The 133,744-nt window shown below is 55.9% G+C and overlaps 39 protein-coding genes across 39 annotated transcripts; 21 read left to right on the plus strand and 18 right to left on the minus strand.

Annotated features, from left to right (window-relative positions):
* Nucleotides 1–10,345: 10,345 nt before the first annotated feature.
* PLICBS_005694 (uncharacterized protein) lies at nt 10,346–11,578 on the minus strand (the record flags this gene model as incomplete). Its single annotated transcript, XM_065600783.1, has 4 exons — nt 10,346–11,123; nt 11,189–11,335; nt 11,397–11,505; nt 11,560–11,578. The coding sequence occupies 4 exons, from the start codon at nt 11,576–11,578 to the stop codon at nt 10,346–10,348; spliced, it is 1,053 nt and encodes a 350-aa protein (XP_065456855.1).
* A 3,648-nt stretch (nt 11,579–15,226) lies between these two features.
* Nucleotides 15,227–15,715, plus strand: PLICBS_005695 (uncharacterized protein; the record flags this gene model as incomplete). Its single annotated transcript, XM_018319393.1, has 1 exon — nt 15,227–15,715. One exon carries the CDS (start codon nt 15,227–15,229, stop codon nt 15,713–15,715), a length of 489 nt encoding a protein of 162 aa, XP_018181867.1.
* A 529-nt stretch (nt 15,716–16,244) lies between these two features.
* On the plus strand, nt 16,245–16,833 carry PLICBS_005696 (uncharacterized protein; the record flags this gene model as incomplete). Its single annotated transcript, XM_018319394.2, has 3 exons — nt 16,245–16,404; nt 16,477–16,583; nt 16,657–16,833. The coding sequence occupies 3 exons, from the start codon at nt 16,245–16,247 to the stop codon at nt 16,831–16,833; spliced, it is 444 nt and encodes a 147-aa protein (XP_018181868.2).
* A 1,520-nt stretch (nt 16,834–18,353) lies between these two features.
* On the minus strand, nt 18,354–19,078 carry PLICBS_005697 (ubiquitin-specific protease otu1; the record flags this gene model as incomplete). The annotated part of the gene is made up of 2 exons (XM_018319395.2): nt 18,354–18,833; nt 18,905–19,078. 2 exons carry the CDS (start codon nt 19,076–19,078, stop codon nt 18,354–18,356), a joined length of 654 nt encoding a protein of 217 aa, XP_018181869.2.
* Nucleotides 19,079–20,943: 1,865 nt separating this feature from the next.
* On the plus strand, nt 20,944–24,010 carry PLICBS_005698 (uncharacterized protein; the record flags this gene model as incomplete). Its single annotated transcript, XM_018319396.2, has 5 exons — nt 20,944–21,251; nt 21,313–21,415; nt 21,480–22,350; nt 22,414–22,973; nt 23,039–24,010. 5 exons carry the CDS (start codon nt 20,944–20,946, stop codon nt 24,008–24,010), a joined length of 2,814 nt encoding a protein of 937 aa, XP_018181870.2.
* Nucleotides 24,011–25,434: 1,424 nt separating this feature from the next.
* PLICBS_005699 (uncharacterized protein) lies at nt 25,435–26,367 on the minus strand (the record flags this gene model as incomplete). The annotated part of the gene is made up of 1 exon (XM_018319397.1): nt 25,435–26,367. One exon carries the CDS (start codon nt 26,365–26,367, stop codon nt 25,435–25,437), a length of 933 nt encoding a protein of 310 aa, XP_018181871.1.
* Nucleotides 26,368–27,210: 843 nt separating this feature from the next.
* PLICBS_005700 (uncharacterized protein) lies at nt 27,211–28,047 on the plus strand (the record flags this gene model as incomplete). The annotated part of the gene is made up of 1 exon (XM_018319398.1): nt 27,211–28,047. The coding sequence occupies one exon, from the start codon at nt 27,211–27,213 to the stop codon at nt 28,045–28,047; it is 837 nt and encodes a 278-aa protein (XP_018181872.1).
* A 4,118-nt stretch (nt 28,048–32,165) lies between these two features.
* Nucleotides 32,166–34,248, plus strand: PLICBS_005701 (uncharacterized protein; the record flags this gene model as incomplete). Its single annotated transcript, XM_018319399.2, has 5 exons — nt 32,166–32,454; nt 32,539–33,161; nt 33,227–33,541; nt 33,607–33,990; nt 34,075–34,248. 5 exons carry the CDS (start codon nt 32,166–32,168, stop codon nt 34,246–34,248), a joined length of 1,785 nt encoding a protein of 594 aa, XP_018181873.2.
* A 562-nt stretch (nt 34,249–34,810) lies between these two features.
* On the minus strand, nt 34,811–35,062 carry PLICBS_005702 (uncharacterized protein; the record flags this gene model as incomplete). The annotated part of the gene is made up of 1 exon (XM_065600784.1): nt 34,811–35,062. The coding sequence occupies one exon, from the start codon at nt 35,060–35,062 to the stop codon at nt 34,811–34,813; it is 252 nt and encodes an 83-aa protein (XP_065456856.1).
* A 969-nt stretch (nt 35,063–36,031) lies between these two features.
* On the minus strand, nt 36,032–36,307 carry PLICBS_005703 (uncharacterized protein; the record flags this gene model as incomplete). The annotated part of the gene is made up of 1 exon (XM_065600785.1): nt 36,032–36,307. One exon carries the CDS (start codon nt 36,305–36,307, stop codon nt 36,032–36,034), a length of 276 nt encoding a protein of 91 aa, XP_065456857.1.
* Nucleotides 36,308–36,902: 595 nt separating this feature from the next.
* Nucleotides 36,903–39,390, minus strand: PLICBS_005704 (DNA-dependent ATPase protein rad54; the record flags this gene model as incomplete). The annotated part of the gene is made up of 2 exons (XM_065600786.1): nt 36,903–39,168; nt 39,380–39,390. The coding sequence occupies 2 exons, from the start codon at nt 39,388–39,390 to the stop codon at nt 36,903–36,905; spliced, it is 2,277 nt and encodes a 758-aa protein (XP_065456858.1).
* A 1,123-nt stretch (nt 39,391–40,513) lies between these two features.
* On the plus strand, nt 40,514–42,396 carry PLICBS_005705 (uncharacterized protein; the record flags this gene model as incomplete). The annotated part of the gene is made up of 6 exons (XM_018319401.1): nt 40,514–40,598; nt 40,664–40,900; nt 40,961–41,071; nt 41,125–41,903; nt 41,966–42,199; nt 42,295–42,396. The coding sequence occupies 6 exons, from the start codon at nt 40,514–40,516 to the stop codon at nt 42,394–42,396; spliced, it is 1,548 nt and encodes a 515-aa protein (XP_018181875.1).
* Nucleotides 42,397–43,140: 744 nt separating this feature from the next.
* On the minus strand, nt 43,141–43,929 carry PLICBS_005706 (uncharacterized protein; the record flags this gene model as incomplete). Its single annotated transcript, XM_065600787.1, has 4 exons — nt 43,141–43,338; nt 43,418–43,534; nt 43,678–43,834; nt 43,904–43,929. 4 exons carry the CDS (start codon nt 43,927–43,929, stop codon nt 43,141–43,143), a joined length of 498 nt encoding a protein of 165 aa, XP_065456859.1.
* A 614-nt stretch (nt 43,930–44,543) lies between these two features.
* PLICBS_005707 (NADH-ubiquinone oxidoreductase 40 kDa subunit) lies at nt 44,544–46,134 on the minus strand (the record flags this gene model as incomplete). The annotated part of the gene is made up of 9 exons (XM_018319402.2): nt 44,544–44,642; nt 44,698–45,033; nt 45,098–45,256; nt 45,320–45,461; nt 45,516–45,607; nt 45,661–45,755; nt 45,815–45,877; nt 45,938–45,951; nt 46,007–46,134. 9 exons carry the CDS (start codon nt 46,132–46,134, stop codon nt 44,544–44,546), a joined length of 1,128 nt encoding a protein of 375 aa, XP_018181876.2.
* Nucleotides 46,135–46,685: 551 nt separating this feature from the next.
* PLICBS_005708 (26S proteasome regulatory subunit) lies at nt 46,686–47,984 on the plus strand (the record flags this gene model as incomplete). Its single annotated transcript, XM_018319403.1, has 3 exons — nt 46,686–46,953; nt 47,015–47,250; nt 47,340–47,984. 3 exons carry the CDS (start codon nt 46,686–46,688, stop codon nt 47,982–47,984), a joined length of 1,149 nt encoding a protein of 382 aa, XP_018181877.1.
* Nucleotides 47,985–48,770: 786 nt separating this feature from the next.
* On the minus strand, nt 48,771–50,335 carry PLICBS_005709 (glycosyl phosphatidyl inositol protein transamidase complex subunit; the record flags this gene model as incomplete). The annotated part of the gene is made up of 4 exons (XM_018319404.2): nt 48,771–49,636; nt 49,665–49,945; nt 49,999–50,248; nt 50,320–50,335. 4 exons carry the CDS (start codon nt 50,333–50,335, stop codon nt 48,771–48,773), a joined length of 1,413 nt encoding a protein of 470 aa, XP_018181878.2.
* A 2,262-nt stretch (nt 50,336–52,597) lies between these two features.
* Nucleotides 52,598–53,196, plus strand: PLICBS_005710 (uncharacterized protein; the record flags this gene model as incomplete). Its single annotated transcript, XM_065600788.1, has 3 exons — nt 52,598–52,656; nt 52,739–53,114; nt 53,152–53,196. 3 exons carry the CDS (start codon nt 52,598–52,600, stop codon nt 53,194–53,196), a joined length of 480 nt encoding a protein of 159 aa, XP_065456860.1.
* Nucleotides 53,197–53,681: 485 nt separating this feature from the next.
* PLICBS_005711 (aconitate hydratase mitochondrial) lies at nt 53,682–57,204 on the minus strand (the record flags this gene model as incomplete). Its single annotated transcript, XM_018319406.2, has 5 exons — nt 53,682–53,852; nt 53,924–55,232; nt 56,073–56,196; nt 56,285–56,927; nt 57,091–57,204. 5 exons carry the CDS (start codon nt 57,202–57,204, stop codon nt 53,682–53,684), a joined length of 2,361 nt encoding a protein of 786 aa, XP_018181880.1.
* A 1,856-nt stretch (nt 57,205–59,060) lies between these two features.
* On the plus strand, nt 59,061–59,500 carry PLICBS_005712 (Bud site selection protein 20; the record flags this gene model as incomplete). Its single annotated transcript, XM_065600789.1, has 3 exons — nt 59,061–59,110; nt 59,163–59,342; nt 59,437–59,500. 3 exons carry the CDS (start codon nt 59,061–59,063, stop codon nt 59,498–59,500), a joined length of 294 nt encoding a protein of 97 aa, XP_065456861.1.
* A 453-nt stretch (nt 59,501–59,953) lies between these two features.
* On the minus strand, nt 59,954–60,494 carry PLICBS_005713 (DASH complex subunit dam1; the record flags this gene model as incomplete). Its single annotated transcript, XM_018319408.1, has 2 exons — nt 59,954–60,055; nt 60,183–60,494. 2 exons carry the CDS (start codon nt 60,492–60,494, stop codon nt 59,954–59,956), a joined length of 414 nt encoding a protein of 137 aa, XP_018181882.1.
* A 1,800-nt stretch (nt 60,495–62,294) lies between these two features.
* On the plus strand, nt 62,295–63,808 carry PLICBS_005714 (uncharacterized protein; the record flags this gene model as incomplete). The annotated part of the gene is made up of 3 exons (XM_018319409.2): nt 62,295–63,053; nt 63,118–63,259; nt 63,324–63,808. 3 exons carry the CDS (start codon nt 62,295–62,297, stop codon nt 63,806–63,808), a joined length of 1,386 nt encoding a protein of 461 aa, XP_018181883.2.
* A 281-nt stretch (nt 63,809–64,089) lies between these two features.
* PLICBS_005715 (adenosine 5'-monophosphoramidase) lies at nt 64,090–64,915 on the minus strand (the record flags this gene model as incomplete). The annotated part of the gene is made up of 6 exons (XM_018319410.2): nt 64,090–64,197; nt 64,275–64,289; nt 64,385–64,477; nt 64,544–64,612; nt 64,684–64,766; nt 64,882–64,915. The coding sequence occupies 6 exons, from the start codon at nt 64,913–64,915 to the stop codon at nt 64,090–64,092; spliced, it is 402 nt and encodes a 133-aa protein (XP_018181884.1).
* A 1,024-nt stretch (nt 64,916–65,939) lies between these two features.
* On the plus strand, nt 65,940–66,702 carry PLICBS_005716 (multicopy suppressor of ts gsp1; the record flags this gene model as incomplete). Its single annotated transcript, XM_018319411.1, has 3 exons — nt 65,940–66,016; nt 66,084–66,299; nt 66,402–66,702. The coding sequence occupies 3 exons, from the start codon at nt 65,940–65,942 to the stop codon at nt 66,700–66,702; spliced, it is 594 nt and encodes a 197-aa protein (XP_018181885.1).
* Nucleotides 66,703–67,158: 456 nt separating this feature from the next.
* Nucleotides 67,159–69,312, minus strand: PLICBS_005717 (uncharacterized protein; the record flags this gene model as incomplete). Its single annotated transcript, XM_018319412.2, has 1 exon — nt 67,159–69,312. The coding sequence occupies one exon, from the start codon at nt 69,310–69,312 to the stop codon at nt 67,159–67,161; it is 2,154 nt and encodes a 717-aa protein (XP_018181886.2).
* Nucleotides 69,313–73,968: 4,656 nt separating this feature from the next.
* On the plus strand, nt 73,969–79,946 carry PLICBS_005718 (1,3-beta-D-glucan synthase; the record flags this gene model as incomplete). The annotated part of the gene is made up of 3 exons (XM_018319413.2): nt 73,969–74,147; nt 74,225–79,519; nt 79,580–79,946. The coding sequence occupies 3 exons, from the start codon at nt 73,969–73,971 to the stop codon at nt 79,944–79,946; spliced, it is 5,841 nt and encodes a 1,946-aa protein (XP_018181887.1).
* Nucleotides 79,947–81,139: 1,193 nt separating this feature from the next.
* PLICBS_005719 (serine palmitoyltransferase component) lies at nt 81,140–82,908 on the plus strand (the record flags this gene model as incomplete). The annotated part of the gene is made up of 4 exons (XM_018319414.2): nt 81,140–81,370; nt 81,430–81,530; nt 81,611–82,616; nt 82,696–82,908. The coding sequence occupies 4 exons, from the start codon at nt 81,140–81,142 to the stop codon at nt 82,906–82,908; spliced, it is 1,551 nt and encodes a 516-aa protein (XP_018181888.1).
* A 1,419-nt stretch (nt 82,909–84,327) lies between these two features.
* Nucleotides 84,328–85,778, plus strand: PLICBS_005720 (uncharacterized protein; the record flags this gene model as incomplete). The annotated part of the gene is made up of 2 exons (XM_018319415.2): nt 84,328–84,394; nt 84,463–85,778. The coding sequence occupies 2 exons, from the start codon at nt 84,328–84,330 to the stop codon at nt 85,776–85,778; spliced, it is 1,383 nt and encodes a 460-aa protein (XP_018181889.2).
* Nucleotides 85,779–86,071: 293 nt separating this feature from the next.
* PLICBS_005721 (uncharacterized protein) lies at nt 86,072–87,526 on the minus strand (the record flags this gene model as incomplete). Its single annotated transcript, XM_065600790.1, has 1 exon — nt 86,072–87,526. One exon carries the CDS (start codon nt 87,524–87,526, stop codon nt 86,072–86,074), a length of 1,455 nt encoding a protein of 484 aa, XP_065456862.1.
* A 980-nt stretch (nt 87,527–88,506) lies between these two features.
* On the minus strand, nt 88,507–90,161 carry PLICBS_005722 (cell separation during budding; the record flags this gene model as incomplete). The annotated part of the gene is made up of 3 exons (XM_065600791.1): nt 88,507–89,143; nt 89,202–89,665; nt 89,766–90,161. The coding sequence occupies 3 exons, from the start codon at nt 90,159–90,161 to the stop codon at nt 88,507–88,509; spliced, it is 1,497 nt and encodes a 498-aa protein (XP_065456863.1).
* A 1,670-nt stretch (nt 90,162–91,831) lies between these two features.
* Nucleotides 91,832–95,510, plus strand: PLICBS_005723 (uncharacterized protein; the record flags this gene model as incomplete). The annotated part of the gene is made up of 6 exons (XM_018319416.2): nt 91,832–92,014; nt 92,130–92,349; nt 92,420–92,595; nt 92,670–93,101; nt 93,159–95,230; nt 95,303–95,510. The coding sequence occupies 6 exons, from the start codon at nt 91,832–91,834 to the stop codon at nt 95,508–95,510; spliced, it is 3,291 nt and encodes a 1,096-aa protein (XP_018181890.1).
* A 4,053-nt stretch (nt 95,511–99,563) lies between these two features.
* Nucleotides 99,564–102,434, plus strand: PLICBS_005724 (blue light receptor; the record flags this gene model as incomplete). Its single annotated transcript, XM_018319418.2, has 1 exon — nt 99,564–102,434. One exon carries the CDS (start codon nt 99,564–99,566, stop codon nt 102,432–102,434), a length of 2,871 nt encoding a protein of 956 aa, XP_018181892.2.
* Nucleotides 102,435–103,723: 1,289 nt separating this feature from the next.
* PLICBS_005725 (uncharacterized protein) lies at nt 103,724–108,261 on the minus strand (the record flags this gene model as incomplete). The annotated part of the gene is made up of 3 exons (XM_018319419.2): nt 103,724–106,849; nt 106,899–108,066; nt 108,131–108,261. The coding sequence occupies 3 exons, from the start codon at nt 108,259–108,261 to the stop codon at nt 103,724–103,726; spliced, it is 4,425 nt and encodes a 1,474-aa protein (XP_018181893.2).
* Nucleotides 108,262–109,209: 948 nt separating this feature from the next.
* Nucleotides 109,210–112,911, plus strand: PLICBS_005726 (uncharacterized protein; the record flags this gene model as incomplete). Its single annotated transcript, XM_018319420.2, has 4 exons — nt 109,210–109,474; nt 109,533–111,431; nt 111,482–112,605; nt 112,669–112,911. 4 exons carry the CDS (start codon nt 109,210–109,212, stop codon nt 112,909–112,911), a joined length of 3,531 nt encoding a protein of 1,176 aa, XP_018181894.2.
* A 726-nt stretch (nt 112,912–113,637) lies between these two features.
* Nucleotides 113,638–114,520, minus strand: PLICBS_005727 (regulatory particle non-ATPase; the record flags this gene model as incomplete). The annotated part of the gene is made up of 2 exons (XM_018319421.1): nt 113,638–113,916; nt 113,975–114,520. The coding sequence occupies 2 exons, from the start codon at nt 114,518–114,520 to the stop codon at nt 113,638–113,640; spliced, it is 825 nt and encodes a 274-aa protein (XP_018181895.1).
* A 4,731-nt stretch (nt 114,521–119,251) lies between these two features.
* Nucleotides 119,252–122,169, plus strand: PLICBS_005728 (uncharacterized protein; the record flags this gene model as incomplete). The annotated part of the gene is made up of 3 exons (XM_018319422.2): nt 119,252–119,334; nt 119,495–122,078; nt 122,158–122,169. The coding sequence occupies 3 exons, from the start codon at nt 119,252–119,254 to the stop codon at nt 122,167–122,169; spliced, it is 2,679 nt and encodes an 892-aa protein (XP_018181896.2).
* Nucleotides 122,170–123,451: 1,282 nt separating this feature from the next.
* PLICBS_005729 (uncharacterized protein) lies at nt 123,452–125,216 on the plus strand (the record flags this gene model as incomplete). The annotated part of the gene is made up of 4 exons (XM_065600792.1): nt 123,452–123,845; nt 123,898–123,931; nt 123,995–124,577; nt 124,662–125,216. The coding sequence occupies 4 exons, from the start codon at nt 123,452–123,454 to the stop codon at nt 125,214–125,216; spliced, it is 1,566 nt and encodes a 521-aa protein (XP_065456864.1).
* Nucleotides 125,217–125,907: 691 nt separating this feature from the next.
* On the plus strand, nt 125,908–127,653 carry PLICBS_005730 (uncharacterized protein; the record flags this gene model as incomplete). Its single annotated transcript, XM_018319424.2, has 4 exons — nt 125,908–126,063; nt 126,188–126,689; nt 126,755–127,397; nt 127,458–127,653. 4 exons carry the CDS (start codon nt 125,908–125,910, stop codon nt 127,651–127,653), a joined length of 1,497 nt encoding a protein of 498 aa, XP_018181898.2.
* Nucleotides 127,654–128,478: 825 nt separating this feature from the next.
* On the plus strand, nt 128,479–130,293 carry PLICBS_005731 (uncharacterized protein; the record flags this gene model as incomplete). The annotated part of the gene is made up of 2 exons (XM_018319425.2): nt 128,479–128,481; nt 128,581–130,293. 2 exons carry the CDS (start codon nt 128,479–128,481, stop codon nt 130,291–130,293), a joined length of 1,716 nt encoding a protein of 571 aa, XP_018181899.1.
* A 474-nt stretch (nt 130,294–130,767) lies between these two features.
* Nucleotides 130,768–132,690, minus strand: PLICBS_005732 (uncharacterized protein; the record flags this gene model as incomplete). The annotated part of the gene is made up of 1 exon (XM_018319426.2): nt 130,768–132,690. One exon carries the CDS (start codon nt 132,688–132,690, stop codon nt 130,768–130,770), a length of 1,923 nt encoding a protein of 640 aa, XP_018181900.2.
* Between the last annotated feature and the right edge of the window lie 1,054 nt (nt 132,691–133,744).

Below are 133,744 nucleotides of genomic sequence, written 5' to 3' on the forward strand. Positions count from 1 at the left end.
AATAGCTTAATTATATATTTCTATAAAGGTTATAATAATTATAGTAAAATATAAATATATATAGAGGTTTTATTAAAAATATAATTATTTATTCTTTTAGCTCCTTTTTTTAATATAAAAAGAGGCTACTTTTAAAAAAATACTTATTTTATTATCTCTTTATCTTTATCTTTTTTTTTCTTTTTTTCCTTTACTTTATAAAAAGTAATAACTTCTTTTATTATTATAAAGTAAGTAATAAAGTTTTAAACTTTAATAAGAATATTAATAATTATAATAAAAAAAAATAAAAGTAATAAAAAAAGTAAAAAAGGTATTATTAAAGGTAATTATAATAATATTCTTATTTTAAGGTTAATACTTATATATATAGTAATATAAAGAGTTAAGGTTACTTATTTAAGTATAAAGCCTATTCTTTTTAAGGTTAAGAGATATTATTTTATAATATAAATAATATTTAATACTTTCTTTACTTTTTTCTTTACTTTATCGATAGTAATAACCTCTTTCTTATTAATAATAATAAAGAAGGTAATAATAATAATAATAATAATAATAACCTTTTAAGTATATTATATAATATTTATAGCTTAAATTATTATTTAATATATATAATTAGTAATATAATAATTATAGTAATTATTAATTACTTACTTTATATAGCTTATATAAATAAGCCTTATATATATATATAATATATATATAGCTAAGAGTAATACTATTTATATAAATAGAAAAGTCTAGCTATATAGATATTTTATATTTTTCTAAGCTATACCTTACCCCTATCTTATATTAGCTATTTTTAATATATAAATATAAGATAGTAATAATACGCTATAATATATATTAATATCTTAATAATATTATTAAATTATATTATAAAAGTATAATTAATTAAATTATATAATTATAATATAGCTAATTAATATATAAATATAGTATAGTTATATTTCTATTATTATATAATAATATTATAGTATTAAATTTATATTATTTTACTTTAATCTTATCTTTCTAAGCGCTATATATACCTTCGTACTTATACTTTTACTTATACCTTTACTTATACCTTTATTTATACCTTTACTTATGCCTTTATTTATACCTTTATTTACGCTATAGCTTATATTATTACTTATATTACTATTTATAATATTATTTATAATATTATTTACTAGCCTTTATATTAGCTATAATATATTAAAATTAAGGTAATTAAAGTAATTAAGGTATTAATTTATTATATTATTATAACTCTTAGGCTTTAATCTAGAGTATTTATAATTACTCTTATAGCGACTTATACTTATAAGCTAGGTAGTATAGGATTAACTAGAAAATATTAGTTATAGGGCTATCTATATAACTAGACTTTTCTATTTATATAAATAGCATTACTTATAGCTAAAAGTAGAGCTCTTTTATAAAATTATATTTTTTAAGCTACTTTTATATATTATATTAATAAGGCTTATATATATAAAAGAGGTATTACCTAAAAGGAAGGGACTTATAAATAGAGTAGTCTTATTTTACACACGCATTTCTCTATTTTTATATAACTCCGCTACTAAGGCCCGTATAGTTACTAAGAGCCCCTATCGCGACCGCTAAAAATAGGCCTGCCGGGGTGCTATAATGCCATTCTAGCGGCCTGTATATATAGCCCGCTGCAATAACTAACGGCATCGCGGGCTATACGGGCTGCAGTAAGTAATTAAAGGCATCGCGGGCTGCCCGGGCTATAGCGCAATTAAAGCCATCGTAGGCTACTAGGCTACGCGGGCTATAGCAGGCAATTGAAGCCATCGCGGGCTGCTAGGCTGCGCGGGCTATAGCAGGCAATTAAGGCTATCGCGGGCTGCTAGGCTGCGGGCTATAGGCTCGAGACAGTATAGCACTATAGCCCGGTCTTAGCGGTACGACGTATATAAAAATAGAGAAATGCGTATATGAAAATAAGGATACTTTATAAATAAAGTCGATAATAATAATAATAAATAAAAATAGTACTTACTTTAAAGGGCTATATTAATAAAAGTAATAATAAAGAAAGGGCAATAATAATAAAGGGTAATAGCTAAAGGGGTAAATAAAAAGGATTTAAGTATAAGTAAGTATAAGCTTAGTAAAGGAGAGAGAGAGGTAGTAAAAGTAAGTAAGCATAAAGGTATATATATATAAAGGCATAAAGGAGCTAAAAGAAGTATAAAAGGGCGTAAAGGAGCCTAAAAGTAAATAAGAGCTTAAGGGGGTAAAAGAGCTAATAAAGTATAATAATAATAATATAAATAATATAAAAAGTATTTAAGTATTAAGTTAATAGCTATTATTATAGCCCTATAATATAAAGTAAGGTAAAAATAAAGGATATACTTTATTATTATTATTATTATTAAAGTAATATTATTTATATAAATAGAAAAGTCTATATAAGAAGGAGGGATAAAGGCAGTAAAAGATAGAGAGAAGAGGGAAATAGGGATATAAGAGATAAGAAGGGTAATAGTAAAATAAGATAGAAGAGATAATAGAGGTATTAAATTGCTTAATCTTCTATCCTCTCTAGACTAAGAGGGAAAGGTCCTATATATAATTAAGAAGACCTAGCCTTCGGTCTAATAGTCTCTCCGTCGGTTTAATACTAGCTTCTATAGCTAAAAAGAGCTAAATTTAGCTCTATTTAGCGTAGCTATAGCTAAATATAGCTAAATATAGCTCTATATAGCGTGGCTAACCTTATACTAGACTAAAGACCCTAAGTCTAGCCGAAAATAGCTAAAATCGGTCTAATAGACTATCCGGCGGTATAATAGACTGCCCGCCGGTCTAATAGACAATCCGCTATAATAAAGTTTCTAGATAAATATTTACTTAATATATATAAAAGTTAGTATATACTAAATAAATATTTATCTATATAGACTTTATAGTAATATATTTTTTATCTATTTTTATATAGCCTATATAGTTATATATTTAAGGCTCTTATAGACCTTCTTATTATCCTTAAAAGTAATGTTTTCTAAATAAATAGCTATATAATATATATATATATAGTTATATAATATATTATATAATATATTTATATATATTATATAGGAATATATTTTTATATCCTTCTATATAGTCTATATAGCTATATATTAATTATTTTATATAAACTAAGAGTCTAGCTATATAGATATTCTATATTTTTTTAGGGCTATACCTTATCTTTATTTTATATTAGCTTTTTTTAATATATAAATATAAGATAATAATAATATATTATAATATATATTAATATCTTAATAATATTATTAAATTATATTATAAAAGTATAATTAATTAAATTATATTATTATAATATAATTAATTAATATATAAATAAATTAAAGTTATATTTCTATTATTATATAATAATATTATAGTATTAAATTTATATTATTTTACTTTAATCTTATTTTTTTAAGTATTATATATACCTTCTTATTTATACTTTTATTTATACCTCTATTTATACCTTTATTTATATTATAGCTTATATTATTATTTATATTATTATTTATAATACTATCTATAATATTATTTATTAGCTTTTACGTTAATTATAATATATTAAAAATTAAGGTAATTAAAGTAATTAAGGTATTAATTTATTATATTATTATAACTTTTAAGCTTTAATCTAGAGTATTTATAGTTACTCTTATAGTAATTTATACTTATAGTTTAAGTAATATAAATTAGCTAGAAAAATATTAGTTATAGGGCTATTTATATAGCTAGACTTTTTTATTTATATAAATAATATTACTCTTAATTATTTAAATAAGCTTTTATTAAATAAGTTTATTTATTAATTAAATAATAAAAAAAATATACTTAAAGAAGTTTTAAAAAAAGCTTATTCTTTTTCTTTAATAATAATATTATTTATTAAAATAATTAATATTAAAAGGATTAAATATAATATAATTACTTTTTACTTTAATTTATTTATTTATAAAAATTAATATTTTAGCTATTTAATTTAAAATAATAGCTTAAATAAAACCCCTTTAAGAAATAATACCTTTTTATACTTTAAATATAATTATAATACTTTAATTACCTTACTTTTAATAAAATATACTTTAAATACATACTTAAGAAAAAGTAATTTAATTTAATATATTTATTTAATTTAATAATATTACTTTTTATTAATTAATAAATAAATAAAGGCTTTTTTATAAGATTAAAAGAGAAACCTTTATAGAAAAAGGAGCTAAATTAAATTGCTTCTTTATTATATTAAAAATAGATATTATAGCTAAATTTATTATAGATCTTTATAAATAATAATTACTTTTTTACTTTAAAAAAGAATAATTTAATATAAATATTTAAGCTTAATATTATTATTAAATATTATTTTTTATTATCTTTAAATAATTTAAGATTATCTTTATTATATTTCATATTATATATAATAAAGGAATAAGCTAGAAAGACTATATTATTAAAACTTATTCTTTAATAATAAATATTATAGATAAAGATTAAGTTAATAATTTTTAATTCTTTAAGGCTCTTTATATTATTATTTAAGAGATTAATTACTTTATAATATATTAAAAGATAGATAAGAATATAATTATTATAAAAGAAAGGTATATATAAAAGATACTTAACTTTAATAAATTAACCTAACTTTATTATTTATATCCTTAAGGTATATCTTTTATTAAAGTATTATATAAAAATAGCTTTAATTAAATATATTAGCTATAATACTATAAGAGATTTTTCGCTAAATTTATTAACTTTATTAAAGAAAAAAAATAAAGTTATAAAAAGGCTTTAATAAATTAGCTATATTTAAGACTAAAAATATAAATAATTAATAGTTTTTAATATATTTAAGTTTAAAAGAAATAATTATATTTATATAATAATTAACTTTTAGTATTAATACTTTATTAAAATTAGCTATTTATATAACTTTAGCTTTTTAATATTATTTACTATAGCTTAAAAGTAAAGATTTAAATATAAATATATAATATTACTTTATTTCTTATTAAACCTTAAAGAATTAATTAAATATATATTAAATAAATATAAAAGCCTATTAATAATATTAACCTTCATTAATAAAGTACCTTTAGGATTATCTTTATATATACTTTTTTATTTTAATTATATATACTTTTAAGACTAAGCTATTATATTATAATTAAATAATATTTATAAAATAGTCTTAAATAATTCCTTTTTTATATTATTAATAATATATATTAATAAAGTTAGCCTTTAATACTTAAAATACTTTATATAAATTATAATAAAAAGTTAATAGCTTTAATAAGACTTTATAGATTATACCTTTTAATAATATATATTTAAATTAAATATATTTAAGACTTAAAGTAAAACCTTTATAACTTTTAAAGGGATTATACCTTTTTTTAAAGTTAAGCTTAAAAATAAATATATTAATTAATTTTAATATAAAGATAAATAAATTCTTTTATTTAAATATTTATATTAATTAAAAAGAATATTAATTAAAGATAATTTTTATATATTATTATAAGTTACTTTAGAAATATAATAAAGGTATATTTAATAAACCTTTATCTTTAAAATATAAATTATTTATAAAATAAGAAATAAATTAAAGTAATAAATTTTAATAATAATAAATATAATTAAGATAAATATTTTATAAATCTAAAGTATAGCTTAAATAATTCTATAATTAATACTTAAATTTATAAAGATAATATAATATATTATTACTTTAAAGGTATAAAATTAAATATTATAAATAATATTTATAAAAAAAAAGTATAATATAATATAGACTTAAAGCTTAAATTAACCTTTATAAATATAGCTATTTTATATTAAAGTTAATAACTTATTTAATAAAATTCTTTACCCTTTATTTTATTAATAATAGCTTTAAAAGTATTTAAGCCTTAATAATATAAAATTATATAAAATAATATAATAATAAAAGTAATTAATACTTTAAAGTTAATAATAAAGCCTTTTATATAATTATTATTATAATAAAATAACTTATTTATAAAAACTATTATAACTTAATTAAATATATTTATTATATACTAAAAGAAAATATACCTTAAATAAAAATAATAAGCTTTAAAAATAATTAAATTTAAAATATAATAATAATATTATTTATAAAAATAATATTATTATATTTATAAACTTAATTATAGCTTAAAAGTAAGTTAAAATAAGAATAGAATTTATAGCTATTTCTTTCTTAATTTAATTTCTATATATAATTAATAAATTTATTATATTTTAAATACTTTAATAAATAATATAATTATTTTACTATTTTTATTAAATATAATAAGTATTAAGTTTTAAAGTAAAGTAAAGTAATTAATTATATTTATTCTTTATTTATATTAATTATTTACTATAATAAATTAAGTAAAAAGCTATATTTTAAGTCTTTAAGAAATATTAATATAATAATTTTTATATTTAAAGAGAATTTTATAAATATAATATTTAAATAATAAACTTTATTAAAGAATAATATTATTTATAAAGGATAAAAACCTTTATTATATAAATACTATAATAAAGCTAGCTTTAATAAATAAGAGCTAGTTAGCTTATTAATATTAAATATACTATAAGGAGGTAAAATAGGGTTATATAAGCTAGCTACCTTTATGCCTATAATACCCCTTTTCCTAACGTAACGCCCCTTTCTACTTTATAGCGCTACGTAACTTAATAGGTAGCTTAAGCCGCGCTTAGGCTTAGACCTTAAGGATTAACCTTTAATATTACCCCTTTCCTCCCTTTTATATATAGCTATAAGGGGCCTTACCCTTAAGGGTATATAGCCTTTATAGAATAATATAGATTTAAGTAAAACTATAAATAAGGCGCCTTTAATACTTAAAATAAAGCGTAATTATTATTATTTATATTAATTAAGTTATATATAGCTAATAGTAATTACTTAATTAAGAGCTAATTTATAAATCGCTACTTTTTATTAAATAGGAAAGCTATATAATAGCTATTTAATTAATATATTTATAATCTATATAATTAATAGCTAATTTAAGGCGCTTATATAAAGGAGGCTTTCTTTTATATTAAAAAGAGGTCTCTTTCTTCCTTTAATATTATTACTTTTATATTATTATTATTATTATTATAGCCTTATTACTATAATAATAATAATAATAATAATAATAATAATAATAATAATAATAATAATAATAATAATAATAATAATAATAATAATAATAATAATAATAATAATAATAATAATAATAATAATAATAATAATAATAATAATAATAATAATAATAATAATAATAATAATAATAATAATAATAATAATAATAATAATAATAATAAAGTATATCTCTTATATAAATAGAAAATTCTAATTATATAAATATTCTATATTTTTCTAAGGCTATACCTTACTCTTATTTTATATTAATTATTTTTAATATATAAATATAAGATAGTAATAATATATTATAATATATATTAATATCTTAATAATATTATTAAATTATATTATAAAAATATAATTAACTAAATTATATTATTATAATATAATTAATTAATATATAAATAAGCTAAAGTTATATTTATATTATTATATAGCGATATTATAATATTAAATTTATATTATTTTACTTTAATCTTATCTTTTTAAGCGCTGTATATACTTTCTTACCTATACTTTTATTTATACCTTTATTTATACCTTTATTTATATTATAGCTTATATTATTATTTATATTACTATTTATAATATTATCTATAATATTATTTACTAGCCTCTATATTAACTATAATATATTAAAAATTAAGGTAATTAAGGTAATTAAGGTATTAATTTATTATATTATTATAACTCTTAAGCTTTAATTTAAAGTATTTATAGTTACTTTTATAGTAATTTATATTTATAGGCTAGGTAATATAAAATTAGCTAGAAAAATATTAATTATAGAGCTATCTATATAGCTAGACTTTTTTATTTATATAAATAATATTACTTTTAATAAATAAAAGCTAATTAATTAATTTATATTAATTATATTATAAGTTAATAAAGTAAAGGTATATATCTTTAATACTTTTATAATTATAATACTTTTATCCTTTTATAATATTTTTTCTATTTTATAATATATAATTAATAAATAGCTTAAATTAAGCTTAAGCTTTAATTTAAAAAAGTAACCTTTAATATCTCTTAAATTAAATTAATTCTTTTTTTATACTTAAATATAATAATATTAATAATATTAATATTAATAATATTAAAACTTAATTAAAATAACCCTTTTATTATAATTATAATATTAACTTTAATAAAGATTTAATTTAATACTTATATATTAAATTTAATTAAATATTTAATAAGTCTTTAAAGTATCTTTAAATTATAATAAACTATTTTATAAATTTTATTATATTATTATTTATTAAAGTAATATAAAGCTAAATTATAAGTATTTAATTTAATTATAATAAAAGCTAAACTTATAACCTTTTATTATAAATAATTAAGCTTATATTTTATATATAAAAATATTAAAATATACTCTTTTATTTATTATTAAAATTTAATTAATAGACTAACTTTAATATATAAATATTTTATATCTCTTAACTTTAATATAAAGACTAAAGCTTAATAAGTTTAATTAATAATATATTAATAAGTCGTTAGTAACTATCCTTACGCGCTTAGCGTTATATAACCCCTCTAGCTAGCCCCGGCATGCGTGCCTAACTAGTATAGTCTCCTCCTTAAGGTAACCCGGTTTCTATCGGGCGTTGCCCCTGATACCACCACTGATCCTCAAAACCATTATCTACTGTTATTAGAGCTGCCGCCAGAGACTGCATCTCGAGAGCACGACCCCGGGCACGATCGTCAAAGTAAGCCCCGTGCTGTCCTTCATTAATAGTGCAGTCCGGTGATACGGGAAACGGAGAAGAAGCCACCGTCCAAGGCATTTCGTCCTCTCCTAAGCGGCGTTGCGAGGGGATGGCGGGCAAAGCCTTGTAAAGCCGTGGAGGTGACCTTCGGCGTGGAAGTGCCGTTGCGGTCATTGGCTCCGGGTCCGCATCCCAGGGGCTGTCGTTGAACGGCGGCGGAGCAGAGTTGCCTCTGTATATCCCTGCGGTGCTGCTTCTAGTGGACCTCGAGCGAGATCTTGACCGTGACTGCTCTTGCCCAGGGCGTAGTGCTTGAGGAACGGCAAGGCGAGTCATGGGGGGTTCCTGCTCTTGCATCGTGACACTTGCGGCGGGTATCGCTCGGGCATGGTGGTAGTAGTGGTAGTACTGCCGGTGGTTGTGGCAGGAGCAAGCGCAACGGTCGTGAGAATCACACGAGTGGTCGTCGGCCAAGAAGTTGGTGTTGGGTGGGACGCGGCGACGAGGGCGGAGGCCCTTGGACATGTACGTGAGATGGCGTGTCTTCGACGTACGCCATGTCAACCCGAGCTCGACGTGGACGTAGAGGCCAGGCCGGCCTTCCAGATTGGGCTGATGTCTGTCAAGCGCCATCGTCGGAGTCTTTGTGTCGGGCGCCTGGAGGTCCAGACAACGTCGTGCCGTCGGGTCGACGATGAAGTGACGACGTCGCGATGAGACTACTTTCTCCGTCGGAGCGGTCGAGATCGGAGAACGAACAAGACCGTGGAGAAGACGACGCTCTTCGTCAGTCGCTGTTTGGGGGTGTAGCAGGTCAATGTGGTGTGGAAACCAGGATACGTTTTCTCGTGGCGAAACGGACCGTGAGCGGGACAGGGTCATGCGTATCTAAAGAAAGCTGGCTGATCCAGCACAGCCGCCAAAAGATCCCAGGCGTAATGGCGTCAGCCCAGCATTTAGTAGGATCGATCCCCGCCAGACCATAATAAGCACACACATTGGTGGTTTCATCCAACAGCAGCCTGCGGTGGGCACATGGCGCGCGGGGTTGGACCATCACTGCGCCGGCGATGCGCGTACCCGAAGAGAAGACGTGGACGATGGTGCGGTTCCGACTGTATTGTGCCCAGGGCGCAATATCCTGAGCGATATCCTAGGCCAAAAAACCCGACCATCGCAACGCCAGCGTCTCGTACACACACCCCCTTGTCCACGCGGTCGTCTAGAAGGACGTGAAAAGATTAAAGTGCTCTACTACTTGTACGGCCAAACGCTCGCCCGCGCCACCCATGGCGCACATGCATGTAGCTCAACGATGGGTATGAGGCATCAGAAGTAGAAGACAAGGGAGGAGAGCGCACGGCTGCCTTGTAAGTATTCCAACCGTTCGATCCCGCTCTCATTTTCCGTGGCCCGTGTCTGCGCCGACAGCAGAGTCGGTACCTTTCGTGCTCGACCTCGCCTGGCCGTCACCATCCTCCCAGAACTTGGCAGCCTGGCTGCTTTGCCCCTTGGCAAGGCCCCGAAGATCAAACGGATCCACCAGTGTTTGCCAAAACGGTCGGGGGTCTTTAAATCCGGGTCCCTCAACCTCGGTGACCCCATCCTGGGCCAAGTATATCATGTTGTTGCGAGGTAAATAGCGCCTAGGATGGCGAGCGTTGAAGAGGGCGCAGTTGCAAGCCATGACAGCAGCCTCGAAGACGTAGAAGAACCACTCATAGCGAATAATCGGTGACATGGACATGGGGTCGAATCCGGCCTCCCTGAACTTGAGCTTGGCAACGCTGAAATACTCGACGATGCGGTAGATGGTCCGCACCAGGATGAGGCCGGTGCTCACATAGAGCGTTATCAGGGGCCCACGCAAACGGGGGCTTCTTATCCCCCGCACACTGCACCGGCGGTGAAATAGGGCTGCGAGCAGAATGAAGCTACCCACCACGAAGATCTGAATCAGGAGCGACGCCTTGATCAACGCATGGCCGGCTGCCATTTCGCTGTCGCTCAGCGACTGGTTGGCCGAGTACGACGCACCCCAGCCGTTGAGAGCTTCGACAATGGCGGAGACAAAGCCGAAAGTTGTGAGGACGCGTCCGGGGTGGAGGGGCGACAGGTAGGGCACGTAGTAGAGAATTCGGCCAAGTACATGGTAATTTTGCAGCTCCAGTAATGGCCTATAGACAGGTACCAGTCAGCGACACGTTGTCCCATAGATGGAGGGCGCGGGGCGGCATCTCACGGAGCGGCATAAGTGATGCAGATGCTTGCGATGTACACGTTGAGGTTGTCATAGTGAAAGGCTCCGTACTCGCGCAGGACGAATCCAACGACGAAGAGCAAACAGCAAAATGGGAAAAGAGGCGTCAACTTCCAGCACTTATAATGGCTGTTGGCTGCGTAAGCTCATGTGTTTTTCTTTCCTGCATCCACGGGCGGATCGAACATACCACGCCTGCCAGGTGTGCCATACCCCCGAAGCCAGGAACGCTATCGCGAAAAAGATTGCGGCCCCCTTGTTCGGGGCGTAGAAGAAGTAGCTCCCGTCGACTACCAACCCTGGATCAGTCTCGAGTCAAATGGAATGAATGGGGGTGGGTTTCGTCGGCTCACCGTACTTCCCGTCGGACATGATGACTGTCTGCGTGGCGAGCTGGTTCTACTCGGCTTCGCCATCATCCCATCGATGCCGCCTCTCTCGACTTTATATCTGTCCATGGTCGCGTTCATGTCTCACACCATTCGACATACGCCCGGCAGGCGAGAGCGAGGGCCATCATGCTGCCTGCCGGCCGTATTGGTCGTATCGGCCAGATGCGAGATGCGAGAGCCGCCCGCCCCACACATCCCGCCCCCTGGTCGTGCGACTCGTGCCGTGGGTGCAGCGCCCCCGTCGTGTTGCCCGTGTCGTGACCACCAGCTACCCACAACCCAGCTCGTGATGAGCGCCATGACAGACAGACTGACAAGCTTGGCACCGCATACCTCCATGCCTCGCTCCATGTGTCTGGTGTCGAATTGTTCGGTTAAAGCTCCACAGGCTGCAGCGGCTACCCCTGGTGAGATGTTCCGGCGGAGTCAAATTACCGGGGGCGCCACGTCCACGGCTGAGCTCGCGCCATGCGCCCTGAAAAGCTGTCACCATCGACTTGCCAAGCACAGTTGTGCAATGCCGATGCGGACAGGTCCTTGCTGCCGGACGCGACAGCTCATGGCTATATTCCGCAAGGCCAACGGCGGTCGGGGGAGGCACTCGCAACAGAGGAGATCTAGAGAGTCGAGTTACAAATCAGGCGCGGATGGCCGTTGACGGGTACGACGCTGTCGCACCGTGCCGGGTGCGGCTGTGCCTTCCAGCATTACCGCTCCTTCGTGGCTCCACCTGAGCCAGGCCGGAGGTGTGTGAAGACTTTGAAAGTGAGTGCTTGGCTGGAGCCTGGTTCAGGCGCTCATCGGCATCTGTGAATGCGGCGGCTGCTCAAAGACGCCATGGCTGCCCCAACGGCTACCCGCAACGTTCCTCGTTGCAGGGAGTCCAAGGCTATACCGTCTTCATCACTCATCGTCAGTCCAGTCACTCAGCTCGCCATTGGAGTAGTCCCATTGCACGGGGATGTGCTCGCCCGCTTCTCCGTAGCCGTCCACCCGACCCCGCCACTCTCCAGCGCATATTTTCGCTGCGACTCTGAGCATCAGAGTTAACAGATGCGTTGGAGGCCCGAGTAACAGTTCGTATGTCTTGGAAATGAGCGAAAGAGGCAATCTCTTCGCCAGGCCCCCTGCGTCCGGTCTGCCATTGGAACAAGGCTGGCCGTCGGGCTCTTCGTCCTTGGCTGCTGAAGTCGGCTCGGACCGATCCTTGGCATTTCGACGCCTAGCACTTGGGCGTGATACAGCGAACCCCGAGGAGCCGCCCTCATCCTCATGCAGCGAGTCCACGTCGAAGAATTCGTCGCACGCAATGAATTCTGCGTTCGGGCTGCTGAAACGTGCGTAATCCTCAGATGCACGACGGTCGCTTCTGATGGTATGGTCGCCGTCACCGCTACACGACAGCACACCAGGCAACTGGGTGTATGGTCCCGCCGGATAAGAAGACCCCGAGGTGCTCAGTGACATTGACGATTCTATGCTGTAGAATGTGTCATATGAGCCCGCCTGCGACGCAGCCGGAGATGATTCTGGGATATCTTCAGGTCCGTCGGCGTCTGTGGGCTCAAGTGGCAATTGGAAGCGATCCAGCACGTCTGCTGGGACAGTGAGCCGCCGCCCCTTGCAAACTCGCGAAATATCTTTCGCCTCAAGGGCCTGATTCGAGCTTCGCCAGTCAGCTACATCTTGAGCAGTGCGGCAAGGCACACTTTGTGCGAAACTGCCCTGCTCCGACGGTGAAAGGGGGTTCGGTGCAACAGATTGCCGCCTAGAGGCACTGCCTGCGGGCCAGCAAGGCGCCGGCAAAGATTTGGATGGCCCGAAAACTTGACTGGCTTTGCGTTCCTCGGACATCGGCGGCGGCGTGCCGTGACGCGCATGAGCCGACATGAAATGCCCTGGGGTGCGCGGATGGCTCAATGTAATTGAGACGCCCTGCAAGCCTCTTGAACCAGACCAGGTGCTGGCGCCTGCAGAGGGTGCTAGAATCCGTCGCGATGATTGCGCAGTCTCGACCGGGTTCAGGGGCAGTCTGCCTACCCACGGTCGTTTCCTGACGGGCTCATCCGGTGCCTCTGGAAGGGCGACGGTGAAAGACCGCCGGAAGGGGCATTGGGTCTTCTCAAACTGGAGGACGCTGCTCAGGATGTCCCGAAAGCTGCGAGCCATCACTTGCTCCTCGTACGTGGCGACTGGAAGCTCGATCCTCCAAAAATGGGGCCGCCGAATCTGCAGTACAAATCTGCTGTTATCCTCATCCACGCACCAGCACTGGCTTTTAGGCAATATAGGCTGCAAAGCCGATCCGCCGCTTAGGAAAGCAACCGAGCCGGGAGCGCGGTATACACGAAATGTCCCTGTAGCACCCGTCAGCCCCGCGACCCCGGAAACGACGGCATTTCGAGTCAATATTTACCGACGGCAATGATACGTTCAAGCGGAGATTTCCACGGCAGGGAGCCGGCATCGATATCGGGGTTCGTCTTCGTGGCGGGTGTGGCATCGAGTACACGACTGGCCCGTGCTTCGAAGGATATGATCTTGACATCCGGATGGCTGAAGAGGGTCTCAACGCCGGCTTTCGAATCAATGCCCGTGCCAGCCAGCGGCGTGGCCATAGGCGCCGTCGAAGCTCGCCGGGGGGCCGGGGGAGACGACGGAGTATCCATGTGGCGGGAAGAATGAGGAGTTATCGCGCAGGAGCACGGGCGGTAGCGAATGAGTGTCGAACCGCAGACATGGCGACTAACGCGACTGGGACGGCTTGTAGGTTCCCAACCATGCCTTCTCGCGGGGCCGATGGCGAGTCCCAAAGATGCAGCGGCTCTACGCGACGGGACCGGTGGCCGTTCGACTGTCTGGTACAGTCGGAATATGTGGCGACGGGAGGATGTTTCGGCTCGAGGATGTGCTGGACGTTGGCGGCTGAAGGTTGCATGCTCCGACTGAGGGGCAGATTGGCAGAGTGTGCTCAGGGAGTCCACCCACTGGCACATTGAAAGCCCGCTGAGGTGCCGTACTACCGTAGTACTAAGTACGACATATATTAATACTTAGCTAAGCTATCGTTATGCTGTTAAGGTACCTATTTAGAGCACCGGTATATACTTCAGGACTTATAGCTACTATTATTAACTAAATACCTTTAGAAATACTTAATATACTTATTATAAGTAGCTTAAAAATAATAATTTAATATATATATAATTTATAAGTTAATCTATATTTATAATATTTTTACTATATTATTATAGCTAAGTAATTTTACCATAAAATATTAATTAAGAAGATAGTTATTAATATTATAAAGTATTGTTTCTAGGCGTATTTAAGTAATTAGGAATTTAATAATAGCCGAACCTTATAACCCAGGCAATTCCAGACTCGGATCGATCTGCGTGCACATTTAGCCCTGATGAGCCCACTTGCGATATCAGGAGCAGAAACGTGGGAGCCTGGCCTGACTACCCACTAGACGGCGTGTCGAGGCGAAGGCATTCTCCCAAGGCGCTGCATCACAGCCACCACAAGATTCGCCGCGTTGTGTATTATCGAGGGGAGCGCAACTAGAGGCCCGCATCACAAGCCGACGGAGCTTCGTCGGCCTATACCACGACCGACCGACGCCATGGACGTCTTCATTCGAGAGGAGCAGCCGGGCGACGAAGCAAACATACGAGAGGTAATAGACGCCGCCTTCAAGGATGCCCCATACGGCAGCGGCACGGAAGGGGCCATCGTCGAGAAGCTTCGCGGCGCCGGGGCGCTCGACGTCTCCCTCGTGGCGACGTTGGACGGCGTCGTGCACGGGCATGTTGCCTTCTCGCGCATCACGGTGGACGGCCGCTGCGTAGGTTGGTCCGGCCTCGGGCCCGTCTCGGTGCGGCCCGGGTTGCAGGGCCAGGGTATCGGCCAGTCGCTCGTGGAAGAGGGTCTGCGGCGGTTCCGAGCCACGGGAGCGAGCGGCTGCGTTGTTTTGGGCAACCCGGCCTACTACAAACGCTTCGGCTTCCACAACGACGAGCACCTGCGCCTCGAGGGAGTGCCCGCCAGCCACTTCATGGTCCGGCCGCTTCGAGACACGCATGCGCCGCCGCGGCAACGTCGCATACCATGAAGCGTTTTCGACGGATTGAGTGGCGACGGCAAGGCATCAATTGGTGATGCGTGACATGCGGGGGCGCAGGGAGCGACCAGCGCCTCGCCAACGAGAGCGGCACTGCGTGTTGGTTTACGAAGTCGAGCCGAAGGAAACGCGACCGGGACCTGTTGCTAATAGTACTCACAATTCCACCACGCCTCCGGGAAGCCCCGCTATTCTAGGTTGACGGCCGGGCAGCCTGGGCTGTGTGTGCTCCATACCTACTCGAAGGTAGGCAAGCGACGTCATAGCACTGTAGCAGACAGTACCCCACGCCTTCCAATTACGACTCGAAAAACGTGTGGTGTATCACCTACCCTGCCTGCACACTCTCCCGAGTCCCTCGTGCGTGCGAGAGCTTCACCCATCCAGCCTTGGAGCTACCCCTACCAGACCAGGCTGCATCCCACCTCCCAGCCATTATTTGCCCACTTTGCCCATCCGCTCTTCATTCCTCTCGGAGCTGCTGCTCGTGGGCGACCCAGGCGTGCCCTTCACTGCCCAAATGCCCGACGCTCCAGAGCCCGAGCGCCGCAAGACCGCCGATGGCCTTAAACAAGTCCTTGATCATGGCGTCGACGCTGAGCGGCTCAGAGCCAAGTTCGACGTCTCCCACTTTGACCTCAACGCCATGATCCGCGGCGCCCAACTCACCCTGGTCGGAGGTTAGCAGCGAAACGGATTTATCAATTCACCCCAAGCCCGTGGCGCTGAGTACCGGCTGACTCCGAGTCAAGCTCACCGAGCTTTGCAGAACCCTGCGCTCTTCACCAGCGACCACTACCGCCAGGCTGCTCTTGCAGTCATGGCAGGTATCGCCATCAGGCTCGTCGTGGCCATTCCTGTAGGTCCCCCCGGAACACCACTCGCACGCCCGGTGACCGAGCCAGGCTGATCCAAGGCCACGCAAATCGCAGATCTGGGGTGTCAGGGTGTTGCTCTGGCTCATGGCACTGGTTTACCCCATGGACCAGGTATCCTGGGACGACTCGCTTGTTGACGGACTTAATTTCGTCGGCGAATATGTCCTCCAGCTTCCCTTCTTTCTCATGGCCCTTATGCGGTACCTTGTACCGACTCTGGATAATCTGTGAGAAGAGCCTTAGCAGCAAGCCAGGCCCACCGTGCACTTGCTCATGATGATTCAGGTTCATGCAGTCCCTTCAGTGGGTCGACGTTACATATGTCCAAAAGCACAAGAGCGAACACCCCGACCAACTTCGGGACATGTACTACCCGAACCTGCGACAGTACCGCGTTGTGGACGGGAGCACACACTCGGAAAGCACAGCCCAGGCCCTCTCCATGTTCCTATACAGGTTTGCCCGGAGAGGCTGTATATCAGTCGCCATATTCGCACTTTCTTACCTACCGCTGGTCGGAAAGTTCGTGCTGCCCGCAGCCAGTTTCTACACCTTCAACAGGGCCGTCGGTCTAGGTCCTGCGAGTGCCGTCTTCGGTTTGGGAGTGGTGCTGCCCAAGCGGTATCTCATCATCTTCCTTCAGTCATACTTTGCATCCCGAAGCCTCATGCGGGAACTCCTTGAGCCTTATTTCGCTCGCATTCGCTTCTCCCACGCCGAAAAACGCAATTGGTTTAGAAGTCGTGAGGGTGTCCTGTTCGGGTTCGGACTAGGCTTCTACATTCTTATTAGGGTCCCCCTTGTTGGAGTTTTCATATACGGCATCGCGGAGGCTTCCACGGCATATCTCATTACTAAGATCACTGACCCCCCTCCTCCTCCGGCAAAAATGAAGGAATTTGTGTCTGGCCAGCAGGAATGGAGGAATAAGCACGAGTTTCTAAGCCTCTCACTCGCAAATTTGGATACCCTTGACCCCAGTCCTTGGCCACTGGAGAGCAGACCGCCAAGTTAGCTTGGCACCACCACACTCACGGCCTGTGCTGGCGCTGCAGAGTTACAGACACAACACGCAGTCTTCGCATGCGTTTGATGCATGCCTACATAGCTCAGCTCTCATCGAGCCAGCCGATTGTTAGACTCGGCGGAATGCGGAACACGAGAGACGGATGAGCCATAGTACCGAGTCACAGCCCGTTACTACTCCGCCCCATATCGATAAAGCACGGCAATCCTTGGAGAGGCTATACGGACCAAACAAGATGAAGTTGGTCAACACTTCCCCGGTCAAATTCGGCGGCGAATAGCCCGAGTATGATGCGCCACGGTTGTCCACATCATGGGGCTCCCGTCCCTCTCGCCTAGCAACTGGGTAGACTATCTGCCTGTCCTGCCGGCCAGGGAAAGCTACCGGGTGCAGTGGCGATGCTAGTAAGCCTACACCTAACGCCAGCGTCATTGCCAGCCTGGTGCTATAGCAACGGCGTCAGCAACTGCGAGTCTCAAAGACTGGGCGAGCGGCGAGACATTGTGCGAGGGCAGGAATGCAATGTGTCGCATGGAAGCCATGCACCAACAGGGCCGATCGGGGACGATATTTGTTAGGCTGCAGTATATTTGACTTTGGTGTAATGCCAGCTGCCTACCATGCCTAATTCTGATTGCAGTGCAGGAAAAATCTGGGATAGTGAATGAGAAAAAAAAGGGGGGGGGGGGGGGGGGGGGGGGGCAGAACTGAACGAGAATCCCGGTCAGACGTCTGGGATGACAGAGAATTGTGTATGCCCAGTATCGTCGAGGTGTCGTTTCACTGCACCGTCGCCTTGCCCGATGAAGTCGCAGCTTTGAGCATTGCACTTGCGGAGCACAGCGTCTCCCTCTGTGTCGGCAATCTCGGTCAGTTGAACGTGCCCAGTCAGCTCGGCATGCTTTCTCCCTTCGTGTTGGCCCGATCCAATCCAGCCGCAACCTGGAACGTCACATTTGAGAATGAGGCCTTCGGTGTCGGTATAGTAGTGGGCGGAGTTGAGCCTTTGCACAAGTTGCTGCGTCCTCTGCAGAACTTCATCGTCCTCGACGGGCCAAAGTGTTCGGTCCACTTCCGGCGGCAACAAGGCGGCAAGATGGGGGGCGTCGGAGTAGGAAAAGGCCACACGATCATAGTGTATGCCCGAGTAAACGAGGATGCATCGTTGCAGCTTGTCCTCGCCAAACTTCATCAGATTTTGCGTCTTGCAAGGTTGGAAGTTGTCAGCCGCTGGCTACTGTCGTGCGTGGCATGTACTAGCACTCTTTGCCTCACCTGTACGTCGTACGTGCATATCTGGATGTCAAAGATTGATGACAGGATACTGAGCTCGATGCCACCACCCCAGCGATCTGGATCCTGGATGCTCCGACAATACTCGGCTGGGTCGCAACCCAAGACGGCTTCCGAGTAAACGTCCAGATGCTCGTTGATATAGTCTGCCATCATGCGCCGTAAATGGTGAGCGGGAAGCTGTTGCGGAAGCGCTCCACCGAACGCAGTGAAGAGGCAGCTGTTGTCGCTGGGCATGATTCGAAGCACTGGTGCTGGTTAGCAACGGCCGGCGCAAGCGATGTCGGTTGGTGTAACTTGCACAGAGTCCCCTCTCTCTCTGGCCACGGCACAACCATGTCATCGGCGGAGTCGTTCTGCGCGGAAGGCCGATTCCCAACCTTGTCCCTCGGCAAGTCGCGGGCTCCGGTAGTGCTCTCCGGAGGCGTGTCATTCGACTCGTCCGGTACAACTGTCAGAGTCTCTCCATGAAGCCCGAAGGATCTCGCAGCCTCATGAGCGTAGCTGGGGCCAAGCGTTTTCATCGCCATCGGAGGACCATACTTGACAATGAAGCGGCGGATCCCTGTCCTGGCCTTGATCTCATCTAACAGGGCTTCAACGGTGGCATCGTCGTCGAGTTCCAGTATTCCCGTGCCTGACGGACTCTTGAAGCGGGTTCTCATGGCCTTTACCCTGGGGCTTGTTGTACAAACTTCGCTGGGATGATCCGCCACGACAGAGGCCCAGCGCACTCTCTATGCGGGCCCTCTCACTGCGCTCGATGCAGCGTATGTTGTTGACTGTCGTCACAGTCCGGTATTGTACCCGAAGTGGAACTCGACCAGGAGCTGATATATTGGCGTCGCTGTGGTAACTGGTAAGTCACGACAGAGCCAGCGGAGTGTACGCGGATAATTATTGTTCACCGGAGCCGATAGGAGCAGAATGGGGATGCGTGATGCTGCTGAAGAACCGAGAGTGGTGTGGGAGCGTCGAGCGATGAGCACTTCAATGGTCGTAAGAGGCGTGCCTGGGGATGATAGTGCCTGGAAGACACGATGAACTGTAAGCACACGTACAAGGTACTTTAAGAGTATGAAGTGCCTGCCTGGTGAACTTGAAAACGGTGGTGCCCCTTGCACCTTGAATCGCTCCTGACTCGGCAACGAAGGGACGTACTCGTATCTACCTGTACCTACAGAGTAGATACCTGCCCACGACTGTCGTCAGGCACCAGCGAAGTAACGAATGGTCTGCCGCCTGGACTTTCCCGAGGTGCCGGTACCTAAGGTACCTACCTAGTAACCAGGTACCTGGTAGGTACTGGGGCGAGTGGGGACGTACCCCGGGTGCCTCGTTCGGCGAAGACGTCCATGAGTACAGTACCTGCCCAGGACCCAGAGTACCTCATTCAGATGTCCTGCCAAAAGTGGCTTAAATCGCATAGTGCGCCCACACTGGGTACTTAGTGGTGCTCACTCACAACTCACAATGCCTACCTTACCTGAGGTTCCACCTAAGAAGGTACTCCTTACAGGGCGCTCTGTCGCTAGAAAACTGACGGCGCCATTTTGCCAGCCATGATACGGAAGATGCCCGGAACGGATGGCATATACAAATTCATATTTAATTACTTCTATCCTTGTATAATGACTTGCCAACCATAATAATGTACCCTATAGACGACGTGTGGGAAAGAGGCGGCCCGCGTTGTGCCAGGATCTCAGTCTGTGGGCCGGAGAATCCCAGGCTCAAATTCGCACCGTGTGGCTTGACAGGCTCGGAAGGGTCGCAAGTCGTTGCAAGTTGATGGATGCGCATCTGCCCAGGTCCACCGCGTCCGCATCCACGCGCTCCCTCCTCCCACCTCTACACTCGAGGTCCGGACACGCGACGACAGCGATATCTGTCCTCACGAGCGAGCGTACAAACCGCACCGCAGTCTACGCTGCCAATCGGCGGCGTTGCACCTTTGCGATCACACGCCCGACACTGCCAACCGCTCTTGCGTCTGCGCAGTCAGCCGCGCACCCGCCGCCATGTCCGGGCGACGGGTTAGACCAGCGGACGCCGTCGAGGCCGACCGAGATGTCGAGATGAAAGACCGCGACGACAACGACGTCGCAGATGAAGTCGACGATGATGCTGGCGGTGGAATGAGCCGGGAAGACGATGCCGAAGACGACGCCGAAGACGACGCCGAAGACGACGCCGAAGACGACGCTGAAGACGACGCTCAAGACGACGCCCAAGACGACGCCAGCGACGACAATGGAGGCGCGCAAGACCACGACATGTTCCAAACCATCCAGCGGCTCTCCACCTATCTATGCACCGTCGAAGAGGAGTGAGCTCGCGCCATAGCATTCATATCTGGACCCACCCGAAGTTGGCTAACAGTTACACAGCGGTGAAGAATTAGCAGCAGGTTTCCAACGCATTCCCAATCGGCGCGTATTGCCTGACTACTTCGAAGTCATATCCGAGCCTATCGCCTTCAGCACCATCCGTGTGAGTGGCAGCGGCTATAGAACCGCTGGAGTCTGGTGGCCAGCGCTAATCGACAGAACTATAGGGGAAAACACAAAAGAAGCTATACACGACGTTTGCCGAATTTGTCAAAGATGTGGCCCAAATTTGTCACAATGCGCAAGTTTATAATCGACCTTCTGCGCCCATATTCGGAGCTGCCGTGCGCCTTCGCGAGATCTTCCATGAGGAACTGGGAAAGCTGGTAGACAAAGGCCAGATTACTGTCGATGATGCCGAACTCCCCGACCTGGGTGAGCTTCCGCCAGCGGAAGAGTCCCCCTCACGGGACTCAGAGGAGGAGGATGCTGGGGAGGCAGAAGATGACGAAGAGGAGGATGAAGAGGAGGATGAGGATGATGACTCGTCTGATGATGACTCCGGAGGACGTCGCCGACGGCGGAGGCCCGGCTGGAGACGACCATCCTCGGCTAGCCGGAAGGATCGCGATGGCGACAAGGAGGACGATGCCCACAAGAAGAGAGGCCGCCCGCCAAGCGTACTCACGCCTATGGAGGCCCGCATCTCCTCCATACTCAAGGGCCTAAGGAAGTTCAAGGATGCAGACGGAAGCATGCTAATACTGCCTTTCGAGAAGCTGCCAGACAAGGCTGTGGTTCCCGATTACTACCAGGCAATCACCAACCCCATCGCCCTCGACAACATCAAGAAGAAGGCCAAAAGAAAGAAGTATCTCGACGTGGACCAAGTCCTTGCCGACCTGAATACTATGTTCGAGAATGCCAAGAAATACAACGAAGACGACAGCGAGGTGTACCAGGCCGCAGTTGAGCTCCAAAGCCAGGCCCGCACGCTGGCCGAACAAGAAAAGGCCAGGCCGGACGACGATTTCCGGGATGAAGATGGCAAACTCCCTCTGGCTGAGATAATCTACAATGGGCAGACATGGAGAGTTGGTACGTGCATCGCTTGGCAGCCCGGGGACTGACGATAGGGAGGCTGACAGACTCGCGGTGCAGGCGACTGGGTGCATATCCGGAACCCCAATGACTTGGCAAAACCAATCGTAGCCCAAATTTTCCGAACGTGGCAAGATCGCGGGGGCCAAAAATGGATCAATGCTTGCTGGTACTACCGGCCCGAGCAGACGGTTCATCGTTACGAGAAACACTTTTTCGAGCACGAGGTGGTCAAGACGGGCCAGTATCGCGACCATCAGATCAGCGACGTGCTCGATCGCTGTTTCGTCATGTTCGTGACACGGTTCAACAAAGGGCGCCCACGGGGGTTCCCGCCTGACAAGGAGGTCTATATTTGCGAATCGCGGTACAACGAGGAAAAGTTCCGGTTCAACAAGATCAAGACATGGGCGAGCTGTGTGCCAGACGAGGTGCGAGAGAGAGACTACGAGATGGACCTGTTCAACGCGCCGCGGCGCATGAAGAAAGTTCCCAGCCCGATCAAGCACCTGTTGCGCGAGGATGCCAAAGAAACGGACGACCTCCCGCGCCCTACCTGGGGGAGCCCCAATGCGCCGCCCATCGTGGGTGCTGTGCATCGACGGCCGCCAGAGCCCAATGTGAGTTGCCGCTTCCTGTTATCCGAGGTCCCCTTTCCTTCGCTGACCATCCACTCTGCTGTCAGGAATCGCCTCCGCCCGAGCCAACTCCGCCACCGCAAACCGCCTCGATGGCGGACATGCAAGCCAACACGTTGCGGCGCTCCTCGATGATGTCCATGGCCAGGGACGCACAGGCAGACGTTTCAGCCAGGGCCGCCCAGATTTCGTTTCATCCGCCTGGGCCCTCACCATCGCCCAACTCGTTCAACGCGCAGATGACGCCTCACTTCCAGCCGGTGACCCCGGCGCCGGGCGGCCAAGCGATGCACCAGACCCCAGTGCCGATCCCCCACCCGCCACATCACGCCGCCTCCGGACACCAGATGGGTGGTATGCGGCCTGTACACTACCAGCACCAGCCCCAGCCCCAGCCTGGCTTTGTCCCCAACTATCCACTTGCATACCCGCAGTCTCCAGCAGCGGCACCACATCACCAGCCAATGGCCAACCCGCTCACCGGAGGCTACTCCCAAGGGCACTTAGCTCCAGGAGCTCGTGTGCCTTTCACGCCGGGCGGCAACACGGCCGCGCCACACGCCAATATCTACAACCCGCCGAGGCCGCCAGAAGTCTACACTCTGCCGGAGAACGTCAATGAGTCGATCCCACGTGAGATGCGTGAGGGGTTTCAGCACGATAGCGCAGGACGGATCCTATTCTTCACGGCGCCGCCACTCGATCGAAGCCACGGCGGGCTCGCATCGAGTAGTGCAGCTCTGGGACACAGCGTGAGATATCTTGCCGGACGGGAAGCCTGGCTGTCTGAGCGAACCAGGAAGCGAAAGGAGCGGGACGAGGCGGAGACTGCTGGTGCTGGCGAGAAGCGCAAGAACCCACAGGACCCTTGTCTATTGGCCGAGGACTCTGTGGCGGCGCAAGCTGCCCGAGCTCTGAACCAGTGGTTCCAGCATCTAGGGCAGGGGACGCTTGAGTGGCGAGCAGACGCTGGACTAGACGGGTGGCGCAAAGCGGCTGATGCGAGCGGAATGGCATGATGGATGGAGGTAATGAGAATTCGGACAATGGCCGCGGGATCGAAGATCCGCCGTAGCTCAGAGGGGTGCCTGTTATATGATGGAGAGAGTAAGTGAGACAATGGAGCCATTGGTGTCAAGCTTCCGACTATAATCGTGCCTACCTATGGCCATCGGCAGCAAAACAGTATTGGCCCAGTTTGCCATCCGGACATGCTAGGGACTTGCGAGCAAAATACAGCGACGAACGCATGCTGGATCGTGCTCGGCAGAATGCAAATTTCCAGCGGAGGGTGCGGAGGAGAGGAACGGCCGGTGTGAAGGCACGTCTCACGCATGCGTATTCGTGGTACTACAGTCGCATTGATTGACAAGTGACGGTTGCGTTCTCTACTATGGCCGTGGCGAGTATTGTCGAACTCGAAGTTCTCGAGTGCCTGAGTCTTTTTGTTGAACTAGAATGTAGCCAGCCCAAATCAGGGGAAAACAAGTAGGCTGTTATCAATCTGCGAACCTCTAACGTCCAGATCCCATAATTCGAGCCCCCATCTGTCGAATATGCGATAGTCATTGCTGCTACGAGGCAGATGACGGACAAGATGGCCTTGTTATAGAATGCGCGTCCCATGTGCGCCGAAATCATGCAGCGGCCTCCCGTTGCCACCCCGTCCCTCTCCGCCTAGCCGCTTCGATGACCTTGGCAGAACGTTGTGTAAGCCCTGCCGGACAGCCATACCTATTATGACGCCTCCGGTATTGGTGAGAATGCACGGTGTTGTCCGATTTGGATGCCGAATGGTGATTTATCACAGGGACATCACTGCCCAGGAAAACCCGTACGATTCTGCTTGTAATGCCTGAAAATGTTGACCGGTTGTCTCGAAAAGTCTGGCAATGGATGTTCACCCCGTCGCTGGCCTTGACAAGTCAAGGCGGTTTTCCGCGGCACAGGAAGACATGACCGACACAGGTTGGTGACTGCGAGAGTTTCCAAGATGGATAGAGCTTGGCGGTAAAAGGGTAGCAGGGACTGTTCCAATGAGCCGAGCAGCACTATCGAACAGCCGTAAGACAGGCGACGTCGCGCCTCGTCTGCGGGTGGGAACAGCTGACGCGAGTTGCGGGTTCGTTGAGAGAGTTGAAAGCGCATGCAAATGGATCCGAGACCACAGCAGAGAATATGGAAGACCGTGTACCGAGATGGAGCACAGGGGCCTGAAGATGCATATTTCAACACCTGCAGGGCCATTGACAAGCTTTGGACGGCCAAGGGAAAGCCAGAAACCAAGGTTTCGCGAGCTCAGAGGGCCAAGTATGCGCTTTGCGGACCCCTTGTCGCGGCCAGCATATGTGCTGCTTGTTCGCAAAGCGGAGCAAGAGACGGGCGCCGATCCATTGATACCCGGCTGCCAGGAGCACGAACAGAATTGCACAGGAGAGCGGGCTTACTCCAGCACAACAGCCGTGGGATTGATCAGCGGCTCGCGTCCACCGCCCATCTCCCTCATCGCCCACTCGTAGACAGCCCACTGGACTGCGTTGACGACGAAGGCTCTGATACTGCAGACGGCGATGCCGCGGAAGAAGATGGGCAGGCCGCCCTGCCTGAACGCATCCCGAGCGACAGCCAAAGCGCCCAGCCGTTTCGCACGACGCAGGGGAGGGCCTTCAGGACCCCAGGACTGGGTCTGGAGACGTGTCTTGATGACATCGAGTGGGAAGATGCTGGCCCAGGTGACAATGCCGGCCAAGCCGCCGCAAAGAAGGACCCGAGAGGGGCTGTGGGAGGTGTCGGGCGATGATGGCCAGCAGCGGGTGGCCAGCTCGTAGGACCAGAAGTAAAAGCCGTAGCCAATGCTGTCGCGCAGGGCTGTGACCAAGCCGCCGAAGTAGAAGCCGCGTATGCCACCAGCATTCCAGATGTGACGGGCAACAGCCCAGCTGGAGGCTTCCGGCGTAGAGACCTGAGCGCGGCATTTGACGAGCTCGGTCGGTGTGCTGACGACCCAAGTGGACAGCCCTCCCACGGCGCCGGCAAGCCAGGTTGCCCACAGACTGTCTCGTGTCGACATGAGGCGGTTGATGGCAGCCTCGGAGCGGTTGTATGAGACGAAGAGCAGGGCGTTGAGGGCCCCGTAACCAAGTATGGGTGCGGCGGTGCCCGTGGAGAGGGCGGCGGCGGGGCGCAGTCGCGAGAAGAGACTGGGAGAAGCGGTCGGAAGCAGGGGCGACGACGGCGACGCGCGCAATGGCGCAGGCACAGGCGCAGGCGCCCTGCCCGCCGCGGCCTGCAGGCGGACCTTGACGATGTCGAGGGGATTGCCAATGATGATGCCTATGGCGCCGCTAAGGTAGCCGGCCCAGAAGTCGGCCGACATGGCGGCGGAGACGGTGCAGGCGTAAGGCGAGAGGGCCGAGGGGCAGCGTCAGTCTTCAGACATGCATTCGGCGAAGCGCTGGCGCAGTGGACGCCGACGGACGCGCTTGTGCCGAGGTTGGGGTCGCGACGTGTCGTCGGGCTGGCTCACCATTCGCCAATGGACAAGTCACAAGAGCTCGCTAAAATGTATGACGGAGTGGCGGATGAGGAGGCCAGTATTTGAGGCATCTGGCGAGGATTATTTGTGTAGTGTGTAGTAGCAGTTGCAAGGTGGTTGCAGCTCGCTGCTCCCTCCGGCGCCTGCCGTTTGCGCGCTGCGCTCCGCTCCTCCGCGCCAGGGAAAAAAAAGGGCAGGCGCCCCTCCCCCGCCGCCGCTCCGAATCCCGTGCGCCGACGCCGACGCCGACGTCGCCGCCGCCGCCAGCACTTGCTGCCTGCGCCTGGGCCCTCTCCGGAGACTCGGCCCGAGGCACATGTCACGGGGCAGCGCAGCAAGCCCACTTCTCTCCGCTGCCCCTCTTTCCACCCCGCGTCGGGCTTTACACATTATAAGTTCGCCCAGTTTCACAACCGGCTGGCCATCCGTCGGCAGCGTCACGCAAACAAATCCATCGGCAGCCAACCCGCTCGCACAGCTCAAACCCTGAGAAAACGCAAGAAAACGCGCGCAAGGCAGACAGAGCACACGGCTGTCGCCAAACAGAGAGGGATGCTGCGCGCTCCTTTTAGAAACCCCACAGCAGCAGCAGCAGCAGCAGCAAAGGCGGCCACTTCCAGCACCCAATCGAGCGTGACGAGCATCTGACTATCTTGCCGCTGTGGGTCGCGGCGCGCCATCACTATGGCAGGCCAGCAACGCGCGCCCTTGCCGCCTGTCGAGCGCCTTAGCCCAGCGTGCATCCGCATCCTGGGAGGTAACCCGGGCAAGTTCACGCTGCAAGGTACAAACACCTATCTGCTCGGCACGGGAAGGCAGCGAATCCTCATCGATACGGGGGAGGGCCGCCAGGCCTGGTTGGACTCGCTCAAGGCCACTCTCGAGTCCGAGGCGGCCACCGTTCAAACCGCCCTCATCTCCCATTGGCATCAGGATCACACGGGCGGCATCGCCCAGCTGCAGAGCCTTGCCCCGGGCGCCACCATATTCAAAATGGACCCGGCCCCTGGCCAGTCGCCTATTGAGGACGGCCAGGTCTTTCGTGTTGATGGAGTGACCCTCACAGCGGTGCACACGCCAGGCCACACCGTGGACCATGTCGTCTTCGTCTTAGAGGAGGAGGACGCCATGTTTACCGCCGACAATGTACTCGGCCACGGCACCGCCGTCTTCGAGGACCTGGCAGCCTATCTCGCTAGCCTTTCCAAGATGCGGACCCTCTTCTCCGGCCGCGCGTATCCTGGCCACGGCCCCGTCGTTGAGAACGGGCCGGCGCGCATCGCCGAGTACGTTGCCCACCGGAGGCAGCGCGAACAGCAGGTTCTAGAGGTCATGTCCTCCAAGGCCTCGGCTTGGAGCGCCATGGATATTGTCAAGGTGGTGTATCGGGACGTCCCCGACAGCCTCCACGCTGCGGCTTGCGGGGGTGTCGTGCAGATATTGGACAAACTGCAGCGCGAAGGTCGAGTTGCCGGCGTTGGCGACGAATGGGGTCTTGTTGGCGACAAGCCCGTGCTTTGAGTCTATCATGGTCCATAGCTTGTCCATCAGTCAGCGTGCGTCTACTACTTGTCTGTGTACTACGAACGCGGCCCGTCGTGTCCTTTGGCGCGGGAGCGCAGCGCCGCACATATTGGGGGCTCGCACGAGCGCCCCATACCATCCAAAGTCGCACGTGCATCCGCCGCCGCCGCCGTTTGTTGACGACCGGTCCGCGGCCCACACCTCAGCCGCCTCGCCCGACGTCGGCACGGGGCCTTGTCGTCAGCCCGGCTCCGCCATCGCGATACCGATAGCCCACAGCCGGCGGATCTCCCGCCAGGCGGGGCCCGGCGCCTGAGGATAGCAAGATTCACGTTGAGCGGGTGCAAGATCCTGCCAGGCGAGACCGGACCATGTTGAGCGTGTGACCCGAGCAGCACCAGACGAGTTATTGTACACTCTGGCGTGAAATCCACAGAGCCAGGGAACCCAGGGTGAGAATGCCACCTGGAGGTGCCCTCCTCTAGCCTGCTTCGTTCGTGTGGAGTCGGACGAACACAGCCATGGTAGGCACGTGGGCGAGCAGGAGGTCCCGGCATGTGAGTTTGTGTAAATGTGAGTCTGTCACCCACTCCTGTGTGAGGCTTCGCGCACGGTTGGCGCAGCGCAGGATCGGGGCAATCGAGGCGAGGTTGCTGGGGCGCAACGGGCGTCATGTGCTCACAAGCCCTTGGCCGTGTTTCCCCCGTCCGGAATCACCGGAAGGCGCATCTGCAGTCCATGTTGGGGGTCCCGGTAGCGATTGGGCTCCTGGGGGACCATCGGAGGCTGTGGGGTCACTGGGCTGTCTGCGGTTCGGACAAGGATCCCCGAGTCTTGGCTGGAAAACATTGCATCTGTCAGACGAGATGGATGAAAGCACCAGAGCAGCACCCGATGGCGCTGCACGTTTGTCGAGATGCAAGCTCGCGCCTGGTCGGCGAAAACGCCTTGCCAAGGTCAGTCCAAGGGCGTCCTGGCTCAGGCGAGGCCGGGCACAGGGCGATGATGCGGCGAGGCACTGGAGTCCTGGACTGTGCGCTGCAGCTGCCAGAAGACGGAGCACACGGGTTGTCCCCTCCGGCCAGACCGAGATGGGCCGGCCCATCATGACGTTGACCGTTGGGCGGGGCGCACATGGGCGAAAGACAAGAGACGGCGGCGGAAGCCATCTCTTCTTGTGTCACCGGGGGGGCGAGGGATCGTTGGCGACAAGCTGGCTGGGCAAGCTGGGTTCTGTAAGTCTGGCGGGCCCCCACCACCCCTTGCTCACCATGCCGGGACCCCGGGCGGGTGATGGGTGAGTCGGGCATCGGGGTCCGCTGTCTGACGGGCCCCGCTTCTGTCCGGGAACGGCCATATGACGAAGCTGCCGGCGAACTGAAGGTGGGTGGAGAAGCTGCAAGCACTGTTGAGCGTGACCATGGCTGAGGTTGAGGCTGCTCCGCCGGTCGTCCCCTGGTCCGATGTTTCGATGTGGCTGGCAGGGGGGCGCCGCGCAGTACTGGGCGAGGGGGAAACTAAAAATGAAAGAAAAAAACGAAAGGCAGTCATCAGCACAGGGCCAAGGTACGACGCGGCATCCACAAGTCGATGACAAACGTAGCCGGCCTCCGCACGTCAGCAGCGCCTTGAACCTCTGGGCAACGCGTCCCCGGCGAGTCGACGACTTTGCCCGGGTATCCAGGGATGTCTCATTTCTCGCGTCAGTTGTCGCCATCATTTTCTGCCATAGGAAGCTACATACATACCTTCTAGAGGTGGGAGCCAAGGAACGTGGAGACACATACACGCGGGGCGCGCATCTCGGCGGAGGATCAATGCAACACAATTTCTCGAGAGAAGGAGACGTTGAGCATGAAGCGTGCGGAGTTGAGGAGAGCCACTGCCGGTCTGCGGCAGGGCAACCCAAAGTTGGCGTTGACGTAAACGTCGGTCGACTGACATTCGATGGCAGCGGGCAGAAGCGGATGCCACGCCGTGCTCGCTGGCACAAGCCACGGAGCACCGCGGGCTGTCACTGCCGGCCCGCGGACTTAGTTGGCCTATCACCGCCTTTTCGCTGACATCCATCCTCCACTGGAAGCGACCAGCATCCGGCCACTGGCCCTTCCCGTGGCCGCTGGCCCGGCGGCTGCCCGGGTGGGCTGCCAACCTATGGCTGCCCGAGCTGTGGCTTGGTTTCGGTTGTCAGGAAAGACAGGGTCCCGTCGCCCTTTAGCGCCCCTCGGCAGCCGTCGATATCCTGCGCCACCTGTGATCGCCGTGCAGCAACGTGCAGCGGCGGCGCCTGCGGCTTTTGCTGTCCGGACTGTGATTGTGCGCGGCAGGGTTCTCGTTGCGTCGCGTCGCGGCGCGTTGCGTCTGCATTCTGACGCCTGCCTCTAGTAGTTGTAGCGCTGACCTTGGGCGCTGTAAATGCCCGGATATAAGTACCTACCTACCTTGCCTAAGTATCCAAGGTAGGTAGGTACCTTGGTAGTACCCCATGGCCGCGACAAGTACGTTGAGTAACAGCCTAGCACCACCTTCAAGTACTGCCCGCGGTATCTAGGTCGAGACGGGACGTGTAACCAGGTATTGACGTACTACTGGGTAAGTTAGGTGTGCCCTGATGCGTCGATGTCCAGCGTTAGGACCTGTGCGCGGTAAAGGACCCAGCACTACGGAGTACTAGACCTGCTAATGCCGACGAACCATTGTTGTAGTGCAGTACAGTACGGGACGGGACAGTGCAGTACCTCGCCCCCGTTCTTGCCGCGCTCGCAGACACCTGTTACTAGAGGTTCCGTGCAGTCCGAATGTGCCAAGCACCACTACGCAGAGTTATTGTTGCCTACAAGGCAAGTCATCTTTGTCGGCGAAGTGGTTCGCGCCTGACTCACCCGCGCGCGTCCCGCCCAGACGTCGTCGACCGGCAACCTAGAATGACGCCTGGCCGCGCCTGCCGACGGGGGACCCTCCCACACGACGTACCTCTGGACGCTGGCACAGTTTTCCATTACCTACAGCAGCACCGCCCTGCACCGCAGCCTGCAGTTGCCAGGTGCCTGCCTGGCGGTGTGTCCGTGCTCCGGAAGCCTCGGGAGTCCCTCGATCGCCCTTTTCCTCGCTTGGGCAAGCCGCCCGGGACCCGTGGGAGGGCTGGTTGCTCAGCGTGACAGTCCCCGCCCACCGGCCAGCTCCAGCTGCCGCCTCCAGCCTCCCGCCTGCCACCCTCCCACTCCCAGCTCCAGCTCCAGTCCCAGCTCCGACCCTCCGCCACTACCAGAAAGTCGAGGTACGCGCCGGCCACCCGGCAGCCCACCCCCGGCGCCGGTCAATAACCGCAGCCTGCGCCGAGGAGCGCCAGCCGTCCATGTACTGTACATGGCCGCCAGCCAGCTCTCGATGCCCTCATCCTGTGGTCGTGCTTGTCACTTGTCCCCATGCCTGGCCCGGCCCCGTCCACCTCACCTCAGTCAGTGGCTCCACGTCTGCGGCAGGCTCGGCCCTCCGTGACCCCAGCTGCCCCAGCGCCGGCGGCGAAATAATAAGAGACCGGAGCCATGTCCGTGACCAGACCTGGAATCTTGAATCTTGACGCCCTCCTTTCCTCGCCGTATCTCAACAGCCCTTGCCGTGCCTTGCCTTGCCTTGTTGCCCGCTTGACGACTTATCCGCCCGTTGAGCTCCAGCCTGCTGCCGGCTGGCGCACGCGCGCTTCCCGGTCTCAGTCTGCATTGACCATCTACCTCGCCTAGTAATTGCCCGTCCACGGTCGACACGTCGCCGTCTTGTGCCCGTACATTCAGCATTCGGCAAGCCGGGAAGGACAGACGCCGTCACGAATCACGGCAGCTGTAAGCCCGCAAGCTCTCGTCGATACCGGTCGCGCATATCCAACGCTGCTACCTGGTGCCCGTTGCGACGTCCGCCTGTCGGGGTTGGCGGCGAGGGCGTGGAGTCGTGGACACTGCGGTGATATCGGCTTCTCCCCCACCACCTCTTGAGTATCTCCAGTCCGAACGCTTTGCCTGCTGCTTCGCCGGGGCAGCTACTTCAGAAGGAACGTCGCCGCCGCCGAATCCCAATCCCCGCTCGGCCATCCAAGTTGTCGCGCCCTGCCTCGCTTTGCCATGAACGTTGCTGCGCCGCTGCGGGTGAGCGCCAGCGCTCTGTTGCTCACCGCGGTGTTGGCCAGCAGGGCGCACGCTCATGGCGACGCCGCGGCTACAGGCATGGGCATGGGCATGGGCATGGACATGGACGGGGATGGGGACATGGACACGGGCATGGGCGAGGCCGGCCACGAGCAATCCGCCTCTCAGTATCCGCCGACGTACTTTGCTCACCCAGGCCACGTCGGGGTCATTTACGCTCACATCGCTCTCATGGTTCTTGCGTGGGTCTTTGTGCTTCCCATCGGTATGTACAGCCCAGCGTAGCGCTGCGTCGCGCGCAGGCGGCCGCCTTGTTCGGCTTCGTGTAACTGACGCTCGCGCCAAAAAGCCGTCATGCTCTCTCTCGCCAAGTCGCGGTATACCGTCGCCTCTCAGCTCTTGTTCTCCATCACCAACGCAGTCGGCATTGGCTTTTCAATCATTTACAACGCCAACACGCCAGACCTGTATCCCAACAATGCCCACCACAAAATTGGATGGATCGTCACGTCCGTCGTCTCGGCGCAAGTCTTTGTCGGTCTGGTGGGCCGCCTTGCCGATGCGGTGACAAGCCGCCGCGCCTGGAAGTCGCCCGAGTCTTTGGCCTTCATGCGCCTTTCGGCCGATTTGCCTGATGATGAGTATCGCATGTCCAACGACAGCGGGCAGGGCACCGAGCCCAACACCGAGTCGCTGCGCTCCAATTCCCTCTCCACTCTCGACGGTGTCGGGGACGACGAGCATGACCTTCCTCTGCACGCTCGGCGCAAGGAATATCAGCACGACGACGAGCTGGCCGACAGCTCTCCGTCTCCTGGCGCCACCAGCTGGGCAGCCACCGGGGCCACACGGGTCATCTCGTCCAGTGCGTGGCGCTACTTCGACCTTGCTTATCGGATAGTCGACCGCATCATTCTGCCATTTGGCTTCATTGCGTTGACCACTGGCATCATTACTTTGGGCCGCTTCTTTGTGAGTCGTGTGTGATAAAATCATCGTGACGGCATCGCTAACCGTTGCACCTCAATCAACGACAGGAAGGAGCCGGCGTTTTCAGCGGATTGGCTCACTGGATCAAGGGAGGCGTCTTCTTCTGGCTTGGGCTCTTCACTCTGGGCCGCTGGTCCGGCAGCTTCGGCGAGCTCGGCTGGGCCTGGAATGTGCGACCTCGCGCGCGGCACCACCAGAGGAGCAAGTGGCGCCCGTCTGCTGAGTTCGTCGAGAGCGCTCTAATCCTGTTCTACGGCTCCACAAACATCTTTCTCGAGCACCTCGGTGGCTGGGGCGGCGAGTGGTCGGCGCAGGACTTGGAGCACATGGCCATCACTGTCCTCTTCATCGGTGGCGGATTGGTAAGTCTTGCGGCCGTTCGCATCCGTAAACGCGGCCTATTGTGCTAACATTGCGTGTCGTCTAGTGCGGGATTCTCGTTGAATCGACGCGCATCCGCGATCTTTTGAACACAACCGTGAGCGACGCTACGCCGGCAGACACGTTTCCCGACGAGGAGCGCGAGCTGCGAAGCCCCCCGACCACGTACGAGTTCTCCCTGAACCCGATCCCTGCACTTGTCATCTTGCTTCTGGGCATCATGATGAGCTCCCACCACCAGTCCACCATGATTTCCACCATGGTCCACAAGCAATGGGGCAATCTTCTCCTTGGCTCTTCCTTTGCCCGTGCACTGACCTATGTTCTCGTCTATCTCCGCCCGCCCAAGTCGGTGTTGCCGTCCCGGCCTCCCACCGAGCTCTTGGCGTCCTTCGGGCTCATTGCAGGCGGTATCATCTTCATGGCGAGTGTAAGTCGGCTGCACATACCATCCTTGCTCCCCCCCCCCGGGCCCCCGGGCGGGATAAAAAGTGGCGTCTAACGGTGACGGCAGAGTTCTGACACGGTCGACGGCATGATTCACTATGACCTAGACGCAATGTTCATGTACACGGTGACGATGGGACTCGTGGGCATGCTGATGGCGTGGGAAGTAGTGGTACTCGCCATCAAAGGCTGGGCTACCCGTAAGGAGAGGCAAACTGCCCCTCGCTTTGCCTATGCTTAAGGAGGCACATTGGCCCGCTTTCAACCCCGGGACACCTTTCCCGCCACCATGTTCATTCTCCAAGCGCGGAATGTTTCGAGGTTACTGGAGGTTCTGAGGCAAGTTTGCTTCAGCTTGGCTGCGATGTTTCTTTTCCTATTCTTTTCGGTTCTCATCCTTCACTGTTCTTCCTTTGAGATACCCTTGACGATTGAATGAGAAGGACGCGATAACGGGCCCCTCTTGGCTTTTCTAGGGCACATGGAGGCGACCCGGGAGGTCAAAGCAGTGGCGGCGGTAGAGCGAGATTTTGAATAATGATAGTTTGGCGTCCGCAAGGCCGCATCGGCTTTCTGTAATAGAGTCGGAGACCCCATCGGAGCGACAATTGGTCCTTGAACTTGCGTGAACACCCAGCGCGGCATTCTGCGCGCGCCAAAGCTGGCCGGCCGCCATAGCTAGGGCCGACAGCGGCGCTTGGCTCGCGTATGCCGATGCCCGGCGAGTGGGTGTGCTGCTTGTGGTGATGCGACGGACTCGGTGCCGATGTGCGAAGGGCTGGATGCGCACCCATCACGGGCCCTCATGAGGCGTCGCCTGGGCCTGCAGCTGACTTTGACGCATCGGATACGGTCCTCTGTTGACCGTGGACGGAAAACTGCGCCGCGCCCTGCCGAAGTGCGTGGACGAGGAAGGCGACCGAGTCGGCCTTGAAGTCGTCTGCGTTTCTGACCCTGTCGAGGTCCTCGGCCAGCTCCTGCGTGGTCCGTTCCAGGTAAAACTGCGCAAACTGCGCCTTGACGGCCGCTTCGTTGACTCCGGGCTGTAGAGACATGGCGATTCGCGGGTGGGAGACGGTCGTCGTTTGCGGTGCCAGATGCACAAGCTGTCGTCGAGCGTGGTCTGCAGGACGGATGAAAGAGGGCCTGCACGGGGGTAGAGAGAAATTTCAGTTAACACATCCTCTCAGTGGCTCACCCACGCGGACCTGGGTCTCCAGGGACAGCAGGCGTGTGGGTGCTGGGTTCCACCCGACGGAACCTTCCATGCCACAGTAGGGTATAAAGTACCCAGGTAGGTAGGTACCTAAGGTACTGTAGTACTGTAGGCAATAGGGAGGGTTTAAGTACCTAAGTACCTAAGGTACTAATGGGGTGCTGGGGGCGAGGTGGGCAGCAGCCCAACAGCCCGTACCTAGCAGGTAAGTTACCACCTACCTTATGTACTGGAGGCAAGCCGGGTGCTGTCGCAGGGCTATCTGGGCGGGCCTCCCTTTCAAGTGTGAACATCCATGGATACATGTCGGCGCACGCCACAACTTGCTCTCGAAGCACTTTGCACTCGAGCCTCGGCCAGGGGCAGGAGCCGGCTTATCCAGCAACGTCGGTCTAGTCTTTACGACACACCCGCGTACTTTCCTGCCCGTGAAGACTGCATCGACCACACTGACACCGTCTCTCCCTACCACGGCATTATGAAGCCCTCGCCCCTCCTTCGCGTCAGACCCGCTGGCCGTCGAACCCGTACTGGCCCCAGCAACAAGTGCAGACTACCCCAAGCTTGAGAAAAATGGTCAGAGGCGCCGCTCAAATCCAACCCGATCCCCATGTCTGGGTTGGAAACATTATGCGGTTAGCAAGTCGTAACTAGCGGGAGCCGTTGGGTTCGTCCGTACGTACTACTCTCTTGTCTGGCCACAGAGGCCGAGGGCGGGACACTCCTGGCCTTGCTATACCCCAAGTTGAATCCCGCTGCTTGAGCGACCGCCGTGGGTATCTGAGGCAGCCATGGCGCCCTCCTCGGGCTACGCGGACCAGTCGTCGCGAGGCTCTGTCCACGTGTCCCTCACCTCGATCGTGGGGACCGGCGGTAGCGGGAGGCAGGAAGCGTAGTTGGGCCAGTTCAGGTCCAACTCCATGAACTCCCACAAGGGGGGCATCGACGGCTCACCCCGGGGGCACTTGTGGTCCTTGTGGCAGTCGCATATCTCGGTCGGCGTGTTCATGAAATAGTCCCAAAAGTTTGACCTCACGTAGTCACAGTCGCGATGAGGCGTCGGAACCGACATCGGCACGCCCATGGCGAGACAAATGGACAAAGACACGACTTGGTGATCTGTGAGTAACTTAGTTTTGCGGCAAGGGGGAGATATGAGAGTTGCAAGCTGAGCGATGACAGGGTCGCAGATATGGAAGCGAGGTCGCCTTTTATACAAGGTCTACCCAGCATGCGACACGTCTACCCTTGTGACATGTGCGCAGCACAAAGGGTAATGCGCCCGCCCGCGCAGAACTTTTAGACCGTCGCTGAAGCCACACGGCAAAGGCCTATGTTCGCGGATGGCGCCGCATGCTAAGCTTGCTTTGACGCGCTCAACCTGCTGATACAAGGTTTTCTCTGTCGCTCTAGTGCCTCCCTCTCTTCCTATCTCCAGTCAACTAGCTTTCCGCCAGCCAGCCAGCGTTACGGTCGAAGACAGTGGCTATCGACATGCCAACTAGAAGTAGTCGATTGTGAGGCACGCCCTGAACATACTTTGACAGCAGGTCACCCGGCCAAAAAGGCTATCCCTCTGCCGCACCTGCGAGTGCCTTGGGTCCATGAATCTGCAGGATTTCGAGCCGAACGGTACGCACCCCTCTCCCTGACATAGCAGGCCGCCGTGGTCTCGTGTCTCAGTGCGATATGTACTGGAAGACGGCGGAGACCTCCGGCTGGGCATGCTCTTGTCGCAGCAAAAGATCCTGGATCGGCTGGAGGCCGTCGTTGACAAAATGATTCCACGTACTCGTGTCCCCGTAAAGCATCGCAGGTGCCTTGATATACTGCTTGCCGTCCGGCTTGCATCGCTTGCACTTGAACGTGTCGTGCGTGTCGCTATTCGTATCCGGTCGATATTGAAACAGCTCACGAAGGCTGTCGAGGGAGAAATGTCTCTCTACGTCTTCGGCAGAGTCGACGACACACGATGAGAGGCTCTGCTTGTGCGACTGACGCTGGAAGATTTTCTCCTCAATGGTCCCAGTGGCGATGAAGCGATACACGAAGCAATCTTTCTTCTGGCCGTCACGCCAGACTCGAGCGAGAGCCTGCTGGTCCGCTGCTGGGTTCCAGTCCGGGTCGAAGAGGACGAGACGATTTGCCCCAATTAGGTTGATGCCGCAGCCACCGGCCTTGCTGCTCAGCAAAAAAACAAACTCCTCGCCTTCTGGATCATTGAACCGATCGACCAGCTTCTGGCGCTTGTTCACGTTCATGGTACCGTCAAGCCGAAGGCAGCCGTACTTGTTGGACCGGCACATGCGTTCGAAAAGGTCCAGTGTCGACGTATAGTTGCTGATGAGGACTATCTTGTCATTGGTATCTTGTCGGATGCGCTCGAGCATCCGGGCAAGCACTTGCATCTTGCCAGATAGCTCGGGTCTGAGTTCGCGGTCACGGCCACGCGATTCCTTGGGCACGTATCCCGACGGGAAACAGCCCTCCGAACCAGGCAAATCATCCGACAAGTTCAGCAGGTCGGGGTGGTTGCATAGCTTTTTGAGGATGTTGATGGCTTTGAGTGGCTGGCTACCCTTGCCTCGAAGCAAGGCCTGGATATCCGGGCTCGTGATGAAGTAATTGTACAGATCAAGCTGGAAGGGGGCGAGGTTGCAAAATACGACGTGCTCATACTTGACCGGCAAGTACTTGGACAATATGTCGTTGGTGCGTCGAATGAGAAACTTGTTGACGATGCCAAGTAGCTCCGTCGTGCATTCATCGCCTCGTTTGCGGTCCGCCTCGGACGCGTCGGCATCGCGGCCCCGCAAGATGGGTATCTCGAACCGCTTGCGGAACTCGAGCCGGGAACCCAGCAGGTTGGGATTTGCAAAGCTTGTAAGTGAGAAATACTCTGTCAAGTCGTTCTGTATGGGCGTTCCCGTAAGTATGACTCGACGTGACACGTTGAGGCTGTTGAGGGCGTTGAATGTGTTGCTATCGCCGTTCTTGAGGCGGTGACCCTCATCACAAAATAACAAGCCGATCTTTGTGTGTTTGAGCTCCTCAACGTTCAGTCGCAACGTTTCGTAAGAGACAATGATGACGGGCCGCGTGACAGATCTGCCAGACGCGATGGCCCATTGGCGAAGCTGACGAGTCAGCTCTTCTTTGCTGGCCTTGCCATCAATTGCAAAAGGCGTGATGGCGTTAGCACCCAGCCATTTTGTGAGCTCGTTGGCCCAATTCTTGACCAAACTGGCCGGGCAGACAACGATGGCCTTTTGTATCGTGGACTTGCCCGCGTCTGGCGCTTGCTTGAGCAAAGTCCACATGAGGGTAATGCACTGAAGTGTCTTGCCCAACCCCATCTCGTCCGCCATGATGCATCCATTGGCCTGCTCTTCGATCATGCCCGTCACGCATCTATACATGAACTTGACGCCCTCCACTTGATGGGGACGTAGTATCTTGGCAAGTTTGGGGTCGAGAACAACGGGGACACGCGGATGATCCTTGTCCATCTTCTTCCTGATACCGAGAATCTCCGCCAGGCTTTTGTGCACAACGGGTGCGTCCAGGGTCTGGCTGGGCGCGGCATCTGCAGCGACTTTATCCTCGCTGCCATTGTCCACCGGCTTGGACTTGTCATCGATGGTAGGGTCGTAGAGAACAATGGCAAATTCGCCACTTGGGTCATGAAGTGGCTTCGGCGCAAAGACGGCTCCCTGGCGAAGCCCAAGTGTCGGGGGAGGGCGGCTTGGGTTCCAGGCACCTTGGTTCTTGTCCTTGAAAGGGACCGAGAAGGTCTTGCGGAAAACGAATCCCTTCTCCTTGGGCTGGAAGACAGGAAACCTGTTGGCATCACGCGTTGCAAGTGCCAACCGGTCGTCGTTGGTGTATGGTTTGTCGTCGTCGACCTCGCCGTCGGCGCCCTTATAGTCGACCCGTTTCCGCTTTCTTGAGGGGCGAGTTGTGTCAGCGCTTCGGGCCGCCGATCCGGGACACTTGAATGGTTGATGGAGCCGGTTTATTGACTCGGGCGTCTGCACACGTCTCCCGAGGTGAACGCCCTTGGCGGCGGTGCTGGGGGTCGATGCGGATAACCCTGGTCTGTGGGAGAAGCGGTGAGTAACGTGTTTGCGAGATGCCGAAGGATGGAATCTCTTACTGATGCGCCATTTTAACACACAAAGCACAGTTCGCCGCCGGTGTTATAATGCTGCGAGCGCTGGCCACAAGGGAGGCTAACGACGGTGACAGCGCCAAGCTGTTGACTTTGGCACGCTCGACGCGTCGTGCAACGCGCGACGGTCGCGAGGTCACGTGCAGGGATCAAGATTTGGGAGCGCCCCTCGGGCTGGGGATGGTGCCGCGCGCAAGTAAGTACCAGTACGAGCTCCCTTTCCTCGAACGGCCAGCAGGCAGGGGGAATTGTGTGCCAAGCACCAGATGAAGGGTCTACCTAGGAAGGAACTGAGAGTCGCCTTGTTTGATGCCGAGCCTGAGGTTAATAGCAGGATCGTTACCGGAGTTGCCCTACCTCTCCAGAGGTAGACGGATACAAAGTACAGCGCTACGTAACTTGGCGCCTAGCAATATAGTGTCAGGTACTGTTAGCTGGGAGGTACTGCAGCGCCTAGGTAGGTATGCGCTCGGCTGGAGCGCCTCACCCAAACGCACTACAGAGGTACGCAGGCAGGGCAGGGTACCCGCCCGTACACCCAATGTCCCCTGGATCGGCCCCGGCTCTGCTAAAGTGGTCGGCCGGCTTATCGAGGCTTATCGCGCACTGCGAGCATCCGTGGATGAACGACTTCCCCAGCCAACGCCAACCTACCCGCGTCCGCCACCCGTCGCTAACGCAGCAGCACAGACGGCACACTGTTCACAAACCAGGCCCTCCTTTGAGGCTTGGATGCGCCGGAACGGCAAGCAAAGGTAAGCCGGCTCCCTTGATCCCCCTCGCCTTCAATCCCCTCCTGCCCGAGTCAAGACTTGCCTACCAGAGCAAGTACAGACGCTCCTCCGCGCGCCGACACCTCCTGTCATTTCTGCACGGATAGCTAATGACACCGCGGCTATCCCGGAAAGATAGACTTCAGATTCACCGCGGCCTCCGACAAGCAAGTCGCGCTATTGTTAGCGACCGGCTCAAGCAGCCACATCTTCAATTGCTGCTGCGTGGCGACGGCCGTCTCCGACGAAACACCCTATATCGCCCTTCGGCCTGCCCTTTGTGGCCCGTCGCACAGCGCCTGCCACCAGAACAAGTTGTCCAAGCCTCAACACCTCCTCTCGCATCATGTCCACACGTCCTGCGACACCGGCATCCCCCAAGAATGCGAGAGTCAAGTCCCCGGCCGTGGGGACGCCCATGTTCGGCTGTGGTATGTTCGGTTCTCCCGGCGCCTCGCCAAGTAATCCACTGGCTGACAAGCGGCCCGCGATGCAGAGCATGTGCAGCTGCTGTTGTCCCAAGGGCAGGAGGTCATGAACAGCTCGATCGCCCACTACAAGATGATTCTACGAGGCATCTTCGATGCGACCCCCATCGTGCCCCAGACCTCGACCAACCACGAGGGACGCCCTGTCACCTCCCTCACCTCCAACTTTCTCTGTTTGCAATGCCCCACGACCGTGACTGAGGAGGATCGCTTGAAGCATGGCACCAAGAAACAGCATCGCTTCTGTACGTCGCAGAAAAGTCGCCCTTGTCTGAGCGAGGTCTCCAGCTAACACATTCCGCAAGATGTCGACTCTCGCAGCGGCTCTCTCTATTGTCAGATATGCGATGACCTGGTATGGGATCCTACCCTCGAGGAACTCCGCGTTCGCAAGATAGGGACAGGTTCCTTTTCAGGTACGTTGGCCAACTCTATCTCCAAGCTCTTCGACTGCTAAGTAGCACTGCAGGTCGGAAGAGAAAACACGACGAGCTCTTCACAGACTCCATCAAGGATGACCCGAGGTTGATTGCATCAAACACAACGACGGCTTCGTGTCGGGCAAACGGACTGCGCGGCATTTACAACGCCGGAGCGACGTGTTATCAAAATGTGGTGCTCCAGAGCTTCCTTCATAATCCATTGTTGCGCAATTTCTACTTGAGCGACGGACATCAGAGCAACGATTGCAATGTACCACACTGTCTGAGCTGTGCCATGGACGACATGTTCCAGGACTTCTACGCGCTGGAGAATACGAATGGCTACACTGCCGCCAATATCCTGTCCGGATTTTGGATCTCAGAGAAGAAGGCCTTTGAGAACCTTGTCACCACCAAGGAGCAGGATGCACACGAGTTCTTCCAGTTCTTGGCCGAAGAGTTACATGAACGCAACGGCGACGGGAAACGCCCCGAGATTGGCAGCGAACATAGCTGCAATTGCATCGTCCATCAGACTTTCTACGGCAAGATGCAAACAACAACCACATGCCAGAACTGCAAGGGCAGTACGCATGCTGTGCAGTCGTTCCTGGACCTTAGCCTTGGGTTAGACAGCCTGACTCAGAGGCGTATTAAGAAGACCGGGCAGAAAGCACCGGTCTTGACACTGACGGATTGCCTTGACGAAGAGTACGTCAAGTTCGACAAGTGCGAATATCGCTGCCACAGCTGCGCCTCTTCGCAGCAAGCTAGGAGGTATACGAGCATCAAGCGCTTGCCGAATGTGCTGTCGATACAACTCAAGGTAAGCAGGCCTGATTTCTCGCCCCGTGTTGCCGTCGCCCGCTCACAAATACGTATCTCTAGCGTTTCGAGTACAAACAGGGCAGACACGACCGCGCCGCGTCCAAGATAGACAATGTTGTCCAGTTCCCTCTTCAGCTCAACATGCTTCCGTACACGGCCCGGGTTCGGAGTCGCGATAGCCGCGAAAATATGGAGCTGGAGCGCTCTTGCACATACGACTTGCTGAGCGTGGTTGTGCACGTTGGCGAGATCGAAACGGGACATTACGTCTCATACTGCCGCGTTGGCGACCAGGTAAGCTATTTGAGCAGCATGATGGCCACTCCTTCTCTGTGCTCGGGTCGTTGCCACCGTTTCTGGACTGCCTCTTGCTGACCTAGCTGCCGCAGTGGTTCAAGTTCAACGACCACAAGGTCGAGCTCGCCAGCATATCCGACGTTCTCGGCGCCCAGGCGTACCTCCTGTTTTACATCATTCGGTCACTTGCATGAATACCCACGGCGGCGCTGAGACTTGAAGAACATGTTTCAATCAAGCCGGAGATTGCATATCACAGCGCAAGGAACGCTCTTTAGCCACTAGTTCTAATAGTGATACCATCTTCAGTATATACAAATATACATGCATGCCCAAGTATGTATGTATGTATGTCTTTGCTCGAATCACGACATCCGCCGTTCTCCAAGAATGAACTGACCGCTGTCGTCAATGCGCCCATGCATCTGAATCTGGAACCTGCCAGAGCGGATTTCGTTCCTGCAAGGCTCTGGTTAGGAAAATAAGTCACTCCGTGCTTCGTAAGGTGATGCGGGACTCACGCATCCTTTTCGCCCGGTGAAATAGCAGACTACTCCGCGCGCTGACGCCATGTCCACAGCGGGCATTCGAAATTTGCCCAGCAATAGAATTCGTTGCTGAGTCCGGTGGGGTGTTCGGGCACGAAGGTAGTGGTGCGTACGCCCAGTGAGTGGTAGAGCTTGGTCACCAGGCCATCCATCCTCTCACCGGTACAAATGACGACGCGAGGAGGCGATGGACTGCCAACTTTGAGCAGCCAGCGGACTGTGAGGGCAACTGCGGACATGGAAACAAGCGTGTTAGACTGGGATGCGCGAGTGCGTGTCAAGGAGGATGGCATCTTACTCTTCGTCTGGCAGTCATCGCTAAGAAAAGGGGGGTCGCAAATGACACGATCAAGGGAGCCCTTCAGCGCGGCTGCAATAGCCGAAGATCCGTCAGCAGCCGTTCAGTGCGCTCGAAGTCCGCAGGTGAGGGCGGCGATAGTTCCGGCGTGACTCGTTCAAGGGAGAAGACGTGCCTGGCAAATCAAGCGGCCTGTGAAAGTCGTACGGGACAAACTCTGGAAACACGCGGAATCGCTCGTCGTACTCGAGGAGCACCAGCCGAGGCCGTTCCGCCTTTGGCGTAGTCCGCTGCTCGAAAGGGACGCAAGTGTCGAGTATCAGCATGAGTGCTGCAATTCACGTGCAAAAGGACGAGGTCCTCGCCTACCAATGCATTGCGCAGAGCCACAAAGGCACTTGGGGTCGATATGACACCAATAGTGGTCTCGCTGGTGGCGTCCTGAAGCAGCTGCCCGGCGAGCTTGCCCGCCGTTTCATCCGAGTACTGTTCGTATCATTGAAGCCGTCAGTCAGTGGCGAGCCAAATCCCCATCACCGCCCCTCCTAGGACACTGGGGGTTGAGCCGAGGAGAAAAGGGGGTGCCGGAAAAGGAGAGCTGTCGCCAGAGCGACTTTATCCTGACGTACCCAGAATTGGGATGCGTTCCAGTCCTCGGTGAACGCTTCCATGGACAAAGGCTCGTCGCCCTCAGCCTCGGCGCGGAGCTTGTCGAACTTGGCCCTGAAATCTTGCTTCTCGGCTTGAAACTCCGCCAGCGCCGCCAGCGCATGGGCGGAGAGCGTTCTGGGTCCCCGGGGAGCAGGCAGTTAGCTCACAAGCTTGTCGCAGATCGCCCAGGCAGTTGCGCCTTACACGGGCTCATCCTCACGGTCTGCCATGGCGCAGTCTGTGGATGCGCTTTTCTGTGCAGGGCTCGTCGGCGACGAAGTCGAGGCTGGAAAGCAAGGAGGCAAGGCTATCTGCCTTTGGGGGGTGGGTGTTACGATGTGTCTAGAAAGACTGAATGCGTTTGGTTCCCGCTGGCGGATGGGGAAAAATTGGGTTTGCTTCCGTTAGATTTCTGACCGCCCCCGGCAAAGCGTACGAGTTGCACCCCAAAAGGGGCATCCGGCCAGCGCATCTGCGGTTTATCGAATTATCCAAACAAAGTACGTGCACCATGTTGACCTTTGGCAAGCAAATGCGCAGACAAAATCAGTGTTCTCGGCCGAGGTCATCCACGCAGCGCCAGAACCCCTCTACCACATACACATCCTGGCGCCCTGGCTTCAAGTTCTGAGAGCCAGGCAACGCCTACCTCCTATGCTCATCGCAGCACAAACGAAACCGGTGCAGATTGCTGTCGCAAATCTAAATCTAAGGCTTGTAGCCATATAATACGTACACTGCCTCTTCCTCTCCTCATTCGACACTCACTGCGGCCATCTTGTCAATAGCCTTGAGCGTCGGCGGCTGTCGCTAACATGTCCTTGCCCTGCCATCCCTTCCCGACTCACAACTCGTCCAGCACGTGGATGTATTTCTTGTCTTCCCTCTTCTCCTTCTCCGTGGCCGGGGGCAGGTCGTAGTAGTGTGAGCTGCGGAATCCTTGCTGTAAATGCGGTCAGTAAAGCTGCAGTGTTTCTGCTCTTGCTGGAGGGGCGCACCAGGTAGTGGTAGGTGAAGTTCGCAATGTCGCCCGGCTCGATGCCCAAGTCCCGGAAGGTCTTGGCATCGGGGTCAATGACTTGGTCCATGAACTCGCGCTCAACCTCGTCGGCCGAGAGAGTGTGCCACCACAGTGCACGGTTAAGAAGGCCGGCCACGGGCTTCAAGATAGCCTTGGGTACGTTGATATGGCGTCGCTGCTTGAAAATCTCCTTATCCACAAGGGCGGCGATCTGGGCCAACGTATACTCCTTGGGACCGTACAGCTCGTACGTTTGGCCAACCGTCGACTCGTCGTACAGCATCTTTTCCAGGGCTGCTCCCACATCGATGGACTAGGTAACCGATACGGCGTCATTAGCACGGCAGGCTTGCTAGCATAGCTCGAGGAACACATACGTGAACGGGTCGGAACTTCTCCTGCATGTTGTTGGCCGTGAAAAGATTGAGGACAGACGCCAGTTTGAGAAGCAGGTTATCCTCGAACCCGAATATGGGCGCCGGCCTGACGAGGGTCGCTTCGGGGAAAATGCTTCGCGCAACTTGCTCTCCTCGGCCCTGTATCAAAACGACTCAGTCAGCGACAATCTTGGCGAGAGAGGCTCCGCTACGCTAGCTGACCTTGGTTGCGTAAAACTCGGAAGTAGACTCCGGGTTGGCGCTGTGAGACGAGACGTGAATATATCGGTCAACGTCATACTTGGCAGCGGCTTCGACGATACGCTCCGTTCCCTCGATGTGAACATCGGCGAGGGAGAAATTTCTGTCGTCCCCTGTCAGATCACAAATTATCGTGGCAAGGACACGCCATTCTTACTTGGTAGGGTAGTCCCTGCCAACCAGGTTGTACACAACATCGGAGTGTCGAACGCTCGCCTCGATCGAGGATGTGTTGCGGAGGTCGTACTCCTATCTCGTTGTTACCCCATGATCACGCCTAATATGCTTCAAGGAGTGCCTACCACGAAGACAACGCGGCCCAAGTCACCCGTGACCTTCAGGTGCCGCTTGGTCATCTCTTCGCGAAACGGAACCACAACGGTACAGCCCTGGCGCGCTGACGAATACGTGTAAGTTCCTCTGGGGACATCTCTCGAGCTGCATACCGTCGCTTACCTAGGCGATTGACAATGTATCGGCCCAATTGGCCGGTTGCGCCAAATACCGTAGCCGTGTGGCCTATGGGGTACAGTTAGCGACTCTGCCGGCAGTCATCGTTCGCCGCTACTCGATGCGCACCTCCGAGGGACGATCTAGGAATAGTGTCAGCGCCGTCAGTCTCCGGGTCGGCAGAGGGCGTGCACTCACCGGCCGCCTTCAACCCGGATGATTGGCTTGCCAGTCCTGGTGATGGAGATGTCGGACAAGAAGCGCTTTCCGGCAACGTTGTGAACGACCTTGCGCGCAGAGCGCGCAGCTGAGAGAGGAGACGCCATGCTTTGCAATTGACGAGCCTGCAGCAAAGACTTGAACTCCTTGCTGACTGCCTGCGTATGGCGCTGCCCTCGTTGAAGGTTTGTCGATGCTCTCGACATCGGCTCGCTGGGGCCGGGGGTGCGCTAGATGAAGCCGCGGACTGCCAATTGAGATCACGTGATCGGTCACGCTCGCCTCTAGTCCCCGTCTCAGCCATTGTGCTCCGACCTGCAGCCCCCACAGCTCCGCAACGTACCAGCGGACCAGGTCCTGCCTGAGCTGCAGGCTGCGAGACAGCCGCGTTGGCGAGCTCCATCACCTTCGCCTTGCCAACCCGCCCACCCCAAACCATAGCCATCGACCACAACGAGCTGTTCGACGAGCAGCAACAATACCCGAACCGACTTCCTCAATTAGTCTCGCAACTCCGTGCACTTCCGACTTCCCGCGACGAACATCGTCGTTTGGCCGCAGGCAACTGGCAGCCGCAAGCTAGACCAACCTCTTCGACCGTCACCTGCTCTTCCTCGGTCATCGGTTCAGGCAGCCTCACTCGGGCCGAGTCTTCGAGATGAATGTCGATACGATCCCCGACTTCCTCGCCGAGCAGCGGGACCAAACCGCAGAGGAGCTCCAGCCCCTTGTGCTGGACTTTGAGAACTTCTGGGAGCGGAAGCTCTGGCACCAACTCACAGATGCCCTGGTGCAGTTTTTCGACCACCCTGACAGCGCCCCGCAGCGCTTGCCGTTTTACAAGGTTTTCGTTCTCAAGTTCGCCGACAAGATCAACCAGCTGAAGTTGGTGGATCTGGCTTTGAAGGCCGCGACGCAATGCAAAGGTAACAGCGAGGCCTGGCATATCAAAGGGAGAACGGCGGCGAGACTAACAGCATATTTCAGATGACAGGGAGCGCTTGGCGTTTCTGCAAACGGTTGTGAAGAAGGTCGACAACGAGAATTCGCAGGATGCTCTCGTCTTCGCCTCAGTCGCTGTCGCACGGGTCAAGCTCAGCCTGAACGAGCTGGATGACGCGAGGAAAGACCTGGACGCTTCCGAGAGAATACTGGACACCTTCGATTCGGTCGAAACTATCGTTCACGCCGCATTCTATGATGCAAACGCCAGCTACTACCAGGTATGTTTGTCCTGCCGCCCGCCCTGAAGTGTCGCGCAAAGGGGGCATCCGCCATCTTGGAAAGACTTAAACTAACTTTAGTCATGTAGCGCAAAATGGACTTCGCCAATTACTATCGAAACGCCCTTCTCTACTTAGCCTGCATCGATCTGTCGTCCTTGTCCCCTGAGGAGCGCCACAGGAGAGCGTACTACCTCAGCGTAGCTGCGCTGGTCTCCAACAGCATTTACAACTTCGGCGAGCTGCTTCTACATCCCATCCTAGACGCTCTCGCCCAGAGCGAGGATGACGCTTGGCTGCGCGAGCTACTTTTTGCGTACAACCGTGGCGATCTAGCTGCGTACGATGTCCTGTCCGACAACATCGCCTCCAACAAGCTTCTGAACGAGAATTCTACCCACCTCCGACAGAAGATCTATCTCGCGGCGCTGACTGAGGCGGTGTTCCGCCGCCCACCCCATGACCGGACCATGACATTCTCAACCATCTCCCAAGAAACCAAGGTCCGACCGGATGAGATCGAACATCTCATCATGAAAGCGCTAAGCCTCGGCTTGCTGAGGGGGACCATTGACCAAGTGGACGAGGTCGCGCAAATCACATGGGTTCAGCCCAAGGTTCTTGACATGAAACAGATTGGCAACATGCGGGAAAGGCTGCTTGACTGGGACTCGAATGTCAACCAGCTAGGCAACTGGATCGAGACGGCCGGGAAGGACGTCTGGGCCGCATGAAGCACGGCCGGACCGGAGTGGAGCCAGGTGCCTGCTGGATTTGAGCAGGCCGTACAGCGGTCCAGGGGCTAGACCTTGTACAGTATGATCTTTAATAGACAGGACCGTCTACGTCGTTGTAATGCCTCCATCTGGTAGCAGCCTCTTCAACCACTCCCAAGGTGTATGCTGTGCTACGTAGCGCCGCCATGACTTGGGGAGGTGTTGAGAAGTCTATCGACATTGACATGATCCATCTCTATTCGTCTCCGGAGGGTGTGCCTAGAGCATTCACCATTCCTACCAGCCATGCTGGCCACCAAACACACCAGACCACGACAGCCGTATACATTCCCCACACGTTCCACCCGAAACTCGCTTCGCGCAATACATCCGCAACAGATAATCCCAACATTTGTGCCGCCGTGTAAATGACCACCGGTGGCGCCACAGCGCTCAGTAGCCCGGCCATCAAATACCGGGCAACGATGCTGCGCGTCGGCTGAACGAACGAGAGGGGGCTCGCGAGCAACCCTACCAGAAATGCCAGGGAGAAGTTCAAGGTAGCGAGTGTGGCAAGCGACATGCCGAGCATGAGCAGGGAGAAAGACTTCGTGAGCTGGAAATGCTGTGCGGTAGGAGTCCAGAAGGTGGATAGTGTATGAGACACGACAGAAGGCAACGCAGCCGACGCCAGGCAGAACAGGGTAAAGGCTCCGGAGAGCATCTGCAGAGTTTGTATGGTAAGCCCACGATACACTTCACTCTGCCACTACAACATAGCCAAACTGGAGAAAAGGGGGGGACTTAACATACCGTCGACGGAAGGTTGTTGAAAATGAAAAGGGGCAAGAGCGATGCAGCCTGGCATCCTGCAACTATTCCTAGAGGCAGAAACAGATCGCGTTCGACAGCCTGACTTGCTGGGATGATAGACTCGTCCGGCTTGTTCGCCCGCCCCGCGGATTTGATGGCCGAAGACGCCGACGTGCGAGCAGTGTCTTGGGAACTTGTCTGCCCACTTTTCATCCACAAGAAGATGGCCATAATGGTAAAGCTCGCCGATAGCAGCATGGCGCTGGGTAAGTAGGTGCCAATACTGACGAAGCGGTCTCTATGCATCAAAAGGTAGAAGAAGAAGCTCTGATGCAGGTGCTCGAGCAAGTTGTTGAGGCTCCTAAAGGTGCCTTCAATGACCCTGCCCATGGCCATTTCGTCATGCCAGCCATCCCCGTATGGTTGTAACGTCACGGAGTCGACATGATATGGAATGAAGCTGCTGTGAGGCCCGGCGGACATTCCGAGGCCCTGATTGAGCATGCCCCGGAGCATTGTTCGCAGACGATCGGGGTAGCGGTCCGTATGATGCTTCATGTCCTGAATCGCCGTCTGAATGCCCATTTGTCCGCTTGCAACATTTACAATCGAATTGATGAGGTCGAGGTTTGGAAGTTGGCCATTGGTGCCGTCGTAAATGATGTGAAGACCTTCGAACCGCTGCTCCGAGGTGTAGTCGATGGCGATGGCCCCTTGCAGGGCGCCAGACTTCAACGGGAGTGGCGCAACCTTGTTGGAGTCGTGGGCGTCGTGATACGCGTCGACCCAGGCCTGAGTGCCAGTCTTGCTGTCGGGCGGCACAACAATTATTATGTCCTTGGACCAGAGAGACCAGCCTGCGGGAGCTTGTCAGCCCAAATCAACCCTGCGTCAAGGGGGCCGAGAGGGCAGGCAAGGGGAACTTGCGCTTGAAGTAGCGAGCCAAGGTCAGGGCCAGAGCCACGCCATTGCGATTCAGTTGACCCTCCACGCTTCTCCATGCAGCAACGAGGACGATGGCCTCGGTCGCGTCGCCACGCGGTGCCTGCAGGATACCGTATACATTCTCGCCCGTGTACGCCTCGCCTGCCGAGTGATAGGTGTAGTTTTGGCGACCGACCTTGATCCCTTGCCCCTTGAGTATCGTCTCAAGCCTATCGTTGATCCTAGGAGACAGTTTCAGCGGCCAATGCCAAGGCCAGCCGTGTTGGAAACTTACGCGTAGTTATCCTTGTCGCGCAGGTCGTCCAACTCGTGCCGGTAAGCGCGGAAGACGTTCTGTTCGCTGCCACCGAAGTACGTGTGGACTTGGCCTGGCAAGAGTGCGTTCTCGGAAATGTACGTCCGTCTCGAATAGCTATCCAGGGGCAACAGGAGGAGCCAGGCGACGCCGACGATGATGCAGAGCAGTGACAGATACGGGGGCAGCTTCAGCATGCGCGGGTCACGCCGCAGCGACAAAGCCGAAGCTAGGTCGTGTCAGCAGTGGGCGCGAACGCATCGATTGCATGGAAAGCTGGGAGGGGATAGAGAGGCTTACATAGGAGTCGCGACATGTCGGCAGCCTTCGCGTCCTGGCGATGCTTGGAGGAAGGGTTGCCGTGGCCGCCCGATCAGGAGAGCTGTCGAATTTAGGCCAGGTACTAGAGGTACGGGGTGCCGTAACCCCTGCGGATTACCTTAGTTACCTGGCCTTGCTGGCCGGGCACCTCCAGCTGCGCCCGGCCGGCCGGAGGTGGGGGCCCAAGCTCCGGTCCACAGGCATGAGGAGGGACGAATGTAGGTACGCCCCCACTGTACGTACCCCTACCCCGTGGCGCGGTCGGGTCCACGGTGGGCAACCTGGAAGTCCTCACGGGCGTTTTGCGAGAATCGACCATACATGAGGAAGTTAATCTTCAAGTACGCAGCAAAGTCGCTGCGGCAGCCGTACGGCTCCAGTCGGGTCTTTGCAGTGCCTTGGCAGTACATCCTCTGAGGATTATGGCTCGACGTTGCCACGAATTTAACGGCGTGAGCCACCAGCATCCCTTGTTCGTTTGGCCGCCATGGGAGGGAATATAACTACAGTATAGACTGGCACCACCACGCACCGACGATTGGCATCGGGGCCAAGCTCAGGCGCGATATGCTCGTGAGACCCCGATCCTGTCCTCGACATCCAAACACCAACAGTTCCCAGAGGGGATAAGCTCAGACGTCAGGGGTCTGAGTTGCTGCTGCTTGTGACTTTGCTCGTCGTGACAACACGAAACATAGCATGCATCCGGCTCCCTTACAAAAATGCACCGACTACCCTGCTGCACTCATCGCCCAGGGCGGTCATTGTCATTGTCATTGTACCTCTATCGTACACCCCCAGGAGCAACATCGTGCTTCCGGACATACTTGTAAAGTAATTGAACATATTGCAGGAACTGTACCCGAACTCCTGTGCATGCACATCTAGCCTCGCCATTCTCACCCACAATCGTACAGGACGGTCGGCGTTCTACCCACGTTGAAATTGCCCCGACTGCGCCTGCAACTCCGGAGCTCACGGCCCTAGACGCTGTGTGCTACCGACGAGCTCCGTTGCCGCACTGCCTCCGGCACGGGTCGTCGTGGGCAACACCCCAAACCGCCCAAACGTCTTTTGGTCCACGCTCACATAGTGCGGAAGTAGGGCCAAGAGGTTCAGTCGCGTCTCTATCCAGCGCAGCGCCCACTCTGGAGGCGCGAGAAACTTGATATAACCTAGACCAGCTACTCGTAGAGCAGGTCAGCCCAAGGTTCATGAAGCCTTATGAAGCATGAGGAATGCGGTTGCCGGGCGGCCCCTTACCGAGATAGCCGACACCAACACCACACAGGTGTCCAAGTAGGCTTGTGCTTGGTATCAGAACGGCGACGACAAATATCATGAGGAGCGGCGTCGTCCAGGTCGGTATATGGTAGGTCGCGATAACGAGGTGCGGATTTGACCGGTACGTCCGGATTGCCTCTGCCCCGAGCAGCAGAAACACCCACATACTAGCGAGAGAATATCAGCCCGGTGTTCTTCGAATGGTATTCGTAGTGCGATCTTGACTAACCTCGCGCCCATAACGGCGTGGTTTCCTCGAAGGATGCCGGCTTCGATGACAAGATATAAAATCGCGGGAATGGTAGTCAAGGCTTTGGATACAACGTCAGCTGGGCAGGTTTGAATGCGCCTGGAGTAACCCACGTCCAAAGAAGAGCGCCAGCGTAGTCAGGGTGCCGTACTCGCTCTCAAAGCGCTCCATCAGGGGTGTCAAAGCAATTACGTTGAGCGCCGCATGGATCAAGTTCAAATGCACCAGCGGAAAAGTCGAGAGTCGGTATGCTACAAACGTCTCAAGTCAGATGACTCTTACGACGCGCGTGCTCCGACACGCCAGCGAGCATCTGAGGGGACCGGGACATACCAGACACGAAGGAGACCTTGTCGGGGATCAAGGCCCCCCAGCTGCTCACATCCCATATCGAAGGGAGGCTCAACAGCCAGAAAAATAAAATAATGACGGCGATTGCCCTGGTGAACAGCGGGAGTCGTAGGACATAGGACCGAGCCCGAAGGGCGCTGAAGCCCTGAATCGCAGGCATCGTTGGTACTGTGAAACTGCACGGCGGTGCCGTGGACGGGGCTCTCGTGGCGTCGAGGGCGTCGGCAGCTTGCCGCTTTGGAGTGAGTGTGCGTTCTGAATGCGGCCAGATCTAACCTGGTCATATCAGGACGGTGTCGCTGTCGCACCGACCGTCGCTCGCATCCTTTCCCTTCAAGTTCACGCCAGGAGATCTGGTCGCAGTGGTTTTGGATGGCGCCCGATAGGCACGACCAGGAGCTCTTATCGCCACGTGACCACAGCAGGACCAAGTCTCTGCCGCCATTTGAAAGGACTACCGCACTAACTTGGTGCTATTCGTAGAGCTAACTTTTAGAGCCCACCCTACCATAGCAGCGACGACAGCAACGACAGCAACGGCAGCAACGGCAGCAACGACAGCAACGACAGCAACGACAGCAACGACAGCAACGACAGCAACGACAGCAACGACAGCAACGACAGCAACGACAGCAACGACAGCAACGACAGCAACGACAGCAACGACAGCAACGACAGCAACGACAGCAACGACAGCAACGACAGCAACGACAGCAACGACAGCAACGACAGCAACGACAGCAACGACAGCAACGACAGCAACGACAGCAACGACAGCAACGACAGCAACGACAGCAACGACAGCAACGACAGCAACGACAGCAACGACAGCAACGACAGCAACGACAGCAACGACAGCAACGACAGCAATGATAGCGGCAGCAATGATGTTAGTAACGGTAGGAAAAGTAGCAAATTGCCCACAGGAAGAAAAGCGCCGCTATCGTCCTATGCCTGCACTAGTGGAGTAGCATGGGAGCACGTCGTGGCCGAGAAAGGTAGGACGGCTGTACAACTAGCAAAAGTCAGCTCTACGAATAGCACTCCTCATTCAAAAAGGGAGCCAGCTACTCTATGACTGAGACTTAATTAAGCAACTCCTTAGTTCTGGTAGCTAACCATAGAGTAGGTAGTAGTAAGGTCTAAGAACCCCGCGTTTCATTAAGTTTATCTTCGCACATAATCATTCCATTTTACGAATTTTTATTCAGTTTCTGGAAATACTGAGAGAACGACGAAATCAAAAGCTCTTACGAGCCAATAATACACTAGACTTTAGCATCAAATGCTCCTGCGGGGAGGGGTGCTGTGGTCTTCGTCCTCCTACTGCTCCTCCACGATTCGCTTCTTGCGTCAAATCAGCGCAGACGGGATATACGTCACGATCTCAACCCACTCGCTCCCCATATACACTCCGATACGTACACATCACTAGCAAGCAAAAGAGCTTCGCCCTTTACTTGGTGGCCTTGGCCATGGTGTTGAGCGCACTTCCGTTCTTGAACCACTCAATCTGGGCCTCATTGAACGTGTGCTGCAGCTGAACCTCGAAGGACTTGCCATCCTTGGGGTGAACAACCATGGTCACGGGCTTGCCAACGGCAAGCTGGGTGCAGAGAATGTCGACCTGAAGCAAGCAACATTAGCAGTCTGCCAGTGAAAGGGGCGAATTGAAGATGGGCAGGAGCGACAACTCACCTTGTCCTCAGGCTTAATCTTGTCATAATCGGCCGGCTCGGCGAAGGTAAGGGGCAGCATGCCCTGCTTCTTCAAGTTGGTCTCGTGGATACGAGCAAAGCTGCGAGTGATGATGGCGAGGCCACCAAGGTGACGGGGCTCCAGAGCGGCATGCTCACGCGAGCTGCCCTCGCCGTAGTTCCAGTCGCCAATAACAACCCACTTGATGCCCTTCTTCTTGTAGTCACGGGCGACGGCAGGCACAGCATCCCAGTCGCCAGTGGTGACGTTCTTGATCTTGTTTGCCTCGCCGTTGGCCTCGTTGATGGCGCCGATGAGCATGTTGTTGGAGATGTTGTCCAGGTGGCCACGGTACTTCAGCCAAGGGCCGGCCATGGAGATGTGATCAGTCGTGGTCTTGCCCTGCGCCTTGATCAGGATGGGAATGTCCTTGGCGTCCTTGCCGTCCCAGGGCTGGAAAGGCTGAAGGATCTGCAGACGATCCGACGTAGGAGCCACCTGAACAGTGACACCAGCACGCTCCTTGGGCGGCGCCTGGTAGGTGTCGTTGCCGGGGTCGTAGCCGCGGGGGGGGAGCCCGTTGCCCGTGGGAGGCTTCAGCATAAACTCATTGCCATCCTTGTCCTTGAGCTTGTCGGTGAGGGGGTTGAAGTGCAGCGAGCCGGCAATGGTCAGCGCCACGACCAGGTCGGGGGAGGTGACGAAAGAGTGGGTAGCAGGGTTGCCGTCGTTGCGGCCGGTGAAGTTACGGTTGTACGACGAGAGGATGGAGTTGGCCTCGCCCTTCTTGACATCCTGGCGGTCCCACTGGCCAATGCAGGGACCGCAGGCGTTGGCAAGGACAATGCCGCCAAACTCCTCAAAGGTCTGCAGCTGACCATCGCGCTCGATGGTGGCGCGGATCTGCTCGGAGCCAGGCGTGACAGTGAAGACAGACTTGGCCTTGAGGCCGTGGTCGAGGGCGTCCCGGGCGATCGAGGCAGCACGGGACATGTCTTCGTAGGAAGAGTTGGTGCACGAGCCAATGAGGCCAACCTTCAGCTCCTCAGGCCAGCCGTTCTCCTTAACAGCCTGGCTGAACTTGGAGATCGGAGTACCCAGGTCAGGGGTGAAGGGCCCATTGATGTGAGGCTCAAGCTCGGACAGGTTGATCTCAATCAGCTGATCGTACTCGGCACCCTGGTCCTCACGCAGCTCGGCGGCGTAGGCGCGGGAGAAGTCGCCAATGTCCTTGCGCTTCGTTGCCGACAGGTAATCGTACATGCGGTCGTTGAAGGGGAACAGAGAAGTTGTTGCGCCAATCTCAGCACTGGGGGGGAAAGTTAGCAGCTGTCATCCAAGAAAATTGAGTGTTGGCGGAAGTGGACAGAGGTGAGACACCCGAGCAGTCGTGGATCCTGAACATCTCAGGCACCATGGCAACCACAGGCACCACGGGAGCCAGAGGAATCCCTGGCAGTACAGAAACCAGAGTGATCTCAGGTGCCACGAAAACCATGGGAACCATGGCAACCACGGGAACCAGGGGGATCTCTCGGAACCAGAGGAGCCGCAGGCACCATAGCAACCAGCAGGATCTCGGGAACCAGAGGAACCACAGAAACTAGAGGAACCACGGGAACTAGAGGAACCAGAGGAACCATAGGCACTATAGCAACCAGCGGAATCTCGGGAACCTAGAGAACCAGAGGAACCGCGGGAACTAGAGGAATCGCGGGAACCTAGGGAACTTAGGGAACCAGAGGAACCAGAGGAACCAGAGGAGCCAGAGGAACTAGAGGAACCAGGGGAACTAGGGGAACCGTAGAAACTAAGGGAACGAGGGGAAGCGCGGAAACTATAGGAATGATGGCAACGAGGGGAAGCGCGGGAACTAAGGGAACGACGGCAACGAGGGAAACCGCGGGAACCAAGGGAACGACGGCAACGAGGGAAACCGCGGGAACCAAGGGAACGACGGCAACGAGGGAAACCGCGGGAACCAAAGGAACCGAGGGAACCGAGGGAACCAAAGGAACCAAGGGAACCGAGGGAACCGAGGGAACCAAAGGAACCAAAGGAACCGCGGGAACTAGAGGAACCTCAGGCACGTCGGGAATCTTCTGAGAAACCAAGAATCAGGGGAGAACGAAGGAAATGGAAACTTTACCCCATATTGCAAATGGTGGCCATGCCTGTGGCGCTGATATTGTCAACACCGGGGCCATGGTACTCAACAATGGCACCGGTGCCACCCTTGACGGTGAGGATGTCGGCAACCTTGAGGATGATATCTATCCAAAAGCGGTTAGCGTGGGACATGTGATGGTGGAGTGCGCGGACGGAGTCGCAACGACACAAGGAGGAAGGAGCGGTACGTACCCTTGGGCGAAGTCCAGCCCGACATGTTGCCGGTGAGCTTCACACCAATGACGTTGGGGGCCTTCAGCTCCCAGGGAAGATTGGCCATGACATCGACAGCATCGGCACCACCGACACCAATGGCGCACATGCCAAGGCCTCCGCCGTTAGGGGTATGCGAGTCCGTGCCGATGAGAAGTCCACCGGGGAATGCATAGTTTTCGAGGATGATCTGGTGAATGATACCGGAGCCGGGACGCCAGAAGCCAATGTTGTACTTGGCACAGGCAGAAGACAGGAAATCGTAGACCTCCTTGTTGATGCTGATGGCGCGAGCGAGGTCCTTCTCGCCGCCGATCTGGGCCTCGATCAAGTGGTCGCAGTGGACGGTGGTGGGATTCGCCACCTGATCCATGCCAGCAGACATGAACTGCAGGATGGCCATTTGGGCGGTGGCATCCTGGCAGGCAACGCGATCCGGGCGCAGCTTCAGATAGGACTTGCCCCGCTGAATCTCCTGACCGTGGGGGTCATCCAGGTGGGAATAGAGGATCTTCTCAGCATAGGTGAGAGGGCGGTTCAGGCGTCCGCGGACGATGGCGAGGTTCTCAGACATCTTCTTGTAGTTGATGAAGTTGTTCTCCTCCCAGTTGTTCTGGCGGACCTATATTGGGGAGTGACCAAGACGTTAGCGCAGGCTCCGGACATTCGGCACACAGGAAAATCATCACGGTCGCATGTGCACGTATGGACCACGCCGGCAGGCCCAATCGAATCACGCCGTCGCTGCGGCAACCGCGCGCGCACAGAGAGCTATCACGACGTACCTTACGGTCAAGGGCAGAGTCAGAGACGGTAGCCAGGCGACGAGCGCCACCGGCAACGCCGCCGAGGACGCGGCCCCGGGCAAGGTTGCCCAGAACCTGTCGAGACGCGAGCATTGTGACGGGAGTGCCAATTGCGGCGGAGGGGAGAGGGTCTCGAGGTATTCAAGACGACGCCTTTGCCGCTCGCAGAAGTCAAGCCAAGGCCGTGGAGGAGGACGGGGGGCGATGATGGGGTTTTGAGAAAGAAGGGAGGGAGAGGTTCGTGAAGGTGGAGAGGTGTTTTTTGGCCCTTCGGCCGGCTCAAGCAACCTCACAGAGCCAGATGTTACCGAGCACAGGCAACCTAAATTGTGGGGCGGCCGGGTAGCTTTGGTTTGGTTGCATCAGACGCCCCGGCGCCAGCAGGCTTTCTGCGCTGCGCAGTTTCAACCAGGGCTTCTGGATTCGCCGTCGCCGCGACTACCTCTAGCGGTGGGGCCGGAGGGGCCTGTCCCAGCCAGTCACAGGCCGCGAGATAATAATCCACGCCGTCTGCGTTTCGTCATTCTTGCCGAGACCTCCACAGCCCCGAGGCCCCCCGGCCAGCGAAAGAGAGGCCAGGTGAAAAAAATGACCTGGCACATGTCAGCCACTCTGGGGACCAACCGTGTCTCCAGGTGTCCAGCCCAATTCCGCCGATGGGACGTGCCTGCCATTGCCGGGAAGCTTCGCTCAGGAGCCTCCCGCGAGGCGAACCGTTCCTCCAGGTGTCGATGATCGATTGCTCGCCTGGCTCTGCGCATCAGTTCCAGGTTGCCCCTCCAGCGCCCAGTCCCCCGCGCGCTTGCGCACTCCCCGCCTGGACATATGCTCCCGTGCCCGTCTTGCAGTCAGAATGATGCATTTTGCGCAGCTGGGTCCCCTCCGCCGAAGCACCGGCTCGGCTCCGGTCGGCTGTTGGCCCGTCTCTGAATCGTCGGGCTGCCGCCGGCCCCTCCTGACCCGAGTCAGCAAGGCCCGGGCACTGATAGGCCTGCTTCCAGGTGCCTCAGTGGCCCAAATCGTCGTGGCTTAGCGGCCTGTACTGCCTGACGGATGGACCTGCCGGGGCTGCAAAGCTGCAGGGTGTCTGCGCTCTGGCGCCCCGAACCGCGGCGCGTCCTTGGGCTCCTGGGGATCGGGCGGGCGGCTGGGAGGGGCTCCACACGAAATTTTTTCCAGCCTGGGGAATGTCTTCACCTCGGCTGGAGAAGAGTCGGATCCCGCATCCACAGCTCGGTCTTGCGAGGCTCTCGGTGCCCTAGTCTCGGTCGCCGACCTATACGGAATTATGATAGCAGAGACGGATAAGCACAGCGAGACGGCGAACAAACAGAACGGGACAGGACAGACCTGCACGTCTGTGATATGGACGGAGAATGTAAGAGCAGCCTTTCCCGACTCCGAATCCATGGGCGAATTATTTGACACGCATGGACGGAATACAGTACAGTCGTCTTCGCTGAAAAGCCTCTGTATTCCAACACAACACTGCCGGCCAGACACTCTCTGCGGTGTCTCGCGCCAGTTATTGCTTGCCATCCGTTGCTCGTGCAATTGCCGACCACGCACTTGTGCAATGTTTTCGACGGCGTGATTATTGACATCGTGTACTACCAGTCATGCTCCTGATACGAAAATGCAGTCCCTACGTCACCGTCTCGTTTAAGCACCGACGAGCTGCGAGGAGTCCTGTGCCAGCTCACGCCTGCAACGTTGGGATGGTGATACAGTGTTTAAGAAGTCTAACACTGTGACTTCGCACTGTCTCCACAAAATATTTCCTCACCGCCCAAGAAACTGCCTGACATGGAAATCACGGCTTCTGACCACCTTCGGCCCTGCGGTACCAAGCATTCGTTACCTCCAGATACTTCACGGGTTGTTCTCTTCCTGCATCTACGGCGGACATCTCAAAAGCTATTAGTTCACTTATTACCCACGGCAACACGATGGGCGTCGGAAACAAGCGCACAATCACCAAGACGAGGCGGAAAACGAGGTTTGAGTGACCATCAGCTGGGTCCGGCCATGTTGTCTAATTCAGCCTGCAGGGACGTGGATCAGGTCAAGGCGGATTTGATCTCATCTAGGCACCTCTCCCAGTTCAAGGATACCAAAGCGGCGGAGGACCTCCCCGGACTTGGCCGGAACTACTGCGTCGAATGCGCCAAGTGGTTTGATACCGAGAAGACATTGACCGCCCATCAGCGGGGCAAGCCTCACAAGCGCAGGTATGTCTTCCTTCCTCTTCTGCTCTGCCCGAAGTGGTCAAGTTAGATACCATGACGTTTTGCCTGCTCACGCTCTGCGCTTAGGGTCAAACAGCTGCGGGAAGAACCAGACCCGAATCCTCAACGGGTACCAGGTGCAGTTGCCCCATGCCGACTGAGCACTACCGCCGTCGAATCCCGAAGCGACCAACCGACAGAACACGACATCGAGATGGCGCCGTGAGGGAGTGACCCAGAGCCGCGACTTGGCGCTGTCAAGGCACAAAGTCGATATGAGCTCCTCGCTGGCTACGGCATGACAGGAATGGACTTGAAGACAGTCGCACACCATTGTAGGTTGGTGGTCAACGAATGCCGCGCCCGCGTGGTCTCGCAAGTCCACTGGCCCTGCCGCGATCCCGTCCTCTAGCGCTGGACCTTCCCCTTGTCGGGTTCCCACGGGCGTAGGGTAGTCTCGACTGTCGCGATTCGGGCACCGCAGCACTGCTCTCACGCTTGCTCGGCGCGGGCGGGTTTTCGACAAAGGATGTGTCGGTGGTCCTTCAAGCGGTCAGCCGGGATTTGATGAAGGCGGTATTGGAATTTGGGCGATGATCTGGCAGTCGTGCAACTCACATGAATGTGGTTTCAACATCATTGTCCGCTCGCACTGCTGTCGCACTCCTGGTTTCCTGGCGCTGTCGATCTCTGCGGAAGGACTCTGGTACAGGGCCCTGCAAGCGCATACGGTTAGCAATTGGTGAACAACGATGGCGTTGGAGGGAGTTTTCGGTATGCAGCAATTATGAATTTCGACTTGAACCATTGGAGTGCATGCGGGTCTATCGTGCGTGGGCGTACCTCCGGGAAATCTACGCAGAAGGCATTCATGTTGAGGCCATATAAGAAGCTGGCAAAAGATTCGCTGAAGCGGGCGAGGCTTTCGTGCATGAGCTGGAAGTGCATCATGTTTGCCTCCAGGTCGGCCATGGCATCGGACAGCTCGGCAAAGGCGGGCTCGAACGTGTTGAGGGGAAACGGCGTGTCCCCGTCGCCGGCCGAGCGGGCAGAGTCGCGAAAGGATGACCGCGACGAGGGCCGTAGCGGCGTAGTGGGACGCGACGTTCGCGTCCTGGAGCTGGGGCGCCGGTTTCCGGTGGTGTCGTGGTCCATTTGTGCCGCTTGTTTCGACCAGACAGGACGGGAGGGAGGGCTGACGTGCGCGGTCGCGAGCCGTTGAGCCCTTGGTCGCAAGTTCCAGCGATTGTGAAGGTGCTGGTGTTGTTGACAAGTCCCAGGCCCAGGCTCACGGCGGGACTCCATAGGTACTACGCGCACTGGGTGCGGTGGGCCAGTGGGGGATGTACCAGGTACCCGGCCAGCAGCACCACCCGGCACCGCAAATGTGGGTGCATGACACGAGTGAAGGACGACTTTTGGGAGCCGCCATGGCCTGGCGACCTGGCTGCATCCTCTATTGTGTGTTCCCCCCTGGCCACCGAGTCCACGGGCGGAGCGTCATTGGCAAGCACGAGTACAGTAAATACCTAGGTACTGTCCAATACTCGACGTGAGAATGCACAGCGGCACGTGCAGAGGCCGCATGTCGCGTCGGACAGTGGGGCCGTGACAGCCGAGCGGGCGGAGGACCAACCGCTCCTTCAAGGCTGGGCCCCCCGGCAACTCGACATGGGTTGACGGACGATGCACAGTCCCGTTTAAGTTGAGGGGATGTTGTCAACGTTTCGTCGTTTGACGTCGTCGTCCTCACTCGTCATTGTGGCGCGGTCGATGCTGTGCATGGGCGCTGCATTTTCCACCACTGGGCTCTCCGGCGACTGACCTGCCTTGCCGACCAAGGTGCCTGACGCAGCGTGGCCACATCCGTCTGGGATTGGAAGTGTACCTGTAAAGCACTGCCGCGGCATCGCCTGCTGCTCCTCACTCTACGCCTACCCTACCTTGTCTTATGGATGCGGCACCTCAGCGTCCAAAGTCCGCCAGCAAAGGGCCCCGCGAAGCGCTGCGAAAGGCAGCCAACTGGGGGAGGCACTTCCTGCGCGAGGCTTCTAGATGCCCCGAACCAAAAATCGCCTCCCAGCGTGAGAGTGTTGCTGTACCTTCCCCAGGTAGTGTCTAGCGGGTTCCTGCGATGCGCCACACAGTTGCCAATGGCCCTGACGGCTTACTGGGCTGGCGCCGTCGTGGGCGGTGCGGCGGCCCAGCGGCGCAGTCAAACGGGGTGCCCATCCACCACCTGCACCTAGGTAGGCTCCCCGAATCAGGCACGCACCCAATGGAACCAGCCTGCCCGGGTGGAAACGTCCTGTCGCCTCGATGCGCCCACTGCAACCAGCACGCGGTCGGTACCCGGTACATCCGCTTCTCAGTCCTCCGGCGCCGCCACGCCACAGGCTGTGCGTGATCTGCAGCAACCTCATCGCGTCCCCTATCATTCATTCCTTTTCCTTCCCTCATCACGGGCTTCGTCTCATGAAGCAACGAAACTCTGCCGGCATCGTCATCAGTGCCGTCGCCGCCGCCGCCGCCGTCCCCGTCGCCAACTGTCGTCAAGGCACCACCCGCCTCCTCCTAGCCCACGTTGCGCCGGCTCGGGCACCCTCGTCTTCACGCCGCTATCACGGCCAGCCTCGTGCCGCCCTGAACCCGGCCGCTTCTGCCAGCGCATCCCGCCGACCTGTAGCGAACATCAGCTCTCACCTCCGCCTCCTTAGGCCTTCAGCTGCAACAAACAAGACTACGCACCTACGTGTCCGCGCCGGGCGACTCTTCTCCAGCACTGAGCCGCAGCGCCTCCAAAGTAGCACCGTCTTCTCCCCAACCCTTCTGGCTGTCGTCGTTGCCATTATCCTTGCTTCCTGGACCGCAACTCGCATCGCACCCGCGGTCGTCGAAACCATCTCTCCAGGTTCACTCACGGACACGGACCCCACCCCCAGCACCAGTGGCACCATGTCGATCGACGCCATCGCACAAGGACACCTCGGCAACCTAACGCCAGAGCAGGAACAGAAGCTTCGGCAGCTGTGGAACGCCTTCTTCAAGGTCTGTGGCATTGCCGATGATTCGGGCTCCTCTGTTGGTAGCGCTACAGCAGAGGCGTCGTCCAAGGCGCCGTCCGTGAAGGAGTCCGAGTCACCTCAGAAGAAACGTTTCAGTCTCTTCCGCTGGGGAGGCAACGAGAGCGCAGAGAGCTCCAATGGGAGCAGAGATGCGACGCCAGATGACAATGACAAGTATGGGCAAACCAAGGACTACCACAAGACTCTAAAGAACAACAGTCCGGACTCTATCCGTCAGACAATCTGGTCCATGGTGAAGCATGACCACCCAGATGCCCTCCTCCTGCGATTCCTTCGTGCTCGCAAATGGGACGTGGAAAAGGCCCTGGTAATGCTCATTTCCGCTATGAACTGGAGGCATAGCCAGATGAACCTGGACGACGACATCATGAAAAACGGTGAGGGCGGTGCCATCGAGGACGAGAAGAATGGCAGTGCGAGTGCCAAGAAGCTGGGGAGCGATTTCATGGCCCAGTTGCGCATGGGGAAAAGCTTCCTCCATGGTACGGACAAGGAGGGCAGACCAATTTGCGTTGTACGCGTACGCCTGCATAGACCCGGCGAACAGTCCTTGGAGAGTCTCGAGAGGTACACGGTCTTTATTATTGAAACAGCCCGCCTGGTTCTCGAGCCTCCTGTCGACACTGCGGTACGCATTGCCCGATACCGTTCTGTACTGAGAGACGCAATTTTGAGCGCTGACGTTCTCATAGACCATCATTTTCGATATGAGTGACTTCACGCTGTCCAACATGGACTATCAGCCAGTCAAATTCATGGTGCAATGCTTTGAGGCGAACTACCCTGAGTCACTTGGCGCCGTTCTCGTGCACAACGCGCCGTGGGTGTTCCAAGGTATGCACTCTCTCCGTGCCGGTAATCCAGTGATTGAGTTTGAGTGCTAAAATCGCATGGACAGGTATCTGGAAGATTATCCGCGGCTGGCTCGACCCTGTCGTGGCCGCCAAGGTTCACTTCACCAATTACCGAGCCGGTCTGGAGGAATTTATCGCCCCGGATCGCATCATCAAGGAGCTCGACGGTGACGAAGATTGGAAGTATGAGTACAAGGAACCGGCCGAGGGTGAGAACGAGGCCATGAAGGACACGGAGACGAGGGACCGGCTTCTCAAGGCCAGGGCCGACCTCTACGGCGAGTTTGAGGCGGCAACTCGGACCTGGATCCGTGCCGCAGACTCTGAAGAGGGCAAGCAAGCAAAGGCCGAGCGAGAGCAGATTGCCGAGAACCTGCGCGCAGGCTATTGGACCCTCGATCCGTATATCCGGTCTCGGTCGCTGTACGATCGGGTGGGGGACATCCTCCCTGACGGAAAGGTCAACTGGTACGCAAAGGCAGACCAGGAGTCGGTCAAGCAGCCCAACGACAACGGGGCTCAGGCATAACACACGATAGCCAATACGAGGTCTGGACGGGCGTCTTTGTCAAAGAGGAGGATAGTCATCACCTTTATCCCCGTCAAACGGGTGTTTAATGCGAAACAGGAGTATACGATCGCCGGCTCGGGCTCGTATAGTCCTACTTGGCATTCGAGAGAAATCGGTACCTTAGGTAGCTGTCCCTACGGCATCATGAGTCCCGTACCACCTTGACGTCCCCCCAGACGTGTCACAGGCACACTTCAGACGCAAAGTTTCCATGCCCAGTCTGTCTCATGACATGCGGTCTACATTTTGGACTTGATATCCTCGCAAAGAGCCTTGAGCTTTTCCATGTCTCCGTTTGTGGCAGGCCAGCTGATGCCAAGGCCCTCGCTCTCGTTGGGCTTGGGGATCTAAATAAGGGGTGTGAGAAAGAGATAATGGTGGCTGCGGCGACGTGTCGTCACGGGCGGCGGGGTTCTGTGCTTACCATGTGAAAATGAACCTGCAGTGTAGGCCGAGTTAGTTAATTGCTGTCGGGTTGACCAGATAGGGGTCATGGGTGGGACGGGAGGGGATGCTCTGGAACTCATCACTCACGTGGTGCACCTGCTGATGGGCAATTGTGCCGTTGTTCTGCAGGATGTTGTAGTCGACAGCACCGGTGGCGTTGACCAGCTTCTTCAGGGTGGGCTGCGGAGAGGCGTTGCGTCAATGTCTATCGACCCAGCTTCAAATGTTCCTTTTGGATCGGCTCACCAGAATCTCGGTCAGTTGGTCGTCCGGGATGTCGGCGAGCTTCGCGCCGTGGTACTTGGGGATCACAAGCTGCGGCAACGGGCTGCGTCAGTGGTAGCCGGAAGGCAGCGAGACGCAGGCGGACGGGCGAAGCGGCTTACTGCGTGGCCCTTGCTGAGAGGCCCAATGTCAAGGAAAGCAAACGTCTTGTCGCTCTCGAAGAGCTTCATGCAGGGGATCTCGCCTGTGGTCGCGCGGGCGGGATGCAGCGCCCCGGCGTGTCAGCATTGTGGGCAACGGGCAGTAATGGTTGGCGCGTCCCCTTGGGCTCTCCTCTCTTCAATGAGGTTGACGGTTACCCTTGATGATGCGGCAGAAGATGCAAGCGGCCATGGTGTCGGACGATGTTCTGGTGGTGGACGTGTGGTGTGTGGCAGAGAGACGTCGATGGTGCAGGTCTGGTTCGATCCGGTGGTTTCGATGAAGAGCACCGGGCGTCTTTCGATGCGAGAATTGGTACGTCGAGCTTGTATGCTGAGTAGGGGCAATGCTTTCCAACTTACTGTCAGTGGTGGAACTGGGATAAGCACGGGCTGTCACCGGAGGAGGAGCTGACTTGAGAGGAGGAGGAGAAAGTGGAGTGAAGCTGGAGGGGAAGCTTCCAATTGGCGCCGGCTCGGCTTGAGCAACACTCGCAGCGCACAGCTGGGACTTCTGTGGCGACCGAAGGACCAGCTACGCTGGTGCACGCGAAGCTCAGCTTGGTACTTTGGGCGCTTGGACAATTGAGCAATACAAACTGAAATTGTTCGTTTGTTTATGTGTCTTTACTTTGTACCTGGATATGAATGGGTGCAGGTATCCATGTGGTACACTTCCTGCCACCTGGGTAGATGCTTCGTACGTAGCACGGAGTATTGAAAATGTACAACGCAAAGGGGCGAGTCCAGATGCATACACGACGATTACTCGCACAAGAGTCATAGTTCCAAATAAACACATCCAAGTAAACGCAGGGACGCCACAGCATACGCGTAGTGACAGCAAAAGTAGCGATAACCACAGGGTAAGCTGGGCGTGGGGTCCAAAGAATCGCGACGTCATCTGGGATGCCCAAGACCTCACAGCCCTGTCTGGCTCTCCCCGCTGCAGTACGACCCCGCCACCTCACCAGACGTCGCTCATTCCCTACTTTACACCTGAGCCGCACCTACGGAACAACGCCGAGTCTAGCCATCTAGCATCCATATCGTATCGCCGGGTCTGGCCTTTGTCGCAAAAATCCTTCGCAGCCGACCGCGTCCGCGACGCCTGCGAATCCACGTCTTGTCCCCCCCGCGCAGCCGTCCAGGCGCAACCTGAGAGACCCGGAGGTTCGCCATCAGCCGACGCGCGCGCGCGCCGACACCCCGCCACGATGCCCGACTACTTGGGCACCCCCCTCTACGGCGGCGCGATGGTCTGCGACCTGCCGGCAAAGTTCGCAGACGTCAGGTGAGCGTCCCCTGCAGCTGATGATGGCCTCAGACCGGCGCACCAAGAGCTCACATGGCTCCGACAGCAAGCTGCGCCAGGTCCCCGACAACCAGGAGGTCTGGATCGACAAGGACGGCTTCACGAGCATCATCTTCGACATCACCGAGCGGGTCGGTGGCCCTGGCTCCGGCCCCGAGATCGACGGGCGTGCCATGACGACGCACCTCGAGGACATGGTTGGCTCCGACATCGACACGGTCAAGATCTGGAACACGGCCGAGACCGAGTTCACTCGCCTCGAGTTTGTCCCCCCCCCCCGGCGCGGTTCCCCCTCGTCGCCACGTCGCCGGCCCGTACCTTGACCCCCATTGCGCACTCACAGCTGACGCATCCGCCTCCCCAGGTCTAAACCGCCGGCATACACACTTATCGCGACCCAGACGCCCAAAGTCGGCCAGTCGCGCGACCAGACCTCCGCGCCCGACTTCACCGCCATCATCATGACCCTGCTACGTCTCGAGCGCTACCAGACCGACATACTCATCACCATAAACGTGCCGCACATCAAGGGCGAGTACGACGAGGAAGACGTTGACCTCGAGCTGGGCAAGCAAGGCAAACTTATCGGAGACGCCGTGGAGTACTCGGCTCGGATCTGGGGGACGCTCAAAATAAAGGACTGGGGCCTGTTCGGGGAGCACTGAAGGCTTGAAGAAGGATAACATGAACCAAGTCGACAGCCATGGAACTGGCGCGATCAGGCCATGAATGAGAGCGAACACGACTTGTCGATGGAGGCTCGACTTTTTCGAGAGGGCCACAATAAGCAAGGCCTTCCACTCGTGACCAGCATCCTGTCCAGCAGAAAATAGGCTCCCTTGGCCACTGCTGCAAATCGGCCATGACTGAGGGCGGAAGAGCGACTAAGATTTCACGGGTAGCACTTTCATGAATGTCAAGAGCAGCTCAAGCGGAGACCACTCGGCTTGTCTTGGCTGACCTGGCCCTCTCTACAATGCGCTGTAGGCCCCTTAGGTCATTGCTTTACTGACAAGAATCTGGCACTAAAGGCATCTCAAGCAATGCCGACTGATGCATCAACTGTGCGGGCAGACTTGCCTGCCGCGTTTGATGGAGTAAATGGCAGGGAAAAGTACTCGTCAGGTTTCGTCTTCTCCCTTGCTGTCCATCGTGAGGTCCACCATCCGTGCCGCGACGATGTCAACCTCGCTCGGCTCGACCGCGTCGTCGACAGGCATCGATCTCTTCCTCACCTTCGCCCACTTGTCCGCAACAATGCGCATTACCTCCTTCTGAGGACTGTTCGGATTCTCGCCCCTCACAATCTTCATCTGCTCCTTGACAAACATCTGGTATTCGGTGGGCTTCCCGACTTTGCCGGCCCCTGCGTTCGTCCCCCTCGGGCACGGCTTCGTCTGGGTCAGTGTGCCTTTGCAGCTTCCGCATCTGTGGCGCTGAGGGTCAATGCTCCTGGAATGGCGCTTGTACTCGGATCCGCACGCCGAGCACTGCCACGTGTATTTGAAGTCGATGTCGTAGGCGTGCTTTGTGGTGACCTGGATCCCGTGGGACTCGCCAAAAGCCCGGGAACATTTCGCGGCCCAGGCCTTAAACTCTTTGCCATGTGGATTGTTGGCGATGCCCGTTATCATGAAGTTGGCCAGGTGGCAGAACTCATGCGCCAACACGTTCAGCAGCTTGTTGTCGTCATCAATGACCTTTTCGGCCAACTCAATGGACGCGTGGTGTTTATGGCTGACTGCCACGACGGTGCCGTCCGCCTTCTTCGTACGAATCGTCTCCCGCTTCCAGTTCGCCCTCCCGGCCGTGGTATTCAAAGTTTTCGTCCAAACAAGCTTGACACCCCCTGTTGCCTTTGCGAGCTCCGAGATCTTTCCGTCAGCGATTTTCTCGTTGAGCTCGCGAAAGAACTCCTCGGCCAATTCGGCCTTTCGCGCGTCGAATGCCCTTTTCTCTGCTGCTCTCCCAGCCTTCCCCTTAGCTGGGCTAGGTGCCAGACGTACAGTCGGTGCTTTTCGTGGCGAGTGTTGCTCGTTCCAGTCGTCAACAAAATCTTTGTTCCAGAACGCATCTACGCTGGGTCGATGAGGCGTCTCGGGGATGGCGCCTTGCTTGCGAGGGGATACCAAACCTTTGGACTGGACTTTTCTGGGTGGCGTGCTGGGCGGCGACACAAGCGTATCGTCATCATCTGGACGCGCTTCCTGGCCGTCATCGGAGAACCCGCTCAGCTGCGCACGTAGGACGTCCAAGTCACGAGCAAATGCCGACTCATGCGATCCTGACCTGCTCCTGGAGATACCTGCTTGAGGCTGTCGAACTCCTGCCTGGAAGTCGGGACTGGTCGTCTTCGCCGTTGCAGAAGAGGCGGCAATAGAGGCGGATTTCGGCTTTCTGACGTTTGGGCTCCGAGCGTTTAATACACCGGGGGACTCGTTGTCCTCTTTTTTGGCTTGTCGACCCCTCCTTACCCTCGCGATGGGAGGCACCGCAGGCGTAGAAGTGCGCTCGAATAGATCTTCGGAGGAATCGCTGAGCTCGAACTCTGAGCCTGACCCTTCGCTCTCGCTCTCGCTTTGCGAGTCCTCAACCGCTGTTTCGTAAATGCTGGGCTCTTCGTCGTTGGATGCATCCCCGGAGTCCTTCTTCTGGGTGTTTGGGCATAGCGGCTTGGCTGATACTGGATCCAGTACTACGCTCGCTGCGTCTTTCCTATGATCGAGGTCCGCCACAGGGGTCGACCCGCGTGTTGGGAATTGCGTGAGGCTGTCACCATCTTGGGCTCGGCCAGTCTTGTTCAACAGCCCCGCGTTATCGCAGATCGAATTCTTCTCCTCATCGCTTTCCAGAAGTCGTGCAGCCAAGCGACGCCTTGTTCGGGAAGCCCGTGCCGTCGGCGGAGGAGTGTCCTCACGCATCGCATACGAGAGTCCATCCAATGGCACGACTTTAGGCGTCTGGCAAGTCCCCTCCCGTGATGAACTTGATGGTATTTGAAAGGTGCCGCGTGTGTTGCGGGTCGAGTCGCTCTCCTTGCTCTTGCTCCAAGGAAGAAAGAGGGGATTGAGATCACTCTGTTGCTCTCCAAATCGACGGACTTTCCGTGCGGATGGCGTAGCTGCCGACTTGGGCACAAGCCCCTTGCCTTGGGGTGGTCTCGGTGTCTCTCGTGACATAGGCGTTACTTTGCGCTTGCTTGTGCTGCCAAGAAGGGCGTCCAGTCGAGGCAGCTCATCCTCGCTGGATGGATAGTAGTCGACGACCCTGGCCATGGTGGTAAGCCCTCGGCGCTCTCGGTTGGTGGGCTAGGCGCTCGGCGACGGGGCAGCAGGTCAAGATGATGACGCAGCCGCGATGCAGCCAATTCTGGGCCAGTTTCGAAGAGCAGGAATGCTGCATTGACCTTGTTTGGTCACGGTGGGGAGAAGCTGGCCGTAGAAGGCAGACTTGGACTGGATCTTTGCTGTTGTTGGCACAGCAACACAGTCACGTGACATCACCATATTAAGCCACAGGAGCTTCCCCTGGTACGCAGTCGACATGAATTACGGGTTCCTCTTGGATTCGCTACTCTGCTGAGTACAGAATTGTTTGCGCGACAGGATCCTCTGTTCAAGAGCGCAATCCAGGGACTCCTGGCTTGTCGTGGAATGATGTTCATGCGGCGGGCGCGGAGATTGCCCAGGCGCTTCTCACGACGTAACCGGGGCATGGGGGTACCCCAGGAACCATTGACAACACTGCTGCTGCTGGCTGGTTCAAGGACCTTGCTTGCTTGCACATTGCAGAGTGCTACCTCTGGCCACATACATAATGTAGGTACTGTCGTAATTTGCCAGAATGATGCTGTCTGCCGGGGCACAGTACCGCTTCGAACCTGCACAGAACTTTGCACATGCACAGGTTTCCCTCTTCGAAGCCTTCCCTTTCTCTGCAAGGATCAGGCGGCACTTGCAGCGCAGGGCTCGGGACGTCGAGAGCCCGCGCCGCCAGGGGCTGCGAGTCGCACCACGGGCTGCCTCTCCCAAAACCGAGATTGGTCATCAAGCGGAATTTGCCAGGACCGCAACTGCAAGGATTGCGAGGATGGCAGGAAAGGCTCGAACAGCAGGGGGATCAGGGGCAGCAGCCCCACAACAGATCCACCAGCGCGTCGCAGACGTCGGCTGAAGGCAGCGATTTTGGATGGAGGACGGCCTGGGGGGTTTGGATGGTTGGATGGATGGATAGGTGGTTTGAGGTGACGACCATGACGAGGCCGCTCGCTCGATTCGTGTTCCAACTACGGAGTTACTTGCGCGCAGGTGCATGGACAGACGACGCGGCTGGGGCATCTCGTACCTACACAATAGGTACGGTACGTACGCGAGGCACAGTACCCCCGTACTTGGTGACCAAGCCGAGAAGCAGCACCCGTCGCCCTCGTACCGTGTCCTCGGCCGCATCATAAACCGCGGCAATGACTTGCACGGTCGGACGACCAGGCATTTGCGCTCGACGACACCCCTCTGGACAAAGTTCAAGCTCAACCACGTACGAGTACGTGGCGGACGCTTTCCCCCCTCGGTGCTGGGTTCTTGGGCCAGGGGGCGCCGGCCTGGCCTGGCAAAACAGGGATACGAGCGTCCAGTGGCGATGGAAACGGGCCCAAGGCGGGTCGGTGCGCTGCTAAAAATGCCTGCGATCGTGCGCTAGCAACGTCCCATGCAGGGGGGCCCGCAGGCTTCCATTTCGCCGTCTGCGTGCCAGTGCCAGAGTCCGAGTGCCAGCACGGCCCGCCCGAAAATGCTGCAGCCCGTGGCGACGGGAGCCCTGATGCGTGCAGCGGCAGAGCGGGAGGGAGATGGCATTCCGATGAGATGTTGTTGAGAAGCCGGCGGCGGCGGCGCATCAGCCGCGAAGCCAGAAAGCAGAGTGACAGACTGTAGGCAGGCCCCCGCGGCGAGCTGGGTATATGGAACAGCGCCGAAGCATCGTCTGGTGCATCTGAGCTTGCCGTCCTCGCAGTATTGCACTACCCGACGCTGCACGAGTCGCGCACGACGACGGGGATCGATCTGTTGAATATTGCATCGTCATGTCGGACGCCAGCTACATGCGACTACCAGCTGGCACGGCCGGATGCTGACGAGCAGGCACGTACATCAAAGTACCCTACTGCCCTTGAGCGAGTCCGGACATTCCTGAGAGCTGGGTAGGCTCATCAGGACTCCAGCGGGAGACGCTGCTGATCCAGACGCCGGGTGTTTGTGCAGCGACGGCTGTGTTGCACTCGTACGAGTAAAGCGCTGGTTCGCCATCCCGCCTTTTTGTTTTCTTCACATTCGTCCTAGCCTCGACAATTGACTCTGCGCCGTGGATAGTGGCTCCTGCTACGGAGAACAGCCCTGAGCTCAACCAGATCGATGCTCCAGCGCTTCCCAGGCGCGGCTCCACCGGAGGGTCCGTCGCGGGCGCCGGAGCCATCCCAGCCATCTGGGTTCCCAGGCCGGTTCCTCAGCAATCAGGATGGCTCGACAGATCGAGATGGGAAACCTCGCGATGTGGAGGCGAAGAAACCACAAGGCGCACAGGGCAATGTCCACTTCACGGGACCCGCGAGTGTTCGCCGGGAGTGCGTGCAGCAGCAGCACCACGGCCGCCGCCCCGGCGGACCGCCCCCGTTGCGTCCTGCCGTGCCGCTGCGACGGCAGTACGACTACTCCGTAGATTGTCCAGACTGTCCAGGTGCAGCACGGAAAAGTGACGGGAGGCGTCTGGCCGGAGAGACATGCGGAGCAGTGCTTTTGCTGCTTTGCTTGTGTGCAGGAGGTGCTACATGAGGTGATGCACTTCTCAATGCTGATGCGAGGTTGCTTCTGTAACCCACCCTCACAGAATTTGTGCCGCCTGCCCCCTGGTCCGGCAGATGTTCCGTATGAGCACACCCGGGTAGGTTAAACACGGGCTTCGAAGTCGCATCCGCTCTGCTGCCGGCGCGCAACACTCGAGCACTGAGAGGCGGAGAGGGAGCGTTCGTGGTTCAAGGTGATCCTGCTGGCCACTGCACTGCATGGTGCCGCCCCAGCAGCACCAGCATCCGCTTGCGCTGACCCGGGCCCAGCCCGCCCAGCCTCCCAGCCCTGGAGCTCCCTGCCCTCAGCAAGTTAGGTGCCCTACCCGTGGCTGCCGCGCCGATGAGGCCCACTTTCTGGACCCGATTGGCCACTCTCCGGAAATGTGTGCCTGGAATTGCGCGGTACCGCGACGCTAGCTGATATTCCGAGTGGGTACAAGTTCCTGCGAGGTATGAGTACACTGCGCATCTTGCGCATTCATGATCCCGCTCTGGGTCCAGGAAATTCTCTCAGGGCGACAGGGCAGGTACTTCGCTCGCCCAGGGGAGACGAGAGGACCTACCTAGCCGTGGGCCCTCTCCACCCACCCACCCACAGGGCAGCACCACAGCTCCAGCCGCAGGCCTATCAAGATTCGCAGCGCAGTACCCGTCAGGGGGTTGGTCCAGTTCAGATGCTCCTGCGCCAGCGCCGCCATTGTGAGCGAGGTCGCGAGGTTGCGAGGTCGCTCGCGGCGCGGCCGGCACGGGCTTTGCGTCTGCGCAGACGCCTGACCAGCCTCTCAGCGAGCCTCGGTGAGCCAACTCCGAGGTTTGAACGCCGGTGGAAGGGGCTTGCAGAATGTGCGTCGGTTATGATCTGCTGTGCCGTGCTGTGCGAGGTGCGCTGGGTAAAGCATGTACCTGAGCTCTATGGGAGCTCGTCTTCGCCCAGTTCAACGGGCAGAGAACCTGTCCGTGCCTCGATGCTTTAGGTACCTGAGGTGAGGCCCGGCACCTCCAGGCTAGGTACCTAGGTAGGACCCGGCACGGCCATCCACACAGCCTGTACCCGCAGAGTTCGCGACGCATACCACAGACAGGTACCTGGCCTGACTGTTGGCCTCACTGTGACAGTCCAGCGACCCCCCGGTCCCTCCTGGCGAGCCGCTTTCCCGTGGCCCCAGGTGTACGGAGGTACCTCGTGCACCCCAACGTCGGGTGGTGGTGACCAGGTACCACCACCCATTCAGCGCAGGTGCCTCTCCCACACCACCCCATCAAGCAACGGAACATGGAAGGCGACACGACGGGGAGGTGCAGCGGAGAGCGCGACACCGCACAGCCACCCGAACTCGCCAACCAACCGCCGTCCGCTCCCCCGTCTCGCGCCGCCCAGCCTGGTCGTGCTTGATGCTCCACCCCCCTCGATCCCACTCCCGCTCATTCACTCCCTGGCTGTTTTTGCCTTTCCACCTTCTCTGTCCTCTCACTGTCCCAAAAAAGGGGGGAAAAAGGCATCATCTGGCGCTCTCCTCACTCTGACCCGACCGGCCAGACAGTACGCTCGCTTTCTCCTGCTCCGTCTTGCGTTTTCTTTCATCGCTTCTGCCGCTCCTTATACGCGATTCTGTTCGCACCCTGCGAGCAGAACCGGCGTTGCGACTCCCACATCTTTCTGCTTCGCAGGCGCCACCGCCAACATCGACGCTTTCTTGGTCTCGTCTTCCCGCAAACATTGTGCGAATCTCTCTCGTTTAAGCGCCTATCATCGACGGGATCAGCTTGCCGGTACATGCCACCGACCGATTATCTTCGAACCGCGATTTGGATGTCAATCATTGTCGGGTCTCGCACCATTCAGTGAATCCCTCGCTGAGCCGCCCCGTCGTCACTGCGTTCTCGACCGACTCTCGCAGGGCTTCTTCGTCCAGGGACGCGGCCTCGCATCGGAAACCATTCTGCATAATCCGCAGCATACAGCTCCCATGTTTGTCGAGGGGTAGGTTGCACCCACGCCGCTCCGCTCCTTGCCCCCTTTTCCCTCCCCGAGGTCTTGGACGCGTTCCCTAACCTGACCATCGAATCGTTCAGATAAGATCTGCCTCTCAACATGTCTGGGTATCCAGGTGGTCATCAGGACCACTATGATGATGGCTACGGCCATCAACAAGGGAACGGAGGAGGAGACTCGTACTACCAGGATGACCAGTACTACGACAATGGCTACGATGCCCGTGGCGGTCACGGCGCCCAGGGCGGCCACGCTGGCGATGGCTACTACGACGAATCGTGAGTTCGCGCCGGCTCTGCTTTCGAAACTCTGAAAGCAGGAGAGAAAGAGGACCTTTCGCTAACAGGAATCTTAGGGGATACTACAATGCCGACCCCAACAACCCGTACCACCAAGATGGGGGGTATTACGACGGCCATGATCAATATCAAGACGACTACTACAATGGCCAGGGCGGCAATTACTACGATCAGGATTACAACAACGGGTATGCCGGTCATGGCGGCCGCCACGGCTCCGAAGAGGACTCGGAGACGTTCAGCGACTTCACCATGAGATCAGACATGGCCCGCGCAGCCGAGATGGACTACTACGGTCGTGGTGACGAACGGTACAACAGCTACGGTGACGGGCAGCGAGGGTATAGGCCACCATCATCTCAAATGTCCTACGGGGCGAATCGATCCTCCGGCGCGTCAACACCCAACTACGGCATGGATTACGGTAATGTCCTACCTGCCGGCCAGCGCTCTCGTGAGCCGTACCCTGCCTGGACCTCGGATGCCCAAATCCCTCTGTCAAAGGAAGAGATCGAGGACATCTTCCTCGACTTGACATCCAAGTTTGGATTCCAGCGGGACAGCATGCGCAACATGTACGACCATCTCATGACGCTCCTCGACTCCAGGGCTTCTCGCATGACACCGAACCAAGCCCTTCTCTCCCTCCATGCGGACTACATTGGTGGCGACAACGCCAATTATCGCAAGTGGTACTTTGCTGCACACCTGGACCTGGATGACGCTGTTGGCTTTGCCAATGCCAAGAGTAAAGGCCTTCGTCGCAAGGCAAAGGGCAAGAAGAAGAAGAACGCCGCTGAGGCTGCGAACGAAGCGGAGGCCCTCCAAGACCTGGAAGGCGATGACAGCCTCGAGGCTGCCGAGTACCGTTGGAAGACGCGCATGAACCGCATGTCCCAGCATGATCGAGTCCGCCAGATCGCCCTATACCTGCTTTGCTGGGGCGAGGCCAACCAGGTTCGATTTATGCCGGAATGCCTTTGCTTCATTTTCAAGTGTGCCGACGATTATCTCAACTCGCCAGCTTGCCAGGCTCTTGTTGAGCCCGTGGATGAGTTTACGTACCTGAACAACGTCATCACTCCGCTGTACCAGTACTGCAGAGACCAAGGCTACGAGATTCTCAACGGGGTCTACGTGCGTCGTGAGCGCGACCACAAGCACATTATCGGCTACGATGACTGCAACCAACTCTTCTGGTACCCTGAAGGTATCGAGCGCATCGTCATGCAAGATAAGAGCAAGCTCGTGGACGTGCCTCCCGCCGAGCGCTATCTGAAGTTGAAGGACATCAACTGGAAGAAGTGCTTCTTCAAGACATATAAGGAGACGCGGTCGTGGTTCCACCTCCTCGTCAACTTCAACCGCATCTGGGTTATCCACCTGACAATGTTCTGGTTCTATACCTCGCATAATGCCCCGACTCTACTTCTCGGCTCCAAGTACGAGCAGCAAGTGGACAACCAGCCTCCGGCTGCACAGCAGTTCTCGGTCGTCGCCTTCGGCGGCGCGATCGCCTCGTTCATCCAGATTCTCGCTACGCTAGCGGAGTGGGCGTACGTCCCGCGGCGGTGGGCTGGTGCCCAGCACCTCACCAAGAGGCTTCTGTTCCTCATCCTCATCTTCGTCATCAACCTTGGGCCCGGCATCAAGGTGTTCGCAATTCGCACCCCGAAGACCTCTGGAGTTGATGTGGACCTCATCATTGGCATTGTGCACTTCGTCATTGCCATTATCACGTTCCTCTTCTTCGCGATTATGCCTCTTGGTGGGCTCTTCGGTAGCTACCTGACCAAGAACTCGCGGCGCTATGTTGCAAGCCAGACCTTCACGGCCAGCTGGCCCAGGCTGTCAGGAAACGACATGGCCATGTCGTATGGGCTATGGCTTACGGTTTTCGGTGCCAAGTTCGGCGAGTCCTACGTCTATCTGACACTGTCGTTCCGCGACGTCATTAGGTACCTGTCCATCTTTCACCCTCAGTGCGCCGGAGACAACTTGTTTGGAAAGGCCACCGCAAATATCCTTTGCAAGAACCACCCCTATATCTTGCTTGGTCTGATGGCGTTCACCGACCTGATCTTCTTCTTCCTCGACACGTACCTCTTCTACGTCTTGCTCAACACCATCTTCTCGATTGCCAGGTCGTTCTATATTGGATCTTCCATTTGGACGCCTTGGCGCAACATCTTTTCGCGTCTTCCCAAGCGTATCTACTCCAAGGTTCTGGCCACTACGGACATGGAAATCAAGTATAAGCCTAAGGTACTCATTTCTCAAGTCTGGAATGCCATCGTCATCTCCATGTACCGAGAGCACCTACTGGCCATTGATCATGTGCAGAAGCTGCTCTACCACCAGGTACCGTCGGAGCAGGAGGGCAAGCGAACGTTGCGGGCGCCCACGTTCTTCGTCTCCCAGGAAGACCACTCGTTCAAGACCGAATTTTTCCCCAGCCATAGCGAGGCCGAACGCCGAATTTCTTTCTTTGCCCAGTCCTTATCGACACCGATCCCGGAGCCTCTTCCAGTGGACAACATGCCGACATTTACCGTCATGATCCCTCACTATAGCGAGAAGATTCTCCTCTCCCTACGTGAAATCATCCGCGAGGACGAGCCCTACTCGCGCGTTACTCTCCTAGAGTACCTCAAGCAACTGCATCCGCATGAGTGGGACTGCTTCGTCAAGGACACCAAGATCTTAGCCGACGAGACATCGCAAATGAACGGAGACTTCGAAAAAGGCGAGAAGGACGCTGCCAAGAGCAAGATCGACGACCTGCCCTTCTATTGTATCGGTTTCAAGTCCTCGGCACCTGAGTATACCCTCCGAACCCGTATCTGGGCCTCGCTTCGTTCGCAGACTCTGTACCGTACAGTCTCGGGCTTCATGAACTACAGCCGTGCTATCAAGCTCCTGTATCGCGTCGAGAACCCGGAAGTCGTGCAGATGTTTGGCGGAAACTCCGACAAGCTAGAGCGAGAACTTGAACGCATGGCCCGTCGCAAGTTCAAGATTGTGGTTTCGATGCAGCGCTACTCTAAGTTCAAGAAGGAGGAAATGGAGAACGCCGAGTTCCTGCTCCGCGCCTACCCCGACCTCCAGATTGCGTACCTGGATGAAGAGCCTCCCCTGGCCGAGGGCGAGGAGCCTCGCCTTTACTCCGCTCTGATTGATGGCCATTCTGAGCTTATGGAGAACGGTATGAGGCGACCTAAGTTCAGGATCCAGCTTTCGGGCAACCCTGTTCTTGGTGACGGTAAATCTGACAATCAAAACCACTCGGTCATCTTCTATCGTGGCGAATACATCCAACTCATCGATGCCAACCAAGACAACTACCTCGAGGAATGTCTGAAGATCAGGAGTGTTCTTGCCGAGTTCGAGGAAATGAAGACAGAGAACGTCTCGCCCTACACCCCCGGAGTCAAGAACGAAACTACCGCCCCCGTTGCTATTCTCGGAGCTCGTGAATATATTTTCTCCGAGAATATCGGCATTCTCGGTGATGTTGCCGCCGGAAAGGAACAGACCTTTGGTACGCTCTTTGCACGAACCCTAGCAAAGATTGGAGGAAAACTTCACTACGGTCACCCGGATTTCCTTAACGGCATCTTCATGACGACTCGAGGCGGCGTGTCAAAGGCCCAGAAGGGCCTCCATCTCAACGAGGATATCTTTGCCGGCATGAACGCTATCCTGCGTGGCGGCCGTATCAAACACTGCGAATATTATCAGTGTGGCAAAGGCCGTGACTTGGGATTCGGGTCAATCCTGAACTTCACTACCAAGATTGGCACTGGCATGGGCGAGCAGATGCTCTCCCGCGAGTACTATTACCTAGGCACACAGCTCCCGCTCGACCGGTTCTTATCCTTCTACTACGCTCACGCTGGTTTCCACATCAACAACATGTTTATCATGCTGTCGGTGCAGCTCTTCATGCTATGTCTGCTCAACTTCGGCGCGTTCAGGCACGAGACCATTCCCTGCGATTACAATAGGAACAAGCCAATCACGGATCCCCTGTTTCCTACGGGATGCGCCAATACGGATGCTGTCATGGATTGGGTTCAACGCAGTATCTTCTCCATCTTCTTCGTCTTCTTCCTGTCCTTCGTGCCCCTGATTGTTCAGGAGTTGACAGAGCGAGGTGTTTGGCGCGCCTTAGTGCGTTTCCTGAAGCAATTCTTCTCGCTTTCTACCTTCTTCGAAGTGTTCGTCTGCCAGATCTATGCGAACTCTGTGCAGCAGGACCTTTCGTTTGGTGGTGCTCGATACATCGGAACCGGTCGTGGGTTTGCCACTGCGCGCATCCCCTTTGGCGTCTTGTACTCCCGATTCGCCGGTCCTTCGATCTATTTCGGCTCGAGGCTGTTGATGATGCTTCTGTTTGCGACCGTAACCGCCTGGCAAGCAGCACTGACCTATTTCTGGATCACGTTGCTGGGCCTTACAATCTCTCCGTTCTTGTACAACCCTCACCAGTTCGCTTGGAACGATTTCTTCATTGACTATCGCGACTTCCTTCGTTGGCTCTCGCGCGGCAACTCTCGAAGCCATGCATCGTCTTGGATCGCCTTTTGCCGCTTGTCGCGAACGAGAATCACGGGCTACAAGCGCAAGACACTGGGCGAGGCGTCTGCCAAGCTGTCCGCCGATGTCCCCCGGGCCGCCATCGCTAACATCTTCTTCACCGAAATTCTCACTCCGCTCTTGCAGGTTGTCTGGACCCTGATCCCCTACCTGTTCATCAACGCGCAGACCGGTGTCATACCCGAGAACAACGATAACAAGAAGACGCAGCCTACCGACTCGGTCATCCGTGTCCTGGTTGTGGCCGTCGCCCCTATCGCCATCAATGCCGGAGTTCTTGCTGCAATGTTTGGTATGGCTTGCTGCATGGGTCCTCTCCTGAGCATGTGCTGCAAGAAGTTTGGCAGCGTCCTGGCTGCCATCGCTCATGCCTTTGCTGCCGTCTTCATGCTCATCTTCTTCGAGGCCATGTTCGTCCTCGAGGGTTTCAACTTTGCCCGGACCCTGGCTGGGATGATCTGCGTCGTAGCAATCCAGCGATTTATCTTTAAGCTGATCGTGTCGCTGGCGCTCACCCGAGAGATGAAGACGGACCAGTCCAATATTGCCTTCTGGACGGGTAAATGGTACTCTATGGGCTGGCACTCGATGTCGCAGCCTGCTCGCGAGTTCCTGTGCAAGATCACGGAGCTCAGCATGTTCGCTGCTGACTTCATACTGGGACACTGGCTTTTGTTCCTCATGATTCCAGTCCTGGCAATTCCGCAAGTGGACAAGCTGCATTCTATGATGCTTTTCTGGCTTCGGCCAAGGTACGTGACTCACCTGGCGCGGCGCATAACGTCGACAAGACTGGGCTAACCGCAATGTAGTCGTCAAATCCGCCCGCCAATTTACTCGATGAAGCAGTCGAAATTGAGAAGACGACGTGTCATTCGATACGCCATCCTCTTCTTCGTGCTGCTCGCCGTCTTCATTGGCCTCATCGCCGGGCCTGTCGTTGCTGGCAAGCAGCTCAAGCCTGACGTGTTGCGGAACCTGGGCAACTCGATGCCTCTGAAGGACCAGTTCCGGTTGATGCAGCCCAACGGCCAGAACAACAAGAACACCAACGGAACGGCCGCGACGGGCACGGGCCGCGATGGATACACGGGCGCCCTGACAAGGACGTCGACGGACGGCGCTACTGGCGGCGGCAAGGCCACTGCGACGGGAGGGGCTAAGATCAAGTTGTTCTAAAGAATGTACATTGAAGCGGAGTTCGCGGCTTGCTGCAAATATGCAGGCTCAGGGGGAGGGAAAATGGCAGAGGTTGGAGGCCACAAATGCGGGCTCGACGGTCCGTTGTAAGCCAGCCGCGGGCCCGGGCGCTTTCCACAGGAGACCGCCTTGTTGATTTTTTGTGTGGGTTTTATGGCACTGCTGGGCTATGGGTATTGTTGGCTGGTCTGCATTTGTTCTAATCATTGAGTGCGCCTGTAGAAACCATTAGTTGCGAGAGGCAAGGAAATACATTTGCATGCCCTGGTGTTGTCTGATACGTAAAGCGAGAGAGGCACCATCGCTGCTGTACTGCCACCTGGTATAACCCCGCGAAAGTAGATGGATGCTTTGGCTACCTTATCCAGGTAGGTACTAGGTAGGTACCTGCATCAGGATGCCTAAACTCGGCATGGACGCAAAATGCACATGACCGCATGCATGATACTGGGTGCGACCTGGGTTCTCATGCCTTCCTTGCCTTGGATGTATGTTCCTGAGGGCCATGGCGTAGAGACCGACCGATGGCGGCAGACGGGGCAAATGAAGACATGTGCAGGCACCTGGGCCACTGCCTGGGTTGGCTGCTAAGTTACGTACCACTAGGTACCTAGGTAGGTAAGGTAGGTACGTTGGTACGGACGGCGTCGGACGGTGCTGCGGTGGTTACGGTACGGCCCATGATGGAGGGACGTGCGGGACCTGAGGTGTGGCGACAGCGGCCCTCTGCTGCTGCTCGTTCGTCTGTCAGGGGCCACGCCTCGCAAAAAGTCGCGGCTGAGGCAGCGCTGTGGGCGGTGGCTGCTGGACCAGTTCAGCCTCCCGATCCACCTTGGTCGGGCGCGCGCACTTCAGAGACGCGCCTGCTTCGGCGCGGGCGGCACTGACGACGGCCCGGGGGAGCGCTGGGGGAGCCTGTCAGGGGCCGGCCCTGCCCCAGCAGGCGCCCCTGATAGGCAGGTTCCAACTTTTTCCCACCTCATGCAGTGGAGTGGCCCGGCGCACCCGAATGCAATGCACCTCTCCAGGCTGTGTGCTCCTGTCCACGCGCCACCACCAATTCCCGTGCATTGTCGACCAGACACAGACACCTCGGAAGCGAGCGTCCACCTCGACACTCCCCCTCCACGTCTCCCCGTCTCCCCGTCGCCCTCTCCGCTCCCGACGCATACATGGAACTCGAGGCACTACAAGCCCGGCTGGGCCAAACTCTGCAGCACGCGTGGCTCAATTTCCAAAAGGTACCCGGGTCGGCGGTGCTCGTGCGCTACATCCAGTCAAGTTACCAGAACGACCCCGTGCGGTCCGCCATCGAACTCATCCTCGTGCTCTTCTTTATCCGATACCTGCTGTCGCCTTCCTACTCTACCCATAAGCTCAACTACGTGAAACTGCGAGAAGACGTAGGTGATGTGTCGCCACGTTTGGTGCGACCACGCCGCTGACGCATCATGGTGCGCAGGAAATCGACGAGCTGGTTGACGAATGGACCCCCGAACCGCTCGTTGCGGAGAGAACATCGCTCGAGGAGGCCGACGGCGACAAAGTCCCCGTCATTGTTGGGTACGTACCCTTTTCTCGACGGTTGCCTTGCTGCTCCATCGTGTCGAGGCCCTGCAGACTGACAGCCCCCCTCGTCCCAGGCCTCCTGGTCCCAAGGTCAAGCTCGCTACCGGCCGCACCGTCACCAACCTCGCGTCGTACAACTTCTATAATTTCAATGCCAACGAGCAGATCAAGGAGAAGGCGATCCAGACGCTGCGTACCTACGGAGTCGGACCCTGCGGGCCGCCGCAGTTTTACGGCACCCAAGATGTCCACGTCAAGGCAGAAGCGGACATTGCCAGCTTCCTGGGCACAGAAGGCTGCATAGTCTATGCCCAGTCTTTCTCGACCATTTCCAGCGTTATCCCCGCCTTCTGCAAGCGCGGTGATGTCATCATTGCCGACAAGGCGGTCAACTACTCCATTCGCAAGGGAGTGCAGGCTTCGCGGAGCCACATCAGGTGGTATAACCACGGAGACATGGCCCATTTGGAAAAGGTTATGCAGGCCGTCGTCAAGGAGCAGGCCAAGGCCAAGAAGCTGACTCGGAGGTTCATTGTCACCGAAGGCTTGTTCGAGACCTTGGGCGACTCCATCGATTTGCCCAAGCTGGTCGAGCTCAAGGAAAAGTACAAGTTCCGGATCATCCTCGATGAGACATGGTCTTTTGGGGTTCTCGGCCGGACGGGCCGCGGCCTCACGGAAGCACAAAACGTGGACCCCCAGCAGGTAGACATGATTGTCGGGTCCTTGTCGGGACCACTGTGTGCCGGTGGTGGCTTCTGCTGCGGAACCAAGGACGTTGTAGAGCACCAGCGCATCACCTCGTCGGCGTACACGTTCTCGGCCGCTCTGCCAGCCATGCTGGCCATGACGGCAAGCGAAACGGTGCACCTGCTGCAGTCGAACCCAGATATCCTGACGCAGTGCCGGGAGAACGTCAAGGCGATGAAGGCCCAGCTTGACCCTCGCAGCGACTGGGTTGTGTGCACCAGCGCGCCCGAGAACCCCGTGATGCTCCTGGTGCTCAAGCCCGAGGTCATCAAGGCGAGGAGGCTGAGCGTCGACGACCAGGAGCGCCTCCTGATGGAATGTGCCGATGAGGTGAGTCGCGTAGCACGCGCAGGCACCGAGCAGACCCGTGAAGGAACTGGGCCCCTTATGCTAACTACGCGCGGCGCAGGCACTAGCGAATGGCGTCCTGGTTGCAAGGTTCAAGAATAGGCCCTACAACCAGACCATTGCTGCCAAGGATGGCGACTGGTACGCACAACCGGCACTCAAGGTGTGCATCACGTCGGCCCTCTCGAAGAAGGACATTGAGAAGGCGGGCGTGACGATTCGGCACGCTATTACCAAAGTCATGACCCGCAAAGGCAGTAGCAAGTCGGCATGACAGGCTAATGCAGAAGGGTTTCGAAGCAGTGCCTCCGGTACCTGCGCGGCAGAGCGTGCTGATGTGATATGAGTTAGGGTCCTGGAGACGAGAAGCGCCCGGATGGGCCAACGAGACGAAAGGAGGACACCAATGGTTACCCCAGGACGGCACGGGGCTGTACAAAAGAGGCATACTGCACCTCAAATGGAACTATTAATGACTAATAAATAGAAGTTGCATTGTGCGCCCGGCTGATTCACTGCGTTAGAGTTGGGAAGCTCAATACAGGGGACTCGTGACCCCCTCTGATGCGACGCGCAACGCAGCCGGCTGAGACCCGGAGGCGGCCTGGAGGCGGATGGGCCCTGGACGATGGGGTCGCAGTCTCGGCATGCTGCCCAGCCCCCGGCAAACATGGATACCAGCCTCTCTTGTTTCTGCGAGCGCTTGTTGCGTCGTGACGATGATGCGAGCATGCGTTCGTACAGCCAACTCAAGATGCTCAGGTGCGAGCAGAGACGATGCAATCGCCACCACGGGGTCTTTACTTATGCAGACGTTGGTTGCACCGAGGCAACGGCAAGGCTCGCGGCATGCGAAGACGGGTTCCCTGGCCAGAGACGCCTGCGGCGCATCGCGATCGAGACATGGTTGACAGGGACGACGGGTGCGACAGGCTGCCCACGAGGTCGTGACGTATGAGCACCAACTGTGCTCAGCAGCGCGACAGGGGAGAAAGGGGAACAAGGGAAGGAGCAGGGCAACGACAAAGAAGCAGCATGGCAGCTTGGAAGAAGGAGGCACGGCGCGGCGCCTAGGCAAGGCAGGAACTGGTGAGACAAAAAGATTGGAGGTTGAAGGGCGCTCGCTCACTCGCCCCTTTGCCCTTGTCTCTCGACCGCCCGGCGGCCCCATCGCACCTCCATCGTGGAACCCTCACATTCCAACCCCGCGACCGGCACCGCATGGCACATTCCTCGCCGCCGCATGTTTATTGATGCGCGCAAGACTGCCGCTCCTGGCGACTGGGCGCGCAGCAGTCTTGGTGGCCGCCTTGGGCGCAACTGCCGCTGTGCTGCCAGCAACCCCAGCAACCTCTGTGCCGGCTGTCCGGGTCCTTGGATGCGGCGGCTTCGTCCTTCCCCGGTGCTCGTCTGACCTCTCCTGCCGTCTGCCGCGTCTCAAATCCGGCTGTTCGCTGTCGACTCTGTTTCTGGTGTTTGTCCTTCGTTCATCCCTCCACACCATCTCGTACCCTAGGATAGCTACGCTCCTTTTCTGTCGCTCGCTACCTGCGATTCTATCAGTCCATCTATTCTTTCTTTCGATCTTGGTGCATCGACCCTTTCTCTCTCACGCGCAGCGGCGCATTGAAGGCTTTCCAGCAATTTACTTGTTGCCTACGTTCTTGTCGTTGCCGCTCCATCGTCTTTTTCAATGGCCCTGGGACGCTTCCTTCTCTCAGCTGTCGTGCTGGGACGTCTGGCCGTCGGCCACCCCACGAGTAAGTTCTGATGCCTCAAGATTTTCGTGTCGTTGAACGAGCTGCGCTAATATATGACGGCCCAGCAGGCAAGGTGCTGCTGCGCCGCGATGGCACCGACGGTGACGACATCATCATCTATGACTCGGCAGTGACCGAGCCCACGCGCGTTCCCCAAGTTCTCCTTTGGGTCGACAGCGATGGCAAGCCAGTCGAGACAGCCACGGAGGACGTGCTACTGTTGCCAACGTCGTTGGCACTCGGCCACAACCTGGCTTCAGCGGCGAAGGCTTCCGTGACCGCTGCCCTTTCTACACAGACCCTGCTATTTCCCACGCAGGCCCAGGCAAGCTCAACCCACGGCAGCGAGACGACTGCTGCCGCAGCACCGCTGCCGCCGCCACCAGCACCGGAGTCCCAAAAGCCACCTGTTCCGGAGCCGGCAGAGGATAGCAATGCCTCGTCGCAGGGCTCCAGGACCTCGCTTCAGGCCTCGTCCACGCACGGAGAACCAACTGCGGCCACGGTTCCCGACATCCCCTCCCCCAAGGAGTCACACCACGGCACACAGTCCGATCAATCAGGCTCGAACTCTGCCCCCCCGACGTCCGAGCGCTATGGAATCTCGTATGCGCCGTACCGAGCTGATCATCAGTGCAAATCGAAGGAGGAGATTGAGTGCGACCTGGCCCACCTGGCCAAGCAATATTCCTTGGTGCGCATCTACGGCACGGATTGCAATCAAGTCCAAAACGTTTACTCCGGTGCCAAGTCTCTTGGCATGAAGCTATTTGTCGGCATCTGGGACCCGGACCAAGTCGAGAACGAAGCGAACATCATTACTTCTGCCATCAATGGAGACTGGGACATGATTCACACAGTCAGTGTCGGCAACGAGCTTGTCAACAACGGGAAAGCTACCCCCGAGCAGGTCGTGTCGGCAGTCAAGTCCGTCCGCTCGACACTCCGCGAAGCCGGGTACAAGGGACCAGTTGTGACCGTCGACACCTTCGTGGCCGCCATGGCACACCCCGAGCTCTGCAGTGCATCCGACTACTGCGCCATCAACGCACACGCCTTCTTCGACAAAGATGTGACAGCGTCCGAAGCTGGGCAGTGGCTGCGGAAGACGGTGGGCGGCGTCAAAGACGCACTGCCCAGCCCTAAGAACATTGTTGTCACCGAGACTGGCTGGCCGATGAAGGGACAGCGCAATGGACTGGCAGTGCCAAGTCTGGAGAACCAGAAGGCGGCGTTGAGCTCCATCAGGCAAGAGTTTTCAAGCACCCCCGGTGACGTTATCCTCTTTTCGGCCTTCAACGACCGATGGAAGGAAAACAACGCGGGCACTTTCAACACGGAAGGCTTCTGGGGTATCATTGGGGCTTCTCACTGTGGGCAATAGAGTCTCTGGGCGACTACTGGCTACCCAATCCCCTTTCACGTTGGGTTCTTTCGCTTTCGTCTGCCTTGTGTCGGGCGGCAGCCAGCTCACTTGCGTTGTTGTTGCGATCTCTACATCCCCAAACGTACATGCCTCATGGAGATGTTTAGCTGTTATTTCAGTATTTTATGTCATTTATTATTCTCAGAAGTTTACGGCTGCCACATTATGCTTCCTTTCTGTGGTGCAAGAATTCACTATTCTTGACGCTTCCCCCGCTAGACAACGCCACGCGACAATGCTCCCGTGATTGATTATGATCGCACTGATGTTGTGGGACAAGCCAGCAGCTCATCCAAAAAGGGGTCCAGCTCAATGATACGGAACCTGTTGCCCCATTTGGTGTTCCAAGCAGGATTCTGCCAATGCGAGGACAGGCTGTTCTTCCAAGACACTACTTCAACGTTCCAGCCCATTTTCAGAGCCCGGTTGGCGTAGGTCAAGAAGCCGTCCGAGTGCTTAGCTGGCTGAGCGTCGCCAGTTGCGAGGACGAGTGTGCCCTGGCGCTGGAAGAACTCCATGACTGACTCGGCGATGCGAGTCTGCAACACCTCGTCCACCAGGTCCTCTACGTAGCGGACGGTGGCGGCTGCGGCGGTCGCTGACGACATTTCGTCGGACGAGGAGGTCGCAAACGTGGCGGGTGCCTGGCCGCGGTGTGTGCGGCGCGGCGCGCTAGGTTCCAGCACTCGCTTTCGCTCCCTCAGGTCAATGTGATAGCCCAGGGCCCGCAGTTCTTGGACAAATCGCGGCTCCGCCCGCCCTGGGGGCACGGAGCACCCGACGTTGAGCGACATGGCTGAGCGGCCGCGCACGAGAATCTCCGTGAGGAACGGCAGATCCAGAGGGGGGAGAGGTACGAAGCGAGCGTCCCCTCCCACGGAGTACCTGTCTCGGAGGGCATTGTGAAAGCTGATGCTGATGTTGGACATGTCGAGGAATACGTGGACGCCGTTGGACGCCGTGGCCGGGAAGAGCAGTGCGTTCTCCGCGTCCAATGCCCGATGTCGCACGAGGCCGTTCATCAGCGACTTGTGTCTTTGGGCCCTGGAGACTGCCCTGCCGTACACGGGAATCAGTGGACCATATTTGGTCATTTGGTAGGATAGGATCTGCTCCAGCGCACAAGGCCTTGCGGCGGTCCGCTTTGCTGAAGGGAGCTGCGATAATGCATAGCGTCGAGCCGAGCCGAACTCTGGGTCTGGAGGCGTGGTGCCGGGAGTACTAGAGGCGTCAAGAGTTGCATGAGAGGACCCGGATTCCGTTTCAGGGTCCGTGGCCAAAGGAGCATCGGTTTCTGATCCGGCGAGGCGATGCCCGTTGCCGGCAGAACGTGGAGGGATCGGGATGGATCGTGGGGGAGGAGTCGGAGGGGGAGCGGCATGTTCGATACTGGCCGGTTGCTGGAGCTCTTGGCTGTCCAACAGGCTCCTCTCACGATGGGCCTTCATGCCATCGCCGACTTTAAGAAGCGAGACGATTCGACGGAAGTCTCCGAGCTTGAGGGGCGAAGCCAACGGCGCCGGAGTGCCAGGCGAGCCGTCCGCGCGGGCCGACGAGGATGAGGTTCTTGCATCGGACGTGAGCGCAGGAACGAGCAGCGAGACGGTCCGGCACTGCAGCTTGTCGAAGTTGCCGAGTCTCGGGGCCTGGGCGAGGTCGCCTCGGGGCGCCGAACTGGTGCTGGCGGCGTCGTCTTCGTCACCCATGTCGTGGTGCAAGCCTGGTGGCGATGATGCGAGGGGACGATGAGCGCAGCGACGCTTCCATTGGTGCTGCTGCCGTTGCTGGTGGTGGTAGTGGTGGTGGTGCTGCTGCTGCTGCTGGGTGCAGTCGCTCGAGAACTCTTCTCGTGGCCCCGGCCAGGCAGCACCGAGGGCGAAGGAGGAGGTGTGGTTGAAGGTGATTGTGAGAAATGCTATGGCGACTGGTCTGCCCCGTCCGTGGCGTTATAGGGACAGAGAGAGAGCAGCCTGGATGGTGTCGCTCGCTGCGATCGAGCGCGTAGTACCCGAGAGAGCACGCTCAGGAAATTGCAAACGACTCGAGAACAAGATAATCCGGTCGGCAGTGCGATGAGAGAGAAATGAGTTCCGGCTCGTTGCGAGGATGTCGACTGGGAAAGGATGAAACAGGTCGAGCGCTGAGAGGCGAGTGAGTCAACGACAAATGAACAATGGACATGCACGGCGGGTGCAGGACATGAGCTCTCTGATGACCCGCTGGCGGGTGGCGCACGCGGCATCGACGGTACGCGGGGAGCGGAATTCGCCACGCAAGGGCGCCACAGCACGTTCAATAATACGTAGCACCCGACCCCGTCTAAGCGTCATTGCCAGGTCTTCGATCTCGGGCATGGGTACCACGTACGCAGGTCAGGCCTCAATAGTCTACAGCAGTAAAACGGCATGCTCGATTGTAAGCCATGGTACGAAAAGCAGCACAAGCTTGGAGCAGCGGCTGGGCGCCCTCGATCTCGCTGCAACCAGCCTGCACAAGCGGATGAAGCGGACAAATTGACAAGCAATCGAGTCCTTTCTGGCATTACAGCTAACACAACTCTCCCGAGCAACATTCTTCATTCACGCGCATAGCCTTGTCGAGATGGTTACGTAGCGAACCATAGCTCCCGCACGTAGACATGTCGCCAACTCGCCCCCGAACCCCCCCGGCGCAATTGGTCTTCTCGCTACCGGCGAACGTCGATGCTCGCCCGGGACGACTCTAAGCTCGGCCGCACAGAACTGCTCGAGCTCCTTCGGCGTCTGGCCCTTTGCTCCCCCGGATCTGCCGGGTTCAACCCACTGAACTTGGCGAACATGTTGAGGATGTCTGTCAGAGAGACGACGCCGCTAAGCTTCCCGGAGATGCGTGCTCCGGCCAAGGCCGAGGCAGGGACTGCGACGGCCGGCACAGGAGACGGCGGTGCCTGGTTTGACGGCGGAGCACCGCTGACGTGGGTTTGGGGCCCCATCAGCGGTGTTGCCGGCGCCGACGGCGACGGCGATGCGGATTCCACAACCCACATCCGATGCGACCTGGTGGCAACGAGCTTCGCTACCGTGTGCGCCAGAGTCGAGTAGGGGTTCACGTAAAAGACGGGTAGCGTGTCCCGCCCCTTCTCCACGCCCCTCTCGTTCAGTATGACTGAGATGAAATGCATGCAAGAGTCGTTGAGCAAGGGTGCGCTCGATGTCGTCGTCAGGTGTCGGACGTCCTTGGAGGAGATGTTTCCAACCACGTTCTGCCCGTTGTCAACCACGGCAATGCTTGTGAGGCCTTCATCGTTCATAAGCATCAAAGCGTCCGAAAGAGGCGCGTCCGAGCTAGCAATCGCGTCAGCCTTGACTTTTCCTCGTGCCTGTCACGCTTGAGGTATCCTACTTGACCGATATAATCTTGTGTGTCCCGATGCCGAGATCGCGCAGAAGCACCGGGTATAGGCGATCAATGGTTGGGAAGTTGACTCCCTCGTTCCAAAAGAAGTCGACCATGTGTAGCTGGCTTAGGACCCCCACAACCGAACCGGAGGCACCGGTTACCAAGACTCTGTGGATGCCGCTCCCAAGTATCTCGATGGCATGCGCAAGGTTACTCGTGGAGACAACATTGACAATGGGGTCCTGCCTGCAGATGGGCTGGATTTCTCGGAGTGCAATTCGCCCACCTTGTTGGGCGGTACTCATGATGCGATTGAACAGCTGCAGTTGCTCGCCATCGGGCCGAGACAGCCCAACAACCACGAGAAGGTAGGCATTCAAGTCGCTGTAGTCGAAGGTGGAAACTGCAGTGGTTGACGACGCGTCCTCTCGAATGAGAACGACATTGGTTTTGCTCTTGAGCAGTGCCTGTTTTGCCGGTCAGATCGCGACGTCACATAGGCAGCAACGAATTTGCAGGCGAGGAACCCCGACTCCTCCAAGAACACGCGGCCAGGGCAGCACTCACGATGGTCGCCTCTTCGACACTGCTGTCCATGTCGATCCAGCGTATATCGTCAGGGGAGGTGAGCTCCCCAATGGCGATGTCACGCCAGTCTCGCCCGGCAAATCGGGGGTTGGTATGCTTGCTGCCCGAGGGCGGGTGGTTCATGAGGTCCTGGACCGCAGCTTGCGTCAATGACGGGTGCCGGTGTCGAGGGGATGGAGGCATGTTGCGGAGGTTCTCGGCGAAGCTCTGGCGATGTGCCGCCTTGTTTATACTGGACGAGGAGGGCGAACGCTGTGGCGGAGGAGACTGGTGGGAGCCGGCCGACGAGGCGCTGGGGACGTTTATAGCTTGCCCTCGTGCCGTGACCTCCGCATCTCCCGCGTCTCTCGGGTCGGCGCTCGAGGATGCCTCCATTCTAGCTTCGGGCCAGCACGGAGTGGCCGCCGCAATCGCAGGCAGCTGCCTCTCGAGAATTCCAGGCCGAGAGAGGCGTGGGGGAGTTTTCCACGACTGTGCTGAAGCTCTGCGGGCAGCCTTGCGGGAGTATATGTGTGGACAGGCCCTGGAGGAGTGGCGACGGACGAGGGGAGAGAAGCTGGACAATGGCGACGCGAACCCCCCCGGAAGAACCGGCGACGTCGAGGTGGGATTCTGCTCAGCTATGCGTCTGAAGAGCAAGCAATCGTGGGGATGCCTGGTGACTAGATGTATGCGGCTTCGATGCGAGGCTGGTTACTTGTTGCACGCATTAGGTTGAGCGACCGTTGGACGAGCATGAGATGACGGTGGGGAGTGCACAAGGTTGAGGTCTGGTGTCGCCAAAACGTCACTGTCGCTACCCCGCGCTTCAGCACTGGCCGATTCCAGTGGGCGGCGGCGAGCGCCCCCTTCCAAGAGCGTCCCAGTTGAGCTCCCGAGTCTATCAGCTGGTGTGGAGCGCCGCGACGCCGCCCTCCATCCAGGTGTGCATGCTCAGGTCGGCTTTATCATCACCTCCCGTCAGTGTCCCGCGGGAATTGCGCATGTGCCAAGTCTGTACTTTGGCGTCCTTTGTCCGACGTGGTCTGTCGCACATCAAAGGCGGGCGCGCGCTGGGACATGGCGCCGCCAGGCAAGGCCTTGTACGTTGACAAGAAGATGGAATCGCCATGCACAGCGTGGCTTGGTGACCGCGGCGGCGCGCCCGGCCGGGGCAGACAGACAAAGGAACGGAATGGCTTGTTCGAGACAAAGCCAGCATTCGGGATATACTCGAAGGTCGCGCGCTCGGACGGCGCAGGTGACCAGCCCGGAGGGTGAAGCTCTCCAGCTACCTGAAGTACTGTAGGCAGGTACACTACAGCACTTCGGACGTGCCCCGCGACCTCGACCAAAGTATCGGCTAGCACACTGCGCCTGTTCCAATCTCGCGGTGGCACTAGTACAGTACAGCAGCTGCACGCACCTACCTGGGCCTGGTACAACCAGCCGCTGAACGCGCTGGGCCTTTGTGGCTGGTGTTGGTGTCCCCGGGCTAATAAAAAATTGTCGAATTCCCACCACGCTTCCTGCCCATCGCAACCACTGACTGCCCGTCGTTCGTTGTTTTGTTCTGCCACCAAGGCCGTCGTCTCCCTTTGCCGTCTGCCCGTCACAGTAACGCGAGCCAGCAGCTGGCCTCAACCGCTGCAGACGTAACCCACCAGGCCACAAGGCCAAGCGACACGCACCTATATCTACCGTACGAAATTCCCACCTCGCCTTTCCCTGCCTTTCCCTGCCTTGCCTACCTGACGCCACAGTTATTGACAACCCCCCGGGCTGCTGTTGGCTGGTTGGCTTCGACAGGCACCACGCGGCGGCGCGCATTTGACTGACCGGGACGCAGACTTCCCCTCCCCCACTTTCTCCCGCCCACCAAAAGTCCATCTCCGTCTGGGAGCCTTTCCTCCTCTTTTCCAACCGCCGCTCTAGGTCGTCGAGCGCCGCAATTTTCTGCAGTCCGCCTCTCTGCGCGATCCAGCCGAAACTCCCGACCGCGATATAGCTGTTGCACCCACCAGACATAGGTTGCACGGCGCCGCCGCCCTCGAGCCGTCGCGATCATGTCCCTCCTTTCCGCCGAAGTCCACGCCGAGCTCACCCAGCTGCTCCAGGCCCTTCAGTCCGCCGACAATGGCATCCGCTCCCAGGCAGAAGAGCATCTGCAGAACAGCTGGACCGGGACGAGGCCCGAGGTGTTGCTGATGGGCCTGGCGGAGCAGATTCAGGGTGCTGGGGACAACGCGGTAAGTGCTTCCAACAAGGCCCTTGCCAAGGCCCTGTTGCGAGAGCCCAGCCGCCCTGGCTCAAGATGTGCCCTCGCCATGGGTTCCGTGTAGTAACTGACCTCGGATTCACTAGACACGCTCATTTGCCGCCGTCATCTTCCGACGCATCGCCTCCAAAACTCGGAAAATTGAGTCCGGTGAGAATGTGGACATGTTCTACTCTCTGTCCAAGGACCAGGCCATGGTCATCCGCCAAAAGCTTCTCGAGACCCTTGCCACCGAGGCCGATCGCATGGTCCGCAACAAAATCAGCGATGCCGTGGCCGAGGTAGCGCGCCAGTATACAGACAACAGTTAGTCAATACGCAATGTTCTGGCGAACACGTCTGTGCACCTGAGCGCTAACGTTCTTTTTATCGGCAGATGATGCCTGGCCGGAACTTCTGGGTGCCCTGTTCCAGCTCAGTCAGGCACCCGAGGCTGAGAAGCGAGAAAACGCTTTTCGCGTCTTCACCACAACTCCCAGCATCATCGAGAAGCAGCATGAAGAGGCCGTCCTCCAGGCTTTCCAGAAGGGTTTCAAGGATGACGCCGTCATGGTATGTTACGAGCCCTTGCCCATTTGCCACGGGGGAATGGTGAGCTAACAATAGGTTCTTCTTGTTTGTTGCAGGTGCGTCTCGCCGCTATGGAGGCCTTTGCTGCCTTCTTCCGAACCATCACCAAGAAATCGCAGGCCAAATACTACGCCCTTATTCCGGACGTCCTCAATATTCTTCCTCCCATCAAGGAGTCTCAAGACTCGGAGGACTTGAGCAAGGCTCTCCTCGCGCTCATCGATTTGGCCGAGACGGCGCCCAAGATGTTCAAGCATCTGTTCCAAAACCTCGTTCAGTTCAACGTGTCTGTCATCCAGGACAAGGAGCTCGACAATGTCTGCAGGCAGAATGCCCTTGAACTCATGGCAACATTTGCGGATTATGCACCGTCCATGTGCAGAAAAGACGCTTCCTATACGACCGACATGATCACCCAGTGTCTGAGCTTGATGACCGATCTAGGTGAAGATGACGATGATGCCGCAGAGTGGCTGGCCTCTGACGATGTGAGTGGGACATAAATCTTTCTCGGCCACAGTGTCGTTTACTGACAAGCTTTGTAGCTTGATCAAGACGAGAGTGATCAGAACCACGTCGCTGGTGAGCAAACGATGGATCGCCTCGCCAACAAGCTCGGTGGCCAGACTATCCTAGCTCCGACGTTCAACTGGCTGCCCCGAATGATGACATCGATGGCCTGGAGGGACCGCCATGCGGCTTTGATGGCCATCTCTGCCATCTCGGAAGGCTGTCGTGATCTCATGATCGGAGAGCTCAGCCAGGTTCTTGACCTGGTCATTCCAGCACTGCAAGACGCCCATCCCCGTGTGCGCTGGGCTGGCTGCAATGCGCTGGGCCAGATGAGCACGGATTTCGCTCCCAAGATGCAGACCGACTTCTACGACCGGGTTCTGAAGGCCATTGTCCCGGTGCTCGATTCTCCTGAAGCGCGTGTCAAATCTCACGCCGCTGCTGCCCTGGTCAATTTCTGTGAGGAGGCTGAGAAGTCCATCCTCGAGCCATATCTCGACGAACTGCTGTCTCATCTGTTCCAGCTTCTTCAGAGCGACAAGCGCTATGTCCAAGAGCAGGCCCTGTCAACCATCGCAACCATTGCTGATGCCGCCGAGGCAGCCTTCGCGAAGTACTACGACACTTTGATGCCTCTGCTCGTCAACGTCCTCCAAAACCAAAATGAGAAGGAGTACAGGCTTCTCCGCGCCAAAGCCATGGAGTGTGCCACGCTCATTGCTCTGGCTGTCGGGCGCGAAAGGCTCGGCCCCGACGCCATGACTCTGGTCAACCTCCTCGCCAACATCCAGACCAGCATCACGGATGCCGACGACCCTCAGGCCCAGTATCTCATGCACTGCTGGGGCAGGATGTGCCGAGTGCTTGGCTCGGACTTCGTACCGTTCCTGGACAGCGTCATGCCCCCGCTTCTAGAGCTCGCCATGGCCAAAGCCGACATACAGCTGCTGGATGACGACGAGCAGGCGGAGCAGATGAACGGAGAGGACGGTTGGGAATTTGTTCCGCTCAAGGGTAAGATGATTGGTATCCGCACGAGTACCATGGACGACAAACACATGGCCATCGAGCTTCTCGTCGTATACGCGCAGGTTCTGGAGGGAGCTTTCGCTCCATTCGTTGCCAACATCATGGAGAAGATTGCCCTTCCCGGCCTAGCTTTCTTCTTCCACGACCCAGTCCGCTACATCTCGTCAAAGCTGGTACCGCAGCTCCTGAGCTCATACAAGAAAGCATACGGCTGCCCGTCCAACGAGCTGGCCGGGCTCTGGAATGCAACCGTGGACAAGCTGCTCGAAGTCCTTACTGCCGAGCCCTCCATCGAGACGCTCGCTGAGATGTACCAATGCTTCTACGAGTCAGTCCAGGTTGTTGGCAAGGATTGTTTGACTCCTGTACACATGAGCCGATTTATCGACTCGGTCCACTCTGCGCTGGAGGATTATAAGGACAGGGTCGCTCAACGTGCCGAGGAAAGGGAGGGCGCCACAGCGGATGATGTTGAGGACGAGGCGGAGGAGACTTTGATGGCGATCGAAGACGACCAGACCCTCTTGTCGGACATGAACAAGGCGTTCCACTCCGTCTTCAAGCACCATGGCGCCGCCTTCTTGCCCGCCTGGGAGCAGCTCATGTCGACTTACGAAGGATTCCTCGCCTCGCCTGATCCCACCCAGAGGCAGTGGGGCCTGTGCATCATGGATGATGTGTTGGAGTATTGCGGGCCTGAGAGCAGCCGATACGCCAACTACATCTCGCAGCCACTAATTGACGGATGCCGGGACGCGTCTCCGGCGATCAGGCAGGCGGCAGCATATGGCATTGGCGTCGCCGCTCATCGCGGCGGTGCAGCGTGGACCCAATTCCTCGGCAACTCGATTCCTTTCCTTTTCCAGGCGACTCAAGTACCCGACGCCCGGAACGAGGACAACATCTACGCCACCGAGAACGCTTGTGCGGCGATTGCCAAGATTCTGCATTACAACTCGGGGAGCGTTGGGGATGCACAAACGTTGATCACCCAGTGGATCGACACACTCCCTGTCACTAACGACGAGGAAGCGGCCCCATATGCGTATGCATATTTGGCTGAGCTTATTGATCAGTGAGTAGCGCAAAGGCGAGGGGCAAGCGCAAAGTGACAAGGGCTCACGGCTAACCTGCTATTCTTCCTCAGACGTCATCCCGCAGTGATGAATCAAGCCAGCAAAATCTTTGTCTTCATTGCACAGGCTCTGGAGGCAGAGACACTGCAAGGCCAGACGGCGAGTCGTGTGGCGTCTGCCACGAAGACACTTCTTACGACTGCCAACGTGGATCCGATGCCTCTTCTGCAGCAGTTTTCTCAGGATGCACAGCGAACGATTATGGGTTACTTCAGCTAGATATTGGTATTCGTTCTTGTTTAGAAGTACAAGTTATGATACTCGGTGACCACGATTTGGGAAGCAGAAAGCCGCTTCAGGGTTGATGCGCATGATACCAATCCGAGACGGAGGCGCACGATTTCAATCTGATGGACCGGTCGGCGCCCCAGCGCGGAGTAGAAGGCTGCCCGGACGCGTGGACGGGGATGGTACGTGAGTAGAGGCGGTTTGCGCCGCTGGCTCGGCTCGTGGGCGAAAGCGCTGAATGAGGATCGATCCCCGAAGAGGCAGGATGGGTAGGGCGGAAGTAGAAAGTGGTTCACGATAGTCGAGGCATGAGTATAGCGACACGAAGCCTAATCCTCCGGCTATAGACGAGAGCGAGCACAGGCAAAATCTATGTAGCCCACGTATGGCAGCCCAACCTTTTATTTCCCAAGGGCGACACAACACGCCGAGGCCCGAGTCGGTGAGGCGAGCTTACAGGTGTATGGTGAAGAACCACAACCCGTCCTAGTACGAGGAGGCGCTGATGATGCTGAGACGACGGGTCGTGTGTAGTTGCCCGTTGCCGTGGCGCGTTCGGATGAGGGACCGAGCAGCCGCGGCCGGCTCGTCACCACATCCCCTACGTGGCTCGTCCACCCGTTGATTCACTGCTCCCTCCCCCCAGCAATAGTCCCCTATATGCTCCAATAGCCTATTCACTTCCAATGGTCGGTGGCGAGGATGGCAATTTACTCAGAATAGCTTAGTCGTTGGGTGCAGGGAGCGTTGCCTCTTCTCCCACCTGCGAAGATCACCGGCGAGCTGGGTTAGTTTTGTGAGGGCTACAAGGGGTGAGACCCTTCTCGGGTCCAACTTCGGTCCTGGGAACGGCTAGGGCTTCCGCCAAATTTTTGTGGTCTCCCTACTTTCTTACACCTCTTGCAGGCGGTATGATGGGGTTCGTTTCGATAGGAGCATGAATAGTGAGGATATATGTCTCGGCTTGGTAACGGTTGAGAACGGCGGAGGAAAAGGTGGTTGTGTAACCTTGATCCACCGGGAGGGGATCACTCATGATAGAGGGGCCCGTATTTTGACTTGATGTTAGGTGGCTTCTGCATGCCAATTGCTTCTCACGAAGTAAGCAAGTTTCGTCACGGCAGGAGGAAACTGGAGCTCGGTGGCAAATGACATGTGCCTCGTATGGTCGAGTGACACGCATAGGATCGTGCCGATGGGACTTGACCGAGTGGAGCAAGACGAATGAGGAATTCTGAAAGGCATGCCTACTTCGAAAGGCTGCACGAGATAGTTTGGCCGCCAGTGGTGTGCGTAGAGGCTGCGCAGTGCATACCTCTCAGGCCTTGATATGGCGCCTCTCGGGGCTCCATATGTGAAATGAGGAGAGGGGACGAGTTGAACGGTCGGCCGGCTGGTGTCGTTCCTAGGCGCAAAGGGGCCGTTAAGGGCCAAGGCCGCTGTTGCAAAGGGGATCTTTACATGCGCAAGGCAATATATGCAGGATTTCCGAGGCGTTCCATCATACTGTGCTGGAAGCGAGGAGAAGCGGGAGAACACGACTGCACCGAGATGACGTTCCAGTTACCAATAGTCCGGCCATACAAAGTACAACGAAGTTGCCTACCCACAGAGCAACCCGGTCGTTTTGCACCGTTTCCCCCTGCCCAGCGGTCCGCCTTTCTTTGCTTTTTCCCCCCTCGGACCCTTCGCTGTTCTTTTCTCCCCCCTCCGCCTTGGCGACATGACAGAGCGCGCTGGGAACAGCCGACGCTCAGTTTTTGGCGGTCGCACGTCCGAGCTGTCAGGTTACCCGGCGGTCGAGCATACGGGGGTCTGTACCTCGTGGGGGTTGCAGGATTGGTCGCCGTCGAATATTAGCGACGAGAAGGGGTCGTAGGGCAAGCCGACCATGTGCGTGGCAGGTCAGCCGCGGCCGTGAGGGCTGAGACAACATAGTGCCCGGGGTTCACGGATGGGCGGCGGGGGGTCCCGCGAGTCCATGACGGGTCCTATTATGTACGCCTCCCGTCGCTTTTCCCGCCTGCAGGTCGATGGAGCGCGGCCCGAGTCGCAGACGCATGCTCACTACTCGAATGCTGCGTCCCCAAACGGCTCGAGACAAGCCAGGGGCGCGGATGGTCCGGTTCAAGGAACACGAGCTGGAAGGAGAAGAGGTCTTGTCTCAGTCCCTGCCTGGTTCGGCGTTCTGTACATAATACGGCGCAGAAAGACAGGTCCGCCCGCGAGGCGTTGCAGACAAAGAGAGTGTGACCACCAAGTTTATACAGTACTTGACACTGCAGGAGGCACACCCAGGCATGTGCAATTGTGCAGGACGGCGAGCGTAGCCGGCAGCCTGGACAGCCATGGGAAGCAATATCCAGACAATGACAGCAAGGAGTGAGTTCCTGCAGGGCTCTTGGCACCGGCATTCCGCGGAGTGACATCCGAATGCCAGTCGAAGTATCATGCATGCATCATGTGCGCTCCGTCCTTTGCAGAAGGAGTGCAGTGACAAGTGGCGTCCCCCCGCCCGGCATGATTGGAGTTTGCTCTCGACGGGGAGGGCGAGTACGGTATCTTGCCAGGCAGGCAAGGTTGGTGCTCCGTGATAACCTGGCTCGCACGACGCAGGTCACAGGGCGATTCCCACCTCTTGTTCTCGTGGTACCTGACCTTTACCCCCGTCACCCTAGATAGCAGGACGGAGTGCCTGCGGATGAACGCACGTCGTACGGCCAGGTGCCTACCTACGGGCGACCAAGCCAGGGCTTGGGACGTAGGTCAGGTACTACCTACTAGGTTAGTACCTTTCGTAGGGCTTCATAGGTACCTGCGGTAGAGGGAAAGCAGTGTGCTGTGCTGCTGCATAGGTCGGCACGGGGTGCAAACTGGCAGACCACATGTCTTGCGCCCGGTCCAATCCGTCGTCTCCAACATTGCGGTCCCTTGGGGCCCGGTATTTCCATGCGCAAACTCGACAGACGGAGAAAATTGCCCATCCGGGGCCCCTCCCTCCTTCCTCTGCCCGCCCGCGCGTTGCCTCGCACCCGCGCCAGCGTCGTTTGGCCGGTACGGAGAGCACAGGTACCGACCTACCCGTACCCGCCCAGCCCCCCCCCCCCCCCCCCCCCCCGGCCACCATCCGCCACCACCGCCCCCCCACGCCGCCGCCCGAACCCGGCCGAGACGCGTCCACTATGGTGCACGGGGCGGACTGAGGTCGAGGTACGAGCGGTCCAGGTACAGAGGTACCGCAGGTCGGCGCCTTGGAGCACGAAACAGGGAACCCAGCAAATCCCAGGAACCCATTTGCCCATCAGTAATCGCCCTGCACCGCAAGTCACATCACCACGCACCGTCTGCCATTTTCCCTCACAAGCCTCGCCCTGCACCGGCCCAACGCATCGCCGTGACCGTTGCAAGCGCGCCCCGACAAACGACAGCGCCGACGGGCCCGACAGACACCAGACACGAGCCTCCATCACCACCGCCGTCGGCACCGGCCCTCGACCTGAGGACGCCCCGCCTCGCTGTCTCTGCCTCGAGGGGCTCCCACGACATTATACAGCAGGTGGCTGCTCGTGCTACCAAGCGCCATCGAAAAGCCATCGACGCTCGTTGCCATTACGCCTAACCCTACGTTATACCGGCCGCCAACCCCTCACCGGTGCTCACAACGGCTCCGAGCTCTGTCCTCCCTCGACGACCCGCGGCCGACCGAACGAAATCTCCTGCACCCTCGGACGCCCACCGCGCCCTCGCTGCCAACTTGATACCCCGACCCGGCAACCGACCCCAGTTTTGGGCTCCGCTGCAGTCTTCCAGTTCGGCATTGTCGCTTGCACCGTGGTATTGAGGCTTGCAGGGGGCTGAAAGTGCTGCGCGATACATGCTCAGGAGGCAGGGTTCCCGCGCCTCGTCCTGAAAGCCAGCCCGGCCCAATAAGCACGACTGTCGCTGCCCAGCACCACTGCCGGTGTTTCTCGTCCCTCCTAAGCGCTGCCTTCTGAATCCTCACACACGCCGAGGCCTTCTCCTCTTCAGTCAAATGCTGCCGCCATGGATGGCTACTATTCCCACTCCCAGCTGCCTCCGCAGGAGCTGCAGCGCCAGCTCTCTCAGCAGCAAGATCAACAGCACCAGCACCAGCACCAGCATCAACATCAACATCAGCAACAGCACCAGCACCAGCACCAGCACCAGCACCAGCACCAGCACCAGCAACACCAGCATCATCTTCGGGGAGGAAGTATGAGCATGTCCATGCAACACTCTCTCCAGCAGCCAGGCATGTCCCAGGTGATGCAAGAGCCGTCTATGCTTTCTGGTGACTCGCTCGACGAGATGATGCGGAACAGCCAGGAAGGCGCCCAGCGCCGCCGGAGCATGCCGCACGCGTACGGCAACCATGGGCAGCAAGAACAAAATCAAAGGCGCATGTCGGCCATGGGAGCTTCAGACTTGGTCGGGTTTGGGGCCGACGAGACGGACCTCAGTGGCTTCCAGTTCAACCAGTCCATGGGGCCTCCCTCGGGCCTTTCCAACATCAACACCAGCCTCGGCATGCCAGACCAGATCGGAAGCTTCATGACCGATCCCAATGACTATTCCACAATCTCTCCTGACTTGATGGGCCAAATGATACCAGCATCATTTGCCAACATGGACATGGGCCAAATGGCCAACGATCCTTCCATGGGCTTGCTGTCAGCACCAGGCAACGCGCCTGGTTCCATGGCCGGAACCTTCAGCCCCGATCAGATGGCTCAGCTTGGGACCGAGTTTTCAATGAACGTCAACTCGGACTTGGACAATCTGCCTGCGACGACTGGTGGCGCTTCGGGCCCTGCAGGGGGAATTGGTGATGGCGACGATGACATGATGGGCATGCAGCAACAGCAGTTCGGCTCAATGAGTTCAATGTCCAATGCGCCCGCCGCCAATACCATGAACCTCAACCCAAGCGCAGGTGGGCTTGCCCAAAGCATGCCTCCGCCAATGTTGCGTCATGTCTCATCCGGTTCTGGGATATCCCCTCAGCGTGGAAACTCTACCACCAGTGTCACGCAGCAAAGCGCCGCCTCGGACGCAAACACACCCGCTACTGTGTCGACGCCACGCGAGTCCAAGGAGAAGACGATTTACTCCAAGAGCGGCTTCGACATGCTGAAGGCTCTCTGGCTGGTTGCGACTCGCAAGGACCCCAAGATCCACCTAGGTGCAGTCGACATGTCGTGCGCCTTCGTCGTTTGCGACATTACCATGAACGACTGCCCAATCGTATACGTGTCCGACAACTTTCAAAATCTTACCGGCTACAGCCGCCACGAAATCGTCGGACAAAACTGCCGATTCCTTCAGGCGCCAGATGGCAAGGTCGAGGCCGGGTCAAAGCGCGAGTTTGTCGATGATGGTGCTGTCTACAACCTCAAGAAGATGATTCACGAAGGTCGTGAGGTGCAGCAGAGCCTCATCAACTATCGCAAGGGAGGAAAGCCGTTTCTCAACCTGCTGACCATGATACCAATTCCTTGGGACACCGACGATATCAGGTACTTCATCGGGTTCCAAATCGACCTCGTCGAGTGTCCGGATGCCATCTCTGGCCAAGAGCTGGGTGGGGTGAAGGTCGACTACAAACACAGCGACATTGGCCAATACATCTGGACACCACCGGCGTCAAGTCAGTGGGAGCCCGAAAGCGGCCAGACGCTAGGGGTTGACGACGTCTCGACACTGTTGCAGCAGTTCAATCCCAAGGGGCTTGTCTCGGACTGGCACAAGCAGTCATGGGACAAGATGTTGCTGGAGAACACCGACGACGTTGTTCATGTCCTTTCTCTCAAAGGCCTCTTCCTCTACTTATCACCTTCCTGCAAGCGTGTCCTGGAATACGATGCCGGAGATCTCGTGGGCAATTCGCTGTCCTCCGTCTGCCATCCGTCGGATATCGTTCCCGTGACGCGCGAGCTCAAGGATGCGACGACGGGCACACAAGTCAACATAGTCTTCCGAATTCGAAGAAAGCGCAGCGGCTACACATGGTTCGAGAGCCACGGCTCTCTCTTTGTCGAGCAAGGCAAGGGCCGCAAGTGTATCATACTCGTCGGTCGCAAAAGGCCAGTGTTTGCTCTCAGCAGACAGAACCTCGAAGCGAATGGCGGCATCGGCGACAGCGAGCTTTGGACAAAGCTGTCGACCTCGGGCATGTTTCTCTACGTCTCATCGAACGTTCGATCGCTCCTTGACTTGCAGCCAGAGTCGCTGGTGGGCACGAGCATCCAGGACTTGATGCGTAAGGAGTCACGTCCGGATTTCGGTCGTGCTATCGAAAAGGCAAGGAGAGGCAAGATCGTCACTTGCAAACACGAAGTCCAAAACCGTCGTGGGCAGGGGCTACAGGCGCAAACGGTCCTATACCCCGGAGACGCAAGCGAAGGCCAGAAGCCATCGTTTTTACTGGCACAGACGAAGCTTCTCAAGGCCTCGTCTCGCAGCCTTGCTCCAGCTAGCGGCGCTGGAAGCACCAGGTCAGTATCAGCGACGCCTCGGAGCAACAGCCACTCCCAGCTTGATCTTGGTGACGGGCACGTGTCGCAACCGGGTGGTGGACACTTGGCGCCGGGCACGCAAGACGCCGCGCTCGCCTCGGACGATAACATCTTCGATGAGCTTCGGACGACAAAGTGTTCAAGCTGGCAATTCGAGTTGAGACAGATGGAGAAGGTGAACCGAATCCTTGCCGAGGAGCTCGGCGGCCTTCTTTCTAATAAGAAGAAGCGGAAGCGAAGAAAGGGCGTGGGCAATATCGTCCGAGACTGTGCCAACTGCCACACGCGCAACACGCCCGAGTGGCGAAGAGGGCCCAGCGGGCAAAGGGATCTTTGCAACAGCTGCGGCCTTCGTTGGGCGAAGCAGGTAAGGGAATAGCAAGCCACTGATGCTGAACACCTCATGTGAACCCATTCATTAACACGGAGACTATTAGACCGGTCGTGTGTCTCCACGAAACTCCTCAAGGGGAGGCAACAACGGAAATGGTGATTCGCAGAGCAAAAAGTCGGCGTCGCCAATTCACTCTTCCCCGCTACACAAAGAGCTATCATCCGAGACGCCGAACCCGCATGCTGGACCCGGTAACAGCACCGGCGGCTCGAAAACGGATCGCAACGCCAACATTGACCCGACGCAACTGACGAACAAAGGCCCAGCTACAGCCGCGAGTGGTGCACCATCGGCAACTGGTCAGAACTCTTCAACGGCGATGCCTCCACCTAGTCAACCCTCACTCTCAGGAGGAGCACCGGGCTCGTCTATGACGTCCATTCAGGAAGAGCGGGAGACGAGCCAGTCATGATATCGGCTCAGCGCAACCCTTGTTCCCCTTCCTTGGCCAGCGTTGATTCTTCTGTTCAACATAATGGATATCCTTAACATCCGCGTCTGCCAGAAGTGACTTGCTAGGTCAAGTGAACCAAGCAGGCAGCGGCACCGGATTGTTTTGCCCCTTGGCTTTAAACCTCACGATTTCAATCACGGCCCATGATGAAACAGGAGCAGATTGTGTTTTTTGCGATTGCCCAGTGAGCTGGGTGTGCATTTATTACCGGACACACCCGGTCACTGTTAGACCACATTATACCACATACACGAGGCGTTGATGGCTTGTTACTCCTGCCTGCTTTGCTCTCTATGCTTATGACACTCCAGTCCAGCTTCCATTTCGTTGGAGTCTTCCTGTGTCTCATACTGCGCTTTCCTCAAACTCTTGTGGAGGACCCATCACTTTTGCGCTGCCACGTCTGCTTCGACAGGGTGTTCGGAAATCTATATGAGTTCGGGCTTGTTCCGACAGAGGCGCGCATATCTCCTTGCGGATATTCGACCAGGACGTGGAGTCGGACCAGGTCGCCACGCAGAACATCAATAACGGACGCGAGATGGCCAACTTTCGACGACGAAGCGGCTGCAGGCTAAATGTATGACTTGTCTCATTAGCATGTGGCGGCGGTCAGAGATGATGGCGTTGAGACTTGCAAACGCAGAGGGCATAAAACAATGGCTGTACGGATTCTGGCTATGATATACGGAAATGAATCCAAAGAAGACAGATATAAAAATTGTAAAACGTTTCAACATGAATACAGCGGTCTAAGCATCGCGTTTGTGCCGCCCGTCCCGTCATGACGCTAGTTCGATGCGGCATGTCTATCGCTACTTCACAGCTCATCTTTGACGTGACTGCTTGTGGCCTCTTCTACCAGCGTCCGGCTCTTCGTATTGACGGCCTTTGTACCGTCCTTGGGATCCGGCTGGCTCGCCTGGGCTTGCTTTCGCCTCTTACCCAACGCTGCAATCTCTTCATCGTACACGGTCCACTCAGGAACCTGCCGCCGGGCGCGGTCTAGCTTGGGCTCTTTGGTCTGCGGGTTGTTGCACAGGTCGATTGTGCGCGCGCTAGCGAGGCTGTCGTCGCTGCACCACGTCTCGCACCACAACCACTCCTGCGGTAGGCTGTGGATGGGAATCTGGAACTGCATGTGGTTGGGGAGGTCCTGGTCCAAGTTGGACAAGCTCGCCGGGTCCGCGGAGAGCGCATGGTACTGCTGGCGCAGGCGATCGCCCGCCGCGAGCTCGCGGAAGCGACGGAGATCAACGACGTACAGGGCCGAGATGTGGTACGGCTTGCCGCGGAGGTAGTTTGCCCAGTAGCCCTGTTTCCAGAAGCGGAATCCTTCCATTTCTGTGCGTGAGTCGCACATCGGCGTGAATCCGTAAGGCGCGCCCTCGAGGTCCCTATTGACTAGGTCCATCATGTCTGTCCTGACAATCTGATCCGCGTCGACGAAAATGACCTTGTCCAGTGACAAGGGGAAAAGCACATCGAGGAACAGAATCTTGTAGCCCCAGATCTCGCGCTGCTTCTCCTTCTGTTGCCTCAACCAGTGTGGCCACTTGTATGTGACCATCTCGTACTTGAAACCATATTCCTTGGCGAGGTGCGGGATGAACTCCTTGAACGAAGGCGACAGGAATTGCTCGATGAACCAGAATTTGACGCTGTGCTTGGTGTTGCGCATCACCGACACCATCATAATGTTGAGCATTCGCTCGTATAGGTGTCCACTGGCCACAGAGAAAATGTTGATGTCCGCGTGTACCTGCGCTGAAACTTCCTTGCCCTTGGAGCCACCAAGCAGCCCCTCGGCGAACTTCATTCCCTTGGAGACCAGGCTGTCGGAAGCCGACCGATCGGAGGATTCGAGAACATCTTCTTCCTCCATTCCGGGTTTCCGTTTCAGGCGCGGATACAAAGTCGACCCTTGAAAGTTCATGAGGGCAAGCTCAGTACCTTCATCACCAGGCGCAGGTTCCCAACCCTGAGCACCGATACTTTCAATAGTATATATGTCAGACGTCCTGCCCGCCTTGAGCTGGATCTTATAGAAGCCAGGGTTTGCCTTGAACTGGAAAAAGCCAAGGTTCGACATGACAATAGTGTCCGTCACAAGCGGCTCTCTCTCAGTCGACAGCACTAGCTGAGCACCTCGTGGAGGGCTCCCGTCGTCGTCCCGGGAGTGGCCTTCGATGAGGATGTGCTGCAGCTCGTACGTTGCGTCGATGTCAGTTTGCGCGGAGCTCAGCTTGATGTTGTCCAAGTCATGCGCGGACTCTTTTGGTGCCACAAGCCAGGCTGGTGGGACGTCCATGCCCACGGTCAACAGCGCCTCTGATGGCAGACTCTTGAACGTGGCTCTCAATCCTGCTACGTTTCCACTCGCGTCGAAGGATGGCTTGGGTTCCATGACAAACCTAAAGAACCGCTTCACGGGCAACTCTCCAATGTTGTCTCGTGGGTTCAAGATGAGCTTGACATAGACGCCTTCCAGGTCCGACAAGACTTTCAGGATGGGTACCCATCTCTGGGCCTTCTCACTGACAGGATCCAAGAGGCCCACGATGTGGATATCCGCGGACTTCGCGTCGCCAACCTCGATTGCAGTGTGTGTGGTGTTCCATGAATCGTACAAAGTCGAGCGAATGGTTGGCGCCGACTCAAAAATGCCTTCCGGAAGATCAGAAATGGTTGACAGGGCAGTTATTGACGTAAGCTTGGCTGCTGCTATGGGACTAGAGAGTCGATCAGTGAGCCCTAAGTCGTCGACGGCTTTGTAGACCGGCAGGATCCGTCGCTGCTGCTCGAAATCGAGCAAATGGTGAAAGTCATCCGACGTAAACGGATCCCCGGGCGCTATTGGCCCGACAACGCGGCCATTAAGCAGGATCGATTGTGTGCCCGTTCCGAGTCTAGCCATGGAGAGGAAGCTGGACAACGCTGCAGAGAAATCCTCATCGCCAGAGGCATCGGCAGTACTGTCGATCATCTTACTCAGTGCCTCCTTGGTCTCAATGGTAGCAACAGTCTCTGTGTCTGCCTTCAAGAGGGAGTTCACGCGTGAAGCCGTCGATATATCAGCCGGGTTGTGCAAGAGCTCAAGGTGAATTCCGGGATTGTTGCGCTTGAATTCCAGAGCAGCCAGCATGAGATCTTGGCCGTCATCGCTCGTTACATCTGCGAGCACCGTCACGACAGCCCAATTCTCCTTTGACGAATCCGCATAGGCTCCGAAGACGGGGAGCTGTCCCAGTAGCCTGCCATGTTCTTCGTAGATCTTGCTCACGTCCAGCATGCGGAGTGACTTGTCATCCTCCAACGAAATGTACGGATTTCGTCTTGTGGCAGCTCCTTTGAGAAAAATACCGGGGATCCAGGTGTCCTCGCCCACCAAGCCATGGAAGATGCCCTGTTGGACATTCTGAAGGTCCTCGCCTATCTTCATGCTCATTGTCTGCATCCACTTCTTGTCGCGTGGAGTTAAGATACCATTGATGAAGAGCGGTGCCGTCGGAGTGTCGGCTCTGAGGCGCTTGGTCCAGGAGGCGGCTAAGTCTGCTTGCGCAGCATATGAGTCCGTGGCCAGGACCTCTTGGAGTGACAGGGTCTGCCCTCCTGGCAGTAGCTCTTGAGAGGCCAATGCTGCTGAGAGAATTTTCTCATCGGCAGTAAGGGTGCCACGTTCTCCCAAGACCTGCAAATAGCCTACAATAGACTCGGCTCCGTAGTTTTTGATCAGGTGATAAAGCACCTTGGCGTGAGCAGAAGCCTCCGGTGTCGATGTCGATGGTACGATACCAAAACGTATAGGGATGCCTCGGCTCATGATGGAAATCACTTGTGAGAGAAACTGGATGTCGTCCGGCCTGGAAATATCTGCGGGAATAATAAGGTTGAAGATGTTCAGACCAATTGGCGGCATCTGACCAGGATAGGTTCTCCGAAGTAGCTGCGTAGAAATCAGCAGCTGGCGCAATACTGGAGGCTCACGTACTTACCGACGCCAATTCTTTCGGGTAGTCCGCGTACCGGGCATCGTTCTCGAGGTCATTCAGCCAGATAATCACACGGCCCTGCTCTTCACGGTCCGTCCAGTCGTACCGAAGAGGCTCGTCGTCCCCCTTTGCAGAAGAGACAGACTCATGACCAAGGAGGGAGACAGCTTGTTTGCCATCAAGGCCAAGGCTGCGAACGCCACGGATCAGCTTTCTCTCCCGGCGAAGCATCTCGACGAGGTTGAACGGCTCGATTTGACGCTCAATCAACTGAAGACCGTTCATCCACAAGAAATTGATGCCACCACGAATGAGATTGGCTCGATTCCTCTCGGCTTCGGCAACAAACTCTTGAGACACATTGTGCGTTGCGAGGGATGCAGCAAATCTCGGGAAGTCTTGGGTCAGCTTAACGAGTGTGGCGAACGGATCGGTGCTTCGCTGAATGAATGAAGAAGTCTTCAACCCCAAAGGTCCAAGCTCTGACGCGGATAATGGCTGGAGGTCGGCTACGTCTTCGACTTCGTTTAGGACAGCGTCCGACCCAAGTGGCTTTTGCGACCCGTGATCCGACTCTCGGTCATCGATCACGATATAGTCTGTTTTCTTGAGTGCAAGCTCTACACCATAGCCACTCACAGGCAGTGGCCGGAAATCCACCACGCTACTGCGACGGTAACGCACACGATAGCTGAGTGTCATCGCCCGGGCCGCCTTGGAGAGCGCGGCGTGAAATTCCCCAAATGTCGGCGACGCTGGATCCGTATAGAGAACTGCTTCTCTCCCAGCTCCCAAAGCCCGGTCAAATGGTAAATCTTTGATTGCGGATTTGGACAGGTCGTGCTTCACGACGTCGTCCATGGCAGGGGTGCAGTACTGCTTCCCGTCAAGCAGTATCCAGTCCGAGCACTTCGAGTCGGCCACAGCAGGCTCCACGGCTGTGGTGTAATACTGGTAGTGCGCCTCTATCCTCGGCGCCGCCGTACGCAGTGAAAGGGCGAGGTTGAACGTAGACAGAGCATCGGGGCTGGACACGTGGCCGTCATTACGGAGCACGTCGAGGAACTTCTGGTATAACTCGTTATCGGAGGACGCCGACGCAAAGTGGCCGCTTGCGATTCGGTCAAGAAGAGGAAAGTAGGCGCTCGAGTTTTCCCCTGCTGCGGTCTCGCTTAAGTCCTTCTTAGCATTTCTTCGCACAGCGGTAGGTAGTTGACGTTATCCGCTCGACGTACAGAAGCTCGAGCAGGTAAGGGCCGGCTTGAAAGGCAGCGTTCATGCCCACGTTGACAGATTTAGACGCTGCAGCCAGCGGCAAAGCCGTCAAGGCTGCGGCGACAACCGCTGACAGCGCTGGAGGCCGCATGATCGCCCGCCGCGATATCGGTGTTCTCGTAGGCTACACCCACGCCGCGCGCGCTGCGAGGTCCTCGGGCAGGGTTGCACCAATTATTTTCGGCTCTATTGCGCGCCACAATTGGGCGGTGTCGGCGTCTCTGCTTCTCTCAGATCATTTCTGTTGGCTGGAAAGGAGGTTAAGGAAGGCAAAGCTGGGACCCTCGATGCCCTCAAGACAATACCCAGGCGGTTGAGAACACCGTCGCAGCAAAGAGCTGCACCAATTTGGACTAGCGCAGCATGACGTCCAGGGGCACCGACACGGCAGAAAGTATTGGAGGGGCAAGCCAGACATTGCGCCGGCCAGGGCGGTGAGGGGCAGGCACCGTGGCAGCTGTGGCGTCGGCAGAACAATGTTGCGGCGGCTGGAGCCAGGGAGCCAGAGCCCACATTTCAACGTGGACTGGACACGATGGCTCAATTGCTCCATAGCATCCAGGAGTCGAGCCCGGCCAGCATAACACCACCTGCCCACGACTCGGCGTCGCCTCTCCACGTCCCCCCTTTTGATGCTGACGGCTGGCCAGCTCGCGAACACCACAACATCCACGCCAGTTGCCAGCTTCGCCCTGCCGCCCCATCTTGGACCAGCTCTGGTCTGCGACCCCCTCCTCCCTGACGCACGAAGCTGCGGCTTCATCTCCCCGCCAAAATGCAGTCCTCACCCGGCATGTTGACCAAGGTTTGTGTGCCTGCACAGGATCGCCAGCTTCGTGGCATCCCGCAGGCAGCCGAGCTGACAGCGAACTGCAGTTCGAGTCCAAGTCCTCACGGGCGAAGGGCATTGCCTTCCACCCCAAGAGGTAACGCGCGCAGCAGAGCTCCGCCCATCGATGCGACACGCTAACAAGCCACTGCCAGGCCATGGATCTTGGTATCGCTCCATTCGTCAACCATCCAGCTTTGGGATTATCGAATGGGTACATTGATCGACCGATTCGAGGAACACGACGGGCCCGTTCGAGGCGTCGATTTCCACAAGACGCAACCACTATTTGTGTCCGGTGGCGACGACTATAAGATCAAGGTCTGGTCTTACCAAACTCGGCGATGCTTGTTCACTCTGAATGGCCATCTCGACTACGTCCGAACCGTGTTCTTCCACCATGAGCTGCCATGGATTCTTTCGTCCTCCGACGACCAAACCATTCGGATATGGAACTGGCAAAACCGCTCCTTGAGTATGCTATCCCCCCACGCGCACGCCATGGAGACAACATATGCTGACCTTGCGCGCAGTTTGCACCATGACCGGCCACAACCACTACGCGATGTGCGCCCAATTCCACCCGAAGGAGGACCTTGTCGTTTCTGCGTCACTCGATCAGTCGGTTCGCGTCTGGGATATCTCTGGTCTGCGAAAGAAACACTCGGCGCCCACCTCGATGAGCTTCGAGGATCAAATGGCTCGTGCCAACCAGAACCAGGCCGACATGTTTGGAAATACGGACGCCGTTGTCAAGTTTGTGCTCGAGGGCCATGATCGCGGTGTGAATTGGGTGGCCTTCCACCCGACCATGCCGCTGATCGTCTCGGCTGGCGATGATCGCTTGGTCAAGCTCTGGCGTATGAGCGAGACCAAGGCGTGGGAAGTCGACACTTGCAGGGGCCACTTCCACAATGCTTCGGGCTGCCTTTTCCACCCGCACCAGGACCTGATCTTGTCCGCGGGTGAAGACAAGACCATCAGAGTGTGGGACTTAAACAAGAGAACGGCAGTTCAGTCTTTCAAGAGAGAAAACGACCGGTTCTGGGTCATTGCAGCCCACCCTGAAATCAACCTCTTCGCCGCAGGACACGACAACGGCGTCATGGTCTTCAAGCTGGAGCGCGAACGTCCCGCCTCGGCCACGCACCAGAACATGCTCTTCTACATAACCAAGGAGAAGCATGTCAAATCATACGACTTCCAAAAGAACGTGGAGAGCCCGACCCTTCTGTCGCTGAAGAAGCTGGGGAGTCCTTGGGTCACCCCTCGCACCCTGTCATACAACCCAGCCGAGAGATCGGTCTTGGTCACGACACCTGCCGATGGTGGCTCTTACGAGCTGGTCAACCTTCCCAAGGATGGATCCGGGGCGATCGAGCCGACCGAGTCGAAGCGCGGCTCCGGAAACTCGGCCATCTTCGTTGCCAGGAACCGTTTCGCTGTCCTCGACACATCGAACCAGACCATCGACATCAAGGACTTGTCGAACAACACCACGCGGTCTTTCAAGCCCCCGGCGGGGACTACGGACATCCACTTCGGCGGCACCGGCAATCTGCTCATTCTAGCTCCGACGGCTGTCTATCTCTACGACATCCAGCAAAAGAAGAGCATCGCTGAGCTTGCTGTGAATGGTGTCAAATACGTTGTGTGGTCAAACGACGGTCTCTACGCCGCGCTCCTGAGCAAGCACAATGTGACAATCGTGACAAAGACCCTCGAGCAAGTCAGCACTTTGCACGAGACCATCCGTATCAAGAGTGCCACATGGGATGACGCCGGCGTCCTCTTGTATTCCACGCTAAACCACGTCAAGTACACGTTGCTCAACGGCGACAACGGCATTGTCCGTACTCTGGACCAAACTGTTTACTTGGTGCGCGTCAAGGGCCGCAACGTCTACTGTCTCGACCGAGCGGCAAAGCCCCGGGTTCTGCAAATCGACCCCACCGAGTATCGCTTCAAGCTTGCGCTGGTCAAGCGAAACTATGAGGAGATGCTTCACATCATCCAGACTTCGAGTCTCGTCGGCCAGTCAATTATCTCCTACTTGCAGAAGAAGGGTTACCCTGAGATTGCCTTGCAATTTGTTCAGGATCCAACAACTCGTTTCGATCTGGCCATTGAGTGTGGCAATCTCGACGTTGCAGTCGAGATGGCAAAGGAGCTGGACAAGCCCAAGTTCTGGTCTCGATTGGGCACCGAGGCACTTGCTCACGGCAACCACCAAATTGTCGAGATGTGCTACCAGAAGCTCAAGCAATTCGACAAACTGTCGTTCCTGTACCTCGCGACCGGCGACCACTCGAAGCTTGCCAGGATGGCTAAGATTGCCGAGCACCGAGGTGACTTTTCTTCGCGATTCCACAATGCTCTCTACCTGGGCGAGGTTGAGGATCGTATTCAAATGTTCAAGGAGATCGACCTTTGTGAGCACCAATTGCTCCATGCGTGATGACTTTTGCTAACAACACCATAGACCCTCTGGCATATATGACGGCCAAGTCCCACGGTTTGGAGGAGGAGTGCCAAGCTATACTGGAGGCCACTGGCATAACTGAAGACCAACTTACGACACCTACTTTGGGCGAGTCGTTGGCACCCCCTAAGCCGGTGGTCCCCACGTTCAAGAGCAATTGGCCAACAAAGGCCAGCTCCCAGTCTTTCTTTGAGAAGGCGCTTCTCGGCCAGGTGGAAGGACTTTCGCTCGAAGACGAGCCATCGCGCGGCGACGGTGCGGGCTTCGAGGACGGCGCGGAGGTCGATACCATGGCGAAGCGCAACGGTGCATTGGCTGAAGATGACGAGGAGGATGTTGCTGGGTGGGACATGGGCGACGACGACGTGCCTGAGGCCGACAGCGACTTCGTCAACGTCGACAGCGCCGATGCGGGCGGTGCCGGGAGCAGCGAGGCCGATCTTTGGGCCAGAAACTCACCTTTGGCCGTCGACCACATTGCCGGTGGCTCGTTCGAAACCGCGATGCAGCTGTTGAATCGCCAAGTTGGCGCGGTCAACTTCGCACCTCTGAAGCCTCGCTTCCTCGAGGTATACCAGGCATCTAAGACGTTCCTGCCGGCCTCATCGGGCCTACCGTCTTTGATCAACTACGTTCGTCGCAACGTCGACGAGACAGATCCGCGACAGGTCCTCCCTGTTGTGCCGCGGGATCTGGAGCATCTCGCCTCAAACGACTTGCAAAAGGGTTACGACTCGATGAAGTCGAACAAGCTTGAAGATGGTGTCAAGCTGTTCAAGGGCATCCTTCATGCCATTCTGGTCAACGCCGTGTCCAGCGAAGGTGAAGTTGCAGAGGCGAAGAAGCTCATTACGTCCGCAAGCGAATATGCTGTCGCCATGGACATCGAGCTTGCCCGGAGAAGGCTCGGCGCCCCAGACGCTGTCGCTCAGGACCCTGCGAAGCACAAGCGGAGCCTGGAGCTCTCGGCGTACTTCACGATCCCCAAGATCGAAGTGCCGCATAGGCAATTGGCCCTGTTATCGGCCATGCAACTGGCCGTGAGAAACAAGAACTACAACTCGGCGCTGAGCTTCGCCAACCGCATTATTGCGAACGGCGGTTCAAGCAAGATTGTTGAGAATGTAAGTCCTGCTCCTCCTTCGACGTGCACGATTCGATTTACTCACCAATGCTCCCTTTCGTAGGCCAAGAAGACGAAAGCTCAGTGCGAGAGAAACCCCAACGACGCCATCGACATCGAGTTTGACCAGTTTGCCGAATTCGAGATATGCGCCGCCAGTCACACTCCGATCTACAGCGGCACGTCGTTCGAGGAGTGTGCGTTTGATGGGTCCAAGTACCACTCCAAGTTCAAGGGCACCGTGTGCAGGGTGTGTGAAGTCTGCGAAGTCGGCAAGCATGGCAGTGGCCTGAAGTTATTTGCGTAGATGAATAATGATGTCATGGGAGGATTAGATGCCAACGCAGAGGCTGGGAAAAGGTCGGCATGGTAGAAGGGCGGGTGCGAAAGGCATGACTGGTTCCTGGTAACAGGAACAGACAAGATGGCGGACTAGGCGTGGTGGCATGCGAGTCACCTGGCCGCGGCGTGCCTCTAGCCTAGCCGTGTCGAAGGTTAAAATGAATTGACGTTGTTCGGATCACCTCAGGTCGGGCACCCAGTGAGTTTAGCGTGCACGGAAGAAACCCTCATGGGACAGCAACAGATGGCCACTTTGGTGATCGACTTCTTACACACATAGCTCGATTTTGACCTCGGCGAAATCAAGAGAAAATCAAATCCGGTGCGCACCCACACACGACGACGGATGCTATTGCTAGTCGCAAGCCATGGCTTTTTGTCCGCCTGGTACTCTCGCCACGGCGTTTTAATGTGCGAATTGGACACTTGTCAACCATTGCTACTTGGTGCTTCATGAGCGATCACATTTGTCCGCGACGTCCCTTCTTTGTTCGTGTGAGCACGGCAAGACCGCCGCTGACGAGCGGAGGGAAAGAGGCGGCTGTAACAGCTCCCTAGCTTGGCCGGACCGCATGGTCGGACGGCCCGCCGTTCCGTAGGTCACATACTCCACGGCTTTGCAGTGCATGAGGGAGTCCCGTGAATAACGCCGGGGCATAAGTCTAGCAAGCTATGTGAAGTCGGGTTTCTGTTACACGATAGTCTCCAGCTCCCGCGCGTACCCCAATGTATTCTCTATCACCATCTGGCTCAAATCCTTGCTCTGCGCACCGTCCTCGCTCGTCTCGGTATTGCTGTCGGGGAAGAAGATGTTGCCGTCCCGTACGATCCAACCTCGATGTTTGGCAAACTGGATGACATCTCCCTCGGAGTCGAGGAACAAAAGGGACTTGGTGGAGCTGATGGGAAGGCTGGGGTATGCGCGCTCGCTGCTGCTGGCGATCTCGGAGCGAATCTGGTTCTTCAGGATCTTGGAGCGAGGTCAGCAACTGTTAATAGTGCTTTGCGGGGTGGGGGCTTGGGGTTACCTCGGAGAAGACGCTGTACTCGTCGCACGGCACCTCGCTGCTCTTCATGGCCTTCCAGACACGATCGTAACTCCCTTCCATCAACCATCTCTCCAGTCTAATGGGGTAGCCAAGATAGCGATCACCCTCGACATCGCCGGTGCTGCCGCCGCCGTCCCTGTTGGCGAGACTCTCGAGCTCCGAGTGAAACTCTGCGTACCGGCCCTGGGTCAGGAGCAGCAGCAGGCTGAGGCCAGTGACCTTGTTGCGCTCGGGCAGGTTCGGGGGTAATCTAGCCGAGGGGAGCTCGTAGAAGGGCTGGAGTTGCTGGACGTAGCGCGTGAAGGCTTCCGGGTTGCGGGCGCGGATGGCGAAGAGCGCTCCCTGCTCGTATGTCTCGCGCGCGAGGGCGAGGAGGTTTGCCGGGACAGAAGGCTTCGGCGTGAGGGCGTTGAGCTTGAGGAGGGCGAGCTTCGCCTTTGAGAGGAGTGAGATGGCCTCGTCCCAGCTCATGGACGGAGAGTGCTTGAGCTGGGCCAGCACCTGGGAGAGGTCGCGGTCGGCCATTGTCGAAGGTCGAAGGGGGGCGGCGGAGGGTGGGAGGCTGAGCGCTCTGTCGGGGGCGCGGTGGGCGGAATCTGGAGGCTATGTGTGCCGGGAACGATGATGAAGGGTTGGTCGTCTGCGAATGGACAATGTTCTGTCTCTGCCGGCTGGCTGACTAGGATGCTAGGCTGCCTGCGGTGACGCGAAGCCAGAGCTGGCTGGCACTGCGTGGACCGCAAGAGAGGCATGGAGCATTATGTAATCGCGCACGATCCACTGGGCTCTGCCACGCAAACACCGTCCACCCTCCACAGCCGCCGCACAGGCGGTGGTCTTTCTCGAGGTTGAGCACCAGAAGGGTGTTTCCAAGACGTCATATTTCCTTTCTTTTTTTTTTGTGGTGATCGAAGATATCTGCGCTCGTAACCTGGCTGCCTAAATCCTGGCGATAGTTCTCTCGATGAGAAGCACCAAGGATCCGGTCAGCCCCGAAACCATCAATTGCTTGTGTAGCAGCCTGGCGCTCCTGCCGCCACATGCAGACAAGTGAAAGTCAGGGATCATGGGGGACATATACTTCTGTATGCTCGATGCCATGGCATTCGGGACAAAGCCATGGCAACACAATGTTCTGATCCAAACACATCCTCACGGGGTTCTCTCTGCTCAGGCATCACTGTCAATTGCATGCATCTTGCGTTCTTACCGAACGCTGGCAGCTCCAGCGCCACTAACTCAGGACTTTGCGCATGCCTGTCTCCGCCACCCTTTGCAGAGCCGCCGGTTTGTCGAAGAAATGGCTGGCGTCGCATTCACGTCCGAGACAATGGTCACGCAGTCACAGACAGTGTCAAATTAGCCCACCATCTGGCGCAAAGGTGGGACAGCTTTGCTGCCAGACCACGGGGCATTAGGCCGCCAAGATTGGGAGACTGGGCAAGAGGAAAATCGGCGAGGCTGAATCGAACAGCGCTGCCAGCAGGCGGACAGCCTCGCGTCGTTGGCGTGGCTTGAGTTTAGCGATGTGACCGTCGGGATCGTTCCTTCCATCCGTCATGTCCCAATCGGTGCCCGATGCAGACAGATGGGACGAAACGGGAAGCTTCGCACTTTGGGTTACATCTCGCTCCTGCACCCACTGTTCCACGCCCACTTCAGTGACTCGGGTCTTGGAACTGAGGTTCCGCTGTTTTGCTTGCAGCCGACCCTGTTGTCCAAAGGAAGTGATTGCCGCGGCGCAACCATCTGGCACTCCGCACAAAGCTCCAGCGACCTCCTCCCAGAGCAGATGGCATGCCCGGTCCACCATACCCGCAGTCGGGTCATCTCACGCGCGGCTAGGCTCCGCGGCAAGTAGTCCACACACGGGGGAGATTAGATCAACTGCCAGCTGCTGGGTTCAGCATCGCCGGCGCCCACCAACGTCGCCCTTTTGCTGCCGCGGTACCAATTTTAGCAGCTGGCTTCAGGCCCGAGCACACCAGTGGCTGGCCGTTGGTGGACCCGGGGGGGGGGGGGGGGGGGGGGGGGGGGGCAAGCGTCTCCATTCCCATCCGCCAACGGACTCGCAAGGCTCTCTTTGCCCAAGGTGTTTCCAGCGAGCATTGCTCGCAAACCACAGCCTGCTACATTGTACTAGACGCGCGACAAAGAGCTTGTCTGCTAGAAAGAAAATACGGGGAATCGAGCGCCCGCGTAGCGGTTCAGGCTCCGGGGCCTTACTATCGCACGGCAGAGTTCATACACGTGCGGTAAGGAAAATCGATTGAGTCCAGGCCGCCTCGGCGTCGTTGGTTCGACAGACACGACGAACACGCGACGGCGGCTGATGTGCATGCCTCGCTCGCTTCGGGATGCGAAGCGCCCTGGGACCTGGAGACAGCCTGTCCCTCAGGCGCCAAGCGTCGCTTGATGCAGTCGAAGGTCAAGCGCAGGGCCAAGCCGGCGCCACAACGGGTAGCGCGTGTAAGACAGGCGCATTTCTGCCCTCCGACGGCTTCAACCGAAGTCGACGAGAGCCGGCAGCGGCATGGCGGCATGGCGGGTTGGCCAGGTCCCGTGGCAGGAGCTGTCGCCGTCCGTTGGCCATGGGCGATAGACTTTAAAGCGAAGCCCTTGCTCCCGCCACGAGGTCCTCGGCATCTTCGTCCGCCTTGCGTCACACGTCTTGCGTTGACCGAGACACTGTGCACTGGGCGCTGATCTCGTGAGGCACATGGCCACGAGAGTCAACTTTCACGCGTCCCAACTTAAAATCGCGGGCCTGTTGAGCGTTTCCTCGCCGGTCCTGTGCCCTGTGCATCAGCAACGCATCCGAGCCCGCAGCAGTGTCGTATGGGCATGTCGACATCCTGGCCTGCCTTGTCCCGCATCGTGGGAGCACGTCGCGGCCGGAACGCACGCACCGCAACAGCAGCAGTGACACCATCGCCACCACCGCATCCTCGCCCCGAACACCGGCCACCGGGCCTCGGCCTCGGATCCTGGGCGTGACAAGGAAAATTATACCAATCATCGAGAATTCCAAAGTCGCCGCCCTCGCGCACGCCGCATCGCAAGGATGACGAGCTGCGGTCGCGAGCAGGGCGGGGCGCCGTCGTGTAAGTGACACAGCTCCCCCTTTTCCCCTGCCCCGTCACACTCGAGGTCGCTGCAGGAGACGCCGGCGGACGAGGCCCGACGCGACGAGGAAGCATACGCGCCGGCAGCTAGAGGGGATTGGGAACGGCAACGGGAACGGGAACAAAATCCACACGCACGCGAAGATGCCGCCGGTCCAGATGAGGGAAGACGAGGTGGGCGGCCAGCGAACAACCTGCGCAGCCCACGCCTCGCGTCATCAGGCCATCCGCAACAACTGCCGCGGCCGACATGCTCCAGGCCGAGCGGACTGGACCTGGCAGACGTCCGGACCCTTGGGGCGTTCTTCTCGGGTCTGCAGGACAAGCGGCCGCCTGCATGCGCGATGAGGTACCTTGCTTTGTACCTTTACCCGCGCGGATGCATCGACTGCGTCATAGCCGCCGCCCTGCGTACCCAGCGTTTCGAACGTCGCGCGAGCCGCTGCAACGGTTTCGGGGCCACTTGGGGTATTTACTTTATGCGAGGCCGTTGTCGTCACCCGAGTCCCGACGACACTGGCCTTTCTGGAGGGCACGACAGGCGCCAAATTTGACGCCGGTGCTGCCACCACGGCTCAAGCCGGCGCCGCGCACAATCAACGGAATAGCACCCGTCGGGACCTTATTACAGCACACCTATTGAGGGGCCAGCACTGCGGAGTACCTCCCAAGCCTCCCGTCCATTGGATCGCAGCGCAGGCGGCTTCAGGGGGCCGGCGCAGGCTGACGCGCCCCCGGGCGGCCCTCTGATGAACCCCGCGGGTGCCCATTAAGTTGGCCACCAAGGCTGGCTGGCTTATTACAGGTACCTACCTGCTGCTAGCACCGGGCACCGACGGGACCTACCCGACCTCGCCAACCACCTCATCAGACGGAGGCTGCGACCCCCGGGCCCTCCGCCACGCGCGTTGGGCTGCCGTCAGTGACCAAGCCACGACGCATGTCATCGCACCCGTTCTCTGCGCTGCCTGGATGAGGCTCTCGGCGGCGGGCATCAACGTCAAAGCCGTCGACTGCCTGCCCCGCCCCCTATTCCGAAGAGCATTTTGGTGAGCCGGCCCGTCAGCCAGTGTCTCCAACACAGGCGGCAACCTCCACCGGCGCAGCGATTGCACAGCAGGGCTTCCATTCACGATGCAAGCCTCACAGGCGGTACTACTTGTCCCGTCCCGCCCCCTGTCATCCACACTGTCGGTCTGGCCGGGGGCTGCAGCGCAGCTCATCATCTCCTTCGCAACGAGCAACCTGGACGCCACCCATGGTGGGCATGCTTCGCCGCGCGGTGCAGGCCATGTTGCTTGCACGGTCCCTAAAATAGCCTCGCACCCGCACCCGCAACCATCCGCTGCGACCTGGGCGAGAGCCAGCCCGGTGGTGGTGGATCTGACGTTGGCCTCCATCTCATCAGCAGGCAAGCCGCTGGCCCGCCCCACACCACCACCACCACCACCACCACCAGCAGTGAGCACCACCGCCCACCCTCTCCTCCAAGGCGGCGCTGCCCAGTGCCAGGTGCCCATACAAGTAGGGCCTGGAGCCGCCGCTGGAGGGACTGCCGCTGGCGGGGGGGAAAGGGCTAGAGGAACGCTCCCGACTCCCGTCCTGGCCAGCATCGCCACCCACACCACCCTTACCTCTACCTTAATAAACCGACCAGCGGGACGGCGTCGCGACTCACCTCTGTTTCCAACGCACACTCCTTTTGCTGTCCCCGAGACCCTCCTCTCGTCTCGTCTCGCCTCGTCTCGCTCGCTCGTTCGATTCCCCCCGCGCACCCGCGCTTCCGCCCGCGTCTCTCTCTGGTTGCCCGCAGTTCCGCGTTCCCCGCTTCCTCTCGCCGTCGTTCCTTCGGCCGCGCGAGGCCCGCTGCACTGCCGCAACTAGCGGCCGTCACCACCGCTCTGACCTGCGTTGCCCTGCGTTGCCCTGCGCTGCCGTGCGCGGCCCTGCCCTGTTTGACGGACGGGACAACGGGCGACGGTCCTGGGCGCGCACGCACGACCTTCGCCGCGTCTTCTGCAGCCCCCCCTGACGGCCCAAGTCGGGCGAGCTCCCCTCAGCTGACGGCCCCCGGCCCGCAGCACTCACAGGCACCACCCGAACCCGACCGTTGCTCACTCTGTCCACCGACATGCCTCAGTTTGGTGCGACCTTTGTGCCCGGCGGCATCGACGACTACTACCTGCCCGAGGTCGTCGCGCCATCTCCGCAAAGGTCAGTTGCACGTTGCTCCAAGTTCTCACACGGGCGCCCCCACGCCCTAGTACTCGACGACGCCCGCCGGTGGCACGCCTGAGACTTGGCTTTGCGTCGCGTTGTTACTGCTTGGTGGGGCTCTGTCGCTGACGACTTTGTCGCTGTATCCGTTTTCCAGGGTAACCCCTCAAGTCCCTCAGAACATGCAAGACGACCTCCAGCGTCTGGAGCTCGAAGCTAGAGAATCGGAACGACAAAGCGACTCCGGAGCCGATTTGCACGGCGATCGCGAGCCCCCACGGCCCCTGCCCGGAGCCGCTGCCGCCCCGACCGCCGAGAGCGACATCAGGGCATATCAAAACAGCGACACGCGGGCCCAGAAGCTCGACAGCATGGGGTGGGATGCGCCCTCGTTTTCGCCCTTCCCCAAGGTCGCGGGGGACAATGTCCCGCCGGCCGACGATGCCAAGGAAGAGATTTTGTGGAATGCGCGCAAGCATGTGCTTCACTCGCAAAATGTCACGATGCAGATAAGCTGGGCCCGCGATGTCCTCACCTGGGCAGAGGTCGCCATGGAAGCGGCCGCCCGCGATCCTCCCGAGAAGGCCCGATCATCGACCCCACGAATCGAGCACGAGCTCCGCATGGACGCCGTCAACATCATCAGCTATCTGGCACGCCAGGAGCACCCAGACGCCCTCTACATCCGGTCCAAGTGGCTCGAATTCGGCAAGTTTGGCCACCGCATCGACAAACGCGAAGCCTACAGTGGCTACAAGCGGGCCGCGGAGCTGGGCAACGCACGCTCCGAGTACCGCATGGGCATGCTCTTTGAGCAATCAAACGACATGTCCAAGGCCAAGGAGCACTACTACCGGGGCATGAGCCTCAAGGACTCTGCGGCCATGTACCGCATGGGCATGATGAGTTTGCTCGGTCAGCATGGCGAGACCAAGGACTACCCTCGGGGCCTGGAACGCATCCAGCAGGCCGCCGACTCTTCCGATGAGGACGCGCCGCAGGGGTCGTACGTATATGGCATGCTGGTCGGCCGCGACCTCCCCGACATTGCCGTGCCCGATGGACTGCTCCCGTACAACCTGGAAACCGCCAAGATGTACATTGAAAAGGCGGCATACTTGGGCTTCGCCAAGGCCCAGCTGAAAATGGGCCAGGCATATGAGCTCTGCCAACTTGGCTGCGAGTTCAACCCGTCCTATTCCCTCCACTACTACGGGCTGGCAGCCAAGCAAGGACTCCCGGAGGCGGCTCTCGGAGTCAGCCGCTGGTTCCTGTTTGGGTACGAGGGCGTCTTCAAGAAGAACGAGGAGCTAGCTTTCTCGTATGCCCAGGAAGCCGCTGCGGCCAAGCTCCCGACTGGCGAGTTCGCCATGGGCTACTATTACGAGATCGGAATCCACGTCAACAAGAGCGTCTCGGAGGCGCGCCGGTGGTATCAGCTTGCCGCTGATCACGGCAACAAGGACGCCGTCGGTCGCCTTGACTCGCTCAGCCAGGACAAGAGTCTCTCCAAGCAGGATCACGAGACAACGACGCTTACTCGCATCAAGTCTCAGCATGGATCCCAGCGGGGCAGGCGTCCGGAGCGGTTCAAGCAGCCGCAGCAGATGCCCACCTTGGACGAGGGCAGCGGAACTCCCACCGCCGCCGAAGGACCTGGATATCCACCGATGACTGCGGTGAATCCATCCTCGACAGGGCCGTCCCCTCAACCCTCGCCAGGTATCAAGCCGACGATTGTATCGGAGCATGCGACATTCCCGGACCCGTCGCGTGCCTCGGTGGTTGGCTCGGAGCGACAGCCAGCCTTCAACATCAGGCTGGACTCGGCCGCGCCGCAGCCGGTGCGGCCTCATTCGACTGCGCCGTATCCCGATGATGAACGGCCTGCACCGCTTAATGTGATGCGGCCTCGGTCCACAGCTCCGTATCCGGAGGACGATGTGCGCGGCTATCCGAATTCCCATTACAACCCAGCTATAAACCCTTCTCAGGGACCGCCGGCCGATCGACCGATGAGCGCATTCGGTGTCAACACGCAAGCAGCAGGGCCTCGGCCGATGCCAGGATCTCAAAGTACGGGAAGTCTCCAGCCGCTGGCGCAGCCGCCGTCGTCGCGAGGCCGCTTCGCATCGGCTGGCTACGATGCGCCAGGCGGGCCCGGAGCCTATCGCCAGCCGAGCCCCGGCCCCAACCCGAGCGGTCGGCCATATCCTACGCCTGAGGATCTCCAGGGCCGGCCGGCGAGCGCGGCGCCTTATCCAGGCGGCGGCCCTGGCGGCAACAGACTTCAGAAGCAGCCGCCGAGGCAGCCCTACGGCGGTGGCCAGGCCCCCTATCCGCCGGCGGCGGCAGAACCCGGACGCGACTACGGCCCTCGGACGTCGTCTCGACCCATATCTGAGGCGCCGCCGCCGCACCACGACCCTCGTATCCCGCCTCAAGGCCACGAGCGCTTCTCCAGAGTTCCCGGTGCCACTGGTCGACCTGAGCGGCTGAGCTCCCTCCCTCAGGATGGCCAACGGCCACCAAGAGTGCCGACAGGGCTCGGTCAGGGAGGGTCCAATTCTCCCCGGCCGGGTGCGGGCCGGGTTGGAAGCGCTCCGCCAGGACCTGGTCAGGGCCTACCCAGCCCAGGTCTCCATCCATCGGCAACAGCACCGGCGAAGCCGCCGCCGGCCAAGGGCCCGGCAACATTCGAGGACATGGGCATCCCGCAAGGGAAGCAGGAGGGCGACTGCGTAAGTATTGGCCCACCGAATCCAGACGGTGAAACCCCGCGTGTCTGGTGGTGCAGCACAACTGACGATAGTGGCACAGGTTGTCATGTAATGTTTGGACGACAGATGGGCATCGGGGTGTTGAGGGCGTGCTGCCGAAACGGCCAGGGCATGGCTTGTCTGGGAGCCAAGCCGATGGCTACGAGTTTGTTGGGCGGGTCATGTAGAAGGCAGGCAACACGTCGCGTGCTATTTGTAGGACATTGGAAAGATGGGTAACTTGATAAGCATCCCACGGTGGATCTCTTGCATTGGTGGGGAGAGTGTAGGCACTTTGGCAAAGCCGGCATTTACCAGGAGTCGGAAGAGGGAAATGGAATTCGGTTTCAGGACAGGCAGGACAGCAGAGCACCGCAGAGCACAGCACAGCAGAGCACAGCATGGCAGATCAATCTTGGGCGTGTGTTTGTTTGGAGTCGAGATTTGTCGTCGAGGACCGCCTCCCGCGGTCAAAGTTGGTGTCGTGGTTCCGGGGTTGTGTATCTGGTGTGGTATGGAATAAAGCCGACTCCCGATCGGAGGGGGTGGGGGCCACATGAAGGGGGGGAGGGCGCGCTCGACCAGGTATGGCCTGGCAGGGCTGGTGTTTCCTTCTGGAATCCGAGGGCTTGACACACACATACATCCACAGACGGGCTCTCTGTCGCCGAGATCGCAGCGGGTATTTGCTTAAGCCGTTTGCTGGTTGGCGCTCGTTGGCTCGACGGCTCCATCGGGAATAACGGATCGTGTCCGGAAACTCCACCGTGCGCCCTCTGCGCAACAAGACGAGCTGGACCATTTGCATTTTGCCTGTGGTTGGGTTTCTCGTCTTCTTGGGTTTCTTCTTTTCTTTGCGGTCCGTTCGGCCCCCGATGATTTACTTGGGAAAAACGAGGCACAGCGCGGACGACTTTGAGTACGACGTCGCCCCCCAAGCCTCAGGCCCTCGTTGAACTCTACTATACACGGAAGCTCCAACGAAGCACAACAAAGTACGTAGCCGTCTCCGGAACGGACCATCTCCAAGCACAAGTGAGGGCGCGCGCGCCAAGTCGACTAAGCTTAGTGCTCGACAAGAGCGGAGTTCCACCCCCGAAAGAATCGGCAATTGAATCCTGGGGGGGACAAGAGGCAAGAGTCAACACAGGACCGGTTCGTTCGCCCTTTGGTCGGCTGGAGTGTCGAGGGTCCTTGTTCACGGCTGGAGTGTGACACTTGCAACTAAACCTTGCTCCATCCAAGGAGAAACGGGCAGCAGTTGTCGCCGTGTCCTCGGTTTTTGTCGCCGTCGTTTGCTGCACAGCTGGAGACCTCTCGTCGGCTCTCACCGCCGCCGCCCTGGATCGCCGGACATGGCCGCCTCGTCAAGCAGCGAGGCGGGCGACTTGGAGAAGCAGCCGTTGCCGACCGAAACGGCACCGCCCCGCAACCACCATCTGGATGAGACCAAGGAATACAGCGTCGATGATGATGACGACGCAAAGACCACAAAGCGCGACGGCATCGCGCGCCGGGGCAGCAGAGCCTCCAGCGGCCGCGGGCGTGGCCTAGCGTCACTTCACAGCAGCCGCAGCTCCTCCTCAGAGGGCGATGGAGAGGCGGGGGACGAGGACGAGGTCGAGGTGGAAGAGGTCATTGGGGAGGAGCACCCAAGCGTCCTCGACAGAGTCTTGAGTCGGGTCACGTCCAAATCTAGCTATGATCCCGGGCCGCCCCCGGACGGGGGCTGGCTGGCGTGGACGCAGTGTAGGTCGTGCCGGCGATGCGAGCTACGGCCGAGAATACTGACCGGCGGTAGGCCTCGTCGGGCACATTGTCATCTTTAACACCTGGTGAGTGAGCAGCGTGCCTTTCCCATCCCATTGAGCAGTCATTCTAACGGTGCGTGTATCCAGGGGCTGGGTCAACTCCTTCGGCACGTTCCAAACCTACTACACGGAGCTCCTCCAGCGGCCGCCGAGCGACGTCTCGTGGATCGGGTCGCTCAACGTCTTCCTCCTCTTCTTCGTCGGCACGCTGACGGGCCGCCTGGTCGACGCGGGCTACTTCCGGCTCGTCTTCCTGACGGGCACGGCCCTCCTCGCCGTCGGCATCTTCACCATCTCGGCGTGCACCACGTACTGGCAGTTCCTCCTGGCGCAGGGCCTCTGCCTCGGCATCGCGCACGGCTGCCTCTTCTGCCCGACCCTGGCCGTCCTGTCGACCTACTTCCTGCGCCGGCGGGCCCTGGCCCTGGGCGTCGCCGCCTGCGGGAGCGCCACCGGCGGCCTCGTCTTCCCCAGCATGGTGCGCCAGCTGCTGCCGCAGGTCGGCTTCCCGTGGACGGTGCGGGCCATTGGCTTCGTCCAGCTGGCCACCATGGTCGTCGCCAACCTGCTCGCGCGGCCGCGCATCAAGCCGCGCCGGGCAGGGCCGCTGGTCGAGTGGTCGGCGTTTGGCGAGCTCGAGTACACCTTTTACGCGGCGGGTGCCTTCTTTGTGAGTGAACCCCTTTGACGGCTCCTGCGTGTCCGGGTGAGTGAGTGACTGTCCTGACTGACCAACGACGGTGCCGGCGCACAGAACTTCTGGGGCGTGTACTTTGCCTTCTTCTATGTGGCCGCCTTCTCGCGCGAGGCGCTGCGCCCGCCCATGTCGTACCCGGACTCGCTCAACCTGCTGCTTCTGCTCAACGGCATCGGCACGGTCGGCCGGCTGGTGCCCAACTACGTGGCGGACCACGTCGGGGCGGTCAACGTCTTCATCCCGACGTCCATCGTGGCGTCGGCCCTCGTCTTCTGCTGGGTCGCCATCGACACGCCCGCGGGCATGTACGCGTGGGTCGTCTTCTACGGCATCGCCGCCGCCGGCATCCAGAGCCTGTTCCCCGCGGCGCTGTCCTTCCTGACGACGGACCTGCGCAAGCTCGGCGTCCGCATGGGCATGGTCTTCACCATTGTCAGCTTCGCCGTGCTGACGGGCCCGCCCATCGCCGGCGCCATCATCAACGGGCCCGGCGGGTACACGGGCGCCCGGGCCTTCGCGGGGAGCTCCATCGCCGTGGGCTGCGGCTTCCTGGTTGCGGCAAAGGTGACCAAGATGCGCAAGGCGGGACAGGGCTGGAGGGGGAGGATATGATGAGGGATGCGCCTCCGGTTGTGGTGCTCCTCTGCATGTGTTTGAAGACCTCTTTTCTGCATCAGCGAAGGCTATTGTTTCAATCCAGTGACTTATACAAAGCTTGAACTGAATTTGCCCCTAACGGTCCGTTGTCTATCGAGATTCTATGCTATATATATACATGGCGTGTTGGCTGGGCATTTGCCCATTTCGCGAGCTCGTAAAGGCACACACTCAGCAACTTGTGCTACGTAAGAGCAGTACGTACGTATGCTCAACGTCTAAGCCGCCCGGGACTGCAACTCGGTTAACCTTCAGTCGCGCCTCTGCATCTGCATCGCGGGCCGGGCGCCCTCCCAGAGTCCCAGCCTCCCAGTCCCAGACCCCGGCGCGTTTTTTAGACTCGGCGCCCACACCGACATGTCGCTGACTGACCACCGCGCGTTGACCCAACAGGGGGGACGGAGGAGCCAGTCTTGTCGCTCTTGTGTCTCACTCATCGCCCTCTCTCTCGTGGCCGAGGTTGCATGCGTGTGGGCGTCGAGTTAAGGTTAAATAGCTGGTCGGGGTCGCTCACCACACACGCAGTGCTATGGCCTCTCCTCCCTGGTTGTTGTCTGCCACCGAGGGTAATGACGACGGCGCCGCTGGCGACGAAAACGACAACGGCGAGGGTATAGAAGACTCTTTTGCAGTTATGCGCAGCGATATGTCGGGCCGTGGGAGGAAGACGGCCGAGGACAAGGCGGCCATTGTCGACGACGGCGATGCCGAGGCCGGCGCGGGAGTGGTAATCGTCAGTGAAGATGATGCTGCCGCGCCCGCGAGCGTGTCTGAGGAGGCGAACCGGCGCATTCGCCGACTGGTACGTACGATTGTACGAGTGCAGAAGCACTTGAAAGCCCCGTGACGTTTCCCTGTTCCCTCTCATCCTTCTCCTCCATCACCGTTTCGCACGTCCCAACGGCTCATGTTCCCCATGCGTCTAGCTCGACCGGCGAGTCCTCCCGCTCGTCTGCTGCCTCTACGTCCTGTCGTACCTCGACCGCGGCAACATCGGCAACGCAAAGACGGCCGGTGCGAAGCGCGACCTGGGGCTCGACTCGTCGCAGTGGGCGTGGGTGCTCAACGCCTTCTACGTCTGCTACGTCGCCTTCGAGTGGACCACCATGTTCTGGAAGTTCTTCCCCGCCCACGTCTACGTGTCTGTCCTCTGCCTCTGCTGGGGCGCCGCGGCCATGAGCTCGGGTGCCGCGCGCAACATGGCCCATCTCGTCGTCGCCAGGGGCTTCCTCGGTGTCTTCGAGGCAACGTTTGGGGCGGGAGCGCCCTACTTCCTCTCGATGCTGTACCGGCGCAAGGAGCTCGGCTTCCGCATGTCGCTTCTCGTCGGCATGTCGCCGCTCGCCAACACCTTTGCGTCGAGCCTGGCGTACGGCATCACGCAGATTCGCGGCTCTCTCGCACCCTGGCGCCTGTTGTTTATCATAGGTGAGTGGAAGATGCTTGCCTGGGAGAGCCAAGTTGGTTCGACGGCGCTGACTGCTCGACGCCAGAGGGTTCCTTGACGGTACTCTTCGCCCCTGTCGCGTATTTCCTCCTCATAGACTCTCCGTCGACGGCCCCGTTCCTGTCTAAAGAAGACAAGGTGCTCGCCGTCCAGAGGCTGCAGCTCAAGGACTCGACCGCCAAGGGTGGTGTCAAGTGGAAGCAGGTCGTGGCAGGCTTCTCCGACTACAAGAACTACGTGCACGCGCTCATCCACTTTTGCGCCAACTACTCCTTCTCGGCGCTCTCCAACTTTCTGCCGAGCATCGTCAAGGACCTGGGCTACGACTCGGTCAAGGCGCAGGGGCTGACGGCGCCAGCGTATTTTGCGGCGTTCCTGGTGTGCGTGGCGGCTTCGTACGCCTCGGACAGATTCGGACGGCGAGGCCTCATCGTCGCCGGGACGTCTGCGCTGGGCGTCGTCGGCTACGGGCTGCTGGCCGCGGTGCAGGACGATGCCCGGGCCGGGACGCGGTACGCGGGTGTCTGGCTGGCGGCGTGCGGCGTGTTCCCGGCGCTGTGCATCAACGTCACATGGGTCCTGAACAACCAGGGCGGCGACTCCAAGAAGGGCGCCGGCCTCGCCATATTCCTGACCATCGGCCAGTGCTCGTCGTTTATCAGCAGTGTTGTGTTTCCCGAGAGCGATGCGTAAGTGACCTGGATTCCACGGCCATGGTCAATAGTCGAGGCTAACGAGACCATGGACAGGCCCTTTTATACAAAGGGATGCGCCATCGGCTGCGGGCTGACGGGCGTCATCCTCGTCTGCTCGCTGTGTATGAGCTTTGCGCTCAGCAGGGAGAACCGGCGCAGGGACTTGATGTACGGCCCCGTGGACCCCAACGTCGAGGTCGACGTGACGAACGAGGGAGACGCGCATCGCAATTTCCGGTACTTGACGTGAAGAACCACTGCCACAGATGGATACATCATATTATGTGCGTATGGATGCGTACGATGAGAGCGGCAAGGGATGCAGTGTACCTAGTGGGCCATAATGTTGTAGCAATGATAGCGTGGCGACGTGATGCACTTCTTATGTGAGACGGGCCGCCGCAGCACTTACACGCAGACATCGCTCATGGAGTCGGATGACGCTCTCTCCACGGCGACGACATCTCTGCTCAGCAGCTGTTGCGGACATGGCAGCAACCTTCAACGACATCGTCCAGGGGGTTGCTGAGTGTCGCCGCGCGTCGGCAGATGGATTGAATCGGATTGGCGATCTTTGGCCGGTTCATCAGGAGGTGATGGAAGGAGCGGGGCGCCGAGATCAACCTGCAAGGGAACCTGGAAGCAATCCATGGATCCCGTGCCGTGCGGTGTGGCTGCCTGGGGGCTGGCGGGAAGGCAGGTGACTGCCCAGGTGGCCCACTGCGGGGAAGCACCTCAAGGCACAGCAGGCCTCAGCGGACCCTTCCAGTGGAGCTACGGGCGCTTTGGGGGGGCTGCCTGCCTGCATAAGCACCCTTCCCGTCCAGGTGACGCAGGCCCGATCGAGTCCCTGTCAAGCCCGTCGCGTGCAACCTCAACTCACCCACCCACCCTTTCCATTCCCCTCCACTCCACATCCAGCCATCTACATCCATCCATCGTCGTCGGCACGCCTTCCTCAGTACCGCTCCCGCCATCGCTGCCGTTTGGCATCCCCCTCCGCCAAACAGCTCCGTCAACACCAGCTCCACGGCCTTGGGAGTTGTCGGTCGGCAGGCAGGACACAATACTCACAATGGTATGCTTTTGTCAACCTCAAAGTGCTCCGCATCCGCGGGCTCTCTCTCTCTCTCCACCAAAGGCAAGCAGAGCAGTCAGCTAACCACAGACATCGCAGGTCTCCGAGCAGAGCCCCCTCCTCTCCAACGAGGGTGAGGCCCAAGCCTCCAACCGCGCCGAGCATGATAGCGACGGCGGCGGTAGCGGTAGCGGCAGCGACATCGACAAGAGGCGCCGCTGGTCGCGCCTGCGCGAGGCTGGCATCTTTGTCTGGGCCCTCGTCGCAACTGCCGCCGTCATCGTCATAGCCGTCTGGGCCCAGCACAACCAGCAAACCTCCCGCGCCCCGAGTCGCTCCGACAAGCGCAACCTCGTCTTCATGGTCTCCGACGGCATGGGCCCGGCCTCTCTTGCTCTTACTCGGAGCTTCCGCCAGCACGTCGATGGCCTGCCCGAGAACGACACCCTCGTCCTCGACAAGCACTTCTGGGGGTCCAGCCGCACGCGCTCCAGCAACTCCCTCGTCACCGACAGCGCCGCCGGCGCCACCGCCTTCTCCTGCGGCAAGAAGAGCTACAACGGTGCCATTTCCGTCCTGTCAGACTACGAGCCATGCGGCTCCGTGCTTGAGGCCGCCAAGAGAGCCGGCTACATGACCGGCCTGGTGGTCACGACGGACATTACGGACGCAACTCCCGCCTGCTTCGCCAGCCATGTCCTTCTCCGCCAGATGCAGGACGACATCGCCCTCCAAGAAGTTGGCCATGGTGTGCTGGGGCGGTCAGTCGATCTCATGCTGGGCGGCGGCCGGTGCCACTTCCTGCCCAATGGCACCGACGGGAGCTGCCGCGCCGACGATGTCGATGTCATCAAGCTGGCGCAGGACAAGTATGGTTGGACCTACACCGACAGCCGCGACGGCTTCGATAAGCTCAAGGGCGGTGACAAGGCGCATCTCCCCCTCCTAGGACTCTTTGCCTCATCCGACATCCCATTCGAGCTAGACAGGAAGAACATGAACGACGTCTACCCCAGCCTCAGCGAGATGGCCAAGACCGCGCTGCGCGCCCTCGAGCGGGCCACGTCCGGCAGCGACAAGGGTTTCTTCCTCATGATCGAGGGCAGCCGCATCGACCACGCTGGACACATCAACGACCCTGCCGCCCAGGTCCGGGAGGTCCTCGAGTACGACAAGGCCTTCAAGGCCGTCCTGGACTTCATCGGCGACACTGATACGGAGACCGTCCTTGTTGCCACCAGCGACCACGAGACAGGTGGCCTCGCCACAGCGCTGCAAGAGCCTGGCCACCTCCCTGTGTATAACTGGTATCCTGAGGCCCTCGCCAAGGCCTCGGCATCGTGCGAGAGGCTCGCGCACAAGCTCCAGGACCACGTCTCGAAGCAGTCTACGCCCCTCTCGCAGCCCGATCTCAAGGCGTGGATCAACAACGAGCTCGTCATTCCCGGGCTCGGCGTAACCGACGCAACCGACGAGGAGCTCTCCCTCCTCGCCGCGGACCCCGAGGGCGCCACCAACAACTTCGCCGCCGTCATCTCCCTTCGCGCGCACGTCGGCTGGAGCACGCACGGGCACACGGCCGTCGACGTCAACGTCTACAGCTCCGGTGGGCCCGAGGCCGACAGGATCCGCGGCAACGTCGAGAACACGGACGTGGGCAAGTTCCTCAGCCACTACCTCGGCGTCGACGTTGATACCATCACCAAGGAGCTGCGCGAGAAGACAGCCCGGCCCCGCGTTGCGGCTGCTGGAGCCGACGAGGCGGCGTTGCAGTGGAAGAGCAGCTACCACGAATACGAGGGTATGCAGTAGAGATCTCATGCTATTGTTGAATGTTGCATTTGAAGCGTATACCTCGGATCTTTTGATCTACTCTTTATCCTTGGGGCACTTGGTATGATTCTTGGGTGGTTTCCCCGGATCTTGCAATCTGGGATTGCGAACAGACATGGCATCGAATACGGCATCGTATAGAGACATGACCTCGAGAGTTCAATCCCTCACGCTATGGTATCTCAAGAATTCACTAGTACACAGCCAAGTCTGCTGAAAAGCATACCAGCCCTGCATCCATTGGTCGCCCATTGAATGAATAGCATCCAGCCTTGGCAACAAGTTGCGCCTTCTAAACCTGTCCTATAAAACGCCATACCAATTGCTCGCGCTCCCAGCCTAGTCCCCTAGAATGACTAGCGGTTCAGGCAAAACCGAGCCTCGAACGCAGCTCGCTTCATCCCAAACATTTCCGCTTACGCACACAAGTTGATCCGCATCCGCTTTCCCTTTTCACTCTTGCGCGCGGTCGATGTTATACCGCACGAAAAGCCGATCCAAGAAGTGGGAGTGGCGGATGCCATTCGGCCGCGCCTTAGCGAACGCCTCGATAGCGTCCGGCAACGAGAAGCCACACCGCTCCACCAGGTAACAGACGATAAAGTACCCAGTGCGATTGAAGCCGTAATGGCAATGCACGCCAATGACGCACTTGTCCGGCTCGTCCCACGCTTCCGCGACGGCACGAGCCTTCTGGCTCTCGCGCAGCTTGTCCACGAGCCGGGTGAAGGCCTCGACTTCATGACCCTCGGGCGGTATCTTTGATACCGTCGGGAACTTGTGATAATGCACACCACCCCGCTCCAGGCCGCGCGGGTCGTAGACTGGTTGATCTTTGGAGATGTCGATAACGTCCTTGATGATCGACGACCACTTGTCCACGAATTCCTTTGGGCAATGCACGTCATCCGCCTCCCGCAGCGTCTTCATGGCTCTGAAAACCGGTTTACCCTCAGGGCCGATGGCGTGCGACACTGGCGCCACCGATTTCCACTTGTTGAGGTTCTTCACGTCCCACTTGCCCTCCCGTGAGAGATACTGCAGCTGCCAGGCAAGAGACAGCCGACCTGTGATCTTGGTCGCCAAGAAGTCTGAGATGAGGCCGGCCAGTGCGCGCGCAGATCGCGGCATGTAGAGCAGGGCGTGGTTCGCCGGCGCTGGAATGACAATGGATTGCACCGACTTCTTGGGGTGGGTTGGCTGGGGAGGGAGCGGCACAGACGCCTTGTCGTCGCCCGACATATCGGAGTCGACAGGCGTCGATACATCGTCATGCGCATCGTCACCAGCGTACTCATTGCCGTCAACACTCTGCCGGGGGTAATGATCGTTCTCCGCAGGGCTGTTGGGGACATGATCGCGGGGCCTCATCGACATGCTCACTGGTGCTGCAGCCTCCGGGCCCTGGACGTCAGACTCATCGTCAGCAGTTTCCGGGACCCCCTTGGCGGCGGAGCCCAGGGCCTCGGCTATCTTGCCCACCTCAGTTGGAGGGGTCAAGTGGTCCTTTTCGCCAGCGATCAGGTAGACGGGAATGTCCAAGCCAGCCCAGATGTCCAGTCCCGGAAGGCCACCATCGGGTTCCCCGTCGCGATATACGGGGAGCGCGCCATAGGCCATGCGCCTGAAAACAGGTGTTCGGCTCTGCTGGTTGAAGCGATGCTGCAAGATCTTGAGGTCTGGCTCGGCTTCCTTGCCCACAAAGCGGGTGACACTGGGACTCTCTGGTCCACCCCGGTTATCCCAGGCTCGCCACAGCGAAAACAACCAGCCCGGTACCCAGAGCAGGCACCGGAACATCATGGACCTGGCCTCGTTCCACGGTCCAGACATGGGACAGATTGCGACGAGACCAACGACGTGATCCGACAGTGCAGTTGCGTGAGAGACGCGCCGATTTGCGAGCCAAGCCGATAAAGTGGTGCCCATGCTGTGACCGATGAGTACCACGCTCTGGCCCGCCTCGCTGTCACGATAATCCTCAATAATAAGCTCGAGCAGCTCGCCCAGAGCCGCCGGCGTGTAAGCGTCCCATGACGTGACAGAGTAGCCGGAGCGGCCGCCACCGGGGAAGTCAACTGCCAGGCACGGGGCCAGGTCCACGAGGCTGCTCAGAAGCGGGTGGAACTGCGCAACAGAGCCACCAAGGCCAGGAATGCACACGATGAGGGGCAGCGAAGCGGGAAGTTCCTTGGCTTTGGCGTGCTGGCGGAAGAAGACGCGGATGTCCGGATACTCAAAGCGGCTCGTCCTGTAGGTTCTGAGCTGGGAGTTGTCCCGAAGGAGTGCTGGATCGGTTTCCACGGGATCGGTAGAATTAGCGACCGGCGGCCGGTCAGCCGTAGTGGTCGATGGTGAGTCACGAACGCCCGTCATGGCTGCGACGGATTCGGGCGTGTTCTATGCTCGCCATATATAAGAAGTAGGTGCTACAAGAGCTAGGCGCTGCGACTGTAGAGATGCTCGTCTCGGCAAGGTAGCAAGTGAGACAAGAGGCGTAACGCGAGGGGGGACGCCGTCGACCGGCAACGGATGCTCAAGGGCGGACTTCAATTCCCGAGTCGTATAATCGGTTTCCGCCTCGCGGTTTCCGCCTTCCTTGCCAGCCTAGACAGTCTTTGGGCAGGCGGGAGGTAGGAGGATAACAGGGCTCGCTCAGTTGGGAGAAGGAAAGCGCAGCTGCCAGGTGGATCTCGGTTTGGGTATCAACGGGCGAGACGACCGACTGAGCAGCCACAGAAGGTGTTTGCTGGCGGTGCGGAACTCATGTCATGAGTTGAGCGGGCGAGGTGGTGAAGCGAGGCAGGTGTGCGCGACGGTGAGCTGCTGCAGGTAATAAATAATTATTGTCGGCGCTGCTGGGAGGCGCGACAGACGTGTCAAACAGGCGGCGACGCACGCCGATGCGGCTGGCGGCTGGCAGGGTGAGACGGAGCGAAGCGAGCTGGCGGTTCAGCAGGTTCCACGTATGGCGCACCACGGCGTACTGTACGTGTGTTCGTGCGAGACTCGAGGGACGTGAGGGTGATGGAGGTGAGGGTTCCAAGTTCCTGCTTTGCCGACGTCAACTCACAGTCGTCGCAATTTTGTCCCCCTGTCCGCCACGAGCCAGCCAATCGTCATGGTGCATGGAGCATGGACCGCCCCCCAGCTCGCTCGCCGGACCGTCACGTCACAGGCTTGACAGGCCCCCCCAGGCTGGCCCGCTGCCCGTCCGTCCACCCGCCTGTCAACGCTGGCGCCACGTGGTGTAACCTACCTACCCTGTGCCGCGCTCGCGCCGTGAGGTGAGCTGGCCATTGCTCGTTTGCCATGCGCTGCGATGCCGATCGCGCCGCGCAATGGTTTCAATTCAGTGGCTTGCTTTGCTTTCTTTGGGTATTCGAGTTTTTCCGTCACATTTTGTGTCGTATGTCGCTCCGCACGGGTT

This window comes from Purpureocillium lilacinum, assembly GCF_023168085.1.
Source record: "Purpureocillium lilacinum CBS 284.36 DNA, scaffold_4, whole genome shotgun sequence".
In the NCBI taxonomy this organism is placed as follows: Eukaryota; Fungi; Ascomycota; class Sordariomycetes; order Hypocreales; family Ophiocordycipitaceae; genus Purpureocillium; species Purpureocillium lilacinum.